The sequence below is a fragment of the Drosophila tropicalis genome, unplaced genomic scaffold, assembly GCF_018151085.1.
Source record: "Drosophila tropicalis isolate 14030-0801.00 unplaced genomic scaffold, ASM1815108v1 contig_593, whole genome shotgun sequence".
Lineage (NCBI taxonomy): Eukaryota > Metazoa > Arthropoda > Insecta > Diptera > Drosophilidae > Drosophila > Drosophila tropicalis.
Genome location: NW_027173070.1, coordinates 8356092 through 8471478, shown reverse-complemented (window position 1 = coordinate 8471478; position 115387 = coordinate 8356092). Strand labels below are relative to the sequence as shown.

The window sequence follows — 115387 nt, the reverse complement described above, 5'->3', positions numbered from 1 at the left end:
CAACTATGTATAATGTGAGAACCTTCATTAGATTTTTATCTACCTATCTATGGATTTCTGGATAAGGAAACTCTATGTCTACATATGTATGTATATATTCCGATCTTTAAAGACTTCTTGACTATAAAGCTTTCTATGTACATGTGTATGAGTGTATCTTCCCCTTTTGCATTCGTAAATGTTTGCACAAGTCGTTTGTTTATAATTCAGAGATAGCTTGTTTAAATAAATATATAGGTAGATAGCAGAACTCGGGCTAGCTTCAATAAAATATGCAAAACTAAGCATAGACACATATGCAAATAAAGTGATTAGATTGGAATAAAAATTTAAGCAGATACTATACACTATGTTTAAATTCATGATGACCATTTAAACTCTTTCTTGACTTTGTTTCTAGTCTATTGGTTTTAAAGTTAGTTCAACCAAGAGCAGCTTAGTATAGTCAATCACAATTAGTCAGATAAGTTATAATTTGTAGTTTTGTTTATCTGAATGAATAAGAAAAACAGGCTGATTAATTTTATATTTGGATAATAACTTTAAATAAAGATATTTGTATATATAAAGTTTCATTTAGCACGAAATATTTCATTAAACTTAATTATTTCATACCTAATAAAAGGACAATGTAGACTGAATAGATAAATAGAAGAATGTTAGAGTATTGGAATATAGTGTATATAGTGTTCTATTTTGATTGCATTAATACTGATAAGTGGCAAGTTTTGGGCAAGAAGTATGAAGAACTAAAACATTAATTATAGAGTGGTAAGGAGAGTTCTATACCCAAACGAAATTGCTCATGCAGGATCTGCTGCAATCCCTTCTCTTTCTTAATGGATTGGCGACTGACGTACAATACTTTTCTATATTTGTCCATCGACCTTATCTTATAAATATATTTTTAATTTTTTGTTTGTTTGTCCAATATGTCAGATTCAATACATATAGAATTGTGAAATGTTTTCAATTTTTTTTTTGCGCAATGTTAACCAATTTGATTTTTCAATGAAATTTCTTTCTGATAACAATCTTAGTTCTCATACTGAATCCTAGTTCGGTTGTCTAGATATTTCTAGATATATTAGCAACATTAGAAGTATATATAAGCTATGTATTCTTGATAAGCATGATGAGTTTCTTCATCGAACAAACACATTTGAAATTTGAAAATTAAAGTTTTGGAGTTTTCAATATATCAAAATATTAAGGATTTTGAAATCAGTCTACTATAACAAACTGGCATATATGTATATGTAGATGGTCACCTGATCGGTCTTGCTTGTATGTATCTTTATTATACTTCAGAAAAGAATTCACTGGGGGTGAAAATGAAGGGAAATTTCTTCCGTTTTCCTCAGTTTGTTTTCCACATTTTTGTCGGTTGAACAATTTTCTTATTATGCACATTGCATGTGCCTCCCCCTCTTTGTATATATATATATATATATGCAGTTGTATACACAACACATAGAAATAAATACATATGGACTAACAGGCCTGTCTGTGTGTGTGTGTGTGTGTGTGTTTGTGGAGTCGCCTTAGAGATGGATTGGATCAGGGGCAATTGGTTGAAATTTGCTTATTAAAGGAACACCCTCAGAGCCTCAGAGATACATTTTTATATGGTCTTTTCTTAACAGTTATGATTCGATATACATAAGAACGTATGTATGAGTGAAGTGTGTGTCTTATAATTAAAATTTGTATATATGTATGTAAAATAAAGTAAATTGATCATTGAAATCGGCCGGCATGGCAGTGAAGAGCCTGACAAATGACTAGCATATGGCGGAAATAAAGGATGCCAATGATCATCATGATGATAATGATGTTGACAATGTTGATAATGTTGTTTGTTGATTATGCTGTTGTAATCATTAAACTTTGTCGACATTATATTTACACATTAATTGAAAATGCTCTTATCAGCCCTGCGACTACAACGCGTCGTGGTTAATATATATTTATTGGGGTAGGTTCAGGTTTGCCTCTCTGACTGACCGCAGGGCCCACTCTTAATGGTGACGTGACATGAAAGTTGAAGCCAATTATCAGGGGTCACTGGCTGAATTAGAACAAATATACAAGAAAAAATCAACCGAAATCAACTTATGTATATACTCAGTTGACTATAAAACGTGTATGTGTGTGGGGGAGACCGGAGAAGGCATAGACAACTGATAAGCCTGGCGACTTATAGTCACCATAGCCACCGCAAGTTTACTTCACTCGATGATTGCTGAGCCTATATAATTGTAATTGAATTAGTATGCAGTTTATCAGGCTCAATTGTAAAACCATAAAGACGCGATGCAACGGGGAGGGTAAAACTTATATAAAAGAAATTCCACTATGATTCTGATAAGCTGAAACCATATGACAGAAGGTTCTCTCTCTCTCTCTCTTCGTTATGCGATCTATTTATCCCATCAGAAAGTGGAAAATGTTCTTGATAAAAGCCATGAATATGTAATAGTGTTTTTTACTAAAGTTTTTCTTTTTGTTTATGCCCCGAAAAAAACACACACACACACACACACAAATTTAAATGGCTCTGGGTGTAAACATTGTAATGGAGACCAATGAGGCCACTGGAAATCACAATGAAATGCATAATTATGCGCTCGCTAGTTGATTTGACAGCAATTATTATGGGGAGCAAGCAGCCACATGAATTGCAGCCGGCGCACAGAGAGCAACACACAGCAGCAACATCGACCACAACAACGGCAACACAAGCACCTGCTAGTGGGGGCAGAAATGACGGACGGACGGACGGAAGGAAGGAAGGGCAGATAGAGCCATATTGTGGCTTATAATTGAAGTTCATGACCCAACACAGTATAGTTGCCCTCACTCTGGTATGGTTCCAGACCCCTCAACCTCAGACGCACGCGTCATTTCATCATCAGCTTCTTCAGATCTTCTTGTGTTGAAAATGCGTTTTTGTGTGTGTGTTTTTCTTTTAAAATGGGGTGCGAGATCGTTTCAGATCGTTGAGTCTTTAGAGTGTGTGTGTATTCCACACAGACTTTTGTTTCTATCAATTTATTTATTTCTCTCTGGGTTTTTATCGGCCACGTAATTATCTCGCATCGACACAGTTGACGGAAGTTTGTGGCTTGACAGGCCAGTCCGACGGACTCGCTCTCTCAACATTTTTGTAGAAATGCATTCATTTATCAATTTTTATTCCACATCGGAGTCATGCTTTTTTTCATGCCATTCAAATCAAATAATAAATCGCAGCTGCAATGAACTGAGTACGTGAGTAACGTAGGAGGAGGAGTGGGAGGAGGAGTAGCAAGAGAAGGTAGCCCCAGGTGCGGCGCCTTATTTGGTCATGCAAAAGGCCAAGGAAGGAAGTTAACTAAATCGTTGCAGGTGTGCCTTCCCTTACGTTTATTAAGTTACCAACTTATGGATGGATAATTTCAAGTTACTCTTTTTTCTTATATGCCCATTTACACCCCTAAATGAATTGTTTTCGATTCATAAATAAACCCATGCAATATTGTTGTCTGGACGAGTCATAAAAACATAAATGAGCAACCAGCAACCCTTTTCCCCTTTCAACTGAAGCGCCGACGCCTACATGGCCAGGTTGGGCGAACCCGCATATTATTGCTCTAGTGGCCTAATTGACAATTGAAAGTGTTGCAGAGGCACAGACTGACGCCCACACATAATTGACACCTTTCAGTGGAAAATATCAGCAAACACTTTCACTGTAAAATGAAAAAAAAAGACGAATGCCGACAACAAACAACTAAATTCATTATCACTCACTCGGCCAGTTGGGCAGTTGGACAGCTCTCTTTCCGGTGGTCATCCGTTCACTTTACTCAACTTCAGTTGATTCATTTCACATCAGTCGATTGTATGTCAAAGACGTAAATCAATCTGGGCAGAATGGGTAATTGAGGAATCTGTAATATAATAATAATATCAAAGACTCATTGACAAAATACTTTTAGCTCATGGCCAAAAACCAAAACAGTTCGTGTTGGTGTTGGCTCTGATGGAGTTTCATGTTTCACTTTTCTACAATGTCAAACAATCGATTTCAATAGAGAGTAAGTGTAATTATTCCCCTCCATTAAACCAAATACGTATGTATGTATGTACCCATGTATCTTTCATTTTATTGAGCTGCAATTGAGTTGCACTCGTTCGTTACGTTCGGCACGTTGTTGTCATAAAATAATCAAAACTATCTGTTAAATACTCTTTAAACATATCCCATAAAAATGCTTGGAAAAATTACATATTCAAATCATGTTCTACCGCAAATGGGGGATATCTTTGCGGGGTTGGGGTAACAGGCAAGCCAGAGGGGTCAATGAAACGTGATTAGCTGGAAATGTTGGGTATTGCCGTTGCAGTTTGAAAATCGAAAGTACATACATATGTACATATATAATACTGTTTTAAGAATGAATTGCTGAAGACCTTTGGCTGTTTGTGTGGGAAAAAGATTATCAAAGAGGAGGGAGCAGGGTTTAGCTTTAGTGTACAGGTAACTAGACTTGACTATGACTAGATCAAGAGAGGATTTACTTCACTTATTAAGCAGTCTAGTTTAATAACTAATTGACATTAGAATAAAACCAATATTAATGTATTTAGAGAACCTTTAGAAGGTAAATTTTTGAATAATTGTTTGTATGTTCAGGTCATAGTCCCTGACTTCATTAACGATCAATTTAAAAAGATTCTTAGAATAGCCCCAATAAACTTAATAATATACCCCAAAGATTAAATCTTTTAATAATATGATTATCTTATGCTTAATACATTGTATAATAGTATTATAAAAACAACTTGTTTTTTATCTTTATTCACTAAAGAATTGACCTCGCATATTTTGTAACAATTTAAAAGTCGCTAACATCAACAACTAACCAATAAGCTAGAAGATTTATCACCATTTTATAAAACATTATATTTTCGCCTATTTTCAAAATATTTTTATAGGATTTAATAAACGATGTCGGCCTAATCCTAGACCACCTACATAGATCTAGAGACTTACAAAATAAAGTGTAACTAAAATAATGTAACTTTGTTCAATACAGTTTTCTACACTTTAAAAAGAAAAGTGCCTTCAATACAGAAACTAATTATTCTGTTTAATTTTTTTTTTTTAACAAAATTTTAATAATATCTTTTATTTTAATGTTCGTTATTTGCAAATATAAGATATTTGTTCTTTTATGTCCCATAAGTATGAAATAATTTCAAAAATAACTGAATAATCTACAAATAACTGGAAGCTTATGACGTTTAAAGCTTTTTTGCCATGAGCGGAGGTCATGTGTTTACAAAGGGGAAAATAATTAGTTCATTTTGTTCTTGGTTATATAATTTCAATCGTTCAAGAACAAATTTATACATTGCCAATTAAGTCGTCCAAAGATTCTAAAAGAGCTATTCTTCTTTTGCTTTTGTATGTAGACAAGGGAAATTTGTATACCAGAACTTTCTTCTTTCTTACAAAAATCATTTGTCGATCTGCAAGTTATCTCATTGACATATGTATATATCTTTGTATATATTTGACGTGATATTCTCATTCACAAATACAGGTAAAAAAAGGAATTGCACTAAATGTATTGGCACTTTAGTCTAATCTCTTTTTGGGAAAAACAAATCCAATGTGTTTTGATGGTAAATCTCGGCCAGCTTTTCCTTGGGTTCTTGTTTAATGCCTGCTATGGCTTCTAGGACTTGACTGCAAAATGGATTTAAATTGGCATTATAATTATACATATGCAAATACAAATTGAAGATCTCCTCTTACCTTATCTGACAGGGTTCACAGCGTCCATCAATGAGTGTTTCAGCTGTCCATTTCTCTTTCTTTTTGACATTGGGAAACTTGGTGGTTATATGCTTATGACTAGCATGTGTTGGTCTTATGCCACACCAAGGGCAATCAGTCTCAAGCATAATGGATTCATTGGGCAGTTGACGCACTACCTCTACGTTTTCCTCTGTCTTGAGGGAGCAACCATTGATGCCAATATAAAGACCACCGAATGCCAAAATTTGTTGAGCCTCTTCCCAACTGCCGGTGAAACTGTGCACCACACCCCCACCACATTCCTTGACCTTGTCACGATTTCTCTCCAAGATGGCGAGGAAATCTTCACAAGCATTTCTCATATGCAAAAAGAGTGGCAACCGAAATTCGGCTGCCAAACTGAGTTGCTTTTCAAAGTACAAACGTTGCGTTTCTGGGCTACAGAACTGCACACGATCATAGTCCAGGCCGCATTCACCTATGGCAAGAACCTTTCGGGGATTGGCTTGGATCTTAGAGCGTAACTGATTGTAGTATGCCTCTGGATCGGACAGGAATTCATCACAGCGTGTGGGATGCGTACCCACGGTGGTGAAAAGACGATCTGTTAAGCAAAACTGATTATTTGAGATGCTAGATATTGGCTCATAAGGAACTTGCCATCTTTTTCGGCCAATGTGAGTGCCTCATCCACATCCTTTAGACACCCGGCTGTTATTATGATCCTATCCAGACCTTGATTCCAAGCACGTTGTAAAACCTGTAAACAAGTTGTAGTGACAGATATTAGTAAGGATTCAAAATGAAAATTTGTGAAGACCTTGCCAAGTCCAAATCCGGTTGATGCTTCTGACTGCCGCCATAGCAACCCTGGAACATGGAATCCGTCAGATTTGCACCAATATCTGAAAAAATGTAGTTATCTAAATTGTACAGACAAAATAGTTCTTATGGTTACCAATATATTTGAGGGCCATTTTAAGATAACGAGCCGGTCGCATTTATTTATTTACACCAAACAGCTGATGTCCACCTGCGGCAGCATTTTACTCATGGAAAGCGATTACTTATCGATTGCGATTGTCCGCCTGAAGAAAGATAATTTATCGAATGGCAAACATTTCAAACAAATGATGGCGCCACTAAAATTCGAACCACTGATGGCGCCACCAAAAATTGGCGGTAAGACTTTAAATTTAAATTGAAAATTGTCGACTTTTTGATAAACACGTAAGCCAATATAATTTAATGCCAAATAGCAATATTTAAGCTCTTTGTTGAAACGATAAATAACAAAAGTTAATTTGGTGGCCATAATTCCCATAGTGCAACTGGCCTATGGTGGCATATATAATTTTTAATGGTAAGGATGCCGCTTAAAATCTCATTTTAAGCCAATTTTAATGCAAAAATCAATGCCACACAGACACACACACCCACAGACAAAGGGTGGTGCAGATGCAATTTTATGGGTATTTCGAAATATTGCGGACATGTGCACATAATACCCACTAATTAGGACACGCCTGTGGTTAAGCTGTTTATTGTTTGATACCCTATTGGGCTACCATTGGGAAGGCCAAAACAGAGCAACTGCAGCCAACTTATGCAAATTTCAAATCCTTCTAAATAAATCGCATTGCACCAGCTCTAACGACAACAACAACAACAACAAATTTCAACTAAAATGTCCATTTACGCAATTGCAAATTTACAGTTTACTGGATAAATGCAATTTATAATTTGAATAAAATTCCATTAGTTACTTTTAATGGATGGTGGTACAGCATGCGGTTGCATAGCCCATCGCCCGAACCCCAAACCCACCCCCACCACCAACACCATCCATCCATCCATCCATGCGACTATACGATCTCAGTCAGTTGTTTAATTGATTTAGCTCCGCAGTTATTCAACGTTGCATGCAACGCAATGGAACAGGCCAATAACAGAGGACACAGGGGAAAGGGTGGACGGCAAGGGTGAGGGGCTGGTGAATCAAACATTATAAACAGGTGTTGCTGCTGTTGCTGGTGGTTTATTTTTAATATATCAATAATTCAATTTGAATTGGAATGCAATTAATCTACGCACACAATTTAATGGACACTTATTAAATTTATTCATTTTCTTTTTTCTGTTTTTTTTTTTTTTTTGGTTCTCTGATAGTTGAAAAATTACACAATTTTGTAAGTAACTTTTTTTTTTTTGGTTTTAGTTTTAATTAGTTTTTTTTTTTTTTGTTTTGCTGAACAATTGAATTACATACGTACACAAATATTTTTTATTATTTCATTTTTTTTTTCTCTTGTATTTAACTGATATATCATCATTATATGTATATGTATATATATTTGGATTAACAAATGCCGTGTTCCCCATTTTTTATAGTTTGATATAGTTTTCTCTCTTTTTGTGTGTGTATTAGAAATTTCTTTGATTTTCACTTGGTTTTTTTTTTAGATTTGTTTAGTTCATTAACTACATTTAATAACAATGTATAAACATACTACTACATACATATAAATATGTATATATGATATAGCTAATAACTAGAATATATATGTACATACATATATGAACTTTTCTTGGTTAAACAGATCCGTAGCCAAATATTCGAGTTTTCCTTGGACAAGTTTTTTTCTATGGCCAAATGACTTTTTTTGTAATCTTAATAAACTTACTTAAAACTAAAACAAATTCAAAATTTTTGAAAAAAATATCTTTCTGGTCTGGATAAATATCTCCAAAAAGAAAATCAAATGCTTTCCGAAACAAATAAATCTCAAAATATTCTTTTCAAAATTGTCTTAAACACTCAATTTCCAATTCGCACTTATCAAACTTTAACTTTGATTTTAGATGCTGATAATTGTACTGAAGATATGCAATTTTTAAGAACAGTTTTAAAAGTTTTGAAACATTTTCGATACTTAACAAAAATTCGTTACTCTTAATTCAATTCCAGCCTTTAAGAATTGTCTGATTTTTAAATGATTCCTTTCAAAAAAAGATTTTATTAAAAGATCAAGATTATAGAAAACGGTGCCTGTAAATTTTTTGCTTATAGTCCTGATCCGTTTCGTCAGATAACATTTCATATATGTATGTAAGTTATCCTATATATAATTAATTTTTTATAATTTTCTTTTTGGACGTTTGCCAAAACTTGAAAACAAATCAATCAATTAACAATTCTTCCATCTCAATATGTTTTTTGTTTTTTGAATAGTTTTGTGTATTTATTATTATTATATAACTTTTATTTGTTGTATCATCACAATTCACTTTGCATCTGCCGTTTTGTTTCATTTCATATACAAATCCATTATCATATAGTCTTGGTAAATAAAAATATCTGCTAAATCTTATTTGCTATGGGTAAGTAAATTTTCTAATTAAATTAACATTCATGGTTTTAATATTCTTTGTTTTAATTTAATTTTTTCATACACTTAATAACAATTTATTTTTTGGATTTTTCAAAATTTGCATTTCAATTTTTGTTTTCTTGTCATCTCTTTTTATTTATTTTTATATTGTTGTTGTTGTTTGGCAAATAGCATATAGTAGATACACCCTGTATAATCCTTGAATAGACATTGGAAACAAACTCAAAGTTTTTGCTAGCAAACAACAATTTAAAGTATATATGTTTATGTATTTATAATTTGCTTTTTCTTTTCACCCTTGCAAAATGAGATTCGAATGGTTTAAATGTCTTCTTAATTTGACTATAGAAAGTCGCTGATCCAAGACTGTAAAAGGGGGGAAACTACCATCTAAAGTATGCAATAGCCAACCACAGATCGGACAAGAGCTCTTAGCGGTACTCGGCAAAGTATTTATATTGGTGGCTATATGTATATAGCAAATTTTAAACTTTAATTAAAGCAAATACGTATATTGCTAATCATGAAAATGTAATTGTTTAAAAATCTTCTTTCTTTATTCTCATAATATTCTAAAGATGTAAAAAGTCTTAATGAAAATGACTCTGATTTACCTTCTATACTTCTCAGCCTGCAGTTGTTACACTTTTCTTTTGGAATTTCATATAAAACATTGTATTGGCTTAGTATCTATGCATATCTAAGCATATTTACCGAAGTAGACGAGGGAAACGTTCAATGCCGTTTACAGAGATTGCATTTCCACAAAATGTAGCATATTTTTTTGGGCGACTTTGTACAATTAAGGTAATTGCTAAAAAAATGATTTTAATATTCTTTAATAAGAAAGAAAAAATTTATAAGAACAATTTCAAAATATTACTAAAGGATTTCAAATTTGGAACAAGGTAAGACTGAGAAACTAATTATTGTTTAATTTTTTGAGATTCCACCAACCACACTTCATTTAGGTTTTGGTTTTGAAACTTTTTCGGCATTAAAAAAATCTTTGAAATTAGGACCAAAGAATGAATTGTTTAAACATTTCAAGGAATAATATCGCTTTTTTAAACATTGCAGTTTTTCGTAAAAAACCTTTAAAAATTCCTTTAGTGAAAAAGTGCAAAACACGCCAATTCCTAATACTAATTTGCAAGGGCGCTTAAATTTTTGGTAAGACCAAAATTAAGTCTCGCTTGCCTTTCGTTTTGATTTTTTATTATTATGTAATTTGCATATTCAAAAAATTGTTGCGCTCTTAGTAATAAGAAAGAAAAAAAGAAATTGTTTTCATTTTTGTCTATTTAAAATCAAGACAAAGAACTACATTGAGAGGTATGAAAAAATTGAAACAGTTTTTGTGCTGGAAAAAAAATGAAACACGCTTAAATTGTGCCTGATAAAATTTAGTTTAAGAGTACGTAGAAACGAATACTTTTCTTTTTTTTTTTTTTAGGATTATGGCTTAAAGCTAGATCAAATCTATGGTAAAAATATTGTAAAGAGTCATCTGAGCTATTATTTTGCCATTTAATATAAGGAACTTTATGAATTTGTCATTTTAAATTTCAAATTTCGAGCACAAATTGCTATCCAAATTGAAGAGCAAACAAAATGAAATTTCGTTTTTGTGTGTCCGTTTATTTATGTATTTTTGTTTTCCTCTTTTTAGAACGACAAAAAATGAAACTGGTCCCCGAAAACCTTAATGAAAAACTCAAAAAAAAAAAGATGAAAAAAAAAAAAATTTAGTGGAACATTTAAATAAAAATTCATTTTCATTTTAACTATATGATAATAATTTATCCATTAACTATATAAATTTTGTATATATATATATATACTATATATATATATATATGTATATGTTGTAAGTATGATTATTCTCATCATTTATGTATTTATCTTGTTGTTTCTTTTCTTGTTTATGTGTGCCTTTGAGCAACGTTTTTGTGGTTTATGAACTTGGCCATTATTATTGGCATAACAGTTTTTGTTTACACACACACAGACTCACACACACATATACATACATACATACATTAATTAACTCTCGCTTATTGTAATAATAATCGTAATTTTAGTAATTATAGTTGATAATAATAATTCTGATTAGAAAACATAACTACAGCTAACAGGATAAAAACGGAATTTTACTGCAAATTACAATCATCGGATGCATTGTTGATTTGCTGCTTGGTCTTGCGTGATGCACGGCGTATGAGTGATCTGCAAACAAATTAGTTCAAGTGATGGCCAAGCTCGGATAAAGAGAGGGGGGACATGAGGGGGTTGCTGGCACGTGTTGCACTCACCTGGAACGCGGCTTCAGTTTAGCCTCAGCACTTGTGCTTGCCACATCGACAGCATCGACCAAACTGGATGACTTTTTATCACCCATACCCGAGCTAACCGAAGGACTGTTCATGCGATTTTTATCTGCAATTAAAAATCGAAAATATATTTATGTATATATATAGATATGTACAGACATATATATGTGTATGTGCCTGGTATATATACATATATGGTTTGTGGTGGCCTATGGATTACCAATTTATGTAAATATTTGGGGGAAAATCTCTCATGAAAGCAATGCGAAAATCCAATTTTCAGTTAAAGGTTTCTGCGGCAACGAATTCTTGTTTGTTGCCCCGGCAACGTGCAACACGACAGTCATTGGCCATGGTTCGCTCGACAAAGACAAAAGTGCATGTTGGTCTTTTTTTTTTTTTTTGCTTCTTCAATCAAGGATGCAAACACAGAGAGAGAGAGAGATAAAGAAGGAAAATCAACCAAGCAATGTTGAAAACTGACATAATTAACTTATAAGAGTGAGAGAGCGTTGCACATTGAAGAAATTTATCTGTGTGTGTGTTTGTGTGTGTGGCATGTGTGTACTTATATCCTGAAATGCGTTTGCATGTGAAATGGGTTTTGTTTACAGCTGAGTGCACAGTTAAGGTCTCGCTCTTCAGATAAGAGTCAGCGTGTTCTCCAACATTCTCTGACTGACAGCAATTGCGATGCGTTTTAGCTCACCTTTTTTTTTCTTGTTCCGCTGGAATTGAACAAGCATCATTTACAAGTTCCCTCCCCCCGCAAACTACACCCCATACCACATCATATATTTGCAATTTCACAGTTCTTAGTTTCGTATGGTTCATAGAAGAAAGCTGATTCAAATTTTCCAAGAATTAATAATTTTAAATTGAACTTTACATTAATACGCTGCTAATTGTTTAAAACTTCGGTTTTTGGTTAAACTACTTGAATTAGTTAAGAGAAATAGCTTTAATTTTAGCTAACTAATTGACTAATTAGATTTGGTACTTCAACTAAAATATATGAATATGGAAATTGGATATTTTCGTCTGTTCCTGTTTACCCACTCAGAGTCAAAGAGAGTCAATGGATTGAAAACAAGGACTTTTAGATATTGTTCCAGCATCCTTCAATATGCAGAAAATATTTTTAAGTATTGGTGGATAATTTTCGATTTTCATACTGTAATGTATATTTCAATTCTTTCAAAAATTAAATTTATTAAACAGGACTGGAAAATAATACGGGCCGACATGATATTTGCTGACGTTAACTTGAGAGAGGTTCCTAACTAATTCGGGTACGCTGACTCTGACTGCATACTTGGTTTTTGTCCATCACGTCCAGATTTAAGAAATCTGGACATCTGAGGTTGCAAAATAGGCACCCAAAAGTATACTATAGAAAGTTTAAACAAAAATTTTCATCTTTTTTAACGGAGTTTAGAATATTCTGTGTAAGAAAATTAGTTCTTGTTAGTTCTGGCACATATAACAATAAACAATTTGTAAGAAGCAGCCAATTCCCACAATTCTTTAAAATTTACAGGCAGACAATTCTTTGGAATAATTTTAACGCATTTTTTTCAAAATTATGAGGTAATGGAGAAAAACTACAGGGCCGTGATTAGCAACCCCCCAATTACCATAGGAGACCTATTGAGCTCAAAACATTTTTTCATGACCTCAAAAATGTCGGCCTGTGTAATAGTTGAAACATTGCCACACATAAATGAAACCTTTGTTATTTTCGTTACGGATCGCACTGCATAATCAATGATCGACATTAAGAAGAGCAAAGCAGTAAGATAAAAGTTCAAATCCAACCAAAGTTGGAATACCATTGAATAACATCGATCCACAGGCTTCTTGATATGAGTATTCCAAACACTTTTATAAAGATCAATATCAAGAACGCTCTCCAAAGGTTATTTAATCCATCCAGCGAGTCTTTAAGGTTTTCATATAATGTAATGAATCCTCAAACTGACTTTTGGTTTTATCGGAAACCATTAATAAATTGTACTTCATCTATGACAAATGTTTTTAAAAACTTATGACAATTTCAGTAGACAACCGAGTTGCATGTTTTACACTGTAAGTCCTTAGACCTTAGTCCTTGTTAATGCTAATTCATTTTGTCAATTTATAAATAGAGAAATCCCCTTATACACTTTACAATCGAAGGAAGACTAAGACAGTGCCTAAATAAAATACTCTTAAGCTTTTTATATAAAAAAGTTTTCAAAGTTGTAAATTAAAAGTCTGATTTAATTTCCCTTTAAAGAAACTCGTTAAATAGTTTATGGCTTAGTCTCATTGAATTTCTAAAAAGGAATCTATTTATATTGTAACTGAAAATTGACTTATTTAAGCATTGTTGTTCGATAATTAAATCATTAACTCTTTAATCCCTTACGCCATTCAATCTAAACGCAATGGCGGAAGGCAAGAAGCGTATTAAATTTTAAAACAAAAGATGTAATGTACCATGACGTTTATTTATTTAGCAACCTCACAAAACCAGAAAGCCTTTTGTATTTTAGGGGCGTTAGTGTAGAAACAATGGCTAGACAATAAAGCAAGCAAAACAATTGAAAAAGTTAACGAGCAGTAGTAAGTATTCGACGGGTTGGGTTATAGAGTATATTGAGTTTAGTTTCTGCTTTAGTTCAGTCAAGTTGAAAAAGCCAAAGTAATAAACACTTTTAAAGCGTTCAATGAGCCGAGGCAAACGAGGCAGTAAAAAACAAAAATATATATTGAAACTGGCCCACACTTTGTGGCCAGAACAATAAGCTATGGCAACGGTATGGCCCATATTCATGCCACAATATGCCACGCTTCTCCTCTGGGTATCGCAGTGTCAAGTGCAACACCAAAATGTCCCACATTGCCATTGTTGATCAAAAAAATAGAAATGAAAAAAGAAAAGAATGGAAATGAAAATGAAAATGCTGTTACTGACACAAAAAAGCGCGAAAATGCCTTTCACTATGTAGAAGGAATTGGCCAGTACCACAACCAAAATGGTCTAACCGGTATTATGTTGGAGACTTTCGAACAGAAACAAAAAACAAAGCCCAAATGAATATAAGCCATTTATGAATTTAACGTGTGTATATAAGGTGGATGGAGGAGAGTATGGTGAGGGGAAGAGGACAGTAAACGTAAAGCATTAAAAAAATAACAAATTTTCGTTAGTCAAGTTAGAGTAAAGACCATTTGATACCCTCTATATGATATGAAAAAAGAAGGGAAGTAATGTTATGTTGCAAGTTTGGTTTTGTTTACAGGCAAAGATGTTGCCAAGCACTGATGTTGACAGGCAAGGAAAGTGTTGCAAGAGAGAACCATGTCGCAATTCCAAATTACTAGGTTCTAAAATTGCTAAACATTCAATGTTGCCAATCAGTAGGTAAAACTATTGCTTTATACTTATTCCTATCTTTTTATCTCTTTATCATAGTTGTGTTTAAAGATACATGCTCTTGATTTCTGAATTATCCTTTTTCTATATCAATTTTCTCTACCAATCCATTACTTCACCCATGACCTTGTAAGGAAATTGTAAGAGGGTTCCCTTTGCTAGAGTGACTCTTAAAGATATTCGTTTTAGCTATTTGTCAGACCAATATTTTGGATCAAAATATACTCGGTTCTTAACAAGGAAGATAGTTATCTTTTAAGATAGTCTTATCTTTCATTGATAGTTAAAATACTAGCAGCAAGAATGTCAAAACATTTGAACTACAACTGAGTCAACTTCTAACTTTCAACTACTCTGGAACAGTCCGATTCCAGATGGAATGAAATTGTAAACTCTTGCCCCCAAACTATGCAATAAACACAACAAGAATTTAACTTTAGAAATCTATGAAGAACTTTGGGAATATTCTGTGCATACTTTTTGGAGCAAGTTTTCCAGTATTTGTAGTAAAAGACTAAACTTTGTCCACATTGTTAATGCTGATCAAAGACATCTGCCGAGAAGATGTTGTTGTTGGTCGAAATCATAAGAAGAAGAACGATCAAAAATTGACTTATAGAAAACCTAATGTAATATTTTAAGGATCCTAGTATACCTCTTTGCAGCCCTTTTTCTAGGTTTCATATACAAATGTATATGCATACAGAAAAAAAAAAAAAAAACACAAAAAGAAATAACCAAATTTCGCAAGCCAAGCACAAAAACACACACAAAGGGAATATATAGTAAGAGGAGAAAAAAAAAGGGAAGGGCAACTTGAATGGAAACGGAAAAGGGGATGGATAAATGTGCCAAAGGGAATTGGAAGGGGAGCGTCACAAAAATTGTGCATATGTGGCAGAAATTGAAGCGCAAGCCGTGAAACAGAAATTTAAATTAAATTTTTGATTGTAGGTTTTCATCAGACCCATAGTCAGACCCTCCGACTCCGATACCAACTCAGACACGACCAGACCAGTTGCAGAGCTGCTCTACACGATGTTGTATATTCAAATGAAAGAAAACATAAACAATCCGTGGTCCTTTAACGATAGTCCTTGCTGAAAAACTTGGAACAAGCGTAGCGAGATGTAAACACACACAAAAAGAATATCATCAAGTTTATGCCAAGTTGATTACCCAAAAGTTCTCTCTACATGATGGGGAATCCATGCGATGTGTCTATCTAGATGCCTTTATCATTTTCACTCCATAGAACTCAAGTCAAAAGTGATAAATGACTAAATTACAATCATAAAGTTTATTAATGTGATTTCTATGGGATAAAAATGACTTAAGTACAAAGGTTTCTTCAGTTTTATGGCTTTGGAAGTTTGTTCCCTCTTGAACAAAATCGATTGCAGATTTTAAAAATCCTCAGAAACTCAAACGCTAGACTAGTCATGAAACCCCAGAGAACGTTCAGCGAAAACCCCAATGTTCGTACTCTTAATGAGAGAGTAAAGTGGGGAGAGTGGCCCTACCACCGACGATGTTAATGGTTGTATTGTTAGTATTGGAACTTTAAACCTTGGACTACATGTAAATGAACAAATAAACTTTCCAAATATATTTATAGACGGAATTTTCCTTTGTAGCTTTCAAGTTCAACATGCCTTGTTCGGTTTCAGGATTTCAAACTCTAAACTTTATTCTGTAAAATTTCCAAAATTACAATTGAAATTAGAATTGCAACACTAATCAATCTTGGTTTAAACTTCAAATCTTAAACATATTCAAGACTAAAACTTCTAGCTGCAAATTTCAAGCATTTGCCCTTCGATCTACCATATTGACTCAATTGAAAGTAGAATTTATCGAACATTATATGGCCAATTTTTCTATTTCATTTCAAATGCCCTTTAATTTTTGAAAAACATAAATTCATGCAGCGCATAAACATCGTAGGCCAAAAGAAGAAAATAATAAAATATTTCACATTCGGAGGAGTATATTAGGGAAAGTTACAATTGAGTTAGGCCATGGAGCTTGAAGCAAATAAAACTGCTTGCGGTGTCGTCAGCGAACCGTCAGGGTTCCCACCATGAAATGAAGACGCTGGCTAAGAAGTGTGGTTGTGTGTGTGTGGACCTTGAGAGGGCAATGAGGGGGGAGACGGAGAAATGTGTGGTTGTAGGTGGCAACATTCTAGCCGCAGCACATGTACATGTGTATGGCCTGCAGCTGTTGGAAGCCAGGCCAAGTGCTTGGGTCTTAGCTCAATGCTTTCGACTTGCGCGATGGGCCATTTTTTATGCCTCACCACACACACCCTGAAACAAACACACACCCACACACACATCTGCCTAGCTGAGTTGTCAGCACGTGTAGACATCGTCAAAAAAACGAATTTCTGCGATTTTGTATTTTGCATACGCGTCGCTAAAGCGCTCGTCCTTACCTACTCTTCCCCTTCCCTTCTCTTCCCTTCCCTTTCCTTACCTTGGTCTGGTCTGTACTTTTAAGGCAATTACCTGAATTGCGGCCTCGGCTTCGACTCAAGTGATTAAGTGCTTTAAATTTATTTTTAGTGCCCAAATTCAAGTAAAGAAAACAAGTAGCGGATTTATTATTTAACCGAATCACATTTTTTGCATAACAATAACTTGGAAATTTTAAGTCCTTATTCCAACTTTGCCTGGAGTAATTTGTCGTTCAATATATGTCTTCCACCCAGCATTTGAGAGATTGTGTGATAAGACTATCTGGAACCCCTTGGGTGATTAAAATAGTTTTATTTTGAAAAAGAGTCGCTATGCATATAAAGTTGACTCTTAAACGGGTCGGAAACGATTCGAAGTGTGCCTTTAGTTTCTAGAATATGGTACATAATATGGTTCTATGAAACTAGTTGATTATGAGTAAGAAAATAAGTCATAAGGAAGTCAAAACTGTTCAAATAAAGGGATTACTTGCAGCAGACCAAGAGGAGTCAAGGCTCCCAAGCCTAATACCATTCTCCTTCCTACAAAGGAGTTATTCATGATTAAAGTAAGGGGAAAGTTCGTTTGTGATCAGAAATTCTATATTCTATTATTTTCATTCAAGTGCTTTGACAATTCTTTTGGTAAGGATTAATCTATCGTTAGCATTCATTAAGCACTTCCTGAGATTTCCTCAACCATTGACTATATTCAACTAGCATTCGAAAGATTCTTTTGTAAGAAACTATTTTGATGAGTCCTTTTAGGACTTTTTGATGATCAAAATATGCGCGATTAAGAGAAGACTAAAAATATGACTCATTTGTGACCCGAAACTGATTAAAACAAAGTATCATATGCGATACTTCAAAAAGCGTCGACGAATGCAACATTTATGATCATTTTAATAAGCAAGAAGAATCAAAAGAGACTCTAATATGAATGAGCCAACTTTGACTAGCTTCTTATCAATACTCACTCACAATACTTTCTTTTCTATACAAAAATATTTTCAACAATATGAAACAAAAAATTCCCTTTTTAGTGCTTTTAATTGATCAAATTAATTCACTTTAACTAAGACAGCTTGGCATTTCAGAGTCCTTGGTGAGTCCGCCACTGGTCGTGAACCTTGTCATAGCTTTTCATTTAACCTCAATGTGACATATTGAGCCTACCATAGAGATACTTTGATTGTCCCCTCGTTTGTCCTCGTTTTGCCTGGCTGTCTGAGTCAACGTCAATGACTTCTGTCTGCGGCTGCTTTCTTTTTCGCCAAGTGTCGGCCATTAAAGCTTTAAATAATGTAATGAAACTTTTCTTGTTGTTGTTGGTGTTGGTGTTTTTCATATTTTTTTTATTATTTGGTTTTTAGCTGGCGGGCAACTTTGCACTTAATTTGAATGACTTTTGCGGCAGGCAACTAAAAAACATGGAAAAAAATTTCATCAAAAGGCTGCCAGGCAAACAATTCAATTATTGGCATGGCCCAACATTTGGCCGGCGCTTTGACTACTGGCGTCCCTTAATGATTCAACAACTTTTTCCTTTAAATTAATTATGTTTTTCAGGAAGCATGAGCAACGGACCACGACGAGAGCGAGAGCCAGGAGAGAGTCGGGATCAGGTCCCTTATTAACTAGCTATTTATACTTGTAATTGAAAACTTTCCTTTCGCTGGTTCGCTTGTTCGCTGCTCACTGGTTCATAATTTCTATTTTCATATGGAGAGCTGGAGAGAACGGGCATAACTTTTTAATGAGATAATATCCCGATGGCCAAAACGCCATTACGGCTAATTAGAAGGTCAAGCTGCATAATTAATACACGTGCTCGTCAAAGATGAAATCAAAAGAAAAACCTTTTTTTTTCTTCTTTTTTGCTTTTTGGTTGTCCATTTGTATTTCGCATTCTTCTACTCATAATAAAAATAAGTAAAGGGAATATTCTTCTCTCTCTCTCTCACTCTTCTAAAAAAGGATTTTTTGTTTCATGTTGTTGTTGTTGTTGTTGCTGTTAGATTTACTTTTGTTTCTTTTGTCGCCTGATGAATAATGAAAAAGAATTTGTCTTTGCTTTGACTATGCTTTACTCTCTCTCTCTCTCTTTCGCCATTCGGTTTTCCTTTTTGGTTTGCTTTGTTTTTACTTGTCTACCGAAATTCTAACAATTAATTAGGCCATGTTAATTGCATTCAATTAGACAAATTGGCAACAATTTGTCATTGTAACAAATTTCGCTTTTTCTTTCATTATTTAATTGGAATTGGAATTTTTCTGTTTGCCTGAAATTGGCATTTAAAATGAATAAATTAATAAATATATAAATGATTAAATAAAGCAGGTGCTCATAATACATTGCATTAATTACATGAGTGTGGATTAATTAAATGTCAGTACTTACTGCGACTGGACGATGCACTGACATAGGCCGAAGAGCGACGCTTGAAACCGCTGGGCGCTGCCTCGCCGGCGGCTCCATTTCCGCTGCTACTGCTGGCTGGCAGGAAACGGGAGAGGGAAAGCAGGGTCTTGAACAATTCGGTAACATTGGTGTCCTCTTTGGCCGAGCACTCTAAAACTTTGGCCCTGCAAAAGAGTATTGAAACAAGCGGTGGTTATATAATAGTTAAGGCAGAAGGCAAACAGCTTAAAGCGAATTTAAAACAAAAAAGTATTGCCTACATTGCAGCGCCCATGACGCATCAGAAATCACACACCTAACGGACAGAAGCAAACGCCACAACCGCCAAACAAACATTTTACAACAGCCAAAAGGACAAAGAAAGAATCCTGCCACATTTTGCTCAATTTATAACACGGCTTTTGTGTGTCGCAACAAAATGGTGAATAATGCCTGCAACACACACACACACACTCACACAAACAACGCCACAAGCGCAACAACAGAAACAACAACAGCAACCACTAAACTGAAGCTCGAGGGCGATAACGACCAGCGATAGGCGGGGGAGAAAGTGCCAGAGAGGTAGAGGGCGAGGGAGATTGTCTAGGGAACTGGCAAAATGCTGCTAATGGCTAAATTAAGCATGTCATGCATTGCTCTCAGAGTTTGTGGCTATGAAGCCGATTGGTGGCCAGAGTTGCGGCAATCGTTAACAACAAGGACAAACGAGCCGCATCGCAGCAAGCTTTGCTGCTTTAGGTTGCTTGCTGCAATGCAGGAAACTTTACACAGACTCTGCTTTGGGTCATAATGCAATATATTAGACAGACAGACGATAATTCTATACTACCTAATGACAATATTCAATTTTGCTAAACTTTGTTACTTAAACGTGGAAAATATACTTACTTATATGAAGTCAACTGAAGTTTATCAAACAACTATCTATAAACATTGTAACTTTATTTTTGATCAATCCAAAATGTTAGAAAAAATATCTAAATTTCGTTTCCTATTTCTACATAGTTACTTGACCCAATTAAAATTATAAATGAAATGTTAAATGAAATATCCATACTTACAAAGCTAATCAATAGAGAACCACAATTTGGTTTTAGTTCAATTTAGTTTCTTTTAAAATATGTCCTTGAACAATAAGCCAGGGCAAACTGCATATGGGTTTAGACAAGTCCTAGGGCGGCAGATTTAGTGAAGTTAAGAACATCTTGGCCCCATTCTTTACTAATTACTTCATCCACCACAAATGACTCTCTCATTCCAAGTTTAGTTTTCAGAATTGAATGACTTCAGAAATTGCCATAAAATTTCAAACACATTCTGGGCTGATTCTCCCTATTATGTAATGATAATCTAAATTGAACACCAAGAAATATATAATACATATGGGACTGTGAAAATTGATTTAAGTCAAAAGTCTTAGTAAAGTGTAGTTAGATTAATAGATTACAACCATGTATGTATCTTCCGAACTGATAGTAATAATACTAAAATTTATCAAAAGCCATTTTTAAACCATTTTTCAAAGAACTTCAATCTGTTTAAGCTATGAAGCCAATGATTCTTTTCCTATTCCTTTCAAATATTATCCCTTTTTGCGATCAGTTAAACCGTCTCTGTTATAAATGTGGTTTTAAGTTTCGGAGTTAACAACTAAATCAATCGACATGTCTTAATTTAAATAAATAAAATAGAATAAATAAAGGAATTTTCTGAATTTTATGTTTCATTTTATGAACTAGAAGAACTGCCTCAAATTAACCATATCCAATCCTGTCCACGGTCTCAAGATAAAGCTGACACCTTTATGCGGAAGTTATGTATATCTTCCAAAGTTGAACCTAAAGTCCCTTTGGATGAACGTCTCTAATTTACTTACTGACTCTCTTGTTGAGTTCTGCTGACTTTATTGTTATCTGAGTTTCCTTATTAGTTAATATAGATGACTATAGATAAAAGTTTGTGATGATCAAAGCATCTCCGACTAAGTTTACCATTGACAGAGCTTAGCTTTTACCTACTAACGATTCATTCAATGTAATTCAAGTATTGTCTTGATCCAAAAGCTAATCTATATCATTGCCTCTAAAGTTTCGAACCATTTATTATAAAATTAAAACAAATTTCTATGCCTTATTTTAATAAGAATCTTGAAAATTCGTTTTAGAAATTTCCAAAAAAAAAAGGTAAACCTTAAAATGTTTTGTAGAACTTTATTTATTTTGCAATTAAGCTTAACTGATGTCACTTTATTTATTTATTTAAAATTTATGGCCGCATAAAGTGCAGCCTGGGCTTATAAATCCTTACAGAGTGTTCGTATGTACATAAATATGTGTATTTAATTTTGTTAAAATATAATTTTAATATTACTATCAATAACATTTACACTTGAATTACTATTATCATTATTTTGCTCATATATTGCCATTATAATTATGCAATTGTGTAATTTTACAAAAATTATAAATAAATATTTACATTAACATTAAATCCAAGCGGAATTAATTATGTCCTGTTTTTGCATAAATATAATAAAGAGAAGGCATAATTTATTTGATTAAATTTGTTTAAAGCATTTATTAACTTGAATGTTTACTCAGCCTGATAAATGCACTTGAATTTACCCCTACACACACACACAGAAACACACACCGCAGACAGAAGACAGACTGACTGACAGACAGACAGAAAAGTAGCAGAAAGCAAATTGCAACGCTTGATGTAAGTTTTTTGTGTGTGTGTGGCCCACAAAACACAGCCACAAAATTCGTTGAGTGAGGCAAGTAAAAACTTTCGTACAAAGTTGCCACCTCATAACAGAAAGGTGTGTGTGTGTGTGTGTGTGTGTGTGAGTGTGTGGGGGGTGGGAAAGAGATAAAGTTCAAGGTGCGCCCAAAACCCGAAAACCGCACCATCAATCTGCGTAAATGTTTAATCCAACAGAGATTTCTATACAAAAATATATATGTATATATGTGTGGATATGTGGCAGAGCCAACTGTCCTGCGTCCTGTTTTGGTTGTCCCTTACCACCCATTCCACTCAACCATTCTGCGGTTGGGCGCGCTTTTTACGTTCTCAATGTCTGTTGCCTGTTTTTATATTTTTTAAATAAGTTTACGCACGCCTGCTTAAACAGCAACACGAGCGAGGCCGGGACACGCCTCCTTGGAAATTATGGCAAAGTGTGATGGGGCCAACCGACCGACCCTACGGTCTTTTGCCTGAAAGCACGTCGTATGTGATTGTAAGTGATTTTTATGAGGCCGCAATTATAACAGGACCCAGGTACATATGTAGGTATCAAGCCAGGTAAATACATACGTGAGTGTAACTAAGTAAAAGCATAAGCATAACAGTAGAGAAGGGGAGCGGAGCCGTAGAAGAGGCATCGGAAGTTGAAAAAAAGCAAATTGGCACGCAAGAAATGCATTAAAATTGTTTATACATAGAACAACCAAAAAAAAAAAAAAAAAACCAAAAGGAAAAATTGAGTTCATTCAGGTCAGTGGGCATATTTGAAACTTTTTACACAAATTTCAGGTATTTTAGCAATCATAAAATCAATATCTTAAAGCAAAAAGTTTAAACGGAGAACCACAATCATTAAAAGTTAAATTACAAAAATTGCATAGCAATAATTGTCAGGACCTTGGCAAGTGTATAAAGAGTGAGGCCGTCGAGGTAAAATACCAATCAAAGGAGCAAAACAACCAAACAATATTAGGTTGATTAAGAAAGGGAAACCTACAAAATGGCTATACAATGAAAATTCAATAGGCCACAACAAAAACAGCTAGAGAAAACTTTGACATAGCCAGGTGCAGGTTGACCCTTCTGTGGTTGAGATTTGCATTGAAAATGCTGCACAATGTCCTTTACTTTATTTTAAGTGTTGAGCATGTTTTGAGCTTAAAAAGTCGACTTAATGACTATAAGGATAAACCTCTTGTCTACCATACAATGAGACTTGCAACTTCCTAGAATGATATATACCAAATTTTAAATACTTTGATCATCTTAGATGATCGATTGCGATCGATTTATATTGACCAGAATTTCGAAGAAATTTTATTATTTTTAATGGTCTCTTCTGCGTATCTGATTACTGAGCTGCTTGTAAGTAATGAGGTGAGTAACTGATCAAATTTTTACCTGTAAAAAACGGCCTTGGCCATACAAAAGGAAGCCAAGTTGAAATAAAGATTGATTTATGAAAATGGAATCAAAGTTATGTAAAAAGGGACTTAAGTGATTACATCAACATTCTCTTAGATTATATACAAAAAAACAAAGTGCATTCATTTAGAGAAGTGTTCTAGAAGTGTCCATAAATTCGTCACAAAGATTAGGAAGTAGAAAGGAGAGTTTCAAATGTTTAATCAGCCATCAAATTTCGTATTTCCTGACCCTATTCTGACGTTGTACAGAACAGAATTGCTATTGTTGCAATTTCAGAGGCCTTTTTATTGTCCACTGTCTTGTAAGAACTATGGAGAAATCTTTTTAAGATATTTCTCGCAATGTAAAACTCTTTCAAGGAAGTTTTTTGAAGCAATTGGTAATATTTTAATGGTCGTTTGATGTGGAACTTGCGAACTGATCTTTTGAACTGAGATCTCTGCTAGGCCCAAAGCTTTTCTCATCTCATGGTATAAAGATTTTCGGCTTTTGTTTACTTTACAAATTAAACGCCTTTGTTAAATCAAATAAACATAAAATATCTTTAAACGACTTGCAATCATTATTAAACAGTTGAAGGACCTCATTTCATATGCTATTCGGGTTTCTCTCACCAACACACTCATAGTTTGCAAATGCAGGCTGGCATCATTCCAACATCGGAACACTTAAGAGCTTAGCCCAGGCCAAATGCTATTTAGTATTCAAAATTCATATACAGACATGAGAGTGAAAGTGCATTGAACGTCCTTGACTTTCACAGCTCAATATCAAGTGGTTGTTAAATGCTTGAATAATATATGTGAAAGGGGTTAAATTACTACCTGATGAATTGCCTCATGTAATCTGAACTTCTCATTGGAAAAATCAGTAAAAATGAGCGTGAAAGAGACGGAGAGAGTAGGATGTCTACGGCTTTCGAAAAATTTCCCGGCAATTGCCGCCTTTTTTTTCCTTTTTCCCCGGCTAACAAATGACATTTAATGAGCGGCAGCAACTGCTCCTTGACAATGACAATGGCACTGATTTTCAACCCTGACTGAGGCTGAGGTCCTTTTGACACTGGCAACTCCTTTTCACTGGCACGAAAGTCACGGCTTTTTGTCGCTTAATTTCATTTCTGTTGCATTTAATTGCATTTCTGAGATGGCGTACACTTTTCAGCTGACTCACATTTATTTGGGGCTTGGGGTTTTCCGAGCCGAATAAGAGGGGTAATATATGTATGTATGTATGTAGGTATATAACAATTTATGGGGCACAATTTTAATTTCATTTTGTTGTTTGGCTGGTCTTTCTGTGGTTTCTGCTAATTGCTATCGTCTGGTGCTGTGTGTACCCACGGATACTTTGGAGCAATTTCATTTCGTTTTATGTTTTATGTCTTGTTTTTTTTTTTTTCTCCGTTGTTTAATTAAAGTTTTGTACTCACCTTAAACGCGGCAGTTCGCAGAAAACCCAATCAGTCACTTCTTCCTGTTTGACCTCTCTGTGGGTGGTGGCTAAGTCGGCTTTGTTGCCAGCGATGACAATGGGAATGTCCTGTGTGAAAAGAACCCAGAAAAAAAGAGAAAAAAAGAAATTCAAACGTTGAAAACAGTATTAGCAGGAAAAACCCGCAGCAGTGGCAGTGGCAGTGGCAGAAACCTTGCCAAAACCGCAGACAATGGAAGTAAAAGCAAAAGTGCGCTATAATTGACACTCATATACAATAGCGAAGCGAAACAGGACGAAAGGTTAGCAAACAACAACAAGAGATTTGGTGGAAATGCTTGTAGAAAAGCCAACAAAAAAGTCAAGTTAAAGAAAAAGAAAAGGAAAACGAAAACGAAAGGAAAAGTGCACGTAACTTGGAACAGGCCTAAGCTCAAAGGAATGATGTTTTAATTGCTTACGTTGGTGCTACTCCCTACACAAAGTCACACACACGCACTCACACATAGAGAAACCACGCTTAAACACCCACATGGCGTATGAGTGATTTGCGGGTTATGGTCGTGCGAGTTTCTGCTTGGCTACGCTAATTACAATTATCCCCTGGACAATCACAAGCTTACCTGAAAATCACCACGCTGTTCACGTATCTCCTCAAAGCATTGCTTTACACACTGAAAACTTGGCGCCGATGTTGCCGCATATACCAGCATGAAGGCATGTGCCGTGGCAATGGAGAGGCGTCGCATGGCGGGGAATTGCATATCACCGGATGTGTCCAAAATGTCCACCTGCAAGTGTAACCATTAAATATGCAATTGCTCATTGAACTGACGAATATAATGAATGCATTATGGTTGCTAATTAAAAAAAAAAAAAGAGGAGAAATTAAAATGCCAACATCAAAATGAAAACTGGGTCAAAACCAAAAAACAACAACAAGGGTTATTCCCTTGTAAATGAATTAAATTTATTAAATTTCCATGTTTTGTTTTTTAAACATCAAAGGATATTTAAAGCCAATTAAAGGTTGGGTGACATCCAAACGAATATTTTAAGTGTGGTTTGAAAGCATTCATTAATCTGATAACTGACAAAATTATATTTGTTTCTTCCTATGTTGATAATATTCCAATTATTCGGAAACTCTTTTCTCACATATAAAATTTGTTTTTGCTTGTAAGGATGAGAAAACTATCTTTAGATATTTATTAGTTCATTAGTTATATGCTTCAGAAATATTATCTGAGAAGTATACCCATATGGATAATATGAATATGGATAATTTCTGACCTTCGATCTCCGTTAAGCCAAAGCAATGTTTCCTAGGAATTTCTATAAGTCTAATCAAAACTTTTCTCCCAAATGATCAGACTAAATCTTATATATTAACTGATTAAATCAGGCTGAATCTTTTATATTAACACAGTGTGACTAAATTGCCAAAATGATGACAAATTGATTTCAAATCTGGTTAATTGCCTTGTGAGAATGTGTTGAAACTATGGCAAACTGAAAATCCTGAAAAGTATACGGCCTTAACTCAATTTTTAAGAAGTTTATGTTAAATTGCAGTTAAATATTGTGAATCGGAGATCAAATTTTATTCATTTGAAGAAATATCAACCTACCAAACACTGTATATTCTTTTTGCATCATAATAACTTGATTTTTGGATTGCTGCTCGAATTAGGCAATTATTTTTTACGGTATACATTGTTACTATATATTATATATTGAATCATAAATTAGACAGATTTGCTGCTATTGATCATGAAAAAGATCCAATTTTTTGGAAATCGAGAGAGCAAAATTGGTCCAAGTTCGATTTTTCTAGCATTTGGGCTTTAAACTTCCGAAGAGATACACATATGGGCTTTATGATTTGTGGCCTGTGCAATTTTTTGAAACTTTGTTGAAATCAATGGCATAAAAGTTTTGTTCGGTAATACATATGACAACTTTTATGCAAAATTTACTAAATGAATGTTGTTTGAAACCATAATAATAAGTAGTGCTGCAGATCGATTTGTGGGACTCTAAATAGGGTCAAGACATAAAGTTTGGTCGTGTCTTTTTCCTTTTTAACAATCAATTTTGTATAGGATTACCTTATAACCTTAGATAAGGTTTTGTAATGCGTATGTAAATGTATTATATTATCCTATTATGCTCTGGTTGCAGAATAATAAGAATCATGATGATGCAAAAATCACAATGCTGATGTCTTGCGATATGTATTGTCTAACAATGTATTAACCCACTTGAAAGACTAAAACTTCATATTACATATTTACATATTTCTAGTGCTTTAAATAGTTTATGCTAAAGCAATGTAAATTTACAAGAAACAATTGAAAAACTACCTAAAATGATTTTCTAGTACTCTTAATTAGTTTTCGTCTTGTTTTCATTGAAACATTTGCAACCACAGCATAAAAGTCTTTAGGAAATGCAAAATGCATTTTATATAACAAAATAAATACCTATCCATATATGTATGTACATATATAGATATATTCTCAATACAAGCAATCAGATTTCAATTGGTTTTCATGGTCAATTAAGCAGAATTCTGTGAGTTAAAACAACAGAATGATTGATTCTTGAGCTTAATTAAATTTTTGTGGGAAATAACAAATCGTGCTTAATAATAACTTAGAGTGGAAATGGTTGGTCAGCCAATTTCCATTTAGAAGTATTTTGTGAAAGGATAAAGAGTTTAGCCAAGTGCAATTGGCAAAAAAAAATATATATATATATATAGAGACAACCAACAGAAAACTCGTTTCAAATTGCCATTTAATATTTTTGACCAATTTTTGTTTGTTAGAGGTTTTTAAATTGAATAGCACTTTAGGAGGATTTATCGAATGGCAAGGACCCCGTTGCGTGGTGGCTTGTGGGTTGGCTGATTGTCGCGTTCAATGCTCACTTGATGCCCCACTAATCCCCAGTGTCAGGCATCTGTTATGTATATCGCAGCATGTTTTATACCCCAAATGCCACTCATGCCTCCGCCCACTCGCTCTTCATCCACCCAGGCTCTAAAAAGCCGCAATGTCAACGGCAACTGCCAAAGCCAAACGTTTAGCGGTGTCTCTACTTGAATTCAGATTCAGATTTGGATTCATAGCCATAGCCACATTCAGGTTCTTGGTCCTTGGTCTATCCATTGTCTGTGTTTGTGTATCTGTAAAAGTTTTTTTTTCTGTTTTTTTGGGTTTTTGCCAATTTCTGTTTTGTTTTGGGTTTTTTTTTGGCTGTTCATTGTGCTGCAAATTTGTAACGCATTGTTGCTGGGCGATGAGTGAATGAGTTTATTAAACGCGTCCTACAAAATGAGAAAATGCCTATTTTCCATGGCATTGTTGGCAGCCCTGTAGAGAACAGCCCACTTCCTCCCTCCCTCTACAATCTCCAGTCCTCTCATTTATCCTGCTGGGTCAACATAAAATTGCTTTTAAAGCGTCTAAAATTGCTTAGGTTCCATATAATGCTTATAGCAACGGGTGGCCTGGCCAAGCAATCAGCTAAAAACTCCAACCATGTCAAATTGATTTTGAATGCACAAATTTAAGATTCAAGTCCAGCGTAAAGTATTAGATTTTTGTCCTTCATGACGAAATGTTAAAATCAAATTAATTAAAATGAAATTTTCAGTCAACTAACGATGTCGATGATGATGATGATGATGATGCCATTGCCCCCCCCTCCTTAGTTTTATCTCTACATCTGCCTTTCCTTGCAGTTTTAGTCATCATGAATTTTTGCCACCATAGCAACATCGTCACCCACAATGTCCTGGCTTCCGCCTCTTACTTCCTCCGGCCCTATTCTCAGTGCCTTCAGCATACCTATTAATCAACTTTCTGGTTCAACTTTTGTGATGTTCTGTATATCCTTGTGTTGATGTTTGGTGTTGGAGTTCTTCGTGTTACTGCTGGAGGTGGCGGGGTGTTGATGTCGAGTTTAAGGCAAGTTTGAACAGCAAATAATCAGCTCATATACTGCAGGAAAAAAGAGATGGCTGTGAACGATGTGCCATCAGAGCTTGGCAAGTTTGCCATGACATGACAACATGGTCCTCAAAACAATGCAAAGATAATGCAAAGTGATGTCAAACACAAATTGTAAAAATATGGTCACATTTTGGCTTGAAATTCCATTCAATCTTAAATGAGTTTTCTCAAATTGCTTTCTTTTGTTTCGAATTTTCGGATGAAAACAAGAAACAATTGCTTTTTCCTTTCAAAACATCATAGTTTAAGTGGTTATTATTTAAGCATTGAGCTTTGAATACTTGGGGGAAAATTAAAATTTTACTAAGGTTAGCCAGTTATTTTTAGTTTAACTCTGAGATTTACTATATTAATGTCCTTACCAACATCGGCGTCTTTGTTTTAACAATTTCTATTTCAAATACCAAATATTTCTTCTAAGAAACATTATGGTGGTTCAGTTTTGCAATATGTTGAATATAATATCTACACCTAGTTGAAGACTGCAAAATTTTTAAGGGCTGTACAACACTAAAAACTAGCCAAAAATAGCTAAAAATGTTAAACATGAACTGTTACGACATTCAAGTGAAATGCTCGTTGGGAATTCATCCAGCTGAAACGAATTTCGTTCATTCGGAAAGTAAAACAAAAATAAACCACTGATTAATTGTTTTTATATAAACTCTTAAAACTGTTTAAAATATGCATAAAAGTAACTAATTTAGTTGGCGTTCAAAGGAACAGCTGAATGTTTTTCTAAGTAACCTAAAAGGTTGGATTAGCATCGCAATGTTTTATATTATTCTATAAGATATTTGAAATGTTTCAAAAAACTTTTTGGTTTTTTTTTTTTTTTAAAGTCAGCGTCACCATTCTGTCAACGAATTTCCTTTAAAATCTCTGATATGATCTGTTTGATTAACCTTATAGTTAAGACCTTATAGGTCTTTCAGTGATACTTTACATTACACAAAGATTGACAAAAGCAAAAACCGGCTTTTGATTGTTATTGTATTATTAGCGTCCTTGTGAATTTCTCTAATTTCTAAATTTTGGTGTCATTTGGCTCTTTTCTAATTCACCATTTTGGAAGAATCACAAAAACGAATGAAATAAAACACAAAATTCTTTTAGCTGGTGTGAACAAACAGCTGAAATTTATGACAGCGACTTGTTACAAGGCATAATAACTTTTGCATGTGTGTGTGGGTGTTATTAATTTAGCCATTTTGTGTTTGGTTTTGGGCCATCTCTATCGATTCGCTTATCCATTTATACAGTTGATGTTCAAAGGAGCAGGAGGAGGAGGAGCAGCTCTCACTCTCTGCCTATCTCTCTGATACATGCATGTAAGTGTCTCAAATTTTCCAAGTTGTTTCCGCTGTTTTGAGTGCGTGTAAATTTGATTAATGAGCTACGCTGCCATTATGGCTCCTCCTCTGTCTGTCTGTCTATCTTTCTATCTGTATTCAACTCAAACTATGTAGCCTTAACCCATGCTCTGCCTTAGTAGCCTTTAAGCAGCATTTAAATTAGCAAAATGTTCCATCATAGATGTTTATATATTTGTATTCATCATATTGCAAATAGGCAAAATGGTAATGTGACCGCAAGGCAGTCTGAGAACAGCTTAGCTGTCCTTTCACATACACGAGTCCTTAAGATGTGTGTTTGTATGTACGTACTTGTGTCTAGGCAACTGAGATCTCATTTTGTTCAATTGCCATGGGAAAGTAATGGTTGCCGAGTGCGGGTTGTGGTGGATTATTGAGAGGGGCGAGGTGCGTTGCAGGAGTTACACGTGTTTGGTGGCTTAACATATTCACTTGGAAATTGGCAATTGGGAAATGTAAGCTAAAGGCCTCAACTGTGCCAATTAGCTGGTCTTAATTAATGCCATTTGACCGCAACTGAGTACGCACACTATTCAGATTTAATTAATGAGGACCACTTGAAAATTTAAGTGAAACGAGAGTTTACATTGTGTAAATTGTCCAATGCAAACACTTGAGTGCACTCTTGAGTCCTTCCTTTACTTAAGTGCTGACAATAAATTTTCTAGTTGTTGCACGAAAGTTGCAACCTTCTTGTACATACATATATACTTAGGAAGAGGCAAGTGCCTCACCTTGTATGTATTTACTTGGCCCTTCTTGTTGTTGTTTTGGTTGAACTTACCTTTAGTGTGACACCGCCCAGGTCATATTCGCGATTGTAAAGATCCTCGACAGTGGCACGATATTTGTCCGTGTAGGTTTTGAATAGAAAACGTTTCACAATGGAACTTTTGCCCACACCAGCCCCGCCCAAAAGGACGAGTCTTATGCGTTCCAGGTCAGCCATTTTCCAAGTGTAAATGTTTTTTGTTGCCGCTTTGCTGTTCTTTCTAAATCGTTTGTCGTTAAATAAAGTGCTCGACTTGGGGGCTATTGTTATATGGAGTATGGTATTTTCCTTTCTTTTTTGCTACTTCTTCTTGTCGTTTACTCTCTCAATTGTGAATTGTTGTGGGATTTATTTCTTGTTGCTTATATTTCGGCATTATAAACACACGCACATGCACTTATAAATTTGTTTGATTTCCGCTTTCAATTTTGTTGTATTAGCAACACTTTCATCTCTTTCCCCTTGACATCATCAACATCTTCATCATCATCATCATCATAATCATCATCCTGGCCGTTAGATATAATACATAAATGATGTAAAGCCCGAATTTCCGGTTTCCGCTCGGCAGTTCAACCCAAACTTGATGACATAGAGACAGGAAGGGAGAGGTCTGTAATGAGAGTAAGAGCATTAAATCTTTAAAAAGTCCTTTAATAGATATTGTCTTTATTTCATTTCAAAGTTCTTCTTAAGTCTGTTGTTAAATTTTGCAACATAATTGGCCATTTAATTGGCTTTGCCATTATAAAACATTTGTAGACGGAATAATAATTTGCAAAAAGTTTGCCAACTTTCTGACATTTGTTTATGATGCATTTGGCCTTTGATGGTACAAATTTTGGACTCACACAAATTGTTTCTGCTTGAACTGAAAAGTATCTGGAAGTTGCAGCTGCTGCCACATGCCATGGCGATTGTGTATCTCTATATCTGTATCTCTCTGCATGCATTCGGTAAATTGTATCTGCAACTGTATGTAATCATAATCTGCTCACGTGTTTGCCACACAAATCAGATACAAAGTCCTTGCCGACTGTGAGTCAAGCATCCACTCCATGCAATCCAAATAAAGGGAACCAAGCAGGCAGCAAGCAGAAACGTATTGCAAATTGCAAATAAACCTTGCAAAGGTTTCCCTCTGCCAAAAGCAAACGTTGTGCGGAAGGAAGGAAAGGGGTTATTCCACCCACTTAAGTTGACTCCATGCCATTCCTTGTTGTAATGTTCATGCTAAGTGCAGGCAGCCAATTCAATTTGCCCAACATTTCTGCAGTTCTTAAAGCAATGTATATCATTTGCACCTGCCTCTACACCTGCAGTGCTCTCCAAAAGGAAAGACTGACCCTTTCTGCTCTCTAATTGCAAGTTGATATAATTAAGTTTGCTGGCTAAATGCAATTTATTGCAATCACTGCCTAAGATTGAGCATAGTCTGGCCGAACCATAGTAGAACATTTTTGCCAGTCAACAGATAATAACGAAACAATTTCCCAGCAGTATCGGTCGAAGTACCAGCTGCTGGCACCTGGCACAATGAAAATGAGTTAAGAGCACAAGGTGTTAATTACCTTAAGGACCATAAATTTCAACACTCGAAATTGACAAAATGCCTTTGCAAACATTAGACTCTTTCTCTTCAATTGAAGGATGAGAGAATGGCCCACTATGATGGTCATTCGAACGCATTTCAGACCAAAAAGGGTATCATTAGCTGATAAATACTGTAAGTAAATGTTGTCAGTTGATTAGAATTCAGTGTTATTTTATAACTTGGCTTGAATTAGATAATTGATGAATTGGCTTATACATCATACATTTAAGGCTTCTTCTCGCATTAGTCAATGTCTTTCGTTAGATCAATAAATTATTTAAAGCAAATGTCTGAACATTGGCATAGTAAATTGAAAGCCTTCAAATTTTAAGTACATTAGCACAAGCTTTGTTAAATAGTGAAAAAATCAAAGTAAAAGGAATTATAAGACTCCTCATAAGATTTTCTATTTCCTATTCTTATTTGAATAGTTTTGTTGGAAGTTACTCAGTATTAAACACTTTGCCTTTTGGCTAATGGGATTAACAGGGTTCTCTACTTATATTTGGGAAATATAAGTACTTACATATCTCTCAAGTATTATTTCAGACAAACAATTTATAATTAGTAAAGCTAATTGAAATTTCCTTCGAAAAATACTGATATACTGAATGTTAAATAACTTACTTATTTATATTCTTTTCACATTAAATTTCTCCAAAATGTAAAAAGTTACGAATCTTAAAATAAAGCTAAGTAAATCTCTTGTCTCTTAGCATTTCAGATTTTTAATTTGTTTTAGCTTAAATTGAATTTCAATAAAATATTGTAACTAGGCAACATTTAATCGTCAATTAGTGCAAAAACATTCGAAAATCTCAGATTAAATTACTTTGATGAAATGAAATCTATGCAAATTTTTTTATACGAATTTTTCACAGGAATTTGCAAAAGTTTTTGCTCGTTGAGTTCCCGGAAAAAAGGGAATTACAATATGTAAGCATAATGCTCGACATAAATGCAAATGTTTTAGCCGAAAATGTTTTACATGATGTTTTATGATATATTTAATGGAAAATTTGCCCGCATTTTGTTTTTAAATACTTGTTTCCCTTTCCCCTTTTCCCACCCCTTCCCACTTTCTGGCTCTTGGTCTTTTGCATACACTATGCAAAAAAAAGTGGGAAAAAAGAAAAAACTCTGCGCAGTCGCATAAAATGCATATTCATTACATTTTCCATCTAACTAAAATGCACAGACTATATAGACTAAATATATAAAAGGGAATGGGGGCGTGGCTTTGTGGGTGTTGTGTTTTGTTTGTACAGGATAATGCATGCGATATGTAAATATATACCAAACCGACGGATATGAGCACCTGGAAGAGTTAAGCAGCTGGATAAATGCATTGCAAATGGAAAAGTTTAATTATTTTAAATGCTTTTCCTTTTTTTTTCTTCTGTTTAATAAAAGACAAGCAAAGAACGGAGAATTCTAAGTAGAAAAAATGTAAAGCAAGGCTAATTCTAGGAAGAAGATAAAAACTGTAATCGATCAATATATGGTCTAATGTGAATTAATGAATTCCATTGTACCATTTTTTTTTTGCTTCCTTTTTGCCCTATCTAAAACATGAATAAAAATGTAATTTAATCTACTGCCGGGATAGCAGAGAAAAAAAATTTAATTAAATCGACTAGGTCTACGTTGGAATAACAACAACAAACAGAATAACAACAAACACCAAACAACAGCTGTGCCGGAACAACATAAAAGAATTGTAAACTCATGCTAAAATAAAAGTTTGTTGTTTTTTTTTTTTTTTTTTTCTTATACCCTTTGACATGGGGTATTTATCATTTGGTTTAGAACTTTTCTTTCATTTGTATAGAAAATCTAGTAAAACTTTTGCCTAGTTTGTGAAAATTCTCAACATTCCGATATATGAGGAAGAGGTTTAATCAAACATTCAACGCTTTTTATAATGTTTGTTTGCCTTTTTAATTAGAAAATTATTATAAGATTTTTCTCTAATATTTTTAAGTTTAGTAAGTTGTTTTTTAAAGACTTTTAATCTAAGTTAATCTATCTTAGAAGTTTTTACCAGTCATAGGTCAGCATTATATAAAACCTATGAACTATCTACTCTAAGCTTAGTCTTAGGACGTCTAGATCATATGATTAAGATAAGAACTAATTACTCATATGCAGCAAATTAGATTAGCAGTTTATTTCTAGAACCAATTTAAAAGCCAAAAAATTTAGTAGACAGGATTCTAAATCAATGTACCTCATTTACATAGATTATTATTGATCACTAACTTAGAATTAGACTAAGTTCGATGTCTTCAATGCGCTTGATCATTGTAGGTCATTGTAGGTAATTAATAGAACTAAATGATTATCAAAGCTGAAACTAATCGAAATGGAAGAAACATTTAAATCATTGAGGTATTTTCTCATTGAATAAATTATTAAGTAATATAAAGTAAAAGTAATAATGAGAAACAAACTCTTTTCAATTATATTACTACCTCCTGGCTAGACTAATAGATCGACTTTATATTGATCAACTGATGAAACATATATTTTGAATGATGAACTGACTAGAACAGAAAGGTCTGGCATTAAGTTACTTTTATTATATATCCAATTGAACTATAAACAAAACGAATTACAGTGTCTATAACTTCTTTGTTTTCAGGCTTTCATTTTCTTTGCTTAGACTTTTAAATAAGAATAAATTCTAATCTAATCTAATCAACATTCACCAATAACTAAGATTAGAAAGTCAGAAGTCAATCTTAGCTATTTTTTCTTATCTTCACTTTTAAGTCAAGATAATTGGCGAGAAGTTGGTCCAAATGATTAACTTTTTGTCTATGTTATGGAAAGCGTATTTAAATTTCGTTATTATGAAACTTTTTCCGGTCGTTGGTTTTCTTTTCCTGTTCTTGTTTTTGCTTTACATTTTAAAGCAAGTTGAAGAAGCTGGAGAACTTGAATTAATTTTGCTTGTATATTTTTTATTCTGGGAATACGAAAAAAAATATGAAAAAAAAAACCTACATAGCTGTTGTTGACATTTTTTTTTTTTAGGTTTTTTTGGTGGCATCTTTTTCTGGGTTTTTGTGTCCGAAACATGTCAACAACAAACAATTCAAAGACCAGAACCTGACAAACTTTTCCATTGCTCAATGTGTTAGGTGCCACCCAGAAACAAAACAAATGAAAAAAAAGGAGGGAAGAGAGTTTAGATATATTTTTCCTTTTGCTATTAAGAACGAATGAGTTGGTAGGTTTATGGTCTAAGATGCTTAAAGACTAACCTGGTCTTTCTGCATCACTGGCTATGTCACTTATCCTGCTCATGTCCTAGCGACTGACATTCACGCTGAGGCATTTAAAATGTCATCAAAAGCACATTTGCTGTGGCATAAATATCAACAAAAGGAGCCTGCACTCAAGGACAACTCGACGATGAGTCGTAATGTCAACCAGACGACATGATAAAAACCAAACACTGAGGCTTAAACTATCACAGAGCGAGAGATGGGCGGAGATGACATTAGAGAGATTGGAGAGCAAGAAAGAGACAGAGAGAGAGAGAGAGAAAGTAAGAGATTGAGTTGGGGTAAAAAGAGGAAAGGAAAAGAGCATATGTGACAATGTCAGTGCTGTTTGACCAAAGGAAGTGCTCAGCAAATACTCATATTCCATATCTATGACCAGCACCGACACGCCGAGACAGACACCTGTCAAACATTCTTCCTCTTGTTCTTTCTCTCTCAATTTATGCTTCTCTCGCTCTCACACTCAGTGTGTTATGTCTGTTTGTGCGAGATCTGAATTTATAAATATTCATTAGCCCAGAAAGAACGTAAAACTCGTCGGCAATGTAGTTTATTAAAATATCCCAAATACCGCAGGGAGGTTCAAAGTTGAAGCCCCACTTCTCCTTTGCATCCACTTCTATTTCATCCCAAAAAAGTTACCAGCATTTGGCATGCGTATGTGTTGGGAAGGTAGAGGGAGGAGCAAGGAGGACCACACAGCTTCCGCTTGATCGCACAGCAGTGGTGCCTTGACGCCTTCACTATAGGGAAATGCCTTAACCTTCATTTATCAAAAGATACACAAAAAGAAAAAGTTTAAAACATATGATAAGGAAGCAATAAATTAATAGCTAACAATAAGCTGAATTGTTCATATGCATCCTAATAGAAGTTATTCAATTTCCTGCCATTAGACTAACAAAAAATGGAAGCAAATTTCAGAAGTTTGACTAAGAATAAAGTCACACAAGAACAAGAGAATGACAAGAGAAAGTAAACTTTAAATGAAAAGATGGTTAGACCAATAGTTAATTACTTGTTTGAAAGAAAAACTGATCAAAGAAAGGAATAGAATATATAACAGGAATAGCGAAACTTTGCCCGCAAAAGTATGCAATAAGAAGTCTAAGAATTGACTTTTTAAAGCATATGAAACTATCTTAGAATATTCATAAGGCATATGAAAAGTAAAACAATAAACACTCTAGGTTAGCTATTGCGTACTTTAGGGTGCAATGATACCACCATATCACAGCCCTAGTAGAGTCTATGATAAAGGCCCTTTCGAAGTATTTCCTTGTCGCCATTTTAAAACACTAAATTATGCTTAGGCCATTTGATATAAAAACTGTTGCCTACTTTTAAGCTTAGTTTGACCAAGAGAACTTTCCTTGTATCTTTGCAAGTTTCTTTCGAAGTAAAACATTAAAAAGTATCAGAAAAACATTATATTGAGACAAACAAATCAACTTTCATTTCAATATAATATTAGAAATATAAAAATTTAACATTTATTGATAATTTCTATTCCAGTTTAATGCGATTTTGTTAGCTTCGTTCTTTAGTTGTCAATTTGGTCCACTTTGGATTGAAAGTTGTTGTTGAGAATTTCGAAGTAGAAAGTTTTGTACTGCAAATGTGAAATAAATCCATTTGATTGTTTGTTTAACGAGGGAAAAGTTGTTGTCGTCTAGAAATTTCTCTTAGTGCTGCTTGGTAGTGAGTAAATTGAAAGTTTGATTGGCTTGGCTAACCACTGTTTTTGGTTCAACCTCAACTAATTGCAATTGTTTTAAAAGAACTTAATATGTCTGCAATTTGTTAATGTAAAAAGCCACAAAATGCAATTTATTTTCTCCTTTTGATTTTATGGAAATTTTTGAATAACTTTATTTTGCAGGAGGCGAACTCTTATTGGTTTGGCTTGCTTTGCTTTCGGCTTGGTGACTATAAAGTATTTCAATTTATGTGTGATTAACTTTTGTTGCATGCTCTCACATTGAGTTTGCGTGCGGCTCTGTGTCTGTGTGTGTGTGTGTGTGTGTGTGTTGTGGCTTTTGTGGTACTTAAATCATAAAATACGCTTTTATGCAGCATACAAATAGGCGCGTCATCTGGTATACCAAAAAGTAGGCTCCACACAAATTTATAGCCATGCATTTGAACTCTTAATGGGTTGGAAAAAAAAAAAAAGAAATCCCTCCTACCTCAAAGAAAACAAAAAAAAAAAAATGGCCATAGCAATAAACAAATTATTTTATGATGTTGGCCAGACCAAGGCATTATAATCACGTGTTGGTGTAGTTGTAGTTAACACACACAAACACACAGACATCTACAGAGATACACACACACATACGTAGGGAGAGACAGTGAAGCTTAATGATTACAAAAGTGGCGGCAGGAAAACGGGGCCAGGCCAACAAGCGATGCCGTTAAACTGTTGATTATGGCGACTTTTTATGGCGCAGCCCACACATAGAGTGAGGCTGACACTGTCTCTTTTAGCGATGGCACAGTGACACGAAAATATCAACAACTTTTGTTGAGTAAGAGTATTTATAGATATTTTAGTTTGCCATGAATATTTATACATAAAATAACTTGCATATTTCACCTCTAAAATTTGTAAATTGATAAAAGGAAAACACCTGGCCCTGTATGGTACTTTATCTCTCTCTCTCTCTCTCTCTGACCAGTCTCCTGCTCTTTGTCTGCTCTGCCATCTGGCCATGCCGAAAGCATTAAAGTTAAAGCCTTTTCTCTTCTGGCTCAATGGCGTGCGGAAAATGGGTCACTAACTGTTACTTATTTATACTAATCACGGCAAATTGCCGACGAGCGGCGAAAGAACCGAACTTGAAGTGGATGAGAGGCAACGGTTTTGAGCAGCAGAAATTGGAGGAACACTGACAGGATGGGGTGAGGGACGGGCATAGGAAGGGGCAGGTGATGAGGTGAAGGAGCACAAGTTGATGATGGTGTTGCTGTTGGCGGTGACGGCAGGTTCAAGAGTGTCAGCAAGGTTGAGTGTCGTGCTGCTTCAGCTTGTATTCTCTTTTGGCGTCCTTTTATCTCTTTTTGCGACTTAAGTGTTATTAAAAACTTTTTTTTTGTGTTCTCCTCTCGTCTTCTGCTGGTGAGGTTGTGAGGTATTTGTATACCTAAATTTAGCTAAACAGACACCATGATGTTCATTTGGCTGCTCATTATGGTTGAAAGAAACAAATTGATTTTCATTCTGTCGATGTGGCATTTGAATGCATTTTCTTGTAATCAAGAAATAATATTTTTATCGACTTGCAATCGAGATACATATAACTAAATTTGATTGCAAGCGAAGCGTGAAAGCCACTGGCAAAGCAAAAAAGAAAAGATGCTGGCAAACAAAACCAAAAAAAAAGGTCATCATCCGCTAGCCATGCTCCGTTGACTACCCGCTAAAGTCATGTTTTTCTCAATGACCTGCAGGGATCGCATGGCCCCCTTTTTTGTTTTTGGAGAGGGGTCGGGCTAATGGTTAAGCAAACAAAATGTAGAGCAGCCCGTATGCCATAGCAAAAAAGACAGAGCCACTGCGTCAAGGGTGTTGGAAAATTAATGCAAAAACTTAATCAGGCGGATGATGGAGCTGCCAGGACCAGGACCACGACAAGAAGCTAAAGCAGCAGCACCAGACTCAACTATCAGTATCAGGTGTACATGTATATGTAGCCATGTCAGTATGTCGTTGGGCGATGCACTCTAACCAGCTGGAGGGTTTGCCCCATCGATTGTCAACATCTGGCTGCGCCACAAATTAAACACAAACATGGCAAGGGCAACATTCAGTTGCCAATAGAGGGAAAATAAAAGGGCAAAAAATGTGGAAAGCGCGCTGTGAGAGAAAGACAAAGATTCTGTTTGCTGTTTGCTTCTTTTCTTCGCCGTCCCGCCATCCTATTCCATTCCTTTGTGTTTGTCTTTTCCCCCAAAAGTATGCAAAAAGCTTTCTCATGATTGTCATTGCAATTATACCGTGGCATTAAACTATACGAAATGACAACCAATTCCAAGGAATGCAGCAGTTCAATGACTTGTACAAAACTTAATTGAAATTTTTAATTATTTTTTTTTTTATGTGAAAAAACTCAGCAATAAGGCAATTAATTTTAGATGGTGTCAGACAGAATTAAAAACTCAATTAAAATTTCTATTTTTAAGAGAGACATAAAATATTTTTCATCAGAATAAAAGGGGAAACTAATTAAAAATCGAATTCCATTTAAATATTAGAATCTCTTCGAAATTAGCAATCCTTTAATCAATAACAATTGATGCCAAAAATAATTTGAAAAGTTTAATTTGAATTTTTTCAAAGAGGGCATTTTCTCTCTCATTTGTAGTTTGTTTTTTAGATGGTGAGAATTCATTGGTAATAAACAAACTTGTAAACAAACTAAATATATTTTTTTAAAATTATTTAAAAGGTTTTTGCATTATTTTTGATAAAAAAATAGGAAAACTTTTGCCTGATGTACATAAGTACATTCTCATGACTTAGCTTGTTAATTTGTGTGGGTTATAGCCCATTATTAAATTAAGATTCATTTACAAATTTAGCAACTTAATTATTATAATCTGCTAATAGAATAGAAAATTTGAAAAATATATATAATTTTTGTCTTTATTTTATGTAAATTTCAAGCATATTCAATGAGTTGAAAAGCATCGATTTAGATGTCAAATCAAAGCATATATATTTGCAGTAACAATGACAGTTAAGGATTTTCTTAATGATAAAATATAAAAGTGTCAAATTTAAGTTAATTTCTTACAAGATTACATTCGATGGTAATACCTTTGAACTCCCTTCTACCTGTGGCTGTATGTTAAGTTTTCAGAATACCTCAGGATTCATTTAATAAGTATAAATTACTTCCGAGTTCTATCTTTTTTAAACTTTCTCTAATAAGTGGGATAGCATGAAAAGAGTAAAGTTTCGCTCATCATAGAAGAAAAGGACTAAAAGAGATCCTTCTCTCAGGAGAAACTTTATTTTGATGTGGAGCAAAAAGAAGTCAAATGTATTTTAATTGCCATTCCTAAGTAGTTAAATACCTAACTACTTTATATTCTTCAAAATATTATCAAAAATTGAATAAGCTCGTTTCATTAATTTTTAAAAAAGATATGAAGACCACTTTGAAAAACGTCGTTTTTTGATGTTTGATCCACTAACTCCAATCAACAAGTATCAAATGGCAAAGAGTTTGGCAACAAAAATCAATCTAATTCGAACAATTCTTTTATTTGCCAAAAAAAAAAAAAACTAATTAAAAAAACAACACTACTAACTTTTTGATTTCGATAATTGAGTAGCACTGTGCTTCAACTCCACGTTTGAGTGGCCATGTAACTTTGCCCTGGACAGGACTAGGGCCAAGAGCAGCTGCAGCTGCAGCAATGCGGCATCCGCCACTTGCCACAGACTTTGAAACGAACTTTTGTCGCTTGGCAATTGCAATGTGAATTGCCCCATCCTAGCTTGAGGGCACGTTGCCTAGCCTAGCGTAGCTTGATCCGTTGCCTTTTTTGTGGGTTAATCGCATTCCATTCTTGCCGCACACACACATGCTTACACTTGAAATAGAAGTGGGAGGGGGGAACAAACGTACGACAATGACACGTCTTGGCGTCAATTGATTTGACTTGCCACGACTCTGACCCACTTCGTAACCACTTTTAGTCTGTCTTTCTATGTATCTATGTATATGTCTGTGTGTGTCTAGCAATTTTGGCCAACTCATATGTGTTTACTTAGCGCTTGTTCGCTTTCTATGTATGTATGTGTTTATTGTGCGTATGTGTTAGATGTCAAAAGCTATAAAAATTTATAAGCTCAACTCCTCAGTGTTCCTGTCCCTGCCGCACAATGAATTGCTTTAAATTTATATGCATGCTGCTGCTGCCGCTGCTGCTTGTTGATCAAATGTGAATAATTGAAACAAATGTGGCAACACCCGCAAGTACCACATAAATTTATATCTATTTTATACCAAAAATGACGAATATAAATTGACTGGCAATTGCCAGCTGTGAGTAGCTGATGATTTGCATTTCGATTATGCAAAAAGGCTAACTTCAATTGGACCACAAAATAACGATAGACCAACGCACACGAAAAAAGGAAACTCGAATTATTATTATTATTATTGCAAATTATTTTTAGAAGCTCTTAAATTTTTAATGCATTTTCATAACCGATTTCATTTTCCTTTTTCAATTTGTTAACTAAATATTCTTGCATAAACATTAATTTGGATTTTAATTTGAAATTCATATATTCTGTTTACTCGTTCGTTTATAATTTTGAAAGCTTTGTGGTTTTGGCTTTGATATTATTAGTTAGGGATGGATCTAATGTTGATTCGCTGATCTAAACAGTGTTGCCAGATCTGTCGACAAGAATTGGGCATACAATTTTGACCCTTCCGAAATTTGGTATTACTTGACATTCTAACAAATATTGTATGACTTTATATATCTAATTATCTTAAGAAATACGAACGCAAGTGTTGACGAGTCTAGCAATAGAAAATGCAAAAACTTCTCCCCTAAAGTATGCAATAGGCACTGAACAGTTCACACATACAACGTATGGATATCCTCCATATAATATAATAATGATCCTTGTTGCCAACATTGTTTATAGACTACTTTTCTTTTATCTAAAAAGTATCTTAAATACTTTTTATAGTTAAAAAAAATTAAGTTTTTGAAAGACACAAATGTTTCCTTACTTCTGCCTGTTGGTTGTCCGACACACCGGAAATTGGTCCTTGCTGATGGTTTTTTTTGGTTTTTTAATTTGTTGTAACCGAACACTTTCTTTGACATTTCAAAGTAAAATCTTCAACGGGCTGTTTTGTTTCATTCGTTCCCTTTCTCCCCCCTGGGAAAATTTCAATTAAAATGAAAATCTGCACTGTCAAAGAAACACGCCTCAATACTGAGGCAGCTTCCTGTCGTCCCAATTTCCCTTTTTCTCTCTCTCTCTCTCTCTGTCTCTCTCTCATTCTCTTACACACACACACATCGCATCGCATCGCATCGCATCTCATCTCTTGGCATCGTTTTGTTGGATAAATTGAGCTTATTTATCAAAGTTTTAATTAAAAACTTCTTTAGTCTAAATTGTTAAGTGTGTAATTACAACTGTGACTAAGTAGAGAAACACCTCAAATGATGGCCTCTGGCAACAACTGATATTTCAATGTCATCAGCATCGTTTTCATCTATGTACCTTTAGATCCCCCAACTCCCATCACCCCTTAATATATGCAACAAAATATTGTTACTAGAAAACAGCAAAACAAACGAGAGAATTCGCACAAAATTGAATTAGACTTAATAAACACGAATGCCAAGCCAAATGAAAATTGCCCCCGGAGAATGAAAGTAACAAAGGTATGGAAAATGGAAGGAGACTGGCTAAGAAAAAGAGAGTTGCTGAAGTTGAAAGTAATAGAGACAAAATGTAGAAATTCATAAAGTGCGCAATGTGCTTAACGCGTGAGTGAATCCAGCCAGAGACAGAGTAAAGCAAAGAACATGACAAAAAAAAAAGGAAAAAAAACGACAAAAGAAAAGGAAAACGAAAAAAAACAAACAATTTCGCGACACGGTGAAAAATGTGCAGGAAAACAACAACAGCAGCAACAACAACAAAGTGAAAAGGCCAAGAAAATCACAAACAACATTCCACGCATAACAAGAGAGAAAAAGGCAGCAGAAAACGACTTCAATGAAAGAAAACGTTAAACAAACACAAAGAATGTCGGGAAAATATATATTTTACACTCATCGAAATATTATCAACAACAAAAAAGTTCACGAATTTTCAAAAAGTTTAACTATGGACAAAATAGTATCATGAATGTTTTCATCATGTATATTATTTTCACACGGAATTGAATTCATTTGACTGGAAAATTGCCACTTAAAATCACGCATACGACATGTTGCACAAACAATTTGTTGTTGTTTTTTAAATCAATAAGAAAGCATTTCGGAAAAATCTGTTTCATTTTAATTGCCTTTTATTGAGTGGTGAAATGATTACTTAATAATTAATAGTTCATGAAATTAAGATGGTCAGTTATTACCTTTTTTTATATTTTTTTGTTTCATCTCCTAATGCCAAACATTTTAGCTATTAAGCAACAATATTTTCGATCCCTTCTTAGAAATAATGAAATGGGTTTAAAACTACATCATGTTATATGATCATTGCATAGATAGAAAAATTCTCTTGAAAACTCCTAAAGAGATGTTCCTCACACTTGATACTTTTCACACAGATTCAAATCGAGTCTATTTGAGTGTTACCTCCTACTTCCGAGTACTCGACATCCATACCCTTCATGGCAACGAAACCAATCAGTCTTTCGTCTTTTTTCCTTGCCGCAATAATTCGTTTGAAATTTTTAATAATAAATCATAATTTTCTGCGAATTTTTTGATTATGAAGCAGGTACAGAATCAGGCAATCTCACACGAATAAAAGCTTAAATCGAATATTGATAATTAAAGCCTTAAAATTCTTCAAATCGGATATTAAAGTAACAAAAGATTCATTTTGTCCTTTCGAAACTTCAGATATTCTATATGCAATAGTGACCGCGAACTTATGACCTTTTTTCAATAATTTGTTGGTTATTGTATTCGGATTATAACCGTTTGTATAGGTGCAAAAAAATTGACAAATTTTAATATAGACACGTTTATATTGATAGACACATTTACACACATAAATGATGAGTCTTGAATCCTTAAATAAAATGTCACATTTATATATGAAGAATATTAGGCAAACATATTTAACGAAACCAAACTTGCTCAAGTGCTAAGTAAATCAAACTTCAAATGTTAGTAAGGAAGACAAGATCCTTTTTTACGTTAAATATATTCCTAATGGTTTTTGGGAGTACCCTGGCAATCCTAACTTTATAGATATTAGTTACACATGCTCACAAGTAACATAAAAAACATTAATCATACGACATGTTGTTCAGAGGGTGTTTAAAAAAACTACTTCAAATGACTTTTATGACGTTGTTTTGCATGTTCTTAAAGCATATGACTTTGGTGGTACTTCTTGCAAGAGGATTTTCAAGTTTAAATATCAGTTACGGCTTTTATGTACTTAGATAAAAGTGGAAACGACTCGTATGTAACATGTCGTAAAAGTAATTTAACTTTTCCTGCTGCCAACATAAACATAAACTCTGATTATCTTCTCTTCAGTTGTGGTAATCAATTACCCGAAAATATCTTCAAGGTTTTCACTATTTCGAACAATAAACCAAAAAAAAAAACAAGAAAAGACTGCGGAAGAAGAAGAAAAGTCACCTAATATACATGCAGAATTGTGGAATGTCCTTTGTCAATCAATTTGCCACAGAGAGGACAAAAAGCTGACAGCAATATCCATATCATATATATGATTATGTCAACATAAAGCAGCTCTTTGGACGCATAATTTGCCATTGCCAGCAAACAAATGGACATCTTTTGATTAGGTTTTTGGGCTTCTATAAACATATTGTTTGTTCAACTTTGATGTTCCTTCCCTGGAAGTGCTTGACTTTTTTCAAAGTGTATTTCATTTGGTGGAAGAAGAATACAAAAAAAAAAAAAAAAAAAAAACTGAGCAACTCAACCAGCCGCCAGGCATTGACACACAGCATACAAATGGACCAAACGACTGACTGACTGACAGACAGATAGAGATAGAAAGAAAGAGTGAGAGAGACACTAGGATGGAGGGCAAACAGTTTTGGTCCTGCCAACAACCTCAATTTCTGCAGGACAAAAGCAGACGCAGCCGCTTTTCTAGCGTAAGAAATATAAAATAAATTGCGAAATGCCAACAAATAAAAATTTATAAGTGTAGGCATAAACAGAAGAAGCAGAGAAAAAAAAGAAAGACAAGCGAAAACCATCCCCACCAAACCAAAGCCAAACTTTTAGCCTTCGTTTTGGGTCCGCACCAAGACGATTATAAAGAGATTTTGGGCTCTGTGTCTGGGACAGAGCAGCTGCCTGATGAGCCGCTGATGACTGTCATCATAATCGCGATTATCATCATCATCAGCATTAGCAACAACAACAACAACAACGTCATAATCATAGCCATCGCCATCGTCCTAATATCAGTTGTAATAATCGTTATCATTATTGATGATGTTCATGATTATATTACAGCCTGTCCGCCATCATCGGGCCCCTCTGCCCCTTCTAAGCTAATTTTTCTGGTCGCCTTTTTTTTTTATCTGCCCTCCAAATTGCCAAAAAGCCTGTAAAAATCCCTTGTTGCCTGCTTTGTTTTTGTTTGTTTCTATTCTTCTGCCTCCTCCTTCGCTCTGCCTCTTACTTTTTCTTCTCTTTTTTTTTTTTTGTTTAATAGCCTATGCGATTTGATTTTGATTGCTGTGATTTTCGGAGGGGAAAGGCCATCAATAACTAAAAGTCAACAAAATTGTTTTAAAATGTTTTGACCAGCAGAAGAAGAAAAAAAAACCGAACCGAAAAGAACTTCATGTCAGCTTTAAAACTAGATAAAGTTTTTAATTATATTTTTGCCTCTGTTTATATACCCCTTTATCCAGCTGATTATATATTCAGCTAGTCTGCTTTAGAGTTTTCTGCTTATTTTTTCCCCTCCACCGTGATCACAAGTGGTTGATAGGGGGGAAAAAAGGATAATAAAATTTGACTACAAAAAATATTGATACATTTTTTGGTGGACTATTCTCGACTATGTGGATACTCTGTAATTGAAATCAATACTATGTAAGAGGCCATCCAATTTTAAACTAAGAAATTTCTTACCTTTTATTTTCTTTTTTCTTAAAGTCCCTTTTCATTTTCGTCCTTTTTAAGTGTAAAATATTTAACGAAATGAATATGAAATATGAGCGGAATGAAATTTCATTATTGAGTTGAGTTGAAATCTGTCAATGTATCCTTCTTTTTAAAGATCTATGTATTAATGATTTAACATTTCAAACTTATTTTTTCTTAAAAACTAGAAAAGTAGTGGAAAAATTCACCCTACCACCCTCTCTCCCTCTCTCCTCCACTATGTTGCAGACATTTTTTTTTATATTCAGTTTTCATGGTTCATGTCTTTTGGTTATTTCAACTAATTTAGACCCTTTTTTGCTTCGACTAACCACAAGGGTGAAAATCCTGGTGACAAGGACACGTTCACTTTTTTTCGCCCTCTACTTTAACAACACATAACTAGCAGGACTTCCGAAATTCAAACATCTGAACAAGAATACTTCTTTCACTTCTTTCTGAAGAAATCACAATAATTAGTTAATCTTAATCTTAAAAGCATTGTCCTTAACTTGTAGTAGTAACTTAATGTCAGATTTTCCTACTAATCTTGTTTACCCTAAATGACATCATTTCAATTCTCTGTCGACGCTTCTATTTACAGGGTATAAGAGGGAAAAAAGTGAGAGAAACTTTTAGAAAATTCATTTGGCCACTTTGCATGGGCCTTTCCCCGCCGTCTTTCCCAAACTTGTCTCTAACGTCCCCTGCCAAATCGCCTTTCTGGCATCAGCGGCATTGACGGATATACAAACTTATTGATTGCTCTGGCTCAATTCCAGACTATAGAACAGGAAAAGCAGTGCACAAAAAAAAAAAGGAAAACAAGAGGGAAAAGTGTGTCTGTGTGTGTGCGAGCCAGCGGAAGTTTAGAAGAGAGATTGCCAATAGCTAAAGCGACTAGGCCAAAGGCAAGGCAAACGGCAAACGCATTTGCTCGACATTATGGATGAGGATGCGAATAGGAATGAGAAGGATGATTCACTCAGGCATATGCTGTTGGGATTTTCCTTCCATTTTTTTTACATATTTTTGCTCTTACCCCCCCAAGTGGTGTTAATGCTGTTTTTTTTTTTTTTTTATATGCTCGTGCATAACTCTGCAGGCGGTTTGATAACTCTGCCATGACGTTTGTTTCAGAGTCCTGCGACAAGTGTTCACCAGAATGCCTCCGTGATGAATATTCGTCTTCAGAAACAATCTTTTAAGTCTTCAAAATGCTTAGTAAATGATTAAAAATCTCCAGAATTAAGCAAATTTTATTTATATCGTGTCAAAGGACTTCTGCATTACAATGAGGTCTATTAATTATGTGGACAAAGTCGAGCAGTTTTTGCTTAGTCTGCAAATTATGGAATTTTCTTTTTTCCAAATGTACAAAAGATCGAAAAAGTTCTAGAATTAAAAGAAATTTTTACCTTTTTCCCATTTTAATAATTCTTTGCCAGCCATACTCGAGTCAATGAGGACTAATCATGGGCAGGTTCAAATGGATGTCATTTAAAACATTTTGTATCTAGGTGTTGGAAATATTAATTTAGTCAAAGTTATTATCTTTCTGACTATATGTAGTTGTGTTTGATACACTTGTCTAAAGAAATTCACAGGCTTTCCCTTGCTGCAAGGTAGTCTAGTTAGACCTAGGTAAACAGACAGGTGCTCGGACTGCAGGGTATATCATATTTCTAGCTGAATATGGAATTTCTGAGTGGTACATATAAGCCTTCAACGGTAAATAAGTAGTTTTTTTAAGTGACTCTTAACCTTGGTATAACTTTTCAACACGTTTACTTATTTTCCTATTATGAAAATGTCCACATATAGTGCTTATTGTAAGGTTGACCGTTTCGGTCATCGAAGAGTTTTTTCTGTACCAATAAAAATCAAATCGAATGTGTTTAATAGTCAACCACTTTAATCAGTAATTGCACTCAAAGTTTCTTTTGACAATTCTTTGGCATTTGATTAGCTAAATAATTTTGTTTCGCACTGTTTACAAATACTTGCCTTAGAGTTGTGTTTATTTGCAATAAAAATTGCTTTATTTTCGTTTCACTTTCTCAGAAAAAAACTTTGCCAATTTTTGGGATAATAGCCCTAAGATATGTGACTTGAATCTCGCCTACCCCCCACCCACACACACACACAAATTCCATGAAAAATTAAGGAAAAGTTCCATTTACTTTTAATAAGCATTAAAATGCTCTTCACTTGAAATTTGATTAACCTTTATAAAAAATTCAACATAAACGTTTGTGTTTGACGTTTTTTCTGCTTGTTTTTCTTTTTTTTTTTTGGAGGGTATCAAATGAATTGCACGATTTATTAAGCAAATTATAAGCAAAAAAATATATTCTCCAGGTTTTTTTCCTTTGACCTTCACATTAAGGGCCATTTGAGGTGGGCGAACAATGTTATAACGCTTATTGAGACTGGCATTTGATAAAGTCCGACATCAGTTACAGTTTCATGTCCACTTGCGGTTTGAGTTATCTTTGTTATTGTCTTTAGTTTTGATTTTCCACTTGATCGAGTGCAAATTTTCGAGCCATCTTCTTCTTCCAGCATCCATCTCAAATGGCTCAGGTGCACTCAGGTGTGTTATCAAATTATAAAGGAAAAATAACACCAACACGAAATAAAAAACAACAACAACAAGAACAACAACAATTTCAACGTGAAATGCATTGTTAATGTCTTTTCATGTTAATTAGGTTGCAAGAAGGCGCATGGTCCACGCCCCTGTACCCTCATTCTCCCTCCTCCTTCCTGTCTACGTCACATTCTGGTGGAAATGTATATAAACGTGTTCGTGTCCTAGATTAATTTCCTGTTTGTTTCACTTTATTCTGAAAAATCTTTTTGTGCAATTATACAAATTGTTGTCACATTTATGTAGATTTTCCGCACACACACACACAGACACACACCGTTAGCATCAGCTCTTAAAACTAACGGTCCTGCTGAGTAGATATTTCATTTGCCGTTTTGAAGCCCATTATAAAATCAAGTTGAGGAACGTGCCACAAAACAGTTTTACGCCTTTCCCCAAAAAAAAACTCATTTCTTGCCATTTTGTCTCTCCCACTTTATGCTCTACAATCATAGCTGAAAATGGGTGAGTTGGTGTAGTCAACAAGGGGAAACTTCTTAAATACAAGAAAATGCTGGGTATTCCAGCTGTCATTGACTTTATATACCGATTCTTTGTCTTTCCTCCAATATAATACGGTTTCGATAACAAATTCATCGATAGTAGTCTCCTCTCTATGTGCTGCTTCTTATTCAAGCAGCAAGCGGACCAATTAGACCTATGTGTATGTTCGATTTCGATATAGGTAAAAGTTATGTTTAACATTGTAAATTCAAAGTTACAGAGTATCTCGAAGCGGGTGCTCATACTACAAAGTTTGAGCATGTTTTCCCACAGTCTCTATTTCTGTTTTAGCTTTGTTTCTTCGTTTTAACCCAAAATGGGCATTTTGTTGCCAAGTTGGGGAATTGCTTTTGATATAATACAATTTCTGTTTGCTTTTTCTCTAGTTTGCTCCGTCCGTTCGTCGATTCGTCTGTCTGTCCGTCAGTGAGTGTGTCGGTCGGTTTGGTCCATCGCACGCACATTCTGAGAATACTTGGCATTTTGTGGATGAAACATATAATAGTCATTAAGTGGACCCAAAGAATGTTTTTTATTTGAACTTGTTGACAATCAAATTTCAATAAAAGAGAAGCCGAAAAAGAGAGAATAAGAAAAAGGGCCAAAATCTGTTTGACCATAAAATCAGCACATACACATGACCGCAAGGACTAACATCCAATACGAAGAAGGACGAGCAAAAGGATGTGCCACTGCCAAAGAGGGCCAAAGAACAAAATGAAACTATCAAAGTAAGTGGAAATGGAGGCATTAAGGCAGAAAAAAAACCCACTAACACACACATGAACATTGAAGTATGTGCTTTTGAACCTTTTATGTGCTTTTAATTTTAATAAAAAATACAAATTATAAGAGAGCAAAAAAAAGAAGAAGAATCAGGAAAATATAATTTTTCCATTGAAGATTGCTCTTTTTTGTTTTGTTAAAGCATTTTGCTGCCACTTTTGATTTGGCAACGTTTTTACAGCTGCCAACATTCTCAGCGCACACTGCGTATGAGTAATATGCAAATGTGAATGATGATTTCAGGCAGAAAATAAAAAAACATACAGAGTTATGACAGGGCTCTTAACCTGATTTCACTTCCTTTACGTTTTCATTACCCCTTCTCCTTGCAGATATCCTCTCTATTTCCATTAGGGGGGGAAAAACATCAGTTCAACTACTCTCAAAGGTGTCAAATGCAACAAACAGCAAAACATGAACATGAACAATGAAAATGCTTTATCAATTTGGATATGCCAACCGGCAAAAAAGTAATTAATAGACCACAAAAGCACAAAGCATCCCACACACACACACTCATCTCTCTCCCTGTGTGTGTGTGTGTGTCCCTATGTCTATGACAAATGATAACTATGCGGTTAAACTAATGAAAACGAAAGCTTAAGTTGACTTGACTTTAATATTAACTTAAATATTATTTATATAGGTATTCATGCATAAGTATGTTTGCTGTATATAGTTGGAGCCGACATTGGCATCCGGTCTAGACTTCATTATCATAGTGAGAACCTATATACATTTTCATGTCCTTTGTTGCGCCGCCACTGTCTTTTTTTTCTCTTGTCCTGCTGGGATCTCTGGTTGGCAAGCATCTGTTAGCCCGCTAGCATAAAGCGTACTTAAAGATACAATAAAAAAAAAGAGAGAGGCATAACAGCGTGTGCCTAAGTATGTGTGTGTGTGTGTGTGGGGTGTGTGTGTTATCCCCCATTTACAGTTGGCAGCAAATATGTTTAATCTAGCATAAACATATGGCATATAAATATATGAGTGAGTACCCGAAGGGGGTGTGAATGAATCCTGGATGCCGTCCAGGGCGACAGGTGACTCTTTAATGGCCAAGGCTTTAAGAGCTTCAACTTCTTTGAAATTCCATTAAAAATACAAAACAAAACACAAACGCACACACACACAAAGCAAATACAAATGAGCAAAATTTAATTAATTATACATACGCGTTCCTGTTACGTTTATTCCATAGGAAGGGAGAATACATGTGAAACCTGAATCTAACATTCTAGCCAAATAGAGAATATTCTACAATTGTTTGTCTCCAGTTACAGGAACAGCATGAAATTTCTATGAAACGTCATTTTGGCGAACATTAATACATTTGAAAATGAGAGCAAACAATTTCGCAGAAAACCTTTTTCTAGGCAAGGGTAAAATATTTTCTTTAACCTGAAGCACAAAGCAGTGCATATGAATAAGGCAGTTCATATGAGTAAAGCAGTTCATATGAGTGCTCTTGGCAAAGTCTTCTGTTAAAAGAGACGTGATGCTAAAACTGTTTGATCAACCTACTCACCTCAAACCTGCTCATTTCGAACTTTTTAGACTTAGTCAAATAATCCTCAACGCATTGGGCTTGAAAGACTAAGACCTTCATGTCAGGTTAAGATCAACAAGAAACTGGTTTTATATACAATTTTTGAATGCAACTAACCATTATGTATTGAAAAATGGCATGTGGATTAACCGTAACCCATTCATTTCAATTGCGTTTGGGCTGCCCGAAAAGTCTTTATCTCTTGCACTCCATTGGAATGTGAGAAATGCCTGAGATATGGTTTGAGCCCAATGGTGGATTCGGTTCTTTAAATTATTCAGCACTACGAAAAATAGTGAAATTACGAATTTTAAACACACCTTTCAAAGGACCTTGTATAAAATAAAGAAGCTTTGGAATAGCAGTAGGTTTCAATAATAAATTCAGTGTGTTTCAATAAGTAATATAGTTTTCTTGTAGATTATTTAGCATACTTATTTGGGCGAAATTCAGGGTTTCAGTTTTGGGGGCAAGATCAAATACAAATATATTTATTACTCCAAGTTATAAACTAAAAGTAAATATTAAAAAAGGCTGCATTTTAAAGATTGGATTGTATGAACATTTCTAAAACGAAATAAGCCCATAAAATCCTAAATGTGAATATGTTCGAAACTGAATAATATTTTTAGAAACGACTGATATCATAGTTGTCATGTTTTAAACTCAATTAAAAGGAAGTTTTTATTATTATTTCCTACTTACTACTTAGAAAGAAGATTATACTAAAGCAATACATACTTACTTCTTAGTAAGATGATTAGTAGCTTTGAATTAACACAGTTGACGAAACATATCACAACTGCAAATGGAACATTTGGTAAAATTCCTTTTAATTTCAACAAAAGCTGTAACATTAGATTTATCAACAGTCAAACCATAAAAAAAGTGGCCAAAAAGCCATCTAATTTATGTGGATTTTTGTATACCTTAATGTTGAATGATTAAACCAAAGCTAATGAAACCATGGCAACTATTTCTACTCAAAGATAATTCAAAGTGGTTCATGAAAGAAAATGCTTTTCAATTGAAGTCAAAAAGATTCACATGAATATATCCATAGAAGTGCAACGTCTTCAATATCTTAAAGTACGACTAAGTACTTTCGTTTAAATGTTTCCTATGCTACATCAACCTGTCCACTAAAGTAATCTGGATGAGTGTATGAACATATATACATATATGTAAGTGGGTAAGTCCTCCTGCCGAGGACATTGTAACTTTTTAGTCTAACCAAGTGGCACTTATCCCTCCCCCTTTATCACATGTTGCCACATACATTTCTGTGTGATAAAATTACTTTTAAGGAGGAATCTCTCGCCAGTTGATAAAATGGAAACATGATAAAATCCGATTATAGAAAATGGCTAAGATATAAATACAGATATAGCCATGGCCATTGCCTTTTTTACCTACTCACTCTCCGTCTCAAATAGGTTTTCAGTATATTTATTTGACAAATTTAGAATTTATGATAGACTCTTCACTCGACACCTCCTCGGCTCCCTCTCTCTTTCTGTGTTTCTGCCTCTTATACATCCTAATCGTAATAAAAATGCACAACATGACAAAATGCTTCCAGCTGGAACACAAAAGACTCATATACCTCCACATCTCCCTTCAGCTATCTCTTGGGCGACATCTCTTTGTAAGAAAAGGCAAGTTAGGGCTTACTTACTTAGATGTTAACTGCTATCGAAATTCTCCAAATGAAACTTGCAAACGGCGGCTACAAATTTAATGCGCTTACAATAAATTTTTATTATCCGTGCGAATGTTGCCGTTAAATTGGATATTGAAGGCAACGTACCGCACAGCACCTATGTTAAGAAAAAAAAATTTGAATATTTTTCCCCCCTCTTTCTCTTTGTTACCATTTGCACATTTTCCCATTTTTTTTTTTTTTTTTTGTTATTTTTTAAAGTCTTTACTTTTGGCACCCAAGCAGAACGTGCTTTGTTTTTTTCCAACGTTGCTGTTGTTCTTTATGTTTTAATGCGGTCATAAAATGCTGGACAGGATGGCCGGAATGACCATGCACGTGCCTAAGAGGAGAAACCCCAAGCAGAGTTGTAGAGGTAGAGTTGGCACAGCAATGACATTGTCTTTCATCTCGATTTACTAGGTCAGGGCAGCGAAAGTGAGAGATTTAGAGGAATATGTTGGCTTGGCTTCTTGGCTTACCTGACGTATACTTAATCACCCTGAAAGTAGAGCGGCACACACAAAAAAAGCGTCTACACCAGAGAGATTGATTAAATTTCTGATTTATGTTCACACACAAACCGAACACTTAAACACTGAAACACACACACACTCACACACCCAAAAACATCACTAGAAGAATTACAAATGGTTTTAATATTGCTTCAAAAACAAACTAAATTGCCATTTTTCACTCCATTTTTATACGAGCCTGTTCTTTTCGTTTCCGTTTCTTTTTGAGGTTTCCGTTTATTGCTGATTGCGCGCGCGTTGCCTTCAGGTTGGAGACTGTTTGTTGGCCAGCTTTGATTATGGTTTTTATATCCTACTTGCCGCTCAAAACATTCAAAACACAACGTGTTGCAAGTTCAGCTTGCAACCAAAACAAAACATCCATTAGCCAAGAGCGCAGGCTCTAACAAGGAGCAATCTGGACGCCATTGGAATTAGTCGAGACACAAACCAAAGCTGCGACTTAAAATCACATTTTCATCGTTACCCCTCGAACAAACTGGAAACGGTTGCAATGTATGTCCAACTTGTTAGAATACATTTTGATTATAATTCCTTTGACAGTTCAATTTAGAGTGAAGGCAAAAGACACAGAAAGTAGAGAGAAAGAGTGAGAGAGGAAAAGAGTCTCAAAAAATATCCTACATTCGATGTGATATTGCTTTGGGCTAAATTTTCTTACGAATCGGTATCTGGCATCTAATTATCTTTCTAATCGACAGGCAATTTCTAACTGCAATTTCAACAGTGTTCTGTGTTCTCGATGTCATTTATTTACAATTTAACTGCTAGAGTATTGAAATTTAGCAAACTCGTTAAAAAAAAAACAAGTATCAGATCATTTTTTTTTTACTTTGATTCTCTACTATCAAAAGATATATCCATATTTCATATTTGAGCATTATTTGACAGACAATTGTAGCATACTTACAAGGGTAATGGGAAGAGACCAAATTCATATTCAAAAACATGTTGAAAGCTGTTAAAGAATAAAAATAAATTAATCAAAATTGTTGCGGTTATTATTTTAAATACATTTTATAATACTTACCAAGATCTTCGATTTCTATATAGAGCTTATATTTAATTACATATTGTTTGAACTTTCTAGCTTTTCTTCTCTTATTTGACTTGGTCACTAGAACCCGTTTAATCTTAAAATGTACCCCAATATATTTATTTAAAAAACCAATTACTTGTGTAATTACTATATAAGACAGTAATTCTTTAAATTTGCAACATTCCTTCATAAAATTGCTTACTGATTTTCATGATTTCTAACTACAAGATTTGAAGAGTGATATTTCTGAATTTGATTCAAGTATTTTAGACTATTATTTGTTTAGTTATTATAGATAGAAAATGGTTTATATATATTTTTTTTTAACAAAGTGCTTAAGTAGAACAAAACTAAGATTCATTATAATTCTTGATTCTTCTTAATTAATACCTAATAATGAGTTACAGCTCAAATATTTTGCATTCTAATAACTTTAATTAAATTTTGATTTTATGGCCTTATTTTGTTTTTACCTATTTGTGAGTTTCTTTAAGGTAAAATGAAATGGTAATATTTTATTTTTATAAAGCAGTCCTCGGTAGATGAGTTGTCTAAGTGACCCAGTCATTTGGGCAACTGAACAACAAGGACCCGGGGTCGAATACCAGGCTAGTGTATGGATGTAGTTTTCGTCTAAGCAGAAGGCCTTAGTTGCCAATGCTTGTAAAATATAGTTTAGTTGATAGTTTACAACTGTGTATATCCTATACATATAATAATAATAATAATAATAATATTTTTATAAAACTATCTGAAGGATATAATATTTTGGGATAGAAAAACACTGTTATCAGTGGCAACTTCTTATTCTTTAGTTGTCGACGAAATGCTAATTGATAAATGATAATTTATGACCTATTTCATATAGTTTTTAGCAAGCAAATATAAATCTGCCTCCTTTGATGAGTTGCAATCCATCAAAAGTCATGTAACCCACTTGCATACGCCATACATGATTGTTGGCTTAGCCTCAAGAAAGTAGAGACTCAAGGAGTCGAAAGAGAAGTAGAAAGCAAATCGAAAAACCACTCAAAGTGGCCAGCAATTGAAGCACCTGGAGTTGGACAAGCTCCTAGACATGAAGAGCATCTACTCATGTCACTGCCAGATTTTCATTTCCATTGCCAATGTTTGTCAACTCTTAGACTCTCTCTCTCGATCACCCTACCCCACAAATATTGACACACAAATGTTAATTATAGTCCGAGACAGAGGCAACAGATTTGCCTTCCCTGGCCATGCCTGGTCAAACACCGTGATGCACAGTAACAGGTCACAGTTTACGGTTTGCAATTGAGTCTTGTTTTTTTTTTGTTTTTCCATGTGCTTGTTAATATTCAATAGCATTAAATTTAAAGTGTGGACAAAAGTTTGCACTTTGTCTGGCTACAAAAAATACAAAATGTCCTCCTGCTTCTGGCCTTCCTGTTCACTCATCGTTTGTTGAGGTCCATCACCTGAATGGGTAGGCAGCATCAGGCTAGCAACATGTCGAAGTTTTTCATTAACCTGACTCATCCAGATACGCACAATGGACAGCTGCTGTCTATGTGAAGAGCGTTAACTTGTTTTCCTGTCTGAAACTCACTCACACACCCACTCAGCCATTCCCCTTCCTCTCTCTCTCTCTCTCTCTCTCTCTCTGTCTCTTGCCCTTTTTTTCACCTCCCTTTTTAACTTGCTATTTTTCTGTCGTTTTTAGCCATGTCCAAGGCAGTTTGTCCAAGCGTGAGGATATTTTATTATTATCATTTTTGTGGTTATTTGACAATGTTCTGGGTCGAAGGTGAAAAATATGTAAACTTTTGCCAACATTGAGGAGAATTTATCTCAGAAAACATCGGAAAAAAAAAAACGAAAATTTATATAAAATGCAAGTCACAAACTTTTCTGTTTGTTTTCTTTTTTTTTTTTTTTTTTGATACATTTTAATGGCAATTTTCATATCCAAATATCGAAACCAAGGCAACCAAGGTGATAGCAGGTAATCGCAATAAAATCTCGCCCCGCGCAGATGCAAAACTATTTGAATGTCATGTACTCTCTCCCATTGTAGAGATAGAATATGTTTTGCGCTTGACATAATTCCTTAATTACCAAAGTTGTCATTCGCATTTAAAAGTAAGTTACCAGTTTACCAGTTGCGATTACAATTACCCATTTTGTCATTGCGAACGTCAGTTGAAACTTGCAGAATTTCATTTTCATGCTGAACATTGATGATGAAGACCACCCACCTCGACATGTGCCACATACAATGAACCTACATACATATTTGACATGACCTTCACTAGCAACAAAAACTAGCGTATTTTAACAATTTAAGCAAACATTTTTGACATGAAAATGCAATCATATGCATGAAATATATAAAAAACCCGTTAAAATCTATATAAAATTGTTAACTTAACTAGTGCAAAATTATAAAAAATCAAGATTTTGATTTTGAAATGCCATAACAAACACTCATTATGAAGTTTCTATACTCTTGAAAGTATTTTTGCATCGAAGCTTTTTATCGCATAATAAAATTGAATATTTTCGTTTGAGAGCTTTATGAATAAACAATACGATCGTGATTAAGGTTGGTCCAGATCGGCGCTGATTCATTCGTAGCGTTGCATACTGCTGAGCAATATGAATATACACTTTTGGCAAGGGTACAATCAAAGTCAACAAATCAATATACAGTAGATGTCGGCTATAACGATTCTCATGGGACCGTTATAACCGATGTTTGTAATAGCCGATTGGATTTCTAATAGAAACTTTCCATACAAGTTTGTATGTAGCTAATCAAATCTTCGTTAGCTATAAGCTGAATATATGGAATGACATCGTCATAACCAGCATCTACTGTGTATTCAAACAGTCAGTGAAAGAAAATAGTGTACATGCACGTGATTTTTCCCCCTTTAGATGAATAATAAAACAAGAACACGGTACATTTAGTTATACATATTTTTAAATATATAAAACCGAATATTATGCTTTGCATATATTCAACTATGTATCTATATACTTTATACTGCGATGAATAAAAACTGTAAAGATAAATATGTATGTGTAAAGAGGGCACATAAGTATGTACAATTTATTCTTTATCAAAATAAATTTATGGAAACATTGCTCTTTTGTAATGAATTACGAAGAATTCGACAAGGTCACATCTAAAGCTTATGCATCCGGCCTCTGGGTTTGGTTCATCCATTAATTTGTTTTCTTCGAAACATAAAAAAAAATTTGCAATAAATTGTAGCAGCAACAACCAATTTTAGTCAACATTGAAATGAACGTTGTTTACCTTTGCGTTGGAATCAGTCTTAACAGCTTCCAGCTTCTGCCTTCTGTCGTTATGGCGATAGCGTTCCCATATCACACCGAACACTATAAGGGTGACAACAACAGCTACAATAATTATAAGAAAGATCCATGTGAGGCGATCATCCAGATGTGGTCCGCGAGCAATAGACATGTTGACTATTGGCAATTACTTTTCAGAGTGGCCACAAATGATCCATTTATCGCTAACGCGCCGGCACACATGTATGTATGTATGTATGTATGTATACTAGGAATGGTGGAGGTGAAAGAGTCACTGCCACCAACCTAGAACAAAAACAGACAAATTTGTATACCCTTACAGAAGAGGCATATTAGTTTTAGTCAAAACCAATTAAAGCAGCTAAGGCGGCTGTAAAATAAAACATTGTTCTGTATATTAAATAAACGAAAATATCCAGACTTAGTTATATTTCTAAAATTCGATTTTTTAGATATACCCGCTGTAGGTATTAAAAAAGTAACAAGAAACTTGGAAGGGTACTAAAACTTCGACATAACAAAAGTTAGCCCCTGTCTATGATTTGGTATTGTCGTATTAAGTTTATCGTATTCTTTTTATAACCTTGCAGAGGGTATTATAAAATTGGTCAGATGTTTGTAACGCACAGAAGGAGACGTTTCCGACCCCATAAAGTATATATATTCTTGATCAGCATGAGAAGCTAAGTCGATATAGCCATGTCCGTCTGTCCGTCTGTCCGTCGGTGCGTACGCGTTTTACTCAGCCATCTTAAGAGCTATCGGGATGAAATTTTTTTTGGGAGCTTTTTTTTACCCGGGTGAGATAAAGTATGAAAATCTTTGGGATCGGACTACTATATCATATAACTCTGGAACAAAAATTTTTGCAAAAATTGGAGTATCCCCATGAAATTCACCAATATAATAGAATTTGATATAAAATCTCAGATCCCAAAATTTGACCCTGATCGGATAAATAGAACACAAGTTACAGTCTATATAAATCGGTTCAATCGCTGCCGGCAGCTCTGCTTGCTGCCTACTACGTCATCATCAAATCAACAGAGCACATGCATACACACACAGACGCAACGCTACATAAACTGTATGTGTATGCGTGCGTTGCTTTGCTTAGGGAATGAGGGAAGAAGAAGAACAAATTGTACATAGTATGAAGAGTAAAATTGTTTTGTTTGTATATTAATGAATTGAGTTGCAGAAAACAAATTTTGAACATGTGAAATTATTATTGTCAAGGACTGCAAGGGTATATAAACTTCGGCATAGCCGAATTTAACTTCTTTGATATTTTTTGTTTCAAATTCTTGTTAAGTATTATTTTGCTCTTACTCATTATTTCAAAGATCAGAAAATTAAATAAAAAATAATGAGAGCGACTCATTTTGTTGGAAATAAATATCGAATGTTGCATCTTGGCAAATATATATTAAATACTTATATGTATGAACCTACACGTAGTAATCATACTGATAAAAATTAAATATTTACGTACATTTATATGACATAAATGAGAAGAGGGTTGTATTCAAAATTCTTGTGGACTGATTTAAACGATCTTGGTGTTAACATGGAATAAACAGTAGATTGATTTTTATATTGTGATTTGATTTTATTGACTTTCATTGTGTAATTGGTCAACCAATTTAAGCCCCTTTGACGATTTCAAAGTACAAATGTATATTTTAACATACGTATGTGCATACAAATCTTAGTTCATTGTGGTTCCAAATTTAGCTAGGAGTTTGAAGTTCAAGATCAGGCATCAATTGTCTGTCATTTTTGGGCCACTAGTTGCAGTGAAAGTTGTCAGTTGCAGGAAAGGCATCAGCCAAGCGTGTCAGGTTCGGTTTGGGAGCTTTGCCAGGTCCTGATAATGATGCTGCCAATACTATTGGCTCCTCCTCCTGGTGGTCCTTCTCATGCTCTTGTCATGAAATTTTCTTATTTGCAGGCATCGCGCATTGCATTTCCTTTTGGCTTTCGCACTGTGGTTGCTGCGCCACCTTCACCACCTGCACCACCCACCCACAACTCAACTCAACACAGCTCGTTTCGATTCGCAGTAGCATTTCAATTTCAATTTGCTGACGGAAACGTGAAGCGTCGTCACTGACAACGCACAAGTTTCTCTCCTTTTTTTTTTTTTTTGGTCTTTTTGTTTGTGCTCTTAGCTTTTGGTAGCTAGTTCTGTTTGCCATTTTGGCAAACTCCTTGGCCACCAATTAGTGTGGAAAACCTTCGGCAAGTGTAACAAAATCGCATAGCGAAATTGTCAATGGAAATTGAAATATAAAAGAAAACTAGATAGAACATTCAGACAATATGCAGACATAATGGCAGGCAGGTGACAGGCAGATGGTTGATGATGATGCTTTTAATTAAATTGTTTTACACGTGCGTAAATCCTTTACTAATTGTTTCGCCTGATTTTCAACGCAAACAATCAAGTTTAATTATGGCCAGAGCTATGCAAATTTTGTACAACGGAAATTTCATTAAAATGTCCCCAGGGGACATGTTACAACAGCAATACCATGGACGCCATAGAGGGCCTCATACGACTGAGTGCCCGCAAAAATTTGTCAAAATTAAATTTACACCTGTTTGGCCATATGCAAATAAGTATGCATAAGAGGTTATAACATGGCTATCATCAGTATCCTCATCATCATTCACATCCACATCCAACTGAGGCTTGCCAAAAAAAAGGGGGGGGAAAAAAACTCTATCAAACATGGACAACAATTTGGATAGGCAAAAAGTTGGTACTAACTCTTGTAGTAGAGATGATTGCACCAAATTGCCAACGTTGTTGTTGACTTTCGACTGCATTCACACTGAGAGAAATACTGAAGAGTATTGACATTTATTCTGAAAATCAATATTATGTAGATGACCAAATTCAGAGCTGAAAAAAAGAAGAAATTTCTAAAACTAAAACAAAACATAAAGCTTAGATCAAGTGTTCCTGTTAAAATATTTTCAAACAGTAAAGAAAAGATCTCTACGAGTCAAGTGAAATTTCCAAATTTAGCTATTGAATTAGAGAAAATTGTTTTATTCACGGATTTTTTTATCTGACAAGAGCCAAAAGAAGCAAATATTTCAACATGCCTAACATTAAGTTGCAATCATCGGATGAGGAAATCTTTGATACCGACATTCAAATCGCGAAATGCTCTAGGACCATTAAGACCATGTTAGAGGACTGTGGCATGGAGGATGATGAAAATGCCATTGTGCCGCTGCCCAATGTGAATTCAACCATCTTGCGCAAGGTTCTCACATGGGCCCATTATCACAAGGATGATCCCCAGCCCACTGAGGATGATGAAAGCAAGGAGAAGCGTACAGATGATATAATTTCCTGGGATGCCGACTTTCTTAAAGTAGACCAGGGAACCCTGTTCGAACTAATATTGGCTGCCAACTATTTAGACATCAAGGGCCTTCTGGAGTTGACTTGCAAGACTGTGGCCAACATGATTAAGGGCAAGACACTAGAGGAAATACGCAAAACATTTAACATTAAGAAAGACTTTACCGCCGCCGAGGAGGAGCAAGTGCGCAAGGAGAACGAGTGGTGTGAGGAGAAGTAGGATGACCCCAAGTACCCTAATTAAGTTTATCTAAGTGATCCACCCTCTTGATCTAAATTGGCAGGGCCTGGCATAGACATTTACCAGGTACAGTGGAAGCCCAAAAAAGTGTCACTCTAATATCTATATACTTTTTACTTTTAAATACTTTTAAAAAACTTCAATATTACAGAATTTTGCTTTCTTTAGCCATATTCTTAGGCTAATACCTTAATACCCTTATATAAAAAGCATCAAGTATTAAAAATATTATAAACTGTTCCATGATTTTACATAAAGAACAAAATACTTCTAAGGCAAATCAACAATGTAGCCAAAAAAGTAAACTTACAAAACCTTAACTCTGCCAAAATGGGGTCAATGTTTATTTATTTTCTAGTAAGTGCACTTTTTAATTGATTTAAAATGTAAACTCATTCTACAGTGTAAAGTTTAAGTATATTTTGCCAAGTGTAATAGTCGTCTGTTTGCAAGTGTGTGTGTGTTTGTGTGTGGTCTTGGCCACTTACCACTGGCATTCAAAAATCCTCACTGCATTTGGCTTTTTCTTCATTTTTTGTTGTTTTGTGCTTTTGTTCTGGGAGGTTTTTTTTCCTTTTGTTGCTGTTGTTTTGCTTTGTCAGGGATTGATAGCTATACTAACTTTGATTTATTGCCTGCAAGAGAGCCAGGACACTGCAAAATACACAAGACAGATACTGATACAGCCTTCTCCACCAACATACAACCCATTCACCATATTCCAGTTCTCTGTGTGCCACGAAGGACTCGTTTAATTGCAACTAAAACTAATCAACAAGGCATATGTTGCTGTTGTACCCTGACATTGAATTGTTGGCATATATTGGCAGCCCGCTTCACTTTCACATCTTGGCCGGAAAATTTATGCTTCTTAGTTTAGTGTAGTGACATGTCCAAGGAAATAGGTGTTCTGCTTGTCCTTGATGGCAAAGAAAAAGGGATGGTCCACTGTAAACTCGTAGGTCACTTCACCAATCACAGCCAATTCCAATACGACTTTAGAAACTGCAGAGTGAAATGAGTGAAATACGAAAAATAAAACTGAATAATGTATCAGGCGCTTACAGGTGGCTCCAGTGGCTGTAGTTCCCTTCTCGTTCACCTCAATGAGAGCTTTATGCTTGACCTCAGAGATATGCAGGGGCGCCGGACTTTGCAGCAGGCTATTAAAGTTGGCCTCGCCACTGAATAACGATACGAGGCCCAACTGCAAATGTAAAAGTGGATTATGTTTATCCTTTAGGCCTTTGAAGGACTCACCTTTTCCAAAACAGGCTGCATGGATACATCAAATTCATATTTGAATTTCGGCAATTGCACTTCAACTTTTTGCTGTTTAAGCTTTGATGAAATTTCATTTAAATCAAGGTTCTTTAATTGTTCTTCCAGGTCAGACAATCCCTGTTCTTGGTGCGGCAATAGGATCAAAAACACAATGTCTGTATTCTCATATGGCAATTCCAGGGCTTTGGCCTTCAATTCGGGCAAGTCGGCGTATTGAAAGTAATCCGATTGATACATAGTATCCACTTTCACCTTTTGACCTGACTGGCTGGTAAATTCCCGCGGCTCTGTTTGGTATTCTTCGAAAATCTGCAACCAATTGCCCTTGAAGTAAATGGCATTGATCAGAACAGCTGCAGTGCTGGCATCCAGGCTGTCCGAGCTGATGAGGTTTTTGATATGACCTTTAGTTTGCTCCTCCACCCACGTGTTGATGTGCTCAGCCGTTGCCTTCGAGTGGAGTGCGAAATTCACATTCTCCGCGGATGCATTGAAATTTTTGCCAACCAAATCCTGATAGGCCGTGGCCAGTTGGTATTGCGGGGCCACATAAATCCGATTGGCATACTTCAATTCGGGCACATCTTCACCATCCACGGGGACTTTGGCCTTTTTAGTGACCAACTGAGCGAATTGTTGAGCCACTTCAGATTTACTCGAAGCTGTCTGCAATTCCAAACCCTGCTTCAGTTGTTGCTCCGTAATGCCATCGGCACCCAAATACAGCAGAGCCAGACCGGTGCGAATGGATACGGGGGACACAATAAGATTGCCGTTGCCCTGGGCATTGGCCAGTTGATGGTAAAGCTTTGATGCGAACTTGGCATCACCCGCGGCGGTGGTGTCTGTGGCCATAGTCAGACTCAATCCCAACAGGAAAATTGGTATAAGGGCAGCTGCGTCTGTGTGTCAAGATGGAAAATGGAAAAACGAGTAGTGTAATTAGGACGATGTGCAAGAAGCAAAGCTGATTAAACGTACATCGCAACATGGTGTCGACTCCGTAAACGAAAGCGAAACTAAAATTCAATCTGAACCTCAGCTGACCTCTGCGTACTAAAGTGCTTCGGTCACCGGATGCCCCTTATATTGCCTCTTCCAAAATATATAGCTACTGATTAACAGCTTAAGATAGATAAATACTGGTTTCCCCTAATTATGTATGTAGATTTCTTAGTTATTCTCAACTCTGGTACCCAGTCTGACGCAAAAGCTCTGAATGTTCTTTGAGATCCACACGAACAATCAGACAGATTCTTGGAATTACATATAAGTAAACATTTTAACATTTTACATTTATCTATTTCAAATAAGTTGAGGTAAAGTTCCATAACTTGGCATAGATTTAAAGCATACAAGCGGCTAGAGCTTGAATGGACTCCAATATAGTCAGTATGATTTGAGTCATAATATGAACAGGCAACAATAATGACATAAAAGTTACGAGTCTTCGTATGGGACTGTGGCCTTAACATTATCCTTTGGATACACATGGAAGATGACACGCAAGACTCTCTCTTTAACCTCTAGTTTACCATGAAACTAATTACACAGAAGTGTCGATTCAACGTTATAGTTTGAAGATTAAATTGTTCTTCTAATTCGGAGGACAGACTAAAACTAAGACTGCCCTTCATCCAGAGATCGGTGCCTTAAATATATCAACGTCTATTGATCGTACTGTGGAGGAAGTCGGCGAAAACCTTGGTTCCAAAGGTAGATAGAAAGGTGCCTCTGCACTGGGTCAAGCGTAAAAGTGCTTACTACAGGTATAGAAGGTCAATAACAAGAGGATAGTGCGATAGTGGTCACAATGTACTTAAGGTTATGGGAATTGAGAGTTGGCAATGTGACTTTTAATGAAAGCGGAAGTCAGTCAGCGGTTTTTGGTATTGCGATCCATCTACCTCTCGCTGCATCATAGTTGGTCGGGGTGCAGGGCTTTATTCTACTTGTTCTGTAGAAGGCGGCGTATTGCAGAGAGATTTTTAATTTATTTAATATCCCTAATAAATTTTCATATATTAATAATAAGAAAGAGCATTTAAAGTCTCACAGGGCGAAGCAAAAAATTCTATCATACTAGATTTCAATTAAATGAGGCATACAATTTAAGAGCAAGCAAATAAAATTTCCAATTCTAAATAAATTTACTCTTTGAGTTCTCTTTTCGTTGTGCTCTCTCTCTCTATCGCTCACACCCGCATTCTCTCTTTTGCTTTCTATTTACTTTCTCACATTGTGTAGCTCTCTTTCTATTCGTATTGGCATGAGCTCATTTTGTTTATTTATTTGTTAGTTTTATTTATTTACAAAAAGCCATTGCGGTTGAACATCCGAATGAATACAAAATAAGAACTTAAATTATATATTGTAAGTATTTATTTTTAAAATTTAACGATTTCCAACTTACTAAGTTGCAACAAACCACAGACTACAGTGTCTCAAGAGTGAAGTGGCAGCAAGGGCGTCTGACAACAAACTGAAATTCTCTCAACCAAGGGCTAGAATAGACCAACAACAGCTGATAAGCTCAGCCATTAGAAGTTTTATTCCAATTCTTACTGAAAGTTATGTGAATTGAATGAAATCTTTTTGTGTGCTGGAAGATGAAAGCCAGAAAAGCGACATTAATTTATGTACAAGACCTTAAAAGCAAACAAAAATAGATATAGGAAAATGATACATTTCAAACACTTTGACCCCACCTTCTACTGGAAAATAGAGTATCAGTATCTGGGGTTTTGTTTTACTTTTACTCTTATATTTTTTATTTTGCTGACTTAACCGACTTGGTGGCCTTACTATATAGAGTATTATTCGATGCGTGTAAACTGTCGTTGCCAGCTCGCCCGCATTCCTCTTTGATGACTGCCGATACTCTTTGTTCGCCGGGCATAACATATCGGCCGGCAAAGAATACAGCCTGATTGTTGCGTATATAAAAAACGAATGGATGATCCACTTTGAATGACTTCTTGTTCATGTTTAACATCATGGGCACAATTTTCATGACTGCAAAACCATTGAATTTTAGAATTTTCTTTGCTTAAGCACTTTTGTGGTACTTACAAGTGGCAGCTGCCGCCTCAGAGCCCGCCTCATTGACAGCAATATAGCCACGATGTTTGGCTGCTGATATCCTTTGTGGTTTCTTGGTGTCAAACAACAAGCTAAGATTTGCCTTTTTGCCAAATATTTCCATTATGCCCAGCTAGAAGTTGAAAAATTAGTACAATTTCAAAAGTCCCATCGATCGTTATACCTTCTTCAATATGTCCTTTAGATCGAGATCAAATTCTATGGTAAACTTTGGCATGGCTATCTCCACATCCTCCATGGACATTCTTTGCTCAATATCTGGCAAATGTACAGTGTTCAACATCTTTTCCAAACTCAATATGCCAGATATGTCATTTGGTAAGATTATTAGCATTGATATATCCGAATTCTCGTAGGGCAATTGTACGGCTCGTGCCTTGAGTTCGGGTAATTCAACATATTTGAATTTATCCTCCTGATACATCATATCAACTTCAACCCTTTGGCCCAAGTCCACATAGAAATCATCACGTAATGTCGTCTCGGGTGTAAAGGGTTTCAGCCATTTGCCTTTGAAGTACAAAGCATTGATCAATATGGCACTCGTTTCCGCATTGACCACATCCGGTTGCAATAGGTTCTGGATTTTCCCATCTGTTTGTTGTTCAATCCAAAGATTAATTTGCTTCACAACAGACAAAGCATCGGCAAAATTAACAGATTCTGCTTTGGCTCTAAAGAAATCTTTGGCCAGATCATTGAATTCTGGTTGCAATCTCAATGTATTGTTCACATACAATGAATTGAGAGCCTTGAGTATGGGTCCCTTCTCCCCATAATTGCAATTGGCTGTCCAGAATTCCCCAAAGGCACGAGCTATATTATACTTATCGTCCAGGCCCAGATCCAAGCCACGACGCAGTTCATCGGCTGTGGAGCCAGCAGCTCCCATGAAGGCCAAGGAGAAGCAACTCTGTATGGATGCCGGCGATATGACCATATTTACACCCTGCGATTGGCAGCTGTCCACAGCATGTCTGGCAACAACATCGTAAAGATTTCGTGAAAAGGAATTTCGACTATCATGAGGTTGGGACATTTCTGCAAAAAACAAATTGTAATCAAAACATTATTTTTATTTCTTTTGACAATTATATTAAAAAAATATCTATCTATGAAAAGACAACTTAATTGAAAGATACTCTAGGAAAATTCATGAAAAATCTTTAATTTTCCCACTACCTTTTAATTCTTTTTCTCTGTGCAAAGTACTTCAGTTGAAGATATAAATTCTTTGGTCTGAAAACTAATTAAATGATAAGAAACTCTTTTTAAAGCACATGCAGATAACAACATATTATAAACACAACAATAACAAAATAAAAAAAAAACACCAACACCTGATCACAATTTGTTAACTGTTTAATTATAATTTCATTTTATTTGGTTTTGCTAAATTTGTCAAGTAGATATATTCATTCATTTCAAACAGAGAGAAGAAAAGAAATACATTCCAATGATAAGGTCACTTTTTACAGCAGTTGATCGACTAAATCCATTAAATTTACACCAGGTGTGTGTCTGTTAGCTGAATTGTCATATATATTGATAAGATGGAGAGAAAATAACTACCGGAAAACGAAAATAGTTAGCGTCAAATTGGAAATTCTTTGCGTATGCACAACCGACTTATGTATATATGTAGAAGGAACTGACTAATTTGGCCAAGTGACTCAGAGCTTGAGTTTTTGGAGTGCCTAGGAAGGCGACCTATATACGATTAGATAAGAGACTCAGTGAGAGAAATAAATTTATAGAGGGAAAACCCAGAGAACGTCAAGCGAACCAAACCATTTAACGCTCTACAGAAGCTTATCAGAAAGAGTTTCTATATAATGGACAACCCGAAAAAAACTGTCAGTAGCCGTCGGTTTTGGGATTTCAGTGAAGATTTGGAAAAATTCTCAAATTACTTGTACAATCAATTAGCAAATGGTAATCCCAATAGGAATATTATCTTCTCACCCTTCTCCATACAAACCTGTGCGGCCATGTTGCTAATGGGTGCCGAAAAGGGTACCGAAACCTTTGGCGAACTGAGACATGGCCTGCAGTTTAGTATAGAGGATTATGCGGATATTGCCAATGAATTCGATACTATACTGACGGCATACGAACAGTTGAATACATTAAAAACTGCAAATAAATTGTACCTAATGAATGGTTTGAGTGTTCAGAGAAAGTTTGAAATCCTCTTAACCAAGAGATTTCATTCCAAACCGGAGAGTCTCGATTTTGCCAATAGTTCAGAATCAGCTGAGCACATTAATGGTTGGGTAGAATCGCGTACCAATAGGCTAATCAAAGATATAATTAAACCCGAGTTATTGAATTCCCAGACTCGTCTCATTCTGGTCAATGCCACACACTTTAAGGGCGAATGGGAGATCAAATTTAATGAGCACAATACACGCGATGATGATTTCTATATAAACGAGAGCCAAAAAATCACAGTTAAAATGATGCATTTGGAACACACCTTTCTGTATGCCGAATTAAAAGGTTTGGATGCCACCGCACTGCAAATGAATTACAAGGATTCGGATTTATCCATGCTAATAATATTGCCCAATACAAGGACCGGTCTCAGGAATGTGGAGAATAAATTACAATCGACTTCATTGAAGAAAATAACCAATCAATTGTCAGAGGCGCCAGTTAATGTAAAAATACCTAGGTTCAAGGTCGAATTCGAGCAGGAACTTTCACCAGTTTTCAAAATGGTATTCAACTATATTTTACTTAGATTTCATTACATTTATATCGATTATATGTACATATCTCCTCTATATGCAGTTAGGCATTAGGCGCATATTTTCCAATGATGCTGAACTTGGCAAAATCTTAACAACTGATGATCCTCTCAATGTTTCCCAAATCTTTCATAAGGCATTTATTGAGGTCAATGAAATGGGCACTGAAGCAGCAGCAGCAACTGGTAAGTTTCTGAATGCTCTTTACATTATGAAAGGGTATAACAATGTCATCGAAATGTATATCTTTTCTTAACCCATAACGTATATATTTATAAATGTGATGAGTATCTTGTTTTTCTCTTAAAACGTATTTAAACTTGCTACAAACTGTTGCAATCACTTCTCTCTAAATATCTGACAAAAGACTTACTTAAAGAAGAAAATAGGCCCAACTCAAATAAACCTTATAACTTTTAAAGTTAAAGGAACCTATCTACATAAGGTCACCATCTATTATAGGATTCGATCGTTTCTTTTTCAGTAGAGAAGTTATTACCTTATATTGACAATCTGAAAACCCCTTTTGTACTCCTTTTAAAATGAATATTATCATATAACGTATAGTAAGAATATTTCCATCTTGACCTTTTCAACTCCATTTTCGTTATTTTAGCTATAATTGCGATGGTTAGAAGCTTGCCACTTCCGCCACCGAAACCAAAACAATTTTATGCCAACAAACAATTTTACTATGTAATATTTCATCGTTCCCACGGTCATTTGTTCGCGGGGAATGTATGTCAATTTTCTGCTCCTGCTGCACCTGCTGCTCCTTCTGATGAGGCCTGTATTTGTGAAAAAAATTGAAATTTCATGGTCAATTTTCTTTCTACTTGCTCTAGATGATATCGAAGAAAACTCGTTAAGCAGTCATATAAAAATCCCATTTGAGGCAAATCGACCATTCTTCTATGGCATCTTTAATGCAAAAGGTGTCCGATTCCTAGAGGGCATAGTCAAAGGAAAATAAAACAATGTATCTTTGTTATTGTGAAATAAAATCATAGTACATGAAACTAATTTATAAAGTGTGTTTCCATTGTTCCCAAACACCTGCACATAAGTGAATTTAAATCGCTCAACATCATCTGATTTATTTAAACAATATTATTAACAAAGTAACGAAGCAACTGTGGCAAATCACGATTTCATCCACCGAGTCTGAATAATTTTAGCGGCAACCTAACAAAAAATGCCCAAAGTTTCAATCCGAAACGTACTTTTGCGGTCTAAGGTTGTTTGAAAGTAAACTGGTGGACAAGGAACATAACCAAATGGATAAGCTTTGGTCAATGTGGGGTAAGTCTAATAACTGGCAATGCATTATAGAAATAGAATCCAATTCGATGTAATGCAAGAATGGATAGTGACATGATTTATATTTTCACCCAGGTTGTTGGTTGCTCGTGTTAATCCATTTAAGTCCTCCACCCACTGAAGCTCAATCTCCCAAATTGGAATTCTCTGAACAGCTGACTATTTTCACCATTAATTTATATAATCGAATTTCGTATTTCGAGCCGAAAGAGAATATCGTTTTCTCTCCATTCTCCATACAAACCTGCGCAGCGATGGCTCGATTGGGTGCGAAAAAAGAAACAGCCGAGGAATTAGATCTAGGCCTGCGTCTTTCGACTGACACTCACCGAATGGCTGAAAGTTTCCATCAAGCCATTTTAACCTTTGAGAAGAGTAAGAACCTTCAAATTGCGAACAAGATTTTCGTGATGCAAGGTTACAATCTGCGTCAGGGCTTTAAAAGGTTGTTAACCAATCTCTTTCATTCGTCGGTGGAGAGTTTGGACTTTGGCAAAAGTGAGAGGGCGGCGGCCACTATCAATCAGTGGGTGAAACAGAAAACCAATAATTCAATACCAAAAATAGTAGAGCCTAGTTCCCTAACATCCGATTCTCGAATTGTATTGGTTAATGCCATACACTTTAAAGGCAATTGGGTACACAAGTTTAACGTAAGACTAACCCGACGCGAAAATTTCTATTTAAATGATGAGAAGGGCATAAACGTGCCCATGATGAACATTGATGAGACTTTTGGATATGCCGAGTTACCCGAATTGGATGCCACCGCTCTACAGTTGCCCTACAAGGACTCTAATTTATTCATGTTGATTATTTTGCCCAACAGTAAGACAGGTTTATCTCAAATGGAGAACAAACTGCGAGCCATCGAATTGATAACCATCACGAAAAAAGTCTATCAGACGAAGGTGTGGGTAAAACTCCCAAGGTTCAAAAGTGAATTCCAGATAGAACTCTCAAACATTTTTAAGACGGTAGGAATAATAATGGGCTCTATTCAAAAGAACCCCTTCTTTTCATATTAATCGATTTTTAACATTATATTTCAGTTGGGAATGACTCGCATATTTTCAAGCAGTGCAGATTTCAGTGGAATGCTTGAAAGTCCGCAAAGCTTAAAATTATCCTCCATTATACACAAAGCCTTCATTGAGGTCAACGAATTTGGCACAGAGGCAGCAGCGTCAACTGGTGAGTTATTCTCAGGGTGTCCTTTTTCCGAATTGGTTTGCTTAGGCCGGTTTTGTGGTCATCCATATACTCTTATTGATATAGAACTAACCGTCTTTACTTTTTTTTAAGCTACTGATCTTGTGTTCACGACCTCGGTGGTAGCCCCGAAACCAGTTCATTTTCACGCCGATCATCCGTTCATCTATTATATAATGAATGAAGATAACTACGTACTCTTTGCTGGCAAACTATTCAAGGTCTAAATAAAGACATCAAGTTTTTGATTTAAATTGTTTCTTCAAAAGTTTTGAACTCATTAAGGTTTCTCAACCCTTATTATCTACTTTCACTATCTAATTACTTATATTACAGCGTGTGACAGCTACCCAGAGGGCCTGGGGTAACATTCACCGCGTCAAAGTTTACCCTTGCAAGTATTTTGTTACTTTTTCCTTACCAAAACGTCTAATGTATGCAAAAGAACTGCCTTCAATCTTAGGAAATCACGAAGTTATAGGCAAAAGTCAATGTTTTCGACCGATCGTTCCTATGGGAGCTATATAAAATAGTTACCCGATCTTGATCAAATTTAGTTTATAGGCGTAATAAACTCTAATATTAAGTTTCACGATAATAGCACAGAAAATAACGAAGTTATTGAGAAAAGTCACTGTTCGTGACTTTGGGGTTTGTATGGTAGCTATATGATATAGTGGTCCGATCCGGCTGAATCCGATATATACAAACTGTGCAGTATATTCAAGCCTACGTGCAAAATTTCAGCTCTGTAGCTCTTACGGTCTAGGAGGACTTTGCGTTGATCCAGACGGACGGAAGGACCGACGGATGGACATAGCTATTTGAACTCGTCTCTGATCAAGAATATATATACTTTGTATGGTCGGAGATGATTTGTTCTATGCGTTGCACACTTCTGACCAAAAGTAATATACCCTTTTTGCAAGGGTATAAAAAACCAACAATAAATTCACACTTACAAAAATAATTCATACCATTATGAAAATAATATACAGGAAGTAAAAAATCGGCGGATAATCACAATTTGAACCTATTACTGGGAATAATTTCTGTGACCATTTCTGCGCCTATAAAAAGCTGAAAAAGGAGCTCACAGTTCTATTCTTAAACGTACTTTTGTGGTTTAAAGTTATATTAATGTCAACTCGTAGCAAGAATTTAACAAAATGGATAAACTTTGGTCATTGTTTGGTATGTCAATCAATTACTTATTAGAAACGCCTTTTCAAATACCAATTTGACATGGAGCTAGAACAGACCCATAAAGTTATACATATGATTCGTATTTTCACCCAGGTTGTTGGTTGCTCGTGCTGCTCCATCTGAATCCTCTGCCTACTGAAGCTCAATCTTCCAAATCGGATTTCTCCCAGAGGCTGTCGGTTTTCTCCAATAATCTGTATAATCAATTATCACTATTAAAACCGGATCAGAACATCGTTTTCTCTCCATTTTCCATACAAACCTGCGCAGCCATGGCTAGGTTGGGTGCGAAAAAGGAAACAGCCGAAGATCTAGATCGTGGTCTGGGTCTTGTGTCTGATACCAAAAAAATTGCTGAAAGTTTCCATCAAGCCCTTTTGCCCTATAAGAAGAGTAAGATCCTTCACATTGCCAACAGGATTTTCGTGATGAAAGGTTTAAAGCTTCGCCATGAGTTTAATAAATTGTTAAGCAAACAATTTCTTTCATCGGCTAAGAGCTTGGACTTTGGCAATAGCAAGAAGGCGGCGGCTGACATTAATAAATGGGTAGAAAAGCAAACTAAAAATTTCATAAAAAATGTGGTGGATCCTAATTCAATATCATCCAAATCCCGAATCGTATTGGTAAACGCCATACATTTCAAAGGCAATTGGGTACACCAGTTCAAGGTTAGAGAAACAAAACCTGAACCATTCAAATTAAAAGACGGGAAGAGCATACAAGTACCCATGATGAATGTTGTAAATACTTTCGGCCATGCCGTGTTACCCGAATTGGATGCCACCGTCCTTCAGTTGCCCTACAAGGACTCTGATTTATCCATGCTGATTGTTTTGCCCAATAGTAAGACCGGTCTGCCTCAACTGGAGAAAAAACTGCGATCCACCCAATTGAGTGAGATCACAAAGAAACTTGTGAAACTAAATCAAACGAGAGTAATGGTTAAATTGCCCAAATTCAAAGCCGAATTTAAAATGGAACTGACAGATGTATTTCAAAAGGTCAGAATATAAATTAATGACTTTTCTGAATGTAAATGCCAACAAAAGTTGGTTGTTCTTAGAAAGATGGATCCTTGTCTTATTAATTAATTTTTAACATCCTATTTTAGTTGGGAATGACTCGCATGTTTTCAAGCAGTGCAGATTTTAGTGGAATGCTAAAGAATTCGCAAGGAGTGCAAATATCCTCCATTATGCACCAAGCCTTCATTGATGTCAACGAACTTGGCACAGAAGCCGCAGCGGCAACTGGTAAGTTAGTGGGGTTAGTCTCATTATTTCTTTGACTAGAATTGGTTTGCTTATGCCGATTTCGCCATCTTTTTTTAACTTTTCTTTCAGCTATTACGGACAATATAAAGTCCTTGTTGATTTCTCCGGATCCTGTTCATTTTCACGCCGATCACCCGTTCGCCTATTATTTATTGAACAAAGATAACTACGTACTTTTTGCTGGCAAATTGTTAAAGCCCTAGGTTATGCCCCAACCTTGATTATCCAACACGACGTCAATATTGTTGACATTTACCAAAAGAACATGAAGCAAAAAACAAATTTCATTTGCAAGTGTAAAATAAAAATCATAAAAAATTCAAATGAGGATAGAGAAAAATAATTTTGGAAATGTCTCAAAGGGACAAATAGATTTAAATGGCTCAATAGCCCAAGAAAGTCTGTGTACGATTAGTTGGAGAAGGAAAATTGATTGAAAGAAGGTTGATGGAGTTCGATGGCAAGTTGACTTCAAGGCCTCAAAAAGCAAAAATCAGAAATCGCTTCGGTTTCAATTTGAATTTGGGGCAACTGAGGTGAGGTGACCATATACAAGATCCGGACTCTGAGATAGGACGAACTGTTGAAGTAAACGGAGCTCTGGTTGTTTACAGATCGTCGAAGACGTCTGACCATCGCTTTACACACCCAAGAACACTCATAGCTTTTGAATAAGAGGACTAAAAGTCATGGTACTCCCATAAGTACACCCAAGTCGCTGATAATCAATAACCACTCCATACGAGTATCTTCTAAGTGTGAAGACACCGTGTCGTGCATTGAAATCAGGACAACAAAAAAAATAAACAAAACATCTTACATTCGAAATTCCTTTCCAACAAATAACATTGAAGGTTGGGACAGTGATTTTCAAGGTACGCCTAATTATTTACAAAAATCTCTAAAAAAAAAATAAATTCCAGGAAGTACAAAATCGGCGGATAATCACAATTTCAACCTTTTACTGGGAATAATTTCTGTGACCATTTCTGCGCCTATAAAAAGCTGAAAAAGGAGCTCACAGTTCTATTCTTAAACGTACTTTTGTGGTTTAAAGTTACTTTAAAGTCAACTCGTAGGAAGGAACTTCGCAATATGGATAAACTTTGGTCATTGTTTGGTATGTCAATCAATTACTTATTAGAAACGCCCTATCCGAATAGAAAGCAATTTGACATGGACCTAGAATAGATCCATAAAGTTATATGATTCATATTTTCACCCAGGTTGTTGGTTGCTCATGCTGCTCCATCTGAATCCTCTGCCTACTGAAGCTCAATCTTCCAAATCGGATTTCTCCCAGAGGCTGTCGATTTTCTCCAATAATTTGTATAATCAATTATCGCTATTAAAACCGGATCAGAACATCGTTTTCTCTCCATTCTCCATACAAACCTGCGCAGCCATGGCTAGGTTGGGTGCGAAAAAGGAAACAGCCGAAGATCTAGATCGTGGTCTGGGTCTTGTGTCTGATACAAAAAAAATGGCTGAAAGTTTCCATCAAGCCCTTTTTGCCCTATAAGAAGAGTAAGATCCTTCACATTGCCAACAGGATTTTCGTGATGAAAGGTTTAAAGCTTCACCATGAGTTTAATAAATTGTTAAGCAAACAATTTCTTTCATCGGCTAAGAGCTTGGACTTTGGCAATAGCAAGAAGGCGGCGGCTGACATTAATGGATGGGTAGAAAAGCAAACTAAAAATATGATAAAAAATTTGGTGAATCCTAGTACAATATCATCCGATTCCCAAATTGTATTGGTAAACGCCATACATTTCAAAGGCAATTGGGTACACCAGTTCAACGTTAAAAAAACAAAACCTGAACCATTCAAATTAAAAGACGGGAAGAGCATACAAGTACCCATGATGAACATTGAAAAAGCTTTCGGCCATGCCGAGTTACCCGAATTGGATGCCACCGCCCTTCAATTGCCCTACAAAGACTCTGATTTATCCATGCTGATTGTTTTGCCCAATGGTAAGACCGGTCTGCCTCAACTGGAGGCAAAACTGCGATCCACCCAATTGAATGAGATCACAAAGAAACTAAATAAAAAGGGAGTAATGGTTAAATTGCCTAAATTCAAAGCCGAATTTAAAATGGAACTGACAGATGTATTTAAAAAGGTGACAACATAAATTTAAGAGTTTGCCTTATTTAATAATCAACAACATTTCGTTGGTTTTAGAGAAACATATCCTCTTCGACGTAAGTCTAAGAAAGGAAGTTTTTTATTAATTAATTTTTAACATCCTATTTCAGTTGGGAATGGCTCGCATGTTTTCAAACAGTGCAGATTTCAGTGGAATGCTACAAAGTTCGCAAGGAGTGCAAATATCCTCAATTGTACACAAAGCCTTCATTGAGGTCAACGAAGTTGGCACAGAGGCAGCAGCGGCAACTGGTAAGTTACTCTCAAGTTATCCTTTTTCCAAATTGGTTTGGTTACCAATCATTAAAAAACAATGCTATCGACAAAGAATTAACTGTTTTATTTTTTGTTTTAGCTATGGGCGTTTCGCGAGTGAGCAATGTGATTTACCCGAAACCTGTTAAATTTTACGCCGATCATCCGTTCACCTATTATTTATTAAACAAGGATAACTACGTTCTCTTCGCTGGCAAAGTATTGAAGCCCAATGCAGAGCCTTGAGTTTCTTTCTCAACCCTGATTATCCATCATGACTACAATATGGTAGGCATTATCTAAGGGAATCAGGACATATATAAAGGTTTATTTGCAACTTTGAGAAAAAAAAAGTTATTAAAAAAAATTAATAAATTTTAAAAGCATTGTGATTGTGGCAAATTTTTTTTCGCTATATTTGATCTTCGGTAAATTTTGCTTACCAAGTCGACTAGTATATAACTATAGACAAATGACGAAATCGGACCGTTTGTGTGGCTAATCTGGCATGTCAAAATGGCTAAAGTAAGTTGCATTACCATTTTATATTGACATAACATTATTATATTGAATTATTGAGTGGGATGGCTATTGTGTCAGGCGTTTTAGTGGCCATACTTTTGGCATTTTGCCTATCCACGGCAGAGACTAAGAATATTAGTATGTATCCATTCAGACATTAACAATACGATTTATTTTAATTTTATGAATTCCATTTAAAAAGGTCTTAAACAAAGATGTACCCCCACCATTTGGTTCTATAATATGGTTTGTCGACGACACATCTATATTGTCAAAAAGGGACAATGTGTACGTCGACCATATTGTAAATCTGGTTATATAACAAGTCTGAAAACATGCCAAACCGAGTGTCAGGAATTTTTTTAACTGCAATATACGTAAATTAAGTGAAATTCAAATAAATATATAATGGTTTTGTTTCCAGTTATACTTGGTTATACTTGGTGTTTAGCTTAACACAGCGGAAAAAGAAACTAGAAATTCGTCGCAGTCAAAGTTTCTACATCCTTTTTAACTTTGGAGCCAGAGCATCTGCGGCAGAGGCTGAGCAGAGAGCTCGCGACTGATTTCCTCCCACCCGCTAAATTCGGGATTTGGCCGTATCTCTGCCTAAAAGTTTGACGACGATCGCTCGCTCGACCCAAAAAAACTCAAGACACGCAAATTTTTGGTATATAGCATTGTTATAGTCATCCGTATATGTATATGTATAGTAGTATGTGCTTCTGATAACTACCTACCTACAAAATTGATAAAGCAGCGACATTTATGCAGTTTTTTGTACATTGCTTGAGGTCTTAAATTTCTAAAAATTGAAATTTTATTTTTTTTACATCAAACGCCGCTGACGTGGTAAACTAATTTGCCTTGACGAAAATAAATATCCGAATGAAAAATAATAAATTAAAAACTTACATTTTAATTTGTTACGGAATGTCGAAAACCCAACAACAATAATAATAAAAAAATAAATATTTCAGGAATCGCTGGGAAATAAAAAAAATACTGCTCCAAAATTACATTTTCCTTCTAATAGTTTCCTTGCCAAACCGACGGAAGCACAAACAGGAAAAGCTATATTCACTTGACTCGACATCCCGATCAAGAATCCTATCCAAACCTAAGAAAAGGTATTTAAAAACTTTAAAAAAATTTCATTAAATAAGTTTCATTTTTCAAATATTTTTTTATTATGTGAAATTTCTTATTAAGCCTACTTTTTAACTTTAAAAAAATCGTAGTTTTTCTGTAAATCTATGTAAGTAAAGAAGTCTTTTCGATCTACAGTCCAACTTAATCTCAATTAGACACTTAAAAGTTTAAATACCAAGTTTTATTCCAAAATCTTTCTAATTGAATTCGATTCACACAGATTGACTCGCTTTTTCAGACTAGTCAAAAACATATTTTCTGTGTGGGTTTGAAAACGTCTTCTTTTCTGGTTTACTCACATCTGCCTAATTTCAAAATAATCCCATAATCAAGTGATTATGACAGATCTGTTTCTATAATTTAGCTAAACGACAGTAATTACATATTAAATTGTAATTTTATGCCTAATTTTTGGCTTTGTATACAATGAAGTATCGGTTTTATCTAATTTGCGAGGGTGGAAATGGGCGTGGCGAAAATTTGAAATAAACTCGACCAATTTACATACTACACGAGTCCACATACCAAATTTGTTGGCTTTAACTCTTATAGACTCGGAGATCTAGGTGTTCATACGGACGGACATGTTCTTTGTGGGTTCGGAAAAGCTTCCTTCGCTGCCAATTACTTGTATTTTGGCGACTTTAATATACCATTTCAATTTATGGATGTCTGGTATAAAAATAGATTGTGATTTCAAGTCTTGCTTGACTGTAGAGTCGATTCATAGTGCGAATGATTATACAAAACATTCTTATCATTTGGCTGATGAAAAATTCCCCATATTTATATATTTTTCTTTCATTTAAATAATATTCAAAACTTCGAGCGTAAATAATGCCCGTGACAAAACGCTGATAAGAGGCAAAAGCGAAACTGAAAACAAGAGCTCTCAGTGTTTCAGTCTAAAACGTAGATTTGTAGTTAAAAGTTGTGTACTATATGTATTCTAAAGTGAAATTAACTAAAATGGATAAGCCTTGGCATTTACATGGTAAGTCAATCAACTGATAAAGACACAGAAAACCAACGCTTAAGGGAAATATAAAATCAAAGAGAGAGAGAGAGAGAGACCCAAAACGAATATAAGAGCACACAAATAGATAAGAGAAAAACCTGTTGAGTGGGTGCATATGTATAGATACGCGGATATATGTGTATATCTCTTTAGAGTATATATAAAATATAGAAACAACTGAGCGCCGACAAACATTCAGTTGGATTTCCGTGACCAAAGCAGACGTACCTACGCTTTGTATTTGTGTAAAAAAAGAATTTCTAAGCAAAATTTACAGTAAATCAAACAACGAACTAATTTCTATTGCAAGTTGACGATTTGCAGCAATTAGTAAACAGTATTTTGTGATAAGCTCTTGAACAAATATCGAAAACGGCATCGAAGCAGGGCGTTTCGTTTAACACAAACATCTATCATCGAGGTGACTCATTTTGAAAACTTATATAAATATGTGAAATCAACTATGGCTATGGCGTCATCATTCCATCCCTAAAAACTATTAAATTTCTTTTTTCCACAGCTTGTTGGTTGCTTGTGCTGCTCCACCTCACATCGCTGCCGACTGAAGCTCAGCCCCAGTCCAATCCCAAACCCAATCACAACAACAACAACAAGAACATGGCAAATGAAGTGGAATTCTCTCGCCGGTTGGCTATTTTCTCCATCAATGTGTACAATCAAGTGTCGTTGTTGAAACCGCAAGAGAATGTCGTTTTCTCTCCATTCTCCATACAAACCTGCGCAGCCATGGCTCGATTGGGTGCAAAGAAGGAAACAGCCGAGGAATTGGATCGTGGACTAGGTCTTGTCTCTAGCGATACCAAAGAAATAGCCGAAAGTTTCCATCAAGTGTTGGCGACCTATGAGAAAAGTGAAATCCTTCGTATTGCTAACAAGATTTTCGTAATGAAAGGATATACGCTTCGTGAGGATTTCAATAAGCTCCTGACCGAACAATTTCTATCGTCGGCGGAAAATTTGGACTTTGCACAAAATACCCAGGCGGCGAATACCATCAATCAATGGGCTGAGCAGAAAACCAATCATTTAATCAAAAATTTGATCGATCCTAGTGTCCTGTCAGCCGACTCCCGTCTAGTGTTGGTCAATGCCATACACTTTAAAGGCAACTGGGTACACCAGTTTGATGCTAAAGCAACACATCCTGAACCCTTCTATCTAAATGATGTAGACTCCATAAATGTGCCCATGATGAATGTAAAAGAGAATTTTGGCTATGCCGAGTTACCCGAATTGGATGCCACCGCTCTACATCTACCCTATAAGGACTCTGATTTATCCATGTTGATTATATTGCCCAACAGTAAGACTGGTCTGCCTCAACTGGAGGAAAAACTGCGATCCACCCAATTGAGTGAGATCACAAAGAAACTATATCAAACGAAAGTGGTAGTTAAATTGCCTAAATTCAAAGCCGAATTCGAAATGGAACTCACAAATGTATTTCAAAAGGTATCAAGTTTGTGTTTAAATTGAGAGGTCGATTTCTAATTGATTATGGATAATTTCAGTTGGGCATGACTCGAATTTTTTCGGATAACGCCAACTTTAGTGGCATGTTGGAAAGTCCAGAAGCAATGAAGGTATCCGCCATCATACACAAAGCCTTCATAGAAGTCAACGAACAGGGCACAGAGGCAGCAGCGGCTACTGGTGAGTTTTGAACTTTGACATTGATCTCGATCTCGAATCACTTAACATTTGCATGTCTGGTATTATCATTCACATATTTGACCATCTACTCATTTTGTGTGTCTTCGTTTGTCTCTGCATGTCGTTGGCAGGACTTGTGGCGCGTACGAAACGTGCAATTGTGTCACTCACTGAACCAGTTAAATTCTCTGCCGATCATCCATTCACCTATGCTCTAGTACATCAAACGAAGTTGCCCCTTTTCTGGGGCTCTGTGAGGCAATTGGATGCCAGTTCCGATACTTGTCCTACGTCCAGCCTAGATCATGATGAACTGTAGGACAGCCTTGTAGAGTCTACTAGAAAACTTTAGAGAAATACTTGGTATTAATTTGAATAAAAAACAAGCTATTTATTTATTTTAAATGATAGAGAAGTTATTGTTGCGTTTGAAATTCAATTGCTTACTAATCCTAATCCAAAACTAATCTAAATTTCTGCATTTGGCTAATATATACTAAAGTCGGGTTTATCTTCCATTTTCACTTAAGTTTTCGGTAGTTTTCAGAAAACTAGATCTTTCTATATCATTCCCTTTGCCGACACGTTGACGTTTGCTTTTCTCTAACCCTGCTCTCGATATCTTTTTCACTTGTGACTAATATTTATGGGATAATATTTAATTATATTTTACTACTAATGGTCTTTAACTTTTTATAAAGGTTTCCATCTATCTAGAAGCGCCGTGTATGATCGGATTTATTTTCTTGCCAATCATCCATTTATCTATTATATATTGAACAAGGAGAACAATATACTCTTTAACGGCAAACTATTAAAAATCTAATACAAAAAACAAGAGCCGAAGAGTGCAACTCCGAAATTCGATAAACATTTGCACTCTAAATAAACAAAATTTCCACTTTATTTCATAATTAATCTCATAATTTTATTTCACGATTTTCGTTACGCTAATATAAGTAAGAGTTTGAAGTATTTCTAGGCCTATTATTCATTTACCTATTTCTATACTAAATCAAGAAAACTGACAACTTTTCATTGGCAAACTAATTAATATTCGACTCTAAGTGAAATATATACAGGATCTTATAAAGTGACTAACTGAAAAGTTTTACAATCAATTAAGATTAACCTCTTCATCTTTTTATTCTAAATTTTTCGTTTTATCGGCAAACCAATTGAGATTTCAAGTAAAATGTATAGAGTTTTTCCTAAACAGACTAACTAAAAAGATTTAAAAGATTAACATCATGATCCCTTGATTCTATTTTCGATTTTTCGTTTAGTCATACGAGCTATCCCAGGTTGTCTATGCAGAGAAAAGGATTTCTATGCCGATCATCCATTTACCTATTATATATTGAATAAGGCCAAGTCCATCCTCTTTAACGGCAAACTACAGAATCTCTAAGAGAAGATACGGATTCAAACCCAACTTCTTTAACAAATATATTTAAAATATTACTTTTGTATATATCCAAACACAGATGTGTATATATATTTGTGATTCACAATAATCTCATAATTTTGTGTCGTACTTTTCATTTACCTGAAAGTCTTAAAGGCTTAACTTATATTAAGAGGGCAGCAAACTAATAAGCGAATAATAAATGGTACCTAATCGTAATGCATTTTGATGATTTAATGCTATTTCACAATCACTAATCTGCAATTTGCTAATCATGGTCTCCTGGTCCTATCTTTCATTTTTCGTCTAGGCATGGCAATCATGTTATGCTCAATGCCCATGTTTCAACCGGAACCGAAGCGTTTCTTTGCCGATCATCCATTCACCTATTCTATATTGAATACAGCTAACTCCATACTCTTTGCCGGCAAACTACAGAAAGCTTAAGGCGGTGAACTGATTGATACCTGACTTTGTTAAAGAATAATTTTTATATTTTATACATTTTTTACTTTTATACTAATCGAAATATATAAGAGATTATCATTATTAAATGTAACTTTTTGCTATTTTTATATGGAATGAATATTGTTAAATGTTTTATGTTGATTCTCGATCTGTTTACTCCCATTTCTAGCAATAGTCATGAACTACATCACAAGTATTGGTATACCACCGATTCCACCGGAATATTTCAATGCCGATCATCCGTTTATTTATTACATAACCAATGGGAAAACTATAATACTTTTTAAGGGCAAAATGATCAAATTTTAAGTTAAGTCTAGCATGTGAGACAACTATTTTTAAAAATATATTTATATGTATATATATTTACAAAGAAACATAAATAGTTATTGCATTTATTTTTACAGCATTTCGCGTTATGCCCGTCATGGCATTTAGAAGAAAACGATTCTTTGCCAATCATCAATTTGTTTACTATATCAAAACACGTTCGGATCTTTTGCTTTTCCAGGGCAAACATTTGGGCTAGATTGTTAAATTTAACATTTTTAATATTTTTTTTTTACAATAAATGAAAATAATACAAATCTTATGAAAAGCTTTCTTATTGGCAGTTGACCCATCGAATGAGTGATAAATAATAATCCAATTAACAAAAGATTAAAAGGATCAACCGAAATGTTTGTTTAATGGTCCCCAGATCTGTCCTTTAAGGATTAGCTGAAAATTTTATGTTTCATTTCAAATATCAACATGTAGTATTATTTTTATGTCCTTGCTGAGATTATTATAAAACTAGTAAGATAATTGTTTCACAGAGAAGGAGACTTTAATGCCCCAACATGTGCCCCATGTCAGACCATTTACTGTCACGGATCAAGAGCTGTGATTTGTTCCCTAAAGTATGCAACAAGCATTTGAGGAATTAATCAAACACATAAAGAAATTTTGGATTGTCCTGTGGATACTATTTATTGAAGCAAACATTCTTTATACACAGTTTTCAAGTCAAAAGATTACATAGACAAAATAGACTTCATTTTTCCATTCATTCTGGGACAAACTTTCTGCCATTTTACAGATCAATCTATGCTTATATAGAATGTATAACATTAGCATGACAAATTTAGGAAAGGTAAGTCCATCTCTTGAAATGAATCTTGATATATATGACTTATTACTGACCAATGAAGTTGCTGAAAATATTAGATTTTGAGGTAAAAGCTTAACTTTTAATAAGAAATGTAAGACCTGAAATTTTAGATGCAGTCAATTTCAATTCAATTTCAATTTCGGTAATTCTACCTCTTCTTTTGAGATTGTGTTACATCTGAAATCTCAAAATTTTTATATATACTTTTTGTTTACAGAATCAGTAAGAAAACATTAACTTTGGAAGTTTACTTCTGTTTGTTATGATGAAGTAATTTGTAGAGAAATGCACTTAGTAGAGCTATTCAAGTGTATAAATCTAACACGCAATCGATTAAAGAATAAACAACTTGTCGCAAAATGCTGAAAAGTAATTTTCCCAACAAGTAGTTCAGCTTGAACTGAGTAAACGTTAGCACAATGATTGGCTTGGTTTATTTTATAATATTTCTAAAATACTTTCCAGAACTTGCCTATGGCGAATCCTTTAATTGTAAGTAGAGAAATCAATAGATAAAACATTCAATTTATAAATATATTTAATGATATTTAGTAACAAGATACAGGCAAATGCCTGCGCTATATCATTTCGATGACTATGATCTTTGCCTGGACAAATCCTCGTATGTTGATCACTCGTTAGTGGCTCATAGAACCTACTGCATGGTCTATGCTGAAATTGCTGTCAACTCCAGTTCTCAGCTTTGGCAAGAGATTGCAACTATTTCGCAGGATGGCAAGCATTATTTTCGTCATGATCGACTATTTATGGGCGTTTGTTTGCAGCACTGCAAAGAAGCTTTGAGAACCCTTAGCAAATTCCATATACAGCAACTCTATGAGGGTAAAGTAGAGGATAAGGAATTAAGCCTATACTATGACAATGTGCACAAGAGAAACTCAGATGAACACTTACATTATGATCATGTGATAAATAGTTGCTTAAATCGAGAATTTGGTAAGAAATTTCACTTACGTCTACGCAGTCACATTGAATATTGTGTGAAAGCGGATGAACAAAAGAAATTTGGTAAGTATGTAATGTATACAGAGATCATTATATTAATGATTGTACCAATTGTAGATGGAGCAGATCTCACGATGTTTTTACTATTGGCCACTTTGCTTATACTGACCATTATATCCTCAAACTATGATTTTCAATTGAAAAGTGAGAGTGGCCAGCAAGGCAATCAGTTCTATAAGCAAAGTCTCAAGTCGAATAGTATGTAAATGAATTCTATTTGAGATTTTCTAGTTCTTGATTCCCCCATTTTCTAGCTCAAAGACTATTTGCCAGCTTTTCGATATGTCGCAATTATTATCGTCTAGTAATGCCACATTCTAGCAACCTCTCACGTGATCTACGCTTCTTTGATGCATTTCGTGTGATTGGCGTTTTTGTTGTGATCTTGGGACACACTCTAATGCTTTTCATGTCCATACAAGTTGAGAATCCAGAATTTTATGAACAATTTCTATATAGATTCGAAGCATCTATATTCCAAAACGGCAATGTTGTGATACAAATATTTTTTGTCATGAGCGGCTTTCTGCTCTATATGAATTTTACAGAACGTCAATGGTTGGACACAAAGTCCGGAATATGCAAGTGCATACGAATCTATTTTCGGGTTTTCTTCAATCGTTATTTCCGTATTATACCCTCATTGTTGTTTCTAATATTATTTAATGCCACCATATTGACCAATTTGGGTGATGGACCTTTTTGGCGTCATGTGACGGAGGCGGAAAGGGTTTTCTGTCGCGAAAACTGGTGGAAGAATGTCTTATTTGTCAACAATCACATGATGAAAGAGAGTGTGAGTAAAGTTGTTATTCAAATATCAAAATTTTCTATTTAGTTGTGTAATCTTTTTCAGTGTGCCCAACAGACTTGGTATCTAGCTGCTGATATGCAGCTTTTTGAACTATTTCTGATTGTCATAGTCATTAGCAAAAAGTAAGCGGAGTTACAACAATTTTTAAACTATATTTAAATGACTTATTTCCTTAGACATCCCAGATTGAGAAGTTATATTTATATGATTCTCTTAATACTAACATTTGTTGTTCCCGCTTTGCTGACCTATTATATGAAATTGGATGCCGTTTATCATTTGAAACCAGAGTGAGTAGATCTTGATTTGTCATGGATCCTTTTTCTTGTAGCATTTTTCTTTTTTTTTTTAGGACCTTTCGTTACTTATGGTTTCGGCACTCTGATACTTTTTATCAGATATATCCTCCATTTTATACCAACTTGGGTGGTTATTTATTCGGTTTCCTTAGTGCTGAATTTTATTTGAAAGTGCGGGATTCTGGCAAATGCCAAAAATATCGTGGACAATTGAAGTATGAACTGGGCGTGTGGCTAATGTTGCCTTTCGCTTTGCTCATATTGCTATCCGGTTATGTATTCATCAAATATGATTTCGCAAAGCCATCCATTTGGTTGGCTCTATATGCGGGGTTCTATAAGAATTTATGGATTCTGATTTGTGCTGGATTTGTGTCCTGTATGTGCCTGAAGCTGGGATGTAAGAGAAACTCTATAAATACACCATTCTCACTATTAATATGGTTTTTCTATTCTCTTTAGGGATTGCTTATGAATTTTGTACTTTGGCTGTGTTTCGTCCTTTGGCTCGCATATCCTTTCAGGCTTTTCTCTGGCACATTGTCATTTTACGTATAGTTGCTGGTTATTATCGAAAACCAATCTATGTGAATGAATTCTCATTGGTAAGTCAATGAAAGAACGAAAGGACAAAAGTGTCTACATTAGTTTTTTTCTTAGTTTTGCTCTACTTTGTTGGTGTTTGTCTTGACCCAGCTGGTGGCCTTCCTAATGACTTTACTTGTCGAGTATCCCATGTCAGAGTTGATTAAATGTCTCATGAATCAAGAACCAGGTTAGTTATTTACCTAAAATATATTGAATATCAAATATTTTTGTCCCTTTTCAGTGGTTAAGAACCTAACGAGCAAACAAATTGAACCAAAAGATCAGGTTGACCTCAATAATCTTCCCTTGGTTGTTATTAAATAAATCATCAACAAAAAAAAAACCCCTCTGTATTGTATTATTATCTTATCGCATTGCCTAGCGTTAATATGTTTATTCCCTTTACTCATTGAGCGCACGGTGAAATCATTCTTAGAATTAGTTTTTGTGTCATTAGAACCCATTAAAGATTGTATTATCATAGATCTCATTAATCGAACAGAGATTAATGAACAAGGGATTCCTTCCAGTCAGGCATTCGGTGGCTGGGCGATCGCCACTTTGATAAACGGGAGCATTTACATCATTGCCTCTGACAAAATTGCATGTCATATACTGATGGGTATTGAGAACGTATTCCCCTCTCGCATTGGTCGTATTCCTTGTCTCGCGGAGTATGCCACATCCCACATGGGTGGTTGTATCCCGCACAAGCTGGGTGAAATAGGCAATACACTTGCTGTAACGCAAGCGGAGAATTCTGTGAGGATCTAGAGTTGGGTCACCTCACGGGGGACTCACCTGTTCATGGGCGGACTATATGCAATTATATCCCGCATACTGCACTCCTTGTACTCGGCGAACATTTGCTCTAGCGTGGCCCTTATAACCTCATCCTCTGTGTGATATTCCTGTAAGTTGGCCCCTTCATTGGCCAAATTCTGCCAGCCCCCCTCGGCCACTACTTGAGCCACATTGCGAAATTGATCACTGTTGCGGCAATGATCGTTAACCAAGGCACATCGTTTCACATTCAGTTCGGCAAAACTAGCCAATTCTGGATCCCATTGCAAAGTGGCCATTCTGGTGGCAGGATTAAAGCCAATTAAATCACCCCTGGCAATACGATCACGGTAAGCGTTCAGCTCATTGAGGATCATAGTTCGTCGAATTGTAGTTATCCGTACCACATGGGCGTCGGGACTGCAGCTATCAGCCAGCTCCTAAAATGTTGTAGAAACCCAAATAGATCTAGTTACCCATCCTACAATTCGTACTCCAAAGTCTTACGCCAAAATTATTGCATGCTATGTGCTTTTCGGGCCCCGGACACAGGACAGGATCACAGTAGTCGAAGGCCCAAGTTCTAGCAAAGAGTTGCCACAGCAACAGCAGCAGCCACGACATCTCGTTAAAAACTTAAACCCGCAACGCGTCGAGGGCTGTCTCTTATAGAGTTGCCTGCGTCCTCCCGGGCAATCGATTTGCATTGAACCATGGCTATCAAAGAAGGCCACACAACCAATCCAAAAATAATCAATTAATTTGTCACACAATCGAACATTTGGCCATATATTTTATTCTTCAGTTTTTACAGCATTTGCATCGACAATCTCGGCGTCGGCACAGAGACCTATATACATACGGCTGAGGCCAGTATTGCACTTGTCACCGGGAGTCTCGCCAATTTCATAGGGTACCATATCGTTGACATTTGCTCTGGAGATGTGACACAGAAGTGTAACAGTGTTTGTCGAATTCGCAAGTGTAAAACGCTTTCGAAGCGCACAACCCATGCGATTTCCTTTGTCTTCGATAAATGGTACATAGTGACCCACACAGCGACTACAGAATAAGAAATTTGTAAGCAAAACTTGTCGTTTCTTTATTTCTGCAGGATTTCGAACTCACCCTTCATCCACTGGCACGATACGATTAGAGGAATCCATTCGACAGCCCAAGATGTCATAAAGCCACGTAGGCATAAATCTGTTAAGGACATGTTTTAGCAAGGAATGCGACTTTTCCAATGTACTGCTGATCTCAGTGGTAGTCACAAAATTATATTTCTCTGTATTGGCACAGTAGCGACCCTCGCTATCACATTGTCGCAGAGCAACCCTAGCCAAGAGACTTAAATTTCGATCCCAGCGCATGACTGGCATGTGAGCAGCCACAGAAAAATTATTTGCACCACTAGCTACCAAATTGCGCATCGTATTTATAGTACTAAGTATACCCTGCCGCATTTGACCATTGACATGCCAAATTTCATTATTAGAGCCACAAGCTTCGGAAAATGACTAAAATGAATAGCATAGGCATAGGTTATTAGAACCTAGTGTAAGGTGTAAAGTGTTATGACTCACCTCTGAGGTAATGCAACCCAAACTAATTGTTTCTTTTGGGCAAAGATCTGGCCTGCAGGACAATTTTGGAAAACTATTTACAAAGTTTTCTAAAGAAGTATCCAACATTTGAATGCCAATGGGTAGAATCAATATTATATGTAAGAGATTTAACATTATCATTTTTCCGTTTCAACCACCTGCTGGAAATACAAAATAGAGACTACCATAAACTGATGGACTTTACATGCATTGGATGCATTGAAAACCAATTGGGTTTACTTGAATGCAAAAGCCGTTAAGATGGAATTAGTGACGCTCAAACAGAGGCTATCCCTCTTAGGTTAAGCCCAATCATTGCCCCAGCAAAAAGGGTATATTAATTTTGGTCAGAAGTGTGCAACGCATAGAAAGAAGCATTTCCGACCATATGATTTATATATATTCTTGATCAGCATTACGAGACGAGTTTACATAGACATGTCCGTCCGTCCGTCTGGATCAACGCAAAGTCCTCCTAGACTATTAGAGATACAGAGTTGAAATTTTGCATGTAGGCTTGTATATACTGCACAGTTTGTATATCTCGGATTCAGCAGAATCGGACCACTATATCATATAGCTCCCATACAAATGCCAAAGTCACGAACAGTGGCTTTTCTCTTTAACTTCGTTATTTTCTCAGCTTTTGTCGTGAAACTTAATATAAGAGAGTTTATTACGCCTAAAAACGACCTTGATCAAGATCGGATGACTATATTATATAGCTCCCATAGGAACGATCTGTTGAAAACTATTTCCTATGCTAAGATTGTAGGCCGTTCTTTGGCAATCTTTAGCCTTTTTAGATAAAACGTTTTTCCACATTGATGTCTAATAGGTAAGGAAAGAGTTACCAAAAAAGTTGCAAGGGTATACAAACTTTGACGCGGTCGAAGTTAGCTCCGGCCCTCTGGTTTATTCTTTAGTTTCTACAGCATTGGCATCGACAATCTCGGCGTCGGAACAGAGACTTGTATACAAACGGCTGCGGCCAGTATTGCACTTGTCACCGGGAGTTTCTCCAATTTCATAGGGTACCATATCTTTGACATTTGCTCTGGAGATGTGACACAGAAGTGTAACAGTGTCTTTGCCAGGCGTAAAACGCTTTCGAATGGCACAACCCACGCGATTTCCTTTGTCTTCGATAAATGGAACATAGTGACCCACACAGCGACTACAGAACAAGAAATTTGCAAAAGTTTTCGTTTCTTTATTTCTGCAGGTTTTCGAACTCACCCTTCATCCACTGGCACGATACGATTATTAGAATCCATTCGGCAGCCCAAGATATCATTAAGCCACGTAGGCATAAATCTGTTAAGGACATGTTTTAGCAAGGAATGCGACTTTTCCAATGTACTGCTGATCTCAGTGGTAGTCACAAAATTATATTTCTCTGTATTGGCACAGTAGCGACCCTCGCTATCACATTGTCGCAGAGCAACCCTAGCCAAGAGACTTAAATTGCGATCCCAGTGCATGACTGGCATGTGAGCAGCCACAGAAAAATTATTTGCACCACTAGCTACCAAATTGCGCATCGTATTTATAGTACTAAGTATACCCTGTCGCATTTCTTTAATAACATGCCAAACTTTAATATTAGAGCCACAAGCTTTGGAAAATGACTGAAATGAATAGGAATGAATAGTGTAAGGTGTAAAGTGTTATAACCCACCTCTGAGGTAATGCAACCCAAACTAATTTTTTCTTTTGGGCAAAGATCTGGCCGGCAGGACAATTTTGGAAAACCATTTGCAAAGTTTTCTAAAGAAGTATCCAACATTTGAATGCCAATGGGTAGAATCAATATTATATATAGCAGATTTAACATCATTTTTCCGTTTCAACCACCTGCTGGAAATACAAAACAAAGACTACCTTAAACTGATGGACTTTATATGCATTAGATGCATTGAAAACCAATTGGTTTTACTTGAATGCAAAAGCCGTTAAGATGGAATTAGTGACGCTCAAACAGAGGCTATCCCTCTTAGGTTGAGCTGTCCTTTTATGCAAAATCATTGCCCTAGCATGCCACCAGATCTATATTCATACGACTTCACCCATGATTATGCAGTCAAGGACATATAGAAGACCATTCCAAATACGAAACCATGTTTTCACTCTTAATAAGTAGGTACATATATTCTGAATTATACTTTTTATTTTTCATTTTTCGTTATGACATATACTCCAGGTTCTAGATGCTGCTCTGGGTTTCTGTAAAAAAATTGAAATAAAATAAGTACATGGAAATAAAAAAGAAACATATGTTACAACTTACCCAGAATTTGGCCCGGAAGGTTCTGTGAAATAAAAAATGAGAAAAGGCATTTTAGGAAATTATTTGACTTTTCATGAAGAAATATCTAAACAGTTACTTAACTATATACCTAAAGATAATATATTTTTAGATAAAGTGCATTACATTATATTCTATTCAAAAGAATAACCAAAGCATCCAATTCTCTGCTTTCGATTTATCACGTCCTTTTTTACTGTTTCTTAGCATAATTTTGAGAACTTTTCAGTTTGGATGCAGTGAAGTTTATATAGTTATTTAAAAAAGGATCTTGACAACCTTTGAGCCGATTTATTTAAACAATTTAAGTATTACTTTCATTTCCATTTCATTTCAATTAACAATCCTTCGAATTTTTAAGCTTTTATGTAACTGAAATGCACTTAAAACCTTATTTTATTGTTTCTACATAACAAAATATTGTTTATTATCAATCGGTTTAAAGATTTTCTTGTTATTATTTAATAATACTTTATGTCTGATACGTTATTGCCAGATAAGAATTAAAAACTTTATAATTCAGTATTAAATGTTTCATTTACTTGAATTCGTTGGCGTCAAATTATTAATTTTTAAACCAGAAAAACATATTTGAAATGGAAAGTGCAACTAAAGTCCTTGCAGTTCTTGAGCATTATCGAAATGGTTACAAACCTTGTACAACAACGATATGATCCACATTTTTTAAACGTTGTCGCACGCGACAATTGTGAATTATAACATAAATATTATACAGAAGGAAGAAAGCAGACAAAGAAATCGCAATATACAACCAAATCATATTGAAGTCGTTGCTAGCAGAACAAAATACCAACTAACAGTCGGATCTTTATAATCATTGCTTAATAAACTTCCATTTAATCTACATTGTTACTTATCTATTATGTATTATGTACTATTATTTCTTTTGATAAGCGATTCCAACTAAATACGAATGATAATTGAGTTTAATAATGAAAACACTTATTATTTATGTGTTGAACCATTTAAAGTTCTTTTGTTTTATTATTTTCGTTTTTTTATTTCATCTTAGTATTTGTATGTATATATAAATTAAATTAAAGCACTTAAAAGGTATATGCATACATCACAATCGTGTGTTTTGTGTGTGTGTGTCTAAGGACAAAAATTTAAATCGAATCGACGAAAAAAGCAAAAAAAAATGATTTTTTTTTACTTTGTTTCACTTTGGTTGTGTAAAAATAAATGGAATACATTTTACTTTTTATAGAAAATACTTTTTAAGCAACAATAAACAGGATAAAGCTAATTATACATATTTTATGTAAGTAAAAAACACATTTGACTTTTGTTTTTAGTTACTTCCTTTCGTTTCATAAATAAAGTTGCAACTTTTTGTGCTTTCTTTTCTTTTCTTTTTGTTTTAATGAGTCGTTGAAGTCGCATCGCCAGTCTTCAATTTTTGGTTTCAGATGCATAAAAATTCTATTGTCCATAGGTGGGATTATAAGGCGCTTGCTTCTCATAGCTAGACGGTATGACACTGGGTCCCGGACTGGCAACGGCCATATCATATGAGGGAGGATTCATACTGCCAGGCTGCGGCATGGGCGGATATGGAGTAACTCCATGTGTGGGCATGCTAAAACGAACGAAAACAAAAGCGTTATTACTAATAATGTCGACTTATCAACAATTCGATTTACTGATAAACTTACCCTGGTTGTGGCATGGGCATTTGAACAGTCACATTACTGCAAACATAAAAAATAAAAATAAAAAATAATTCGTATTTTGTCACAAAATTGACTCAAGTCAAATTTGAATGTCAAACACTTACCCCGTTGTCTGAGCTGGATATGGTGCAGGAGAATAGACATTGGGAGGATTTGGTGGATAGCCAGGTGGTGGCAATTGAGTAACTGGATAACCACCAGGAGCCGTATGTGTGGCAGAGGTCACGACCACAGGAGCTAAAAAGAAATGTGCGAAATGAAAGCATTAAATATTATCTAAAAATAAACAAATGACTCATACTGTCTCCTGATAACATCAACAAGTTGTAAGAGGAAATCATATATATCATATATACACATATTGTGAACTACCTGAACCTTCTCTTATGGTATAGCCGACATTCCTGGCTGCTTTTTGTTTGCGTCTAATGCAAACCACAATTGATGTAATAATGAATATACAGAATGCAATTATTAAAGCTATAAAAAATCCCTCCATTTTCGACACGTTATCAATGGAAAGGCCAACAACCAACTGTCAATTGGCTCGACACTTTTGTCTAAAGTACTTTACCATACTTTGTCTCGCTAATCAATCCTAGCTCTCTTTGGTTTGCGAGTCTCTCTCTCTCTTTCTCATTAGCTGATAAGCCAGATAACAATTTTATAAAGATTATAGAGCCCAATGATATACGATGAAAATTGCCCAGTTTATAGCTTATTTTCACAGTAACAGAGAGAAAAAAATATAACAAAATATTCGAAAACTTTTTCCATACCATGATAAGCATTTCTTAGCAAATGGAGCTTTTTTGCGCACAACAAAAATATAAACCAACAGCAAAACATACACGAACAAGCAGCTATAAAGAAAATGATTGGAACGAAATAGGCCTCCATGGCAGTTGACCCTGTCGCTGTTGGTAATAAACTAATTTCATTTGTTTTATTATTTGTATGGTCAAATCAATTTTCACTTATAAGAAGAAGTTTCAATGATAATAATATTACAAAAAAATCCCCCAAAATATCTGTTGTGGGTGCAAGTAAGGACAATCATTAAAGCCTCATTTGGTTTTTCAAAGCTGTTGACTTTGACCAATTCAAGTTCACTTGACTTGATACTAAAATTTACACAATTTAGCCACATTCGCATCCCTATCGATAAGAAGTAAGATCAAGGAACAAAGTCGCTGGACAACTTAAGGTGAGAATTATACACACATTATGACTTGACATTATACACACACCTACACCTTTCATTAGCTGAGCTCTTTGGTTACGTCCACGCGTTAAGAATACCGCCATGGACGTCATAAAGAATATTGAGAATGTAAAGAATAGAATCCAATATAAGCCCGAACTATCCATTATATTAATATGTATTGTTATTGAGTAGTATTATTAGCGATATGCACTGGCTAGAATTCGGTCAACGACTAACAACAATCCTAAACTAGCAGATATTCTCATAGAAAACAATGCAATAATCACATAATGGCCATAAAGATAAAGATTCCAAGAGTGCTGGGAGAAAGAGTGAAAGAGAGCCAGTGTCACTTATCGGTAAACACTTACTTAGCGGTTTGTTTGAGGCCTGTATGCGACATCGACGACGCTTTAAATACACTATACTATACACAATACAACTGGCTATAATGCCCAATATCAATCTTACAAGAAATTTTGCTAAAATGGCAAAAACAAAGGTACGTCTAGCCGAAACCGCGTGATCATAAATTTCAATCGTATAGTTGCTTGATTCATTGAAATAGTTATACATTTTTAACCGACTTTTCTACACAGTATTATTCAATGAACTGAAACTATTATCTTCACGTCCGACAATCAGAGCATAAGCTGCCACTAGAACAACCAAGAGCAACAAAGTGAATACTTCCAATGCGAAGGTCTCTCCATTGAAATGGAGACGATGTGTTAAATATTGAAATAGATCGAATATCGTAGCGTTCATAATGAATTATCAAATTGAACTAAAGTCAATTCATTGAAAGGTCAAACATTAAGCCACATCAATAAGATTAATGTTGAGCAATTTGAACTTCATTTTCATTAGACCCCGAGAACCTAAAAAGAGTTGTAGGAAATTGGTAAAACCCTAAATGCGTATCACATTAATCCACATATAGACAGACATCTCACCTCAATGATATAGCACAAAATTAATACAGTTGAGGGAAAGGGGATCCTTATCGGTCCACAGATTTCTTTTTCACCACAAAAATACGTACTAAATTGCGAAAGTCATCCTCGAGAGTCTCTCACCACTTGATAGTGATTTACTTGAATCTTCTTCTCCATGACTTGACATTTTAATGGGTCCCAGTCGGGTATATAAATATTGAATAGTATCAAATAGATAAACAATACAAATAATCTACACGCAACTTAATAAATTTACAACTCAAAGCTAAGTCAATTTTTTTCATAATAACTAATCAATTGTAAGAAGGTTTAAAGAAATTCAAGTGTTTTTTTATACTAGATCTTAATTATCCTGACAAAACTCCTTATATGACATCATTTCATTGAAATGCGTTATTGTTCAAAGTGATTAACGTATGCTATAAAAGTCAAACAAAACAATTTAAACTTTGTTTTTGATATGTTTCTTAAAAATTGAAATTTTGATAGATTTCTTTCTAATTTTATTGGCTTTTTTGTACTTTGCTGAACTAAAAAAATTTCACACCATGGGATTAAAAGTTGAAGGCATTGGAATAGAAATGGAAATTAAAACAAATTTCCGTTTTTAACAAAGTGTCGACAATTTTTGGATTAGCTTTTTCCCTTTTTCCTGCCTTCAAAGGATTTAAAACACGATTATATAGTTCAACCTACAATCACCAATGCTAGAACTATTCATTTCCTCCCACTTGAATGTCGAATCCACCAATAAAGTACAAGAAACACAACGAAGACATTCAATTTCGTAGACCCGGTTCCTCCGATTTTGATTTTAAGTCACTTTACATAAACTTTATTTTTTGAGTCTTGGCGCTAAGATAAACTGAAGAGTTTTTCAGAATATTGCTCACCTCCACAACCCTTTAGAAATTTAGGGCCTCGATTGAAATCATTCATTTTTGTCTTTCTTCATTAATATTTATATTATCACTTACAATCAATTTCTTCTATCTCGATAATCTCTTCTTCCTCGTTACTGCAGCAGCAGATCAATATAAAAAGTGCAATAATCCAAAGAGTAACGCCTGCAATGCAAATGGTAGACGTCTCTACAGTCGATATCCAGCTTCCAGACACATCTAATGTGGTAGTGTAATGTGGCACGACTACAGGGATATGCACATTTAAATTTGTATACGTTTTAGCTTTAAAATTGGTTGGGGCCCTGTATGTTTTTTTAACAATAATTCTTCTACCCATTTTAGCAAAAATTAGCTTAAATCCCGTTTGAATGTCACAACCGACTCGCTTTAACTGCGAAGGAACAAATCAAAATCTCAGTATTTATGAAATATTTTTATAAGGAGGATTTATCACACATTTAAAACTAGAAAAATGTTTTCGTTCAGATGTGACGTATTTTAATCTGAGTCATTCTATAATACCAACAAAATAAGCAGAAACGGTCTTAAATGGAACACAAACTGCTTATCCAGTAAACTTCCAAAAAAACAACAAAATTTATAAAAACCTAGAACCGATGAAAATAAAGGTTTGATAAAATTGTCGACAGAAATAAAATAAATGCAAAAAAACAAAAATTTCTAGATTGTATAATCTTTGTTTTTTGTAGCTTTAACAGAAACTAAGCTACGATTAGAGAAAATATATGTACGTGTTTCATAAATTTTACGGCTAATCTTCTAATCTTAGAATATGTAAAAAGAAAGAACTTGTGATTTCAAATAATATTATGACTAATAGTCATAATATCCATATTTCCTTAAACTTTCTCAATATATCTATGTACATATATGGATTTGAGTCGACCACAACATATAAATAAATAATATATATCATGATATTTAGGATGTGATTTATTCATAAATTGAATTATTATTATGGAATTCATTATGGGGTTTTTTAATAGCGAATAGAAGCAATTTTAAGACAACATAACTTCAAGTAAATATCACAGATATTTTCCATTGGTTTTTCTTTCTCTGGTTAAGACTAACTAATATTTTGCTAAAGATGAAACAAATTCAAAAGAAGAATCCCCTAAATGTGAAAAAATAATAAATTTGCTTTATTAGCTTTCTTTAATGTTCATTTAGGTGTAACGTGTCGTATGCGTAATCTTCCTTACTTGTTTTTTGTTAGGTCCATTGAGAAGTGCTTACAAATATTTAAATAGCTTACCAACATAAAGTAATATAAAATTTGAAAAATATAAATATTAAAACTTAATTACACATACTTTCCACTGGCCTGTTGTTGCCAAAATAGCAACATTTACAATAGACAAAGCAGAGACAACAAAACAAAACAATCAAAACAAGGTAAACACTATATGAAAACGAAAACGCCAAATATTCATTAACCTCAGGTTTCAGAGTTGTTGTAGATTCCGATTTAAAATTAGTTGCGTTTTTATTATAATAACTAACAACGTGATTTACTGTTCTCATTATTGCATCGTAATTTTCAATATTATCATAATATAAGTTTTTATACATTTTTTTTTTTTTCGAGGTTCTTGAAGGTGCGTTTGAACGATACGATAAAAGCACTTGAACTGAGAAAATAAAATATTTGAAAATATCTTTAAACTCTGTAATTCAAAAGTCTATACATGATAAAGGTTCGGCTCTGTGTAACTTACTCGACTGAACCCTAAGAACAGCAAACGAAGGAGTCTAAGTCATAAATTGACTCATTACTTTTGCTCACTTATGTTTATTTTTTTAAGGAGAAATCAATTGTATATTCTTTGATAATTTTTCAAAATGAGCAATAGATCTTGTTTATAACCAATAAATGAATAATTTTCATTCTCAGATAAGAGTCAGCCTTCAAACTTTGTCATAAGCCATCAAACGATTATGTAAAGTAAATGTAAATAGACATTGTATACAAATTTCCATTCTCATTTTGGAACTAAAACCATTGGCCTCATAATTTAAGAATTTTTGTGGGGACTTTATTTTGTGATAGAACTTTTGAATGGCAGAACTTAGAATGAAAATAAATTATCAATTTCGTTGTAGAAAATTTTAATGTTTTCGACTAAGTTTCAACAGCCACATTAATTATAAAAACAAAATGCGACAAAGCCTGATGAATCATTTTCTTATCAGTAGCTTAAATATGTGTTTCCTTTAAGTCTTATTTGTACTATTGTGTGTCAGAAAAATGCAATCTGCAAAATCTATCTTTCATTACTTCACAGATGTCCACAAGGAGGATGTTTTCTCCAAAACAAGCTACAACATTTTCTAGAAGGCAGAAGAAACTCTTAAAAAATAACTATAAATAACTATATAAACTTTTAACACAAGTAAACAAATACAGTTTACTCTTTCCTGTTCAAAAGATAAAAATGTTATTGGCTCTTAAAATATGTGAAATCTCCAAATTAAATTTAATATAAAAATAGTTTCTTGTTCAACATTTTACATTCATATGTTTGGGTCCAAAAAATTCATTTCACTTTAAAGACACTTACGTGTGGCTGATCTACAATCTTTTTTCTTATGTCCCGCTGAGTATTCGCAACAACAAATGCATAACATTTCGAAAAAACATGTAAAACATGCAAAATCTTCCATTTTAGTTTAAGTAATCACAACCAATCAATGCACTTTTCAAATTGAAACTGATTGAAGCAAAAGTAGCCGCCAATATGTTCTAAAATAATCGATAATCACTTGGAAAATTCATAAACCATTCGATCTGGTCAAACTGGTTTAGCATTAGCTTAAACCACAAAGAATCCAATGACTCATATACGTAAGTTAACATCTAATTTCCATTGAGTTGAACGGAATTCCCCAATGAAAGAAACTAAAGATCGAGTAACATGGGTTTACATCATGAACTAAAACTGGAATTTCTATTAAAAGAGGTAATAGACGCGCAATACTAGAAAAAGAATATGCATCATCAGAAAATAAGTAAAGACAGTAAAAGACGTACGATTATAACTACTTATCTGTTATAAACCGAGTAACAAATCTTTAAAATTTAAATTGTTTAGAAATCATGACCGAAACTTGCCAGATATAATAATTATTACATACTTTTTGCTTTGCGTTTTACATTGAATCTTTTTTTAATGTTTTTAATAATATGTGGTAGAAAACATATTATGAAAGTTACGGCAACAATAAATACTACAACTCCTGTAAAACTGAAATCACACCAAAAATCCAAATGTGGTACAATGTCATCACAATTTCTACCCATCCTTAGGGCCAAAACCAGCACAACCGACCAACAAGAGTATGGAATTAAAACTGTTTTCAAACCATATTTCCATATCAAACTCTTAGATATCTTATCTTAGATAAATAAGGCAAGATTAAGTTACATGGGTTTACATGGTGAAATTATGAAAAAGAAAATGCATCATCAGAGAAAAACACAGTAAAAGAATATAGAATCCAGATTAACACTTTTTATATGTAAACCTAATAAACAGATAACAATGAGAATAATCATACATACTTCTTGCTTTGCGTTTTCCCTTGGTTATTTGTTTGAGATGTCTGATAATAAATGGTAGGCAATATAGAAACAAAAGAGCCACACTAACCAATACACAAAATGTTAAAAAAATTTCATCCCACAAAAATTCTAAAAATGAATCTATATCATCACAATCTGTACCCATTTTAAGCACATCCGATTATAAAGAGTAAGGGATGAAAACTGTTTTCTATTCGTTCGCAAAGCCAATACCATCACGAGCTCTTAGATCTCTTATCTTAGATAAATAAAAGACATCAGACAGGTAAATATTTGCATAGAAAATAGAGAATTAAGAAGCTATATTCAAGATAATGCAACTTGAATGCATCATCAAAGAGTTTCATAAAACGTAAAAACTACTCGTAATGCTTTTTTGTGAGAAGAAAATCGCTTATAATGAAAAAAACTACACAAATTCCTGTAAATAGCTTACAAATATCGAATCTTACATACATGGCACTATCGAACCGGATATATTCTTGCATTTTTTGCGTCTCCAATAAATGCAAAAGGAATTTACGGCACAGTAAAACATAATAATCAAACTCAATACCACAAAAAATGCAATAAATATCTCATCTTCCCAAAATGGTTGATGAAGTTTTAAATCACTGGGAATTAGACCACCGTAAGACATTTTCCAAAACACTTTCGTTTGAATGCTAAGAACGGAAAATGTCAACTGAATCATTTGCTTTAAAAGGGAAATACGAGTTTCATTATCTGTTATCTATATAATTTACTGATAAACCCAGTTGAATGCTGCGACAAAACTTAGCTAGCTAACTTGATCCATGACCATGACATTTAAATACTCTTGCTTTTGTCAGCCATAAACAAATATACAGCACTTTGAACACTTTTTTTCTAAATATCTCGAATTTAGCCAAAATTACAAATAAAAAGTTATGAAAATTTGCTTGTTAATTGGTTTTTGAACTTTTAATGTCAGGTTATAGGTTATAGTTATTCGATTCTCATTATATTTTGAGCAATCATCTTATAAGGATATTCTGTACAATTGAATTCATAGACAATTAATGAAAATTCTTTCAAAAACTAATGAACTTATATGACCTAAAGTTCTATTCCTAGCCAAGGCGATTACAAAAAGTAATACACCTTGCGTTTGTTTTTGTTAGTGTATGCAAACAATGGATAAACCCAAAGTTTATAAAATGGATGAACACTACGAGACTCTACAATTGTATATTTAAAGAATGAGTCATAATGATCTCTTGATAGCTTTGGCTTTTTAAAAAAATAATAATTGTAGTGTCTTTTTCTGTCATAAAACATTGTTCGTTGCTCCAAGGCAACTTATATAAATGAATTCCTAAAGTCCATATCCACAAAATTTTATTGCTAAATAAAAAATATTGCAATAAATGTAAATAATAAGGCAACAGCTGTTATGCAAATCATTTACACGTCGTGAAACATTTTGTCTTGAGTAATTTTATGAATGCCCCGAATCGAAGAACAGTGAAAGTGATTGATACCACTACAAAGAGTTTAAAGAGGTAGGTGAGGTGTATCATAAGTTGGATAACATATGGAAATACTTAAAAGAATATACTAAATAAACATTGAGAAAGCAATCAAATTATTTCAACAGGCAACTATTGCATAATTACAATAAACAAATGACTTATTAATAGAAAATTCAGAGCTTTTTAGACTTTATTTCTTTAAGAAATAAACAAACACTTTTTTCAATTTGTTCTATATCATTAGTACACCAAAGCTGATTAGTAGTCTATAAATTAATGAAAAAAAATATATCACACATACTTTCAAAACACGGATTCGATTTTATGATCGATTTTTTACGCCTCCATTGACAACAAATACTGAAGCACACACAAAACACAAATAACGCAAGAAATATGGCAAAAATTGACCAGAAAAGTGTTCCTTCTTTTGATAGATCAAATGAGGTATCCTTTTGCGGAGGATTAAATCCAGGCCACAACAGCGGATAAACAGGATGATCATCATGTTCAAAATTGTAAGGCATTTTGTCTTTAAACACGTTTAAATGGTACGAACGAAACAGTTGAACTGATTGAATTCTGCGACTTAAAGCTTAAAGTTGTTGTTGATGACGAACGAATTGACGCGAGATCTTTGTGGGAAATACCTCGGTTGAGCAATCCACTTACCAGCATAACTAAAGATCTGTCTACACATACGCAGATAGAAATAACAGCGTAGACAGCAAATCGTCATGGTTATAAGACCAAATAGAAATACAAACACTATCAATGGCAAAAAGGCAAGCCAAATCATTAAATTTATGAAATATATACTTATATTGGCTATGAAAGACGTTGAACTCTCACGTTGGCGAACACAAAACCAAATGAGAGACACATTCAAAGTTGCAATAATAAATAAGTTGCGAAAAACAAACCCAACCCAACTGCCAAAGGCTTGAGCAAACAAGTACAAGGACCTGTTGCTGCTTAGTTCAATTTTAGGGATTAAACTCACTTGCATTCATTTTGTACTGGTGCCAGATATAAATTGATTTCAGTAGCATTAGAAGGAGAATGAACAAACTAAACAATATAAGCAAAGGCGACAAATCCATGACCGAATCCACTACACCTTTTGGCTAGACACAATCGACGGACGGGCAGACAAATCGTTAGACCAAAAGTTGAGTACAATATTGAAAAAGAAGCAAAGTAACAACGAAAATCAGCTAAACAAATAAAGACAACTGTTTTATTGTGCTTAACTATATGCTCATTTATGTCTAGTTGTTAATGATCATCAGTCAAGTAATTGATATAGGCAATTTTTGTAGCATGCTTTTGGGCTGCTTGAACAAATCCAAATCTCTAATAAACCACCCTGAAGCAAAACGAAATCTCTTAATTTATTTTGAAAGTATTAGTTTGAATTTCTTCAGATATAATTATGTGAACAACAAGAAAAATTTTTAAAAAGTGTGTAGTAAAAAGTGATCAATATTTAAAAATTAATTATGAGGACAATGCATTCTTTTTTAGTCTTTAGTTTAAGAGTCTTTAGTTTAGGAGATGCACTTATAAGTTTTCCATAATTTCAAGATGCATTGGTGTTCTATGTACTCATGCAATTACAACAAAAACACTCACACACAATCATGGGATATACTAACTTGAGTCGATGACTGATTTGGCCATTTGTCGTTGTTTTTGTTTACGTATCATTGAACTTATTATTAATGTCAATACACCCAACAGAACTACGGCAAAAATGGAGCACAATATAATTGTTGAGATCTCCAGATCCTTTTCACCCGGTACATGTGGCATATTTACTTTTATTTATTATTATACTTTTATTCTACTTATATGATTCAGTCTTTAAGGATTGTTCATTGAGTGGCACGTTGTTTGCGTTATTCCACGTTATATTCTTCACTTTCTTGATGCGATGTGCATTGCTTTGCTGTTAAATGGTTAATACATGAAATGTCCCTGTTTCGTTTCGAGCAAACCTTAAGATTTATCGACACAAATGTTGTTGGGGTGGTCTAAGGGAGTTGATTAGATTAGCCGCATGTCTGTGAATATATCTGCAAGCGTGTGTTTTATGCTGTGACGTCACAGAATTGTTTTGGCTTATAAAAACTGATTATAACCCGAAACCCACAACATAGTCCAGTCACAACCATTATAACATAGTCAGCATCATAAAAACCACTCAAGTGGTCATCGAAAGTTTACAATCCTTTGCATTTGTCTACGTCAATTGTTTAATTTGTATTCATGTAGATTAGATCTTTATAATTAAGTACTTGCTAATATCATCTATATCTATCAATAAAAATATCATGGAAATCTCTGACTTCAAGTGGCATAATCCAAGATCTCTATTATAACTCTCGTCTTTACTCTTTTTTCGACAATCTAATTGACGTCAAATATAATAATTATATTAAATTAAGCTTATCACGACGAAGGAAACGAAAAAAAAAGTGGAGCAAAAAATGGAACCCTCGATGGAAAAATATACAAAATTTTCCCCTAGCCACACAGTGGTCTAATTATTAAAAATAAACCATTAGAAATTGATTTATTATTTTCTGAGTTACTTTTTGGTTTCTTTTCTAACTAACTACTAGTTCTATCTATTCCAAAAAAAAGTTGCTAGTCACTTTTGTTATTGTTTTCTGTTGAAATGTCATGAAGTTTAATTTTTGTTGAAGTTAAAGTTCTATTTTGTACCACTGTGCATTAGATAGGTTTCTGTGAAAGCCACTTGAACTGCAAAGACAATGGAAATGGATCTTACACTCAAGGTAATTGAACTTAGGTAACCATGTAGCAATACCTGGGAGGTATTGGGGCAATTACTCTTCAACCTATCTTGATTCTAAATGGTAAATTAAATTATAAATACTTAAGCACTCTTGTGTTTAGGTTAAGCAATAGTCGATTCTTTGGATAGATTAAAAATTAAAGTACTTAAATAAAAGTTCAACTATTTTTACTATAAATTAGAGATAATAGTATTGAAAAGTGTTTTTAAATATTGTATTCTAAACCCGAATCGTATTGTAAGAGTGAGAATTTTCTATTACCAGCAAGGTCATTTCTTAGACCCAACGATATCGATTTGGGTTCCGTAAGTAATAATTTTCGTAAAAGGCCTAAATGATTTATTGGTTAATCTATAAAACATTGTCGACAACGATCCATAAATATTTGTTAATACAAAAATAATAATTATTAATGGGCATGTCCATAACACGGCCTGACGTCAAACGGACTACGTAAATTGGTCGAGTTTCACGTTTTATATTGAAAACCACTGCTAATTTGTAAAAGCAAACCAAAAACAAACGAAAAATTCGATAATTATAATCACTTCAATTGAAACAATTATCAGAAGGAAAAAAAAAGTCGCAATGCAAATGTCGACTTATTTATTTTTATTGTACACTTGCTTTTGAATTCAGATTAGATTTAGATTTCACCTGAAACTACTGACATCTTGTCAAGATCTTAAAGGATTTGGCTTACCACTAGCGACCACACGAGCATTGGCAAATTGGCCAAGTCGACGTTGTTGTTGAACACGTAAGAAAATACTTATCCAAATTATCAGCACGCAAATTATAACAATGGGAAGCCAAATGGCAAGTTCGTCCATTTGCTTATATTTCTATATTTATTCGCGATGTGAGAGGTTTTGCAGTTGACCGTATACTGAAGTTGTATGTTGTCTATTGATATCTAATTTATTTTACTTATCTATAAGTAAAAATAAATTTATAATTGATATGAAGGAGAGCACATGATTCAGTGGGAGGGAGTTAGAGAAATGGTAAAAGTGTAAAACATTTAAAGCTACAAGGTAAAACTTTGAACAAAATATGCATATTAATGAGTAGCAAATGCAAATCAGGAGAAAATCTGTAGGATAATATCGCTTAAATAATAAAAATCATTTTACAATCAGACCATAATGACTGTTAACAAATATCTCTAGATAAGATATAAATATAATTATCTAGTTATATGCAAACGATAAGAGCTAAATTGTTTAAATACAACAAAATAGAAACATACACATGTACGTAATTTGTTTGTACTTAATAAACATAAGAATTTAACAATAATTACTATATAATGGACAAGAGAAAGTAAAAAAACAAAAGTAATAATAAAGAATTTTCCTATTCAGAATTACATCATAAGAATCTCTCTGTGGGAAAGACACTCCCATTAACTTTGCTCATTTTACTAAATGAGTCATCTTTTCTATAGTCAGAATGGTTAATATTAATGCTACTCACGCGTTTCTTCCTTTTTACAACGTTTTCCACAACAAAAATATTGGTAGAAGATTAATCAAAATTCCATATCCTTTTTTTGTTTTTTTAAGGGCAATCACCATGCAAAGTATTTCAGATATGTAATAGACAATGGCATTGCTTAGAGGTTCAGTAAAGTTTTTTAATATTGTTTCCGTATTAGCTCATAAGCTTAAGATTTGACGTGAGTTTTATAGCATACTTATAGGGATTTTGAAACATCATATTACTGAGTTTGAAAGAGCTTGATAAAAGGCTTATCCTTCATACTACTTACATTGTGAAACCTCTTTTGCTATTTTGCTAGAGCAGCAATATAGATTAATGCAGACACCACAAAGAGTCAAGCCAGCAAAAACTAAGATAAACACCCAGTCCAACATGTCCATATTGTATTAGTTTTTATGGAATATGCCCTGCATATGTATTACATATATTCCATTTATATTGATTTACAGTAAATATTTATGATGCATTTACAATTGTAGCACAGAAAACTGAAGAATATTTGGCACTTTAGTGTATGGTCACATAAAGAAGTGGAAATATTTGCTCCAATTCACAGTCAAAAGTCCTGTTGCCTTGTTTAGTTAAATTACAACTGAATGTTGTAGGCTTGGCCCTTGGCATGTAATGAAGATACCAAAAAAAAAAAAAAAGACACACCTAAGGACAGTTCTCGCTTCTCTTTTAAGCCTCTGAGTCATATGGCATAAATAGAAAATAGTTCAAATGATTTTACTTAAAGAGTTCTGAGCAGCAGCATGATTTTTTACCTGGTATGGGCAAAAATAGCAAAACAAATGTTTCAAATCTGATTTTCTTAAAAAATTCCAGCCATGAACTTGATGGAATTGTGCCACTTAAAGTAGAGAATGAGAACTCTTACTTACAATCTTCTACCAGTAGATGGAAGCATCCATAGCACATGCACATGAAACATACACCAAATATAAGAATGCCAATTGATATAATGTTTGTCATAAAGATGATATCCGGATGATTGTTGGGTTGTTCTTGACTCGGATGGTGATAAGAATAATCCACTGCAAGACACTACTAATTATGCAAATTGATTTGGAATTTGGTGATTGCGAAAAGCTTACTGATTGGATAATTTGCCTTTCGTCTACCAGACAACCGTTCAGTTTAGTTAAGAAGCTAATACTAAATATGTATACATATATTCTAGTCTAGGATAGTCGCATATTGCAAAAAACAAGACACCCACAGGGACTTTCCTATTTCATTTACTTAATCAATAAAATACTCCAGGGATTTCTCTTCCTTTTTGCAGTATTTTCCAAAGAAGCTAAAAAACCCAAAGTAACTCGTCCTTGCAAACCTAACTATGCGCTCCCCAACATCTGTATGTATAAAAGAGAGCCTACTTACGATCTTTGGACAGTAAATGGTCGCATCCATAGCACAAGCAAATCATAAACATCACAAATACAAGTATGCCAATTGTTATTAAGGTAGTCGTTAATGGGTCATGCGGATTGTTGTTATTGTTGGGATGCCCATTATGATGGTGATAATGATAAGAACCCACTGTAAGATACTCCCAAATATGTATTGAAATTTTGTGTTTGTTAAAAATCTTACTGTTTGGATGATTTGCCGTTCGTCCCCCCGACAACCGTTCGGTGTAGTTCAAAAACTAAAACTAAATATATTTGGCGTCAAGTCAAAAAAGGATTGTTGCATAAAAAAGAGTATAACTCCAGGGACTTTTCTATTTCACGGTTTTTTTTTAAAAGCTTTTGAGTCATATAAAGTACTCACGCGATTCCTCTTCCTTCCTGCAGTATTTGGAAACGCAGTAATAATCAAAAAGGGCAATGATAAAAATACCCAATATAACTATTCCAAAGTAAATAAGAAAGATCGTACCACGTTCACTACAAAATATTCCAATTATATAGTTTAAATGCCTTAAATCTGCCGCTGCAGTGACACTTACACTTTACTTGTCATTGTTGCTTCAATTTTATTATTGTTTTTAGCAAGGTTCTGAACCGACAACTCTTCTGTTTGGTTCTTTAATCACATTTCAACTGAATGATTATTTAAGCCGAATGTTTAAAGCACCGATTAGTTTGCCTATCGCAGCGAAGCACCGATTAGTCTTAGTTATCACCACTAAAACACCCAAAAATACGGTTCATTTTGAGGTCTAAGTTGAACAAGAAATGAACAAAGTGAGGGTTATTTGTTGATTTTATCATAATTAGGTAGATGCATGGCATGTTTAATAGCAGTTTAAAAAAAAAACACGACATGTGTTGGCTATTTAAACAAAAAATAACAAACAAAATGCTCGAGGCTAGAACTAAAGCCGGCAAGAAAAACATTTGAGTATAACTTTAATTAAATTTAAAGTATGAAAAAACCACAACAAAAAAACTAAAAAATAAAGAAACAATTAAATAAAAAATTTCAATATATTATGTATATATTTGCTGCTTAAAAGATTTGTAATTACATAATGCATCTCAAAAGCCCCTAGGAATATACCACACCCAAAAATTCTACTCACGAGATTCCACTTCGGGCTCTGATCGTTTTTTAAAACAACATTCGTATATGCCCATGATAATCATAATCACTACAAGTATTATGACATAAAGGATATCCGGTTTACTATTAGAATGGTAACTGTGGTACCTAGACACTGTAAGGCAAATATATTTTATAACTAATTTTTTAACTTATTATTTCTTATGCTCTTACTGTATTGAATTGTTATTAATAGAAACCACTTGTTGTATAGATAAACCTTTTGGAGAAAGTATTCAATGAAAACAGTTCAGTAAGGTTTGTCAATCAAATTCATACTGAATTAATTTTTTATTTTGGGGTGTATATAAAAAGCTTTAAGGCGCCCAGTGGTGATTTTTTTATTTCGATTTTCTCATTCCTCTAACCGATTACTCTCCCTATAAACATCCCGCGATGCTTTCACCCAACGACTCTCATCGTTAATTCTTCAAACGATTACGTCATACTTTGAGATGCTCATAGACCAAAAACCAAACCAGCAAACGGCTTCAATTTCGAATTCTTTATACGTATGAGTCATATTTTTTGTTTATTTACTCACGGGTGCCCAGTCGTTTACAGTAATCTGAACAGAAACATTTGATGAGAACTACAACCAAAACAATAAAGCCCATTATTGACAACCAAATAATGATAGTGTAAGCAGTCCTCTCTCCCTCAGTAAGATTCGTATTAACTGAAAGAGGTTTTTCAATTATATAGCGAATACATTTCATTGAACATCTGTTCTCTCACCGCCATGATAGTTGCTAGTGTGATGAATAAGGGCGGATAACTTAGGTATGGCCACTGAAATGTATTCCAATTAGATAGAATTTTACATTTGTTTGAGTGTCCGAGTTGTCTTACTGTTGATTCAAAAGCAAGCCACTTGTTGCGCAAGTCCTTTGATAATGTGGACAGAGTAAGGAAAGCTTGCTTTCGTTTAAGATATTTACTTTTAGGATGCGTGAAAGCGAAAGCGAAAGCTGGGTGCGTTTATTCGATTTTTTTCATCCGATTATTCTTGCCTACTAGCGAAATGAGAAAACAGACTAATTTTTGGCGATTGCAAACTAGGGGCAGTCTTAACAAAGCCGTTACGGAACCAAGGTGGCCTAAAAAGTAATGATGTCATCGAAAAGCGTTGACACTCCTGTTAATAACCTGGCCATATCAGATAAAATGGCATATTAGATAATATCAATCAAATATTTATCAATTTTAAAAATATAACAGTTAATTTCAATAAAGAATGATTTATTAAAATATTGAATAAATCAATTTAAAAATTCGAAATTATTTTTTTCCCCAATTTATTAAAGAAATCTCATAAATTAAGAAGATTATCTTAAATTTTTGGATGGGTTTTTAGATCAAAGCAATTTTTGGTTTAAAGTTTACAGACTTAATAAAATAAAACCTAATGACACACATCTTAATGAGTTAAAAAAAAAAAAACTAAAAAAACCTTTGGTTCATTTTTACAATTAATAGGTATGATAAAAGCCATTTGCAAAGTTTTAAAATGCAAAGCGTTTAACTGGAGAGCTGGCTTTAGTCAATGAAGTAATTTAAGTAACTAAATTCGAAAGTAAAAGCAATAAAGTCATAGTTCCTTCTATTAAATGCAATATTTTTTTTTTGTTTGAGAAAATACCACTGCTAATTGTTCAATCACAGCAATCATTTGAGGTATCACAGCAATCATTTCTGACATCACATGTTTCATATGTTTCTGCTGCATCGCATGTTGTGGTGTTAACAAATAAAAATATATCCCCTCCATCGATTCCGGCTGCCTCTAAGTCCGGGGTATACGATGTAGTTCGACAACCATTTGTGAATTTTTTGGATGTCTTTTGATCTGCAATATGATTGAGTCAACATTTAAGAACAATTCATATTCCATTTGATCTTATGATTTACTTTTGCCGAAATAACATATTCACTTAATCCATTTATTTCATGCTGTGGTTCAACTAACTTATAACGGCAATTGTTGGGTTTAATTTTAGTTGCTTTCGTTTACGAATCGTTGAAACTATTATTAGTGTCAATACTCCCACTAGGACTATGACAAATATGCAAGACAAAATAATAGTAGAGATCTCCAGATCAAGAGCTCCTGCTTCATGTGGCATTTTCACTTTAGTTTTGTTTACTTTTTTCACAATTTTTTTCACTTTGTTTATGAGTTGTGCATTGCTTTGCTGTTGAATGCTAAATACACAAAATGTCAGGCTTTTGCCTTGCTTTTGTAACAACAAAACTCAAGATTTTTGGCAGGATAAAGGAGTGTTTAAAAGGGTTGATAAGATTACCCATGAGTCTGTCAAAGGTATCTGTTAGATTGGTGTTTTAGTGGTTTCTTTGAATTTGTCTACGTCAATTGTTCAATTTGCTTATTTAAGTATGTCAAATGTTAGATATTTGTACAGATAAGATCTGTATAATTAAGTGAAGTATTAGTTGTACAAATGTTGGCGAAATCGATCTTGTTTTGATGAGAATCTTTCACTTGAAGTGGGCGCTTATCAAACTTTCTTTTTCTTTGACTGATCTGATTGACGTCAGTCATAATAGGCAACTCAGTCATAATAAACATATTAAATTAGGCTTATCAAATTGAAATAAACACAATATAATATAGAAATAAATGAATGGAAAAATTTCCCCTATAATTCATTCGCCTTTAAAGTTAAAACAATTGTCAAATAATATAAATAGCATTTGTTTAAGACTGCAAATGCTTACTCTTAACTAAGATTGTGGGGGATTCACATTACCCCAATGAAAATATATGTATGGATTTGGCGACTGCAACTAATGGTTTTTACCTGCGTTAATCTATCGAACTTAGCGACAATCCATAAATATTTCTAACATTAAAATAATTATCGTCTGACGTCTTTTGGTTTGGTTTTTTGTAAAAACAAACTATCGATTATTATAATCTTTAAAACTACTACAACAATTTAGACAGAACAACAGTCTAAGAAAAACCGCTAAGCAAAGGGCGACATGTTTATATATAAATTTAGATTAGATTTAAAACCCACATGAAACTACCGATATCTTATCAAGATATTCGTGACGTTGCATTGGAAAATAGTCATCCAATAAAAACGTAAATGACAAAATCATGCATTCGCCTAAATTTTCAGTTTTCATCTTTATGAGTTTTCCAGTTAACCGTTGACTGAAAATTAGTTATTTGTGAATGTCGAAAATTTAATTTTTTTTAATAGGAAACAAATCAAAGTGTTAAAAAAAACCTATCTAGGTAATATCTGTCAAACCAGCTAGATAAAAAGCTATCACCAAAATGTCTGGCGAAATCTTTGCCCTAGATAAGATATAAACTTGATTATTTAATACAATAGAAAAGAACTCTATTGGCTAGATTAATAAAAGCAAGTACTTATGTACTTTTATGGACAATAGCATTAAAAGTAATTAATACCGAATACATACTTAACAGACGATTCACAATCAAGTAAATACTTTTTAATATAGTAATAAAATTTTCTTAGTTTGTTTTGTAACTTCTTCCATCATCAGGGACTAAATGCCTGAATGACTGAAGGCATTATGGAGAGGACAATCCCTCCTCATATACTCAAGTATCGCTAGAAAGTATCAGACATTTCTAATGCAAGAAAACTGAAAACTTTCAAACTTTAAAACTAGCACTCCTCCCTTTGTCATTTAAATATTTCTTCACCATGAGTCATATGTTATTTAGAAAGATTAAGGGTTCTATTACTCACTGGATAAGACTGTACCGCGCCGTTTACTAGAGCAACAATATCCGCAGCAGCTCATAATTAGAAATGTCAAGACAATGAACATAAAGATGCTCCAGAAATCCATAGCGATAGCGTCAAGGTTGAATACTTGAATATTATCCACTGCAAGAGAATATAGTCATTATTAACACGATTGCACATTTTATTGTAAATATATTGTATACATATGTATATACATGTACATATGTACATATATGTATTATAGGCGCTTACGGTTTGATTTGTCGAGTCCACTTGTTGCGCAGCAAAAAATGGTATTTATATGATATTTCGTTTATATTAGATTTTGTTAAGACACGTTTAAAGGTCACAAGATTGGGCAGACGTTCAGAGATGGCAGTATAGATGTTTAATCAAATTTAATCCGTAAATATCTTATCTATTTTGCTAGTCCTTAACCAATTTGCGACTGCAGTCGGATAGTTATGTAGCCCTGGTTGGCACAGGTTTCAACACTGGGCGGCTATGCTATCGATATTTTTTCCATGTAGATATGAATTTACAATTTGCCATTTAAATAAACAAATTGTTGTTAATAACTTTGATTTCATATTCAATAAAATTGAACATTTTTTATATTTAAAGCAAGCAATCTTCGAGTTGAATAATAATAATAATCTGCAATAATCTTACATCGATAATTGTAATCGATATATCAGTTTTATTTAAAAAGATAAATATCAAAATGGAAATTTAAAAAATTGCAATTCTTAGAATGCCTTTTTTCCCCTGCCTAAGTAATTAATTAATAAATATTCTTTTATTCTCATCATAACAACCGGGTTATCCGATCCGATTATTTTTGTACACTTATTTCTGTTTCAAAGATAATGTTTATTAATGTAGTAAATAAGAATGAAATGACAGCCAGTTTCAATAAAAAATTATAGTTTTTGAATTGGTTTTTAGCTCAAAGCTATCTTTACCTTAAAGTTTAAAGACTTTGAACATGTGATATATTTATGACAAACATTGCGTTAATATTAAATTAAAAGCGAAAGAACTTTTGTTAAATTTGATAATAAATAGGTAAGACTAAATACATATACATACACATACATACATATATGTGTATTTTTTTATTTATTATGAGAGGTAGATTTTGTTTGTTTTTTCAACATTGCTGGCAGTAAAATAATGAAATTCGAGATTGATTTATTCCATAAAATGCTGAGTCTTCAGTAATCATGCATCACAGCAATCATCGCCAGCACAGCAATCAACACATAATGTAACCCCTTCATAATCTTCGTCAACAGAATAGGCTGGCTCTAAGGCAGGCATAAAAACTGTCGCAGTCTCTATTTCGGGGATATACAATGTAGCTGGACAATCATTAATCGACTTTCTGGAAGTCTTTTGATCTGCAATATAATTAAATCAACAGTTTAAGATATATTCCTTTTCCACCTCTAGTTGTTCCCACCGAACTATGACAAATAAGCAAGACAAAATAATTGTAGAGATCTCAAGATCAAAAGCTCCTGCTTCATATGTCATTTTCACATTAGTTTAGTTTAAATATTTAATACGCAAAATGTCAGCCATTTTCCTTACTTTTGTAAGAACAAAACTCAAGATTTTTGGCGGGGTAGAGGAGTTTTCAAAAGGGTTGGTAAGATTAGCCAAAAGTCTGTCAAAAGAGTAGATTGGTGTTATAGCCATTGTATATTGAATGTAAGGACATTTAAGGAAATTAATAATGAAAATAAAAATGGTGCAAAATTCAGATTGCGTAGCAATTTGATTCGTTTTCTAAGGTTCGAAATCTTAACAAAATTATTGTTAGCAATACTTTTTTTCAGCTTTCGATTTATTAGGAAAATAACTAAATGAATGTTTTTTTGTTACCGCGAAAAGAAAAATTTATATTTTTTATTATGTTCCAAGTTAATGATGAAAATATAATATTTTCTATAGCATGAATCACTTCAAATGGTAGGCATGTGCTTAATATTTTTGAAATTTTCTACGTCGACAATCAGAAATGAGCTAAGCGGTCACTATGTTGAGAAATCTATCAGATTTGTTATATGTATATTGTGAAGTTACTATGTTTCTTACATATATATTTTTTGTCGCTCAAAGCACATTTAATGGTATGCTTTTATCCTTTACTATGAGCTATTAATTTAGAAAGATTAAGCGACTTTTTACTCACTGGTTTTAACTTTGCGATGGCTTTTGGTGCAGCAACAAAATGCGCAGCAGCAGCCGATGGTAACAAATGTGAACCAAAAGGTTAACATCCAGATAATGAATAAATCCATAGCGATACCGTCAAAATCAAATATTTCAAGTCTTTTTACTGCAAGAGATGATAAACATGATTGTACATATTATGAATAC

The 115387-nt window shown here is 34.6% G+C and overlaps 13 protein-coding genes, 2 long non-coding RNA genes and 2 pseudogenes across 43 annotated transcripts; 8 read left to right on the top strand and 9 right to left on the bottom strand.

The window, feature by feature from the left end:
* Positions 1-5527: 5527 nt before the first annotated feature.
* Positions 5528-6875, bottom strand: LOC137576871 (deoxyribonuclease TATDN1). Its single transcript, XM_068290205.1, has 5 exons — positions 6771-6875; positions 6638-6717; positions 6473-6572; positions 5810-6416; positions 5528-5740 (listed from the first exon to the last, which is right to left on the bottom strand). The coding sequence occupies exons 1-5, from the start codon at positions 6811-6813 to the stop codon at positions 5635-5637; spliced, it is 936 nt and encodes a 311-aa protein (XP_068146306.1). The 5' UTR covers positions 6814-6875; the 3' UTR covers positions 5528-5634.
* A 4438-nt stretch (positions 6876-11313) lies between these two features.
* LOC137577382 (GTP-binding protein Di-Ras2) lies at positions 11314-55350 on the bottom strand. The gene is made up of 7 exons (XM_068290821.1): positions 55066-55350; positions 31646-32246; positions 26087-26254; positions 25462-25571; positions 19824-20008; positions 11520-11643; positions 11314-11433 (listed from the first exon to the last, which is right to left on the bottom strand). The coding sequence occupies exons 2-7, from the start codon at positions 31808-31810 to the stop codon at positions 11358-11360; spliced, it is 828 nt and encodes a 275-aa protein (XP_068146922.1). The 5' UTR covers positions 31811-32246; positions 55066-55350; the 3' UTR covers positions 11314-11357.
* Positions 55351-62513: 7163 nt separating this feature from the next.
* On the top strand, positions 62514-63133 carry LOC137577656 (S-phase kinase-associated protein 1 pseudogene; annotated as a pseudogene).
* A 691-nt stretch (positions 63134-63824) lies between these two features.
* Positions 63825-66997, bottom strand: Spn42De (Serpin 42De). 2 transcript variants are annotated; one of them, XM_068291193.1, is made up of 4 exons: positions 66803-66997; positions 64366-65291; positions 64171-64312; positions 63825-64110 (listed from the first exon to the last, which is right to left on the bottom strand). In XM_068291193.1, the coding sequence occupies exons 2-4, from the start codon at positions 65242-65244 to the stop codon at positions 63977-63979; spliced, it is 1155 nt and encodes a 384-aa protein (XP_068147294.1). In that variant the 5' UTR covers positions 65245-65291; positions 66803-66997; the 3' UTR covers positions 63825-63976. The 2 variants fall into 2 exon arrangements, with proteins under 2 accessions (XP_068147294.1, XP_068147293.1); XM_068291192.1 differs by lacking the exon at positions 66803-66997 and adding an exon at positions 65371-65455.
* Positions 66998-67131: 134 nt separating this feature from the next.
* Positions 67132-70799, bottom strand: LOC137577651 (serine protease inhibitor 42Dd-like). Of its 4 annotated transcripts, XM_068291182.1 has the most exons (5): positions 69064-69129; positions 68674-68737; positions 67655-68532; positions 67462-67603; positions 67132-67404 (listed from the first exon to the last, which is right to left on the bottom strand). In XM_068291182.1, the coding sequence occupies exons 3-5, from the start codon at positions 68528-68530 to the stop codon at positions 67160-67162; spliced, it is 1263 nt and encodes a 420-aa protein (XP_068147283.1). In that variant the 5' UTR covers positions 68531-68532; positions 68674-68737; positions 69064-69129; the 3' UTR covers positions 67132-67159. The 4 variants fall into 4 exon arrangements, with proteins under 4 accessions (XP_068147283.1, XP_068147286.1, XP_068147284.1 ...); XM_068291185.1 differs by lacking the exons at positions 68674-68737; positions 69064-69129 and adding an exon at positions 70744-70799; XM_068291183.1 differs by lacking the exon at positions 68674-68737 and having other exon boundaries at positions 69064-69131.
* LOC137577652 (serine protease inhibitor 3/4-like) lies at positions 68865-71499 on the top strand. 4 transcript variants are annotated; one of them, XM_068291190.1, is made up of 4 exons: positions 69663-69762; positions 69831-70214; positions 70288-70429; positions 70861-71267. In XM_068291190.1, the coding sequence occupies exons 1-4, from the start codon at positions 69760-69762 to the stop codon at positions 71052-71054; spliced, it is 723 nt and encodes a 240-aa protein (XP_068147291.1). In that variant the 5' UTR covers positions 69663-69759; the 3' UTR covers positions 71055-71267. The 4 variants fall into 4 exon arrangements, with proteins under 4 accessions (XP_068147289.1, XP_068147288.1, XP_068147290.1 ...); XM_068291188.1 differs by having other exon boundaries at positions 68865-70214; positions 71090-71267; XM_068291187.1 differs by having other exon boundaries at positions 68865-70214.
* A 15-nt stretch (positions 71500-71514) lies between these two features.
* Positions 71515-73003, top strand: LOC137577729 (antichymotrypsin-2-like). Its single transcript, XM_068291275.1, has 4 exons — positions 71515-71546; positions 71640-72541; positions 72617-72758; positions 72870-73003. The coding sequence occupies exons 1-4, from the start codon at positions 71522-71524 to the stop codon at positions 73001-73003; spliced, it is 1203 nt and encodes a 400-aa protein (XP_068147376.1). The 5' UTR covers positions 71515-71521.
* A 920-nt stretch (positions 73004-73923) lies between these two features.
* LOC137577654 (serine protease inhibitor 42Dd-like) lies at positions 73924-75583 on the top strand. The gene is made up of 4 exons (XM_068291191.1): positions 73924-73970; positions 74076-74986; positions 75097-75238; positions 75329-75583. Exons 1-4 carry the CDS (start codon positions 73946-73948, stop codon positions 75460-75462), a joined length of 1212 nt encoding a protein of 403 aa, XP_068147292.1. The 5' UTR covers positions 73924-73945; the 3' UTR covers positions 75463-75583.
* A 719-nt stretch (positions 75584-76302) lies between these two features.
* On the top strand, positions 76303-78061 carry LOC137577653 (serine protease inhibitor 42Dd-like; annotated as a pseudogene).
* A 224-nt stretch (positions 78062-78285) lies between these two features.
* On the top strand, positions 78286-78614 carry LOC137577657 (uncharacterized). The gene is made up of 2 exons (XR_011032443.1): positions 78286-78329; positions 78394-78614. It is a non-coding gene; the product is annotated as an uncharacterized lncRNA (long non-coding RNA).
* A 1583-nt stretch (positions 78615-80197) lies between these two features.
* Spn42Da (Serpin 42Da) lies at positions 80198-84503 on the top strand. 9 transcript variants are annotated; one of them, XM_068291171.1, is made up of 5 exons: positions 80198-80337; positions 80882-81834; positions 81894-82035; positions 82167-82398; positions 84081-84294. In XM_068291171.1, the coding sequence occupies exons 1-4, from the start codon at positions 80286-80288 to the stop codon at positions 82352-82354; spliced, it is 1335 nt and encodes a 444-aa protein (XP_068147272.1). In that variant the 5' UTR covers positions 80198-80285; the 3' UTR covers positions 82355-82398; positions 84081-84294. The 9 variants fall into 9 exon arrangements, with proteins under 9 accessions (XP_068147272.1, XP_068147273.1, XP_068147280.1 ...); XM_068291172.1 differs by lacking the exon at positions 84081-84294 and adding an exon at positions 83754-83858; XM_068291174.1 differs by lacking the exon at positions 82167-82398 and adding an exon at positions 84298-84503 and having other exon boundaries at positions 80199-80337; positions 84081-84234.
* Positions 84504-85473: 970 nt separating this feature from the next.
* On the top strand, positions 85474-88203 carry LOC137576972 (nose resistant to fluoxetine protein 6). Its single transcript, XM_068290325.1, has 10 exons — positions 85474-85556; positions 85617-86093; positions 86148-86288; positions 86345-86886; positions 86947-87026; positions 87081-87194; positions 87257-87603; positions 87666-87808; positions 87864-87978; positions 88033-88203. The coding sequence occupies exons 1-10, from the start codon at positions 85484-85486 to the stop codon at positions 88113-88115; spliced, it is 2115 nt and encodes a 704-aa protein (XP_068146426.1). The 5' UTR covers positions 85474-85483; the 3' UTR covers positions 88116-88203.
* Positions 88145-89198, bottom strand: LOC137576973 (antigen 5 like allergen Cul n 1-like). The gene is made up of 3 exons (XM_068290326.1): positions 89082-89198; positions 88593-89014; positions 88145-88530 (listed from the first exon to the last, which is right to left on the bottom strand). Exons 1-3 carry the CDS (start codon positions 89196-89198, stop codon positions 88245-88247), a joined length of 825 nt encoding a protein of 274 aa, XP_068146427.1. The 3' UTR covers positions 88145-88244.
* Positions 89199-89335: 137 nt separating this feature from the next.
* On the bottom strand, positions 89336-90323 carry LOC137577686 (venom allergen-1-like). The gene is made up of 3 exons (XM_068291223.1): positions 90161-90323; positions 89703-90094; positions 89336-89636 (listed from the first exon to the last, which is right to left on the bottom strand). The coding sequence occupies exons 1-3, from the start codon at positions 90320-90322 to the stop codon at positions 89369-89371; spliced, it is 822 nt and encodes a 273-aa protein (XP_068147324.1). The 5' UTR covers position 90323; the 3' UTR covers positions 89336-89368.
* A 773-nt stretch (positions 90324-91096) lies between these two features.
* On the bottom strand, positions 91097-91665 carry LOC137578074 (venom allergen-1-like). Its single transcript, XM_068291721.1, has 2 exons — positions 91421-91665; positions 91097-91358 (listed from the first exon to the last, which is right to left on the bottom strand). Exons 1-2 carry the CDS (start codon positions 91663-91665, stop codon positions 91097-91099), a joined length of 507 nt encoding a protein of 168 aa, XP_068147822.1.
* Positions 91666-92333: 668 nt separating this feature from the next.
* LOC137578004 (uncharacterized) lies at positions 92334-93288 on the bottom strand. The gene is made up of 3 exons (XR_011032528.1): positions 93144-93288; positions 92472-92493; positions 92334-92407 (listed from the first exon to the last, which is right to left on the bottom strand). It is a non-coding gene; the product is annotated as an uncharacterized lncRNA (long non-coding RNA).
* A 193-nt stretch (positions 93289-93481) lies between these two features.
* LOC137576164 (uncharacterized) lies at positions 93482-113440 on the bottom strand. Of its 14 annotated transcripts, XM_068289102.1 has the most exons (5): positions 113252-113440; positions 113000-113140; positions 94291-94423; positions 94169-94204; positions 93482-94092 (listed from the first exon to the last, which is right to left on the bottom strand). In XM_068289102.1, exons 2-5 carry the CDS (start codon positions 113100-113102, stop codon positions 93936-93938), a joined length of 429 nt encoding a protein of 142 aa, XP_068145203.1. In that variant the 5' UTR covers positions 113103-113140; positions 113252-113440; the 3' UTR covers positions 93482-93935. The 14 variants fall into 14 exon arrangements, with proteins under 14 accessions (XP_068145203.1, XP_068145199.1, XP_068145198.1 ...); XM_068289098.1 differs by lacking the exons at positions 113000-113140; positions 113252-113440 and adding an exon at positions 105889-106056; XM_068289097.1 differs by lacking the exons at positions 113000-113140; positions 113252-113440 and adding an exon at positions 104019-104190.
* Between the last annotated feature and the right edge of the window lie 1947 nt (positions 113441-115387).

Bases quoted from the DNA above. Each gene is read 5' to 3' on its own strand.
- LOC137576871 (XM_068290205.1), bottom strand. From the start codon at position 6,813: ATGCGACCGGCTCGTTATCTTAAAATGGCCCTCAAATATATTG. The intron at 6,573-6,637 runs GCAAGGTCTTCA...ACTTGTTTACAG, and splicing joins ATCAACCGGATTTGGACTTG to GTTTTACAACGTGCTTGGAA. The intron at 6,417-6,472 runs GCAAGTTCCTTA...TTTGCTTAACAG, and splicing joins CACATTGGCCGAAAAAGATG to ATCGTCTTTTCACCACCGTG.
- LOC137577382 (XM_068290821.1), bottom strand. From the start codon at position 31,810: ATGGCTGACCTGGAACGCATAAGACTCGTCCTTTTGGGCGGGGCTGGT. The intron at 26,255-31,645 runs GTAAGTTCAACC...TTACACTTGCAG, and splicing joins TGGGCGGTGTCACACTAAAG to GTGGACATTTTGGACACATC. The intron at 11,644-19,823 runs GTAAGTACTGAC...TTTTAATTGCAG, and splicing joins CAGTGCATCGTCCAGTCGCA to ATAAAAATCGCATGAACAGT.
- Spn42De (XM_068291192.1), bottom strand. The intron at 64,313-64,365 runs GTGAGTCCTTCA...TTACATTTGCAG, and splicing joins TGCAGCCTGTTTTGGAAAAG to TTGGGCCTCGTATCGTTATT. The intron at 64,111-64,170 runs GTAAGCGCCTGA...TTCACTCTGCAG, and splicing joins TACAGCCACTGGAGCCACCT to TTTCTAAAGTCGTATTGGAA.
- LOC137577651 (XM_068291185.1), bottom strand. From the start codon at position 68,530: ATGTCCCAACCTCATGATAGTCGAAATTCCTTTTCACGAAATCTTTAC. The intron at 67,604-67,654 runs GTATAACGATCG...TTCAACTTCTAG, and splicing joins TAAAGGACATATTGAAGAAG to CTGGGCATAATGGAAATATT. The intron at 67,405-67,461 runs GTAAGTACCACA...ATGGTTTTGCAG, and splicing joins TGAGGCGGCAGCTGCCACTT to TCATGAAAATTGTGCCCATG.
- LOC137577652 (XM_068291187.1), top strand. From the start codon at position 69,327: ATGGACAACCCGAAAAAAACTGTCAGTAGCCGTCGGTTTTGGGATTTC. The intron at 70,215-70,287 runs GTATTCAACTAT...CTCTATATGCAG, and splicing joins TTTCACCAGTTTTCAAAATG to TTAGGCATTAGGCGCATATT. The intron at 70,430-70,860 runs GTAAGTTTCTGA...TCGTTATTTTAG, and splicing joins TGAAGCAGCAGCAGCAACTG to CTATAATTGCGATGGTTAGA.
- LOC137577729 (XM_068291275.1), top strand. From the start codon at position 71,522: ATGGATAAGCTTTGGTCAATGTGGG. The intron at 71,547-71,639 runs GTAAGTCTAATA...ATTTTCACCCAG, and splicing joins TAAGCTTTGGTCAATGTGGG to GTTGTTGGTTGCTCGTGTTA. The intron at 72,542-72,616 runs GTAGGAATAATA...ATTATATTTCAG, and splicing joins TCTCAAACATTTTTAAGACG to TTGGGAATGACTCGCATATT.
- LOC137577654 (XM_068291191.1), top strand. From the start codon at position 73,946: ATGGATAAACTTTGGTCATTGTTTG. The intron at 73,971-74,075 runs GTATGTCAATCA...ATTTTCACCCAG, and splicing joins TAAACTTTGGTCATTGTTTG to GTTGTTGGTTGCTCGTGCTG. The intron at 75,239-75,328 runs GTAAGTTAGTGG...CTTTTCTTTCAG, and splicing joins AGAAGCCGCAGCGGCAACTG to CTATTACGGACAATATAAAG.
- Spn42Da (XM_068291171.1), top strand. From the start codon at position 80,286: ATGTATTCTAAAGTGAAATTAACTAAAATGGATAAGCCTTGGCATTTA. The intron at 81,835-81,893 runs GTATCAAGTTTG...GGATAATTTCAG, and splicing joins TCACAAATGTATTTCAAAAG to TTGGGCATGACTCGAATTTT. The intron at 82,036-82,166 runs GTGAGTTTTGAA...TGTCGTTGGCAG, and splicing joins AGAGGCAGCAGCGGCTACTG to GACTTGTGGCGCGTACGAAA.
- LOC137576972 (XM_068290325.1), top strand. From the start codon at position 85,484: ATGATTGGCTTGGTTTATTTTATAATATTTCTAAAATACTTTCCAGAA. The intron at 87,195-87,256 runs GTGAGTAGATCT...TTTTTTTTTTAG, and splicing joins GTTTATCATTTGAAACCAGA to GACCTTTCGTTACTTATGGT. The intron at 87,604-87,665 runs GTAAGAGAAACT...TATTCTCTTTAG, and splicing joins TATGTGCCTGAAGCTGGGAT to GGATTGCTTATGAATTTTGT.
- LOC137576973 (XM_068290326.1), bottom strand. From the start codon at position 89,198: ATGTCGTGGCTGCTGCTGTTGCTGTGGCAACTCTTTGCTAGAACTTGG. The intron at 89,015-89,081 runs GTAAGACTTTGG...ACAACATTTTAG, and splicing joins TAGCATGCAATAATTTTGGC to GAGCTGGCTGATAGCTGCAG. The intron at 88,531-88,592 runs GTGAGTCCCCCG...CTTGCGTTACAG, and splicing joins TATAGTCCGCCCATGAACAG to CAAGTGTATTGCCTATTTCA.
- LOC137577686 (XM_068291223.1), bottom strand. From the start codon at position 90,322: ATGATAATGTTAAATCTCTTACATATAATATTGATTCTACCCATTGGC. The intron at 90,095-90,160 runs GTGAGTCATAAC...TATTCATTTTAG, and splicing joins TGGGTTGCATTACCTCAGAG to TCATTTTCCGAAGCTTGTGG. The intron at 89,637-89,702 runs GTGAGTTCGAAA...CTTATTCTGTAG, and splicing joins ATCGTGCCAGTGGATGAAGG to TCGCTGTGTGGGTCACTATG.
- LOC137578074 (XM_068291721.1), bottom strand. From the start codon at position 91,665: ATGCACTGGGATCGCAATTTAAGTCTCTTGGCTAGGGTTGCTCTGCGA. The intron at 91,359-91,420 runs GTGAGTTCGAAA...CTTGTTCTGTAG, and splicing joins ATCGTGCCAGTGGATGAAGG to TCGCTGTGTGGGTCACTATG.
- LOC137576164 (XM_068289090.1), bottom strand. From the start codon at position 97,594: ATGGGTAGAAGAATTATTGTTAAAAAAACATACAGGGCCCCAACCAAT. The intron at 94,424-97,329 runs GTAAGTGATAAT...ATTTCTTTTTAG, and splicing joins CGAGATAGAAGAAATTGATT to CTCCTGTGGTCGTGACCTCT. The intron at 94,205-94,290 runs GTAAGTGTTTGA...TTATGTTTGCAG, and splicing joins TATCCAGCTCAGACAACGGG to TAATGTGACTGTTCAAATGC.